This window comes from Spea bombifrons, chromosome 3 (genome assembly GCF_027358695.1).
Source record: "Spea bombifrons isolate aSpeBom1 chromosome 3, aSpeBom1.2.pri, whole genome shotgun sequence".
In the NCBI taxonomy this organism is placed as follows: domain Eukaryota; kingdom Metazoa; phylum Chordata; class Amphibia; order Anura; family Pelobatidae; genus Spea; species Spea bombifrons.
Window position 1 is genome coordinate 72,695,702 of NC_071089.1, and position 144,179 is coordinate 72,839,880.

Genomic DNA, 144,179 nt, shown 5'->3' on the forward strand with positions numbered 1-144,179 from the left:
AACTATATGAGATTTGTATTTGCTTAATCATTTGACACATTTGTCACACTTGTCTAGTATCAGTTCCCCACTGTGCAAATGAGAACACAATTTCCTTCCAGCACCTCTGCTTATTTTTCCAGTATTTCTCCAGCAAACGAAGGAAGTGGATGTTAAGTTTCTGGGTCGGTGGAAAGTTTAAAAAAAAAAAAGAAAAGAAAGAAAAACCTCAGAGAAATAGGCTGCGAAAATCATTGCATCTCCAAACAATTTACTTTTATTAGTTCTACAAATGTTCAAAGCCCCTGCCAAATAAACCTGCAAGGCGCAGCATTTGCGTGGAATAAGCAGACAGTTACTTAATGGAAAACCTGGGAGATGTTTAACCCACTATAAGAAACCTCATACAATCCTATATATAAGTGTGTGTGTGTGTGTGTACGTGTGTGTGTGTATGTATGTGTGTGTGTGTGTGTGTGTGTCTGTGTATGTGTGTGCAGTTTGAAACATTTTTTTCTCTCCCATTGTTCATCCAGCTTGAGAAATCCCTTTGTAAAGCAGCCAGGGAAACCTAAGAGAACTTCCAGTTTCCTTCCAAGTGTGGCTGCTCTTTTTTGGATCTGAGTAGACACAGAGGACCCCCTGGCATTAGTACTTGAGCAGTGATCATGGAGAAGGAATTTTGAAAAGTATGTGGAACTTTCCAAAAAAGTAAGAGTCCCCCCTTTTTTTCCAGCCCTCCCTCCTTCTACACCACCTCCATCCAAACCCCCCCCCCCCCATACAGAAGCATTGCCTCTATCACTCAGTGGCAACAGTCCACCTTCCTCAGCTATTTCGTAAGAGTTTACGAGATTTGGGAACAGCCCTCTCTTAAGGAGCAGATTGGGGAGAGGAGCTTTTCACTCCAAGGAAGACAGTCCATAAGCAAGGAGCATCTCTGGTAGCCACCAGGAGGAGACCCTGCGCATCTCATCCCACTGCTGGACCGCGAGGAGGTACCAGGAGCAGGTCTCTGCTCCAAGAGGGGCAATTATGCGCTATTGGTCATTTAGCTTAGAAAGGGAACACCATTGTGGTTTATTTCGTTTAGCTAAAGGTTGTGCAGGACATCACCCATCCTGAAACCTATAATTATCAGCTATATCGCAAGAGTCCTATACAACTTGTGATTCTTTGGGGAGTTCATAGCAAAAGACCAAAGCTTTAATAATTTGAATTTCTTATACCTTATTGTTTTTTTTAGCTAAATTGATATTGGTTATAAAACGATCACTGAGCTATATGTTGTTTTATGCAGTTCTCTTTTATCTTGGTCAGTGAAAAAAAGAGTTTAGACACATTATAGGTAATTATATTAGAAGAAATGAAATGCCCAACTACTGGTAAGCAACCTTAGATATGCTGGAGCAGGCTGACTGCCACTCCCATTAGCTGCAGCTAGCTGAGATAGATTGAATATGATGGGAGTTGTAGTTCACAACAGCTGGGAGTTATAGACTTCATTAACTGGTGTATCAGGAACTATTGTTTTGGGCTAGTTGGTTACTTCAGGGTTAAAATACCAAGGTTTTACTGTTTCTTTTTGCAAGGAAGTGTTCTGTTTTATGTGTCCTATGCTTGATAAAAGTTGAATATAAACTTCACCAGCTTCTCTATCAAAGTTATATAGTGGTGTTATCCTGATGAATGGGATCTGTGTTAAAGGAAAGTCTAAATTTTCGGTGCCATGTATTCTTAACTGATTCTGAAAAGATATTATTGGGAGCTGGAATGTATTTTTTCTAGATGAGGAGAGAGAGTCCAGGTGAGGAGGAGACTGTAGAAAAGAATAGATGCAGGCACAGGGAGATCAGGGAGAATGTGGAATGTAAAATCTTAACTCCAGCAGAGACATTAGAAATGTGAATTCTAATTATTGAATGTATTGTTTTAATAACAACTAATAGCTTAAGGCTGTGTGTGAAATAGAGAAATAAAAAAGAATTCCCACATAGAGAATATATATATATATATATATATATATATATATATATATATATATATATATATATATATATATTGATTAGATCGATATATAGAGTGTGATAATTAATTCAGTTATGGACAGCAGATTTTTCACTTACTCTGCTAGAGCAGATTAAGCCGAGTGCTGCAATTTAGGCCCCCCTGGCAACAAAGGTGTTAAAAACAGAAATCATATGGAAGATGACTTTGGAAAATTCAAATGATTTATTATAGGATCAGCAAACGTCGGTCTGTAATAAAGAGCTGACCGTCTGGAATTCTTTGTGTATGCAATCATACTTACACTCCAGCCAGGAGTGCTGCTCTGAAACACATTACCCTACACCTTATTGGAAATTATCATTCTAATCAGCTTTGTACCATATGGCCTATGTCTATTTGATTATTACATTTTTTTTAAGTTTTGTTTTTGATATTTTTAGATACTATTTTTTTATATATTAAATTATGATTACAGTAAAAATCATAGTTATCGTTTTAATACTAATGCATATTCACTGTTTAGTTCTGTGTACAAGCATATTAAGCATTTTCAATTTTCTTACACTATACAATATTATTGTGTTTATTCTTAAAAAAGTGTTTGGGTTGATCAGCATAAATATATATATATTTGGACCAGACTTCTTAAAATACTGTCGTTTCCATAAAAAAGAGTGTTAAAATGAAGTAGGAAACTAAAGCAAAAGTTTTTGGCAGAAGGCAAACCCATCATGGGAATCTGTTTTATTTCAGACACAGTCATCTGTTTCCTGACCCATAGGTGTCGCTGCGAATCAGAAATAATGAAAAAAAAACAAAACTTTTGTTATATGATACCTGTTATAGATAATTTTCAAAGTTTAGAAAAGAATGTTAAGCAGTAACATGTAAAATAGAAGAATATGCATATATCATCAAGGCCAGATCTAATGAAATACTAATGGGGTCTACTTAACAAAGGTAGAGTTTACAGAACAGTTTGCAGGAGAGTTACTGTTTTAACTCTTTCACCTCACTATTTGTTATAAAGGGCCAAACAGTGGCAAATTACTGCAGTAAGAAGGGATGGGTTGGCCCTGCATCATGTATGATGTAATGAGTGAGGAGATTGAACATATATCCATGCTTTAACTATACATTATTCAGGGCCTGCCAATTTCCTCTTGTAGCAGAAACTCATTGGGGACTATACCCACAGCAGATGGAATGTAACATTTTCTGAATGTAAATCCTCCAAAGTTACTGTGACTAATTTGCATCGCCGAGTTTGTTACACTCTGGATTCTCTTGCTGTTGTGATTGTTTTTTTTTTGTGTGGAGTCAAACAAGACTTGTATTGAGACCACGTAGCTAACTAAAGGGGTAAATGCTGTGAAATGTGTCTGTGCGCTCCCTGCCCATCTGGTTTATTAGGATGGAACATGTCATACTTGTCACTTTTTATGTCTGCTGGTGTTTTTATTGGCTGTCTGGAATGTGCTGTTGAGCATGGGGAGAAAAAGGTTAATTGCAATGGAAACACATGATTAAGAGACATCTGTGTAATGGTTTTTATGGGTTTACCATGTGGCTTTAACCCTTTGCGCTCCAGACACACTGACAGGAAATGTGCTGCCATCTTCTCTAGTGTTAAGTGATAGCACATTAGATCTGGATTAAACTGAAGTAGCGCAGGATGTGTGTGAACCAGATCCCATTTGCTAATGGGCACACTGGGCTCTAGGCTGTTCTGTTCTTTTAATGCGTTTTGCACTCTTTACCTAGCATACCCTTATTGTGTCTGGTTGAATGATTACAAAAGGAAATCTACACTGTGACCCTTAATCCCACAAATTCTACATTTGTATTTCTGCTAAAACTACATCTGTGGCAGTAATCAGAGGAGGGGGGTTATAATCCACAGATGACTCCCTTGAGAGCATTACATCATGGCTGTACTTTCCTTAGGGTCCAAAGGGTTCCTTAATCCTGTTGGTGGTAGAAAAGCTAATGATTCATGTTTCCGACCATATCAGAATTACAGTAGTTTATAGCAAGGGAGACTTTATATTGGCAGCCCTGCAGCTGTAGTCTATGCAATGGCTGTATCCAGAAGAAGCTACTTTTTAGCCACACCTAGACTTTACTGAGGTATCCGGGATCTATGGATGAATGCTAAAACAGTCATATGCTGGCTGAGACTAATGGGAGCTGTGGCACAAGAACAGCTGTATTAGGCATAATGCTACTGGACACACTAATGTGGGCTAAGATTTATTGTCTTTGCTTTATCCTATTAATTAGTGGTTTTCACACTAAAAGAGTGAAACTGTGATTAGTTGTCAATGGTTACAATTTATCAGGCGTAGACATTACTAAATTACTGCCACTTTTAATTAACTGTATTTTACTTAAATTAAACTTTTATTCAAATTTGGATTTTTCGTTGACTGCCCAAATTTGGAAGTTTTCTTTTTTTTTAACAATTTATTCAAAAACACTGGTTAGAGTTTCAGTTACCGAATACAATACTCACTATTCATAACTTTGATTACTGATCCTGGCGATACCATTCCCAGGCGTATGAATAACCGATTCCATAACATGTCCAACTTCCCAATATGTGATTTATCACGTCAAAAATAGCTGGCCAACTATATGTCTATATATAATTTGTTTAAAAGGGTGGCATCTCTCATTGACAAGACAATTGGTAAAACCATAAAACATGCCTAGGCAATTCGTTAAGTCTTTATTGAAAATACAAAGGTTCTATTGTATTTTTTTTTTTGCATATGTTATATGTAAACCCAGTGTCCTTGATTCTCCTTTATTACTGGAATATATTTCCAAAGAACTTGTGGTATTCCATTTTTTTGGTTATTAAGCTGTCTCCACCACTGAGGAGTGAGCTCAGCTTCCATCCAGCTACTGATCATCTGCACATAATTAAGTCAGACATCTAGGTTGGAATTGTGTATCGGACACGTTACCACAAGCATTGGCTCTCTGGAGCTTTGTGGTAGTCTGCTTTGAATCCAGGGCTAGCACTTTCCGAGATCACTAGACTCTAACATTAAAATACTGCAGTAATGTTTCATTCTCTCCCTTAAATATCATTCCTTTTTTTTTTCCGGTTTCAGATCCATTCATGTTGTAGCGACCTGATAACGCAGAAAAATGAAAATACGGCTTTGCTCAGCAGTGACAGCACTCTGTGCTGTCCTGCTGCTATCTTCTATAGAGGCTGAAGGTAACACAATTTTTCTTAATATTTAATGTACACAATGACTGGTCCTATAGAATGGTGAAGACCTTTCTCCATCCTCTATTTTCCACTTATTTCCTCCTCTTTTGTTTGTCTCTTCTTTTGTCCACTCATGTCTTGTGTATGTGTATAACCTTTTTTTTCTCCCAGAATGCAACGCAAGTGCCTTTTCTCTGTGGAGAATCTTTCACAGAGAGATACACTTGGCAAGGGTTCACACTTCAAGAAGTAATGCTGAGGATAAAAAGGACTTGTGTAAGCTTGAACATAATATAAAGATTTTTTTCTTAAGAACAGGAGCCCTCTAGCACTGCCACTCCTCCTACTTGGCATCCAAGCAGTGTGAACGCTAAAACATTTTAATAAAGGATTTTATAAAGTATGCGTACATGTCGTTCTTGTTTTTTTATGATTGCAGTTGCAAAATATAACTTTTGTGATCCTTTTTGTTATGTTATTTGGGATGTTATTGTCACGTGATGCTATTACTTTAAGTATAATGCACATTCTTCAATGTTTTCTTACCATTATGTGGTTCTTTGCAGGACACAACATATTTTATGCCTACGTTAGAAACAAATATTATGTGAAAATGTAGAAAACAAGTTTTTTTTTACATTTTTGCACAGATTTAATATTCTATCCATAGACCGTAACAGTTCATTAAACTCCCCATTGTGCAAGATGAGTACAGTATTACAGTATTACTATTAACCTCCAATGGTTAGGGTGAGCTAGCTGGTTGGAGCATTGCTTAACGTGGATTTACTTGGAAGAAAAAAAAAATAAAAAATAAACATTATATTTAATACAGGATAATGGCCTGTGTAGTTTTTGTGATTTTTAATGATTCAGCATAAAAAAGACTTTTCCTATTAGATTTCCGCTTAGTAGTTTCTTGAGTTGTAGGTATTTTTTTTTATATAATGCAAACCTCCTCTTCTACACTAGTTCTAATACATTCCCAATTCATCAGAGTCTATATATTGATCAACTAATAAACCTTTAGAGAGCAGGGTCCTCTTTACCTAATATATCAGTTTGTCTTGGTCTGTCAATTCTAGTTTTGTCATACCCCCTTGAATATATGCATTGTATAATGTGTTCCATACATTGTTGGCGCTAAAGAGATAAAAGTCATAGGTATAGTGGTAGATATTATGGCAAGGAAGCAGGTAAATAAATAACCTTTTAAAAGCTGTTTCCAAAAATGTGCAATTTAAAGTTGTAGTTCAGACCTGAATAGTTTAATACTACAGAAGGCTTCCTTTGAGGCGCTGCTAGATAACAAGACTGTCTTTGTTTAAAAGTCATTATTAATCTTTTCTATTAGACCAGAGAGTGCTGAAAATATTTGTTTCTACATACCGTGTACAGTATAAGATTAAATTACACTAATTTAACGCATAAATATTATATCATAATATATATAGTACTAGGTGTGTGCTATTATTGGTTATTCTACTCTATTCTAGTTCACTGATTAACCATCCAATTATGGAGGTTGTAAGACATAGTGAAATAAATCTTTCAGAGTTGATTGACAAACATGGTAATGGTGCTAATGTTCCTGTTTTTTGTTTTTTTTGATTCATCAATATGTATTAGTGATAATTTTCCTTCAACAGTTCTTGGATCTGTTATGAACACACATTGTTTCTGCTTTTAATCTCCAAAACATTTTGAGTGCCATAGAGGAATAAAGAACACATTTTATTTCCCAATACCTTGGCTCTCAAAACATTAAAGGTTACCATGATAAAAGAAATCATAAAAAAAAAAAAAGTTTATTATGTGATGATGCTCAAGCCTGCAAGCTGTTCTGTATTCCCGACCATGTCTATACGATTTAACGAAGTGGTATTTTCCGAAATGCTTATACGTAACTGGAATTCCAAAGGAAATGTTGTTCCACAACATCCATATGTTCTTGAACAGGTTTTCAGATTTTTGAGATGCTAAAGATTTTTCCCCACAGTCATCTTTTTCTTGGAATCCGGTCTTTTGGAGTTAACCATTTGGCTGCTACTGTTCTCCAGCAGTTAAAGCCTAAGCCTTCTACAGCAACAGGTCAAATTACTGTACAGGTTGGTGCCCCCTCTTTACCATGTACTGATCCATTTTTTGAAGCATGCTCAGGTCATTTGTGTCTGCCTTTGCATTAAATTTGTCCTGAGCCATTGCTACCGAAATAGTATTTTATAATGATATTCCTTAAAGAAACTCATATTGCTTTACCTAGGGTGACCAAATTGCTCCTTTGCAAGCAAGTCACGTAAAACATAACAGGGCATCAATGATTCACTACGGAAAGGAGAAATCGGGTCACCCTACAGCCATAAATGTAGATACCCAATTATATTTATGCATGCATTTTAGATGACGTGTCTCTAAAGCCTTTGTTCTAACATCTTGCAACTATACAAAAGAATTACAGTTTCAGCTAAGCATGCAATTCATTTTAAAATCTCAGTGCATATGTATGGAAAATTAAAAATGTTAATAACTACTTAGACCTGCTACTTAAAAATAAAAATTAAAAAAAAGTATAGACTGAAGATAGTCCAGAATATTTTTAATATGAGGCACTTAAAGGAGGAGGATCCCTACGATAGAACTGATGCTTAAAAACAAACGCATAGGAAAAAGTTATTTTATAGATCATATTTTTCCTAGTACTACTATCATTCACTTTAACAACATAACTAATTCACTTCAATACTTGACATAATTACATGATAATAACAGGTTAACTACATCAAAAGTTCTTCTATAACATATAATTTCCCCATGCATTAAAAACTATCTATGTTTGAGATTAAGTAGTTTTTTGTCTTTGTGGAGATGCTTTATAAAAGTCCCTGAAAAACTCAACCTCAGTCGCAGGCAATGTCCATGTCACCCGTAAAATATGTGAAGTAATGGAAAAAAAAAAAAAAAAAAACAGGACTAAAAACCAGTAAAATCAAACAGATGTCAGGAAGTTTAAACGTATAATTTAGTGCAGAAAGAAAATAAAAGCACAAAAGAACACATGTGTAATAGAAACAGAGAAAGAGGGACGTATAAAAATAAGTGGTAGGGTATAAAGATTTTATCAAATACGTATGCACTGAAAAGATCAAAAGTGCATGACAAAAAAACCTTTATATATAGAAATATGATGTAAACGTGATTAATATCAGTGCATGAACAAAGATTTTGCTTTCAATTTATATACTGCTCTGTTCTGTGTTTCCTAAAACGTACGGTGCCCAAAGTCTACTTGATTTCATAAGATTAAAGCAGCCATTTCAGATGATTTGCAGTCCTTAGTCGTTAGAATTGTATATAATAAGTACGTATGGCTCAAAGTGCACCTAATCTATATGGACGTGCGCTTCCATCCTCATGGATACATCAATGAGTAGTTGCCATTTGTTGCATCTATCCTATATTATAACTAATATAAAGCATGTTATATTTAGGAATGGGTTGGGATAAACTAGTCACAGGGACATAATCCAATAATAACCCTATTGATTCTTGACTTTGCCCCATCCAGAAAGATAACAATGACGCTAACCGTATTCACCTATGTGAGTTGAGGTTTACATCATCCTCATTGTAAATTAGTAAAATAAATATACATTATGACTTTGATGATGTATGCATTGACAACAAAAATACAGAATAAACTAAGATTTTACACTCAATGATCGGATATAGCCCAGTGTAGCACAATGTAAGTAAGTCAACCCTCTCCATGACACTTCTACATTTAAATAGTTTTTCTAGTCCTCATTCCTAGTTTATAGGTGACTTATTAAAAGTTTCTGTGACTCACAACTACTACTATGCACTGATGATTATCTTGATTTTCTAGAGTTGTAAAGAGTGAATATCATTATAAAATAAGGCACAAAAAGTCTGTGTGTAATGCACTTTGTACATGGAGGCTTTTGTACATTTTGGAGAGCTCAAACAAATGGAAATTTCATGTATTTTTGCATGATGTCATGAAATCAACTACATGCAAATCCCTTTTTTTTTTACTATTCAATCATTCGTGTCATTGGCTCTTCTGATTTTTTTCCCTGTATGCAGTTCAGTGTGGGTTCAGAGGCCCTCTCCACCCTTTACTCACAGTTTCCTAAATAAATGTGCATCGATATGCTCTGGTTTTGTGTCTCCATCATTAACCAGTGTTTTTGTGACTATCCATACTGGCATTTTGGCACCAAAATGCTGTTTTGAGTATGGAGCTCTTGCATACTTGTTGCAAACTTAGTACTCATTCTTTCGCACAAACCTATTGTACAACCAGATCTACCAAAAGGATGTGTCTATAGGTTAAATAACACCAAAATCCCCATTCAGCTCACGTTATAATTGCACATATAGTCATTCTTGTTTCTTTTGTAGTATCTAGAATTATTCGGAAAATGAAGAATCATTTGATAATTACCTAAATGTAATTACTAAAATACATTGTTATAAATTTGGTCATACGTGAGCTTAAATTCTAATGTTGGAGCAGTCTTTATAATGGAAATAATATATTGAATATTTTAGCCTTTAATGAATGGGATGTATTTATTTACTATGCTTATCAAGATTACAGGTCTTCAAAAGTGCCATAGTACTGACATGGATAAGATAAATGGCACTGTTATCCAAAAGTATTATGGCAAATAGGCCACTCGAGGCTTCTTGCTCTATTATAGAGTCATCCAAACAAGGAACTGGCATGATCTGCACTCAGCATGTACGGAATATCCATTAATTGTCGTATCAAATAATTTCACATCTTGTAACTCTGTGATTTTACCTGTTCTTCAATGTGTTTCTAATGTGCTTGATTGTGCTAGTCATTCTTGGATGATACTCAAGATGTATGTGTTTGTTTCTGTACTGTTGCATTGTAATTTGTATTATGTGTTTTTGTTATTGTTAATACTTGTCAGCTTCACTTGAACGATTTCCAACAATACTTTGCCATGATGTTGGAAATGTATGCAAAGCGGTGCTTTGCAAGCTGTGCTTTATGTGATTGCATATACTCTGCTGGCTTTCTGATTTTGGATGATCCCTTCTAATTTATATAGCCGATGTCATGGCACCCAATGAAGTACGTTTGACATAGCATGCCGTAATGTGTTGGCTAGCACATTGCTTGGCATATATGGGTGCCATAACATTTGCTATATGCATATATATATATATATATATATATATATCTTATACTAATATGTATTTTCTATGTGTTCTTGCAGTTGGTCCTCCTACAGAATTAAACTTTGAAATAGTAAATGAGAACACTGTTCGAATGTCATGGCAAAGGCCAGCTGAAAGAATAAGTGGTTACAGGATAACATTGGTCCCTACAGTTGGTAAGTTATATATTTTAACTCTGTTGCTGTGCATTGACACTTTAGTATTTAACTTCAAATGTAATACTGTATATAAATGTGATTTTTTTTTGTAATTTCATCATAATTTCAATGGCTAGTGATGCCTCTTCTTCTGGGTTTATGTATATTATTGGAGATATTATGAGATCCAGATTGCCTTTATTATGAAGAATCATGTTGGTTTTATTAAGAAATGTATCATTATTTCTAAGACTATAACCAAGCAGAATCCAATGTATACTGCATGTATTGGAGTAAAATGATTTTATTTACTGAAAAGCATGGAAAAAACCCAATTTTTTTGACTATTTTGAATAATCAGAAACTAAAGTTGCATTAAATATAACTTGCAAAGCTTTTCTGTTGTATAGTTGTCTGATATCAGCTTTTGTATATTGTTTTCCAGATGGACCAGCAAAAGAACTGGATCTGCCAGCCTCGACAACCCAGACTATACTGACCGAGCTCATACCAGATGTAGAATATGTTGTAACTATAGTGTCTTACGATGAATCAGAGGAAAGTTTACCTGTGTTTGGACAACTTACAAGTAAGTATTCAATAGATTTCAATTATATACATGAAAAAATTGTGAGGTAGAGCAGTGGAAGCCAATATTTGTCCAACCAAATATTCCCATTTCCTAACCAAATACCAAGAAAACGAATTAAGTTCCCCTCTTTTAATTGTTTCCAATGAAACACCATTTACATTTGCAATTGAAAGTAATGATTGTTTGATAAAGCTCACACAAATTCAATGGTTTAGATTGGGAGCAATGTCTTCTTCTGGGAATATATTAAGTTTATGATCAGAGTAAATCGCTTGTATATTGGCATGTATAGAATAGTTCCTCATCATGATATTTTTCTTTTCAGTTCAAACAGGAGGTCGTGTGACAATTGATGAACAGAAACCTGTAGTTACCGACCAACCACGTATGTGCTGTATACATATTACTTTATATAACATGATATAACCTTATCTATCCCGACATTTATTAATAGGGTGTCTCCCACTCCCGCTGTATAAATAAATGGGGCTTTTACCAAGGTCTTAATTGAAGAAGGGGGATATGTCCAATGAAAATGTTACTGTTATTTGAATGATTAGTTACAATTATGTTTAATATGAAGCCACAGTATGTACTTCACAGGAGTAGCTTCCCAGACAAAAGGGGAAACCAATGCTAATAAGCTTTAGCCGTCATTTACTCACATTATATAAATTAGGTGCATTAACTACTTGTGCTCTGCTCATGATATAAATATAAATATACACATACAGTGTATATACAGCATATGTTTGTGTGTGTAGACCCACCAATTAAAGCGCACAGTGGTGTAGCAATATATGTCACAAGGTTTGTTGTAGCAAGGCCACAATATTAAAGTGGTCAAAGAATCCACGCCTCTGATGCCAAAGAACCTCACTTTGTAATCCCTCTTTGACCTGTTAGCAGTGTCAGAGGATGTGGTGGTTCCCCAAATAGCAGGACAGTTATGGAATGAATATAAATATTTATATCAACTTGTTTATACCTAAATTATTTTGTATGTATCACTTATGAATATTTGACTTTATTTTTAAGGATGTTCCATTAGCGCCACTGCAGATGTGGTATTTCTTGTGGATGGCTCATGGAGTGTGGGGAGAAGCAACTTCAAATATATTTTGGACTTCATAACTTCCTTAGTGTCTGCGTTTGACTTAGGAGAAGATAAGACTAGAGTTGGGATTGTGCAATACAGCTCTGACACCCGGACAGAATTTAACCTAAACAGATACTTTAAGAAAGATGACTTGTTATCAGCAATAAGAAGAATTCCATACAAGGGAGGAAATACAATGACGGGTAGGTATATAGATATTTATATATTTATATATTATTTATTTATAAATTAATAATATATAATATAAATAAGTTATAAATTATTAGTATATGTGTGTTATATGGTATTTTTGGAAGCTGAAATGTGTGTTTACAAGATTTAAAATTAACAAGCATAACAAATGAAAATATATGACGTCTCATGTTAACCATCCTATCAAATGAAATTACAGGTGAGGCCATTGATTATCTGATTAAGAATTCATTTGTCGAATCTGCTGGCTCAAGGAAAGGATTTCCAAAAATTGCAATAATTATTACGGACGGAAAATCACAAGATGAAGTAGAAATCCCTGCAAGGGAACTCCGTGATTTAGGAGTTGAAGTTTTCACGCTGGGTAAGTCACAATAAATCTTTTCAACTGGCTCTACATATTCTTGTAAATTGCAGTGTATTTCTAAATATATATTTAATGTGTACCATTCCCTTTCTTCCTTTAGGTATAAAGGCTGCAGATGCCAAAGAACTTAAACAAATGGCCTCTCTGCCTTCTCTGAAACATGTTTACAGCGTTGCTAACTTTGATGCTATTTCGGGCATTCAGAATGAAATAATTAATCAGGTTTGCTCAGGGGTGGATGAGCAATTAAGTGAGCTTGTCAGCGGAGAAGAAGGTGAGCTATTGTTGTAAATCTAAATTTTCAGTGTGGGTATTTATCATAGATGAGAACTCTCCAGGTTTGACCTGGAGTCTCCGGGTGAAGAGCTGTGAAGAGCAGTGTTTGGCTATCCCCATTTCACATATATAATTCCCAGAACTAGAGACTAGAATCTTAATAAATGAAGAGGAATGAAAACATAACTAGCCATTACTAGCATAAGATTGTAGAGTGTGGATATCAAAAGTGGAATGTTCATTGCGGTAGCCATGAGATCACCCAAAACCTTCCTTATTAAGCCCCGGTTGTTTCATGTAAATATTTTCAAATTTGTTTTTAGCTGTTGAAGCTCCTTCGGGTTTGGCTGTCACAGAGATTTCTTCCAAATCCATGAAGATCACCTGGAGACCTTCTCTGAGCCAAATCACAGGCTACAGGATCCAGCTCATTCCAATGATAGCGGGAAGTAAACAGCATGTTCTAAATCTTGGCCCACAAACTACAAGCATCAATGTGAAAGAGCTATCCCCAGATACAGAGTACCAAATTAATGTATTTGCAATGAAAGGGCTCACAGCAAGTGATCCAATCACAACACTGGAAAAAACCCAGGCCGTCAAAATACGAGTTGGTGAGTTATTGACTCTGTTATGTTTACCTTCCTGCTATAAACAGTTTTAGAAAATATAAAACTCATCAGGTTTAAATGTCTCACAGCACCAAATTTAGCCCTGGTGCTGTTTACATCGTGAGTACATGATTTGCATCTGTTTACCGAGTACTGTTTACATCTTTTTTTGCTTATTTTCAGAATGCTCTGGAGGTGTGGATATAAAAGCTGATGTTATCCTTCTTGTTGACGGTTCTTACAGTATTGGCATTGCCAACTTTGCTAAAGTAAGGGCCTTTTTGGAAGTCTTGGTAAAAAGCTTTGACATCTCACCCAACAAAGTCCAAATCAGTCTTGTTCAGTACAGCAGAGATCCATTTACAGAATTTACCCTCAATAGATATGACAAGATCGAGGACATTCTACATGCAGTGAATACTTTCCCATATAGGGGCGGCTCAACCAACACAGGAAAAGCAATGACCTATGTCAGAGAAAAAGTATTAGTTGAAAGCAAAGGGGCAAGACCAAATGTGCCAAGAGTCATGATACTGATTACTGATGGAAAGTCTTCAGATGCCTTCAAAGATCCAGCCATGAAGCTGCGGAATTTAGATGTTGAGATTTTTGCTGTTGGTGTAAAGGATGCTGTAAGGACTGAATTAGAAATAATCGCTTCCCCGCCTGCTGATACCCATGTGTACACAGTAGAAGATTTTGATGCCTTTCAGAGGATCTCTTTTGAGCTGACACAATCTATCTGCCTGCGAATTGAACAGGAGCTTCAAACAATAAAACAGAAGTGTAAGTATAATACCATAGTGACAGAAATAAAATTCTAGGTCTGAGGGGCTCTGGACATCAGAGATGACTTGGCCTCAAGCATTCTTTTATTTCTGGGGTAGAGGGTGGTGTTTGACTCTTCCTGAGCTCTGCCAACTCTTTCCCAATTTGAAGTCTTTCCCCACCTCTCCATTTTGGCATTCCCGAGTCCCACCTCCCACCAAGAGAAGAAGGAGAGCTCTGGGTGATGAGACCTGGGGAAATTATTTTCATGATGTCAGAAATTATAGCAATCAAAAAGCTTAAGTGTCTGGCAATCGTTTGATTATGTTTTTAAGCAACAGGTTTTTTTTTAATGGTTTTCAGCAATGGCCATAAAATGAGCATAGTAGAATTGCAGAAGAATTAATAATTTAAAAAGAATAATTCTTTAAATAATTTTAAAGAATTAATAATTTAAATAAATAAGTAAACAAAACCTTCCTTGTGCCAAGGAGTTAGACATGAAAAAGTAGTTAAAATGCAGTTGACAAAACATCCTAAATTTCCATACATTATAAAGAAACTATAGAATAGTATCGCAAGTTGAGATAGTGATATTCACCTATCACATATGATGAGAATGTAGGCACTTTAGATATGCATGCTGGTGGGTCTGACTATTCTACGACAACATTGTGATAAACCAAAACACACAAAAGCCTTTGATAAAAAAGGCCATCGCATTCCCAGTGGTTTTGCTTACATAAACTTTTAGGAACTTTAGAAATCTGAGATGGTTGACTTTATCGGTTGAAGAAACAAAGCCAACAATCTGGTGTTGTGACCTCAGCGTTAAGAGATTTGTTTATTTACAAAGCTTGGTATATTTCCAAAATTCCAAAAACAAATTAGTTACTAGCTACCACTTAAGAGCCACTGTTAAATAAATGCATATGTTTTCTCAATCTCAATCCCACCTACCTGAACCTCAAATGACTAAATGGCCAATTCTAATTCTAATGAACCATTACTGTTCAGTGTAAGAAATAACATTCAGGGTGACAGTATTCTTCATTCTGAAAAAAATATCCCTTTGGTAGTAAAAAGTACCACTGCTGGTTCTGAGCGCCTGCTTGTTGAACTATAAGGTACGCACACATTTCTCATACAATCACTTTTAGACAGGCGGCTCCTAACCAGTAGAGGTGAATTATATTTATATTATACAATGCGAGTGAATGAATTAATAGCCAAACAAGTAATGGATCTCTAGTTAATCTCTCTTTATCGTTGCATTGTGCTTGCAGCATTGGCATCTGCTCAGAATTTGACGTTCTCTCAGGTGACATCTAGCAGCTTCAGAGTTAACTGGTCCCCAGCAGCCGATGATGTCCTGTCTTACCTGGTTAAGTATAAGGTTGCTGTCGGTGGAGAAGAATTCATTGTTTCTGTACCAGCACCGACTACCACTGCGGTTCTCTCAAACTTACTTCCAGAAACAACCTATGCTGTTAGCGTCTTGGCTGAATATGTGGAAGGGGAAAGTGCTCCATTGGATGGAGAAGAGACAACTTTAGAAGGTAATTATTTGGTATTCATGAATTATACTAGAAAATATATTTTTTGATATGAGCATACTGTATTGAACAAACTGATTCTAACTAAAGGTGTAGTTTTAGTACTAGTTGAAGCTGCTCCGCTTTCTCTCCCATTTTTCATACCATGTTTTTCTGTTGTCCAGCACTAATGTTATCCACATGTCTATCCTCCATTCCCCCTCCTGCTGTGTTCTTTTATTTGGAGATTCATTTCCTAAAGAGTGCTTTTGCAGAATGAATTGAAGTAGAGGGGCAGTTCCAACTCACTGCCTTCACTGTGTATTATGAAGGGCCAATCACGGGATGAGCTTGCAAAAAGGGCTAAGTTGGCTCTGCCTAGGTCTCATTTATTTAAAACATGCACTATGCAGGGCCATTTATGCTATTCTTGCAGAAAAATGTTACAGAGGTTGGCCATTTATGACATCAGAGAGATGAAACTCCCATAATAAAATACTACAAACTTGTTCGTCTTTATATCCCCCCGAAAATATGTTAGATATTGCTTGACAATTAATGGCCAACATGCAAATACTGTAAGTTCTGTAAAGTATCAATTTTTTATTTAAGCATTTTTCTACTGATTGCATATGAACCCTTTTCTCAACAAACAAATGTTCATAATAGTTTGGGTTAATAAATTGCATTTTATTTTTATTGAGTGTATGTATTGAATACAACTGGAACCCAGTCTTAGCCTGGGTCGTTAGCCACCTCTTGGTTAATCGGGCATCCTGGGGAACCCTATTAATTTAAAAAAATTATATATATATATATATATATATATATATATCTATATCTATATCCATGCATGGTTTGTTGCCATAAAGTAGAGAAGTCAAGCAATGATTAGCAGTGATGTTTAAGATGTCTTCAGTCAGAGAGTAAATCAAAAAAACAACCTTGTGCACTCCACGAGCTGATCGGGACCATAACATCATGCTTAACTAGTCAACAGAGATTTAATGTTAATCCTTAATTTATGTCTATTTTAGAAACTGAAATATCTGAAACATGTTATAATGGCAAGTAGAAAGATAATGATATATGGGTAAATGTTTCATAAGCTGTTTTTATACATATACGACATGAGTCAGACATTAAGCATGTTGTATTGAACACTGGCTGGAAGCTATCCGGCTTTGGGTTTATCAAATAGTCTATCAGTAAACGAATGCAAATTGGCAGAGTTCCAACATGTTCAGAGTCAGGTTGTTATCTGCCTAACAAAGTGAGAAAACTACATCACTACTAACCTTAAATGGCATATAATATCATGGAAATAACAAAGACAAAGACTTGAGGTTTTAGGTGGGATATCTACTGAAACTTAAATGCATATGCGGGGTCCCTTTTTTATGGCGTCCCTCTTGTAAAATATGTTACAAAAGGAAAAATAACTTTTATTAATAGACTCCCTATAAATATTAACCCCTTAATGACAAAGCCCGTACATGTACGGGCTCAAAATGCATTGTTTTCAATGGGTTTTGGGACCGCCCGTTGTCCTTAAGGGGTTAAAAAAACAAGCAAATGTATTCACAGCAGCGCACATACCCCACATAAATTGGTAGCTGTTCATCAACCATATAAGAGCAAGCTCCTGTCTAAAATAAGATGGGAATGACACTCGTGCTGGATGAATCACCGTTAAATTAGCTGAATTCCTACTTGAATCATTTTGTTTTTCAATGTTTTTTTTAGAGAGCCTATTAATAAAAGTTAGGTCTTAACCTTGTATTTTGGGGTTTGTTAAATCCTCCTTTCCCATCTAGGCAAGGACCCTGGCAATTATTTGTCCCCTTTACAAATGCATAAGGGGAATTGTAAAGAATCAGCTGAATACATCTACTTGCACATATTATACTTATTTCCAGTCCTGCTATGGCCGTACATTTATTAAACCTTCTACAGTTTTTTTTTCCCTTCTTTCTCCCCTCTTTAGGTCTTCTTAGGTTCTTCGGTAGACAGTACCCAAACTCTCTCATATGCTTGTCCTCTCATTTTTTATCCATGAAATCACATACATTGTTAATAATAAAAAATACAGGTTTTATGTCACAAATATAACATCTGCACAAAAGCAAGCTTTCATATTTGAATGATATAATATAAATATATGAATTCAAGAACAGAATTTACATGAATTTACGCCCTTTTTTTGAACAGTGAAAGGTGCACCGCGGAACATGAGAGTCAGCGATGAAACCACTGACAGCTTTAAAGTTGGTTGGACTCCAGCTCCAGGAAATGTTCTTAGATACAGGATTGCCTACCGTCCAGTGGCCGGGGGTGAAAGAAAAGAAGTGACGGTCCCAGGCAATGAAAAGTTTACTACTTTGCAAAATCTCTTTCCTGACACAAAATACCAAGTTTCTGTGATCCCTGAATATCACTCGGGTCCTGGGAAAGCTCTAATAGGAAATGGGGCAACAGAAGAAGGTAAGAAATGTCCCAATCAGGTGGTTTAAAACCTGCCATAAACTGTGGTTCCTCTAAAACAAGTTGCACATTATTTTACAACACATTTCGTGTTGGACATTTGGCACCAAATGCTTTTTTGTGTTGTCATAGTTAGGAAAATCACTGCGCATGTCTCCACTATATCATGTGGGTTTATAGCAGTCACCATGGCATCATAAAGATCACTGTCAAAATCACACCGGCTCCTTTTGGACACTACCACAGGATTACACCAGTCTTGGCGTGTATAACAGCAGTGTCTATGACCTTTGCTTTGTGTCTTTCTATATAGTATAGTAATTTTAAAACACTGTTGTGGAAAGATCATTTATAGTACTGTCAAATCTCCAAGTAATTCTTTAAGTAAATGGTGTCTCATTCTTAATGTTTGGTAGTAACAAATCAAAAACCTCTTAAAAGGTTTGGTATTGTTTTATGTGAATATACTTTCAGGAGAAATAATAACATGACAGAAATCTTAAGGTGTATTTTCTTAACATGCTTGAGAGCTCATTGAATGTTTTATATAAGTGGAATAGCACTCTTGAAAACCAAATGACTCACTCACCATCCTAACCATTTTAACATTTTCTACGTATTCTACTTATTCTTTTAAAACAACTTTTAACACACCTTAATCTATCTTGGATTAGTTTAGCTCTGTTTGACTTTACACCTTGTATTGTAATGCCAGTCTAAGTATCCACTAGTGTGTATCTGTAAATATTCCTTTGAATGTATTAATAGTTTTGATATTGAATAGTTAAAAAATGAGGTCCTTTTAGATGATTGATGAGGAGGGAAATCATGATTTAGTGCCTGCTCCTAAAATGCACCTGATTTGGCTCATTGACCAACAGGAATTGCATGTTGTAGAATATAGAGTTCTACCCTGGAGTCCCCTTGCATGCCCCCTCCCCCTGGTTGAAAATCTTTGTCCATTCACTGCACTTCTATAACTATCTGCTGTCAAGTTACCATAAAACACCCCTACCATTTCAACCTCAACACAAGGGTTGTGCAATGCACGTAAAGTGGTCATATTACCATAATAACCAATTAAATGTTCCTACTGATTAGACAGCCTCGATGGTTCCTTTGGTGATAAGAGAGAGTTGAACTTTGCATGAGAATTAGTTTTTATGCACACCCCACAATTACTGAAATGAAAAACTCAGTAAAGTTATCTTGAGTGCTTATCCTGTGTTTTTTTCCTTACTTCTCACAGTTTTAGGAGAGCCAAAAAATCTGCAAGTATCTGATCCTACAACATCCAGTTTTAAAGTATCATGGAGTGCAGCACCAGGGAAAGTATTGCAGTATCTTGTGACATATATGCCCTCTGAAGGTGGCGAACCTAAAGAAGTTACACTCCAGGGAGATGTCACAAGTACGGTGTTACAGGAACTAGATGCTGGTACAATCTACTCACTATCTGTAAATGCATTGTATGCATCGGGAGCTGGATCAGCCCTACCAGGAGAAGGAGAAACTCTTGATGGTAAGCTACATTCTCTTTTTTTATGAGAAAAAACAACTCAGTTGACCTTCATAACACGGGCGTAACAATCATAGTCAAAGTGGTTGCAACGGCGACTGGGCCCGCAACTCTGGAGGCCTGCACCACCTGTTTTGTGTAGTGACAAGCTTTTTGGGGACAAAGATGGTACAGACAAGCTGTTTGGGGGCACTGGCAAGCTGTTTGGTGGCAAAGCTGGCACATACAACCTGTCTGGGGGCACTACCAAACTGTTTAGGGATAAAAATGGCACATACAAGCTGTTTAGGGTACTGAGACGCTGCTTGGGTGTAAAGATGGCCCAAACAAGCGATTTCGGGGGCAAAAATTACACAGAAAAGATGTCTGGGGCACTGAGAAGCTGCTTAGGTGTAAAGATGGCCCAAACAAGCTGTTTTGGTGGCACAAATGGCACATACCACCTGTTTGGGGGCATTGACACGCTATTTAGAAACAAAAAAGGGGCATTTGAAAGATGAAAGAATTAACCTCTCTGATAATCCATTTACAGTATAAGCACATTAAGCAACTGCTTAGGGCAAACATGGTCTATGGGACACCATACACCTAAAGAGAAGACACATCCCTCATAAAATTGTATCTCCATAATATTTTTATTAAAAATTATTGTTTTGCTTGTAAATATTACCATGTATTAACATGGGCCAAGTTGGTACTTCTAGCTGCCAATACTCTCCAGAGCATCCCTAAACCCTAGTCCTCATTATTCATCTGGAGGAAAATTCAAGGTATCTTTCCGTACAATTCAGTGTATTCAGACCTTGGTGAAACTTGAGTCTATCCTTTAGGGGCTTAAACCAACCTCTGACATCACAGTTTTTTCGCAGCTGTGTATTAGCAGTCAACTAGTCTATTTGTCAAGTGGTTACATACCCTAGTTCCCACTTTAATTGATTGGTTGTGAAGGTTGAGCTTTTTTGTTTTATATTTTAAGTGATATCTTTAGCAGAAAGTATTTGCCTATTTTAGCAAATTAATTCTATGTAGGTGGAAAGATTTTTTTATATTTTTGAATCACAATTTAATAGTGTGGATTGGCAGCTTTGTGCTATTCAGTTGATGGGTAGTGTACAATTATCTTTTGATTGCGAGCCAGTTAATGAGATCTGCAGTTAGATCTACAGTTCCCAATTGTGTCCAGTTGTTTGATGGTTCTACATTTTACTATGGAAATTATGCCAAAACCACATGTCATAGCCCTCGTCGAGAAATGTAATGGAAAATACAGATAGATTAAGAACTGGAAATGCAATAAGGAGCGGCTGATGTTGAGTGCTACTGGTTTTGTGATCTGAGATCCCAAGGGTGAGGAGGTGGTAAGAAGGAACTTGGCAGAAGTTCCTTTTTATTGCCTTCAGGCACATATTTGAAAAGCAAACACAGACGGTATTTCAAGTTGTTAATATATTAAGGCAGCCTTGGTTTTTGTTTGCTGGGATGAAATGAGAGGTGAAGTACTTTCTCTTTTTCCATTGCTGGAAGCAAAACTGAGAATGGCCCAGCCTATCGTGCTTAAAAATGTGCCATTGGATTACAACACAGACATAATTACTTGAATCCCATAGTTTTAGCCGAGGGCTAAGGACTTGCTTTGGCTATGGAGCAATTGCAATAAAAACATTTCTCCTTGTACCCAGATGAACTTTTTTTGTGCTATACATAAAAAGAAAAACTTAAAAGAAAGGATCCGATTTATGTTTACTTGTTGAGATGGTTAAATAAAATCCACCGGTCTGATTTACTTGAAAGTAAAGTTTATGTTACATGGTTCTGGTTAAGGATTTTCATGGTAATGAAACATGTATGTAATTTAGTAGGCTCAATGAAAGGAAATGATTCAGAGTTCTGCTAAGTGGACAAAGTGCAGCCGTCGCTGTGGATGAATGAATAAAGTGCACGTAATGTATTACATAGTATGTGTTGACAGAAAGCAAAAAAATATCGTGATCAAGGCTGCAATCCAGATAGGTGCCTTGGGCTATTTAAAATCAAGGAGCATCTGGTGAATGTATATATACAGTATATTCATATGTTCTGTCCAGATTCTTCTTAGTTTTCATATTTGAATTGAATAGACTCCTGCACTAAAACCTGACCGTACCTAATGATTTCGGCTTCTTAACCCTATGGTAAAAAAGTTGGGTTTAGAGAGATGCCAAGGACACTGTATTAGGAATGTATTACATATTCTCTCACAATGCACATAAGTGCACATAATGCTTGTGGCTTGTGGTCTACAAACAACTGCCTTGCTCTCCAAAGCGTGAACAGTTGAAGTTGGATCCAGATTCACTAGACTTTATGTTTGAGGCAGACACTGTAATGATCTCATTGTGGCTCATGTGTTGCACATGCCCGAATAAACCAGGAAAGTTAAGCAGGATACTCGTTTCTTGATTATTTCCATGAAAGCTATTATATAATGAGTCTGTTCAGAGAATCTATAAAGAGCACTGTTCACTAGATTTCGCTTTCAAGGCTATCCTCATATCCTGGAGAGTGATCTACAAAGATGCCTGCTGAATCATTGTGCCATTTCCTCAACTTTTACACTCACAAACCCAACAGAATGCGTAATGGTTATCATGACAATCAGCAAGGAATCCAAGAGGGGACAAGAGGAAATGTAGTTATTTTAATAGGAGAACAAAGATTTAATTGTAAATAATTAATGTTCTTTGACATATAGCTGGGACATACAGTAAATAATGTATGCAGAACTAACACTCTGATCTAAAGCATATGCTGTGAGCATGTATACTTCTATAATGCCAACTGTAGCCCACCGCTGAATGACTGCTCTTTGCCATATTCCCTATGCATTCATCTCAAAAACTCAGATGCCTCATTCCCCATGATCTAAAACTAAAGGGCACCATATCAAAGTAGCACTAAATATACTGTGCATAGTTTTCTTTCTTTATTTCTATATTTTAATGCAGTTTCAACGCAGGGTTAGTGCTCATCAATTACAGTAACTCTATTTCTGGAATAACACATTTATATAAGTATTTCAGTTAATTGAATGTTTAGCTGCTCTTCTAAAAAAAGTTAAGCACTCCTTCTCAACTTAAAAGCACTATTTTGTGTCTTTAGTCGTTCTTATGTAAATGCACTAATACTCTAGCATTTTTTATTAAGAGACTAGTTCTTTAAATGCTTATTTTAATGTCCATAGTCTGAGCCTAGTGTCAAGAAATATGGTCAAAATCACGAATGCATTTGGTCCATAGTAATGTTTAATAATGTTTCTGCTGGAACGCAAAATAATAAAATAAAAAAGAAACACTCACTAAAGTTGTTCCTCAATAATTCTATTTATACAAAAGACCAATGCAAACTTTTATTTAAGAAAAGTCATTGCAATAGGCCAATTTGTGACATTTTTGCACAGGTTTATGTTTAAGGGAATTATTTTTGAAAAAAGTTGTTGATATGTTTGGACCCATCTCTTTTTGCTGATTCGGTGGATGGCGCTTTAGTAGAAGTCACAATAATAAGCAGTGGTTTATTAGACTATGCAGCCTTCTCTGTGTAGTTATGGTATTCATTTGCAGGGGCGTAACTAGAAACCTCAGGGCCCTGGTGCGAGAATCTGTTAAGGCGAGAATCTGCTGAGCGCCGGCATATGACGTCATATGCCGGCGCTCAACGTGAAGCGCCGGCACCCGAGACAAACGCCTCACGCTCCCAACACTGCACTCTGGGCAGCGCTGAGGCAGGCAGGCGGCGGCGGCAGCAGCAGCGGCGGGGAGCAGAGGAGTCCTGGATTTCTGTCAGTCAGGGGGGCCCAAGAGTTGCCGAGCGGTCGTTTTCAGCAACCGCTTGGCACCCCTTGGGCCCCCTTGACTGGCAGAACTCCAGGGCCTGGTCGCAGTTGCGACCCCTGCGACCCCGGTAGTTCCGCCATTGTTCATTTGCTTTAATGTTCATATCTGTTGTTTTGGGTAACATGCCGTGCAACATTTGAAGATTAATTATTATGTGAAAGAATTTTTGTCATTTTGTTATGAGTTTAAAATCAAAGACACATTTTACTGTTCCAGCACCTACAGAGAATACATTAAATCAATGTCACTGGTGGGAATATTATAATTTGCTTCTCTACCATAATATTCATGAACATGAGAATTGTCAAATTTGGTGTCTTGGAGATATATCAGATGTTGCAGTTCTATGATAATTAGACTTTTTTGCTTATTACAACAGCAATACAGTGCAGTATTTAGTCCTAGAGTACTCAAAAACACCAATGTTTACTTTATTTGTCTCTCAAGAAGATTATGGAGAAATATTCTGAGTTATATATAGAATATTATATTATATTTATAGAATGAGGTATGCCTCTTCCTTCTCCATTAAGGTCTAAGCCTGATATCTCAAGGCAGACAAGACAGTTGACAAGTTGGTTCAGTAGAAGTCCAAATGGCAGCTGAGTTAAATGGAAACATAACGACCCAGCTCTCATGCATCACATACTATAATCTGACCAGCTGCTCAAATAATCATTAACATTTGAGTTTCGGAAAGTTTATGTACCTTTAAAGTACCCCTCTGCAGGAGGAACAGTCTGTCTATGGGACCCAGGTTTGGCGCTACAATGTAAAAATATTAAACAGATTAAACAGCTGCTTAGGGCCCCCATTGAACTAAGGGTCCTCCTCAACGGATTGGGAGGGTTGATGCATACTAACAAACTGTGATTATGCACCTTCATTATATATAAATATCCATTTTAATGGATGCCCCCCCAAATATTTTTACTTTGAGTCACCCCTGTTGTAACTCAAAATAAGAATAGAATGTAACATAATAAAATCATATATACATATTTGGCAATAAAATATATAGCACACTAAATAAAGTACACTAGAATATTTCTTTAAACACACCAAAGTTTTTTCTTCAAATAAGTACTCGAGAATGGATATAGACCTACTGAAATTGTATTTGGTTTAATTATTGTTGTTAGTCACAGACAGGAAGTAGTCTAGTTTTTAAACTATATTTATTTTTTTCTGTTGCTTTGGAAACGCCATAACATTTTTAGAAGTCATTTTCCTCCCACGGACAGCATTACGTCGAAAGGGCATTTCTTCACAATGAAGTTTCTGGTATCCCACAGGAAATCTACTTGGTTTATTATGCATCTTATTTTTTGGAAAGAGATAACAACAAGGGGCTTCTTTATGCATGCTCAATGTTTTATGCCGAGTCATTAATTTCCTAAACTCTGCAGTCAGCATTTGTGTCCTTGACATTTTAAGGAATCGCAACTGTTAACACAAAATAGATTTTTTAGTTTTTGCAATTTATATATATATATATATATATATCAGTACATTTTCTTGTTTAAGCTTTCTAATTCACCATTATCAATAAAAGTCTTATTTCCTACTATTTCTTGCAAAAGTTAACCAAGAAATGAAGGTTTTTATAAAAACCTCATCATAAAACTGATGAGTTATCCAGATGTTTCTAGAGAATTATCACATGTACCCCACTGGTAAGGCCAACTCTAAGGAAATTGGTTCTGTCATGCAAGGGGAAAATGAAATTGTTTTTCCATATGGCAGACTAGGGGGAAGGGGTATGAGAAGCAGATGCGGGGCCTTTTGGCACTGTCTGTCACTACCCATCCCCTACCCGCTTATTACCAAGCTTGGGCATGTTGCAGTCTTTCACTGACAATGTTGCTCATGTCCCAGCTATTTCTTGCCATTCTTCTGCCAAAAGTGGCTTTTTAAACTTTGGATGAGACCAAAGACTTTTGTACTGAACTGCTCCTGTAATAAAGAAAGCTCCGGTTGACATTTGTTGGCTGTTTCTCCGAAAGGACCCAGCCTGTCTTATTCATGGATATATTACTATGTTATACGCAAACTAAAACTGACTTTTTATCTACCAGGCATAAAAAAAAGCATCCATTCTCCAGACTGATCAGTTTCTGTGTTCTGTGGTCATCATCTGTTCCACTATTTATTTTATTTTCACATCTTCTAAATTTGTATTTATCAACACAGTTGCAATTATGAATTATGAAAGTTACTTTATGTGCAACTACTTTACCTCCTGCATAATATAGGATTAATGCTAAGGAACCACAACACACCAGTATGTGTACTGGTGATTATTTTTTAGAGAATTATATCACATAAGGTGGGGTATGATGTTCTCAGACTATTTTAGGCCAATGCAAAATCCCTGTGGTTCACATCTGGCCCATGTGCCTCCAGGTGGACAGCCATGTTTTCAGCTTATAACAAATATATTTAGAGTGGCGTTAAAGAGTTGGTTAAGCACAGTAAATCTACATCTTAACCGTCAATAAATTATTGTTAAACATTTTGTCAGGTTTATGATCTGTTACAATGTTGGAAGTAAAAAAAAAGTACAGCATCTGGAGTATTTACTGGTAAAATAATCCAGTGTAAAGAAAGGACACATACTACATTTGACTGAAAAAAGACAATGGCTCCATTAAGTTTTTTTGGTCGGGGTACGCAACATGCATTTTCAATTATGCTGACTCATAGAATGCAGAACACACTAAATACTAACTCTTTGTGGTCCACACACTTGTGAACAATCATTGAGAACATAGATCAAAAGCAAGTTTCATTGATTGCTTGACTTGTCCTAACCAAAATCAGTAATGTAACATTAGGATAAACCTTACAATGCACGCAAAATTGATTTTGAGCATGCTGAATAAGTGAATATCTTCTAGGGTAGTGTCCATCGAGAGAACCACGTATATTATGTTACAGTAATGAATCATTGCCGAGTGAAAACCTTTATTTTCAATATAGGCTCCATGGGGCATCCTGGATGTTTTCAATCTCCCTCTCCTTCACTGAATAATAAATCCATAGCATTTGGTTATTTTAAAGAGTCAGTGTTCCTAGATTTCTTACTTTATACTATGCTAGTATACAATAAAAATCATTCACTAACCTTCACATATTACATGATTAAACCAATGTTCTAAAGTAATTAAAACCTCGCTCTGTGTAGTAAATAGTCCTTGAAGAATAAGAATTGTCATTGCTGTGGAAAACATTTCTCAACTTATGTTAGCATAGTGTATATCTCATACTTATTTTTAGTACCCTGGAGTGATTTGAAACTGTTTGAGCAGCTAGAAGTGTGTGCGAAAGAATTAAGCTTTAGTTTTTAAGTCATCATTTCTGTGTCCTATGTGCCAGTACATTTACATAATCGTGTAATCCAGTGTACAATATGATGTTTCAAAGAAAAAGAATTTGTGTTTTAACACTTTCTAGTGCCTTCAATAAATTATACAGATTTACTTTATTGTTAGCTTGTTTTGGAAACTCAACAAAGAGAGGAGGTGGACTTTACTGGACTTGTACTGAAATCTCGGAAATCATGTCAAGTAGTTGTCATACAAATGTATAAACAATGCTCAGCTAACACTTTTTTTTTTTTAAATCAAAGAAACACACACTTATGACATCAACAATGCTTATTTCCCAGATGTTAACAATTTACTTGCCTCTTTTTTAACATGGGAGCAATAAAAAATCCCTATTGTCCCTCCCTATTTTTCTTCTCCAAGCTCTTAAAATCTCAGTGTTAAAAAGTGAACCTGAAAATGATATCAGTATATTATTGAATCTAAACATCACAAGACTTAAATCCTCCATGAAATAGGTTAACATAAAAATGTTTATTTTGTAACAAATTTCTGTTTCTAGTAGAAACATAACAATTGCCAGGGTTTATAAGGAAAAAAGAAGCCCTGGTTCACTCTCTGACCACCTCACAGTTAGTTCATTTGACCAATCTAGGAGACATTGGGTCCATTCCATGTGCTACATTTTCTCTGTTGCCCTGTGAAGTTTAAAGTGTTGACACCCATGCGAGCGACTCGCACAGTTGAGGAACTGATATATTTGTTCATACTCCAAGGCCAAATTCATTTTCACGGGCAACCGAGTCTGCCAGTCAAAGGCTGCAAGTAGCGCTAAATGCTTAGAGCACAGTAATAACTTTGTAGCAACCACATTGTTATTTCTTGAAATATTTTCTTGCAACTGGAAAGTAAAATACTTTGTCAGCATCTCTGGCGTATTTAGTTTCCAGTCAAGCGTCTCCATTAAGAAGTTGTGGTTTTGTGTGTTCAAATGACTAAAAGTTGGAATAACTTGGTCTAAAGCATTTATTGCATTTTCCATTCCCTTTTTCTCCTTCACGGTATAGTTCAGTATGTCTATGTTCATGTAAAAACATCATATATTATATATATTATTATATACAATTCAATAGTTTTTGAAAGACAAAAGCACATTCATAGGCGTACAGAGGACCATTATCCGCAACCATGACTTGTTTGTTCCAATGGCACATTGTATTAGCTAATCCATGTTTAAGTTTAAAAGACTAATTCATCGTTAGAAAACCCTTTTGCAATTATGTTACACAGCTAGAAATGTCCTTGTTTCCCATGAAAACATCCAAGTGACCCCAAACTTTTGAACGGCAGTGTATATATGTATATACATACACATATTATATATATATATATATATATATGATGGTCTGCAAACATCTGCAATTGACCTTTTATCTAACATTGAGTAAGAGTTTTGCTCTAGTGTAATATATGCATGTTTGAATATTTGTGATTTTTTTGATCATATATGCTTGCGCTAAATGTGTGTTTATACATGAATCTCTTTTAATATAGAACGTGGCTCCCCACGTGACTTGATAACCAAGGACATAACGGATACCTCTATCGGAGCATCCTGGACAGCCGCACCTGGAATGGTCCGTGGTTATAGAATTACGTGGAAGTCACTATTTGATGATGAAACCGGAGAAAAGCGGGTTCCTGCTTATGTGACTGACACTATTCTAGAACCCTTAAAACCTGAAACAAAGTACAAGATTTCAGTAATTGCTGACTACAAGAGTGGGGAAGGAGATCCTCTTGAAGGAGAAGCCACCACCGAAGGTAGAAAAAATATGCAGCCGTATAAAATATGTTCCTATTCCTTAAACTTAAATTAGACTAAAAGTTTATATTGAGATGGATACATTTCATAATGTTACATTATGCTATGGCTATATAACTGCATGGCAGAATTATATTGTGAGCTATACGTTGACAGTGGGTGTAAATTAGAGGATCACCCTCATAACAGCAAGAATCTAATGTTTAGACGTTCCTCTTCTCACCATTGGCTCATAGAATGCATACATTTAATGTTTTGAGCACCAGTCTTCCTACTGTATCCAGGAAGCTCAGCTGAACAGTGATGCCACTAAAAATATAATAAATATGACCCAGCAGACAAAATATAACAAAAACAAGATACAAAAACAGTAAAACATAGCACAAAATCAAACATTATTGTTTCTGACTTAATTAGGCTACATTGGCTACTAACTTTCATTTTGTCTAAAACACAGAGGAAAACACGAAAAATAAGGTAACGAGATCGCAAGAGATACAAAATTGAAGTTTCATAGAATAATATATTAATCGTTTAACGTGTTTTTGGTGCTTAATCATTTTGCCAAAACCCCCCCACAAATGTTCAAGAAGAAAAAGTGTATTCAGTCAATCCCAAAATGAGTACAGGACAGCAATCATCAGTGAGACCTACTGCAATATGAAGAGGTCCATCATGATTTCAACCTAGTGGTAGAGTCAGTGCAGCTGTTATGGTTAGATTGTCTTAATCTTTACTGCATGGGTAAGAATAATAATGCTACACACGTCTCTTGACAGAATTCTAAATAACAAGAATTTCAGGAAATTCTCAAAGACACATCTGTTGGGAAATGTCCCAAGCATTTTTCCCGAAACATGTGCGAAACATGTGGATAGGATCTTGAAAGTCCTACGTTCTATATGTATTTCTCATTTCAGTGGTTTACTGTCATTCCAGTATTGTTTAGAAAATTCATCAAATGTATTATTGCAAGCAATGCTAGGCCAATTATAAGTCAAAAGAGAGGGCCCTTTAGATACAAAATAAATAAGAAAAAATATGCAATTTGTGGAAATTCATTAGCACCAGATGTGTACTAGCCTTACCTCCATAAGTAACCTCATATGTTGGTGAACTGGATTGGTTTGATTCAGGTTAGAGGCTTTTCGTTCGCCTTAAATTTTTTAAATGTATTATTTCTTCTTTAATTCGCTTTTGTAAATGCAATTAAAATATATGTCTAAGTTCCATACTTGCTGATGATTAACTCTAGGTAGAAGGTTTATCATGATTGATTTGACGTAACCTTTTTAATATAATCAAGCTCTGTAATGCATAGATTTATTATTTAGCTACAAAGTATTTTGTTTTTATGGCCATCAGTATCACCCGAAGCCAAGATACTGAAAGTCGTCGATGAAACAGAAAACACGATGAAGGTCACTTGGCAACCAGCTCCAGGCAATGTGGCCAATTATCGTGTTATTTACCGTCCAAGGGCTGGAGGAAGACAGTTGGTTGCTAAAATTCCACCCTCAATCACCTCGACAGTGTTAAAAAGGTTGCAGCCCAAAACCACTTATGATATTACTGTTGTCCCAGTGTATAAGACTGGAGAAGGAAAACCAAGGAAAGGACAAGGAACAACAGGTATGAATAACAACTGGAAAAACAGTTTTTGAAAACAACAGAGAGACCCCCATTTACATGTTCCTCCATGCAACACAAAAGACAAGTGTGTCTGTAGCTACCCTTCTGGATCAGTGATATTTGATTTTGTGTGATTAACACACCAATGCCTCAAGCTTGGTAGAACTCGATGAGTATCCTTCACATTGCCTGGAGATATGTATGAGATTTCAGCATTGGCGCTCTGCATAAAAAAACTTTTCCCAAGTGCACTTGAAAGAAAGCGAACTTTAACATAGCTGACATTATACAATCACCATTGCATCTAGCATAACACAAGGTGTGCCCATTAAAAATAGTGGGTTACAAGATAAAGTCTTTCTTTGAAGAAATGTAGTGTTGATCTGTACTCTCACCTTATATGTTAAATGTATGGGATGGTTAGTTGAGAAACAGCATTATGATGGGAATTATGTGTTGGGAAAACAGGTGAAATAATGAAATAATATAAACAGATCAGGTGCTACGGTTCATCTGTACTGAAGCAGAACTAATTGAGAAGTGGTGGCCATAATTGTGGTTCTCAAAGGAACACGTCATCCCATATAGTAGTAGTGTCATCATTAAATAAAGATATGTAAATGTATGCCTATTACAGATAGGCACGTATCTGTAATGCAAAAAGGTTTTATTAGGCTGCTTTTTAAGTTTTTTAATACTTTGTTTTTGTTTGTTTATTTAGCTTCTCCATTTAAGCCACCAAGAAATCTGAAAACATCTGATCCCACCAGGTCCACTTTCCGAGTCACTTGGGAACCAGCCCCCGGGGAAGTAAAAGGATATAAAATTTTATTTCATCCTTTCGGAGATGATAGACAGCTTGGAGAAATAATGGTTGGACCATACGATAACACCGTTGTGTTAGAAGAACTCAGGTAATGATGTATCTTTGTTTTCTTCAGATATGGAAGCTCCTACAACAAGGACCTTAACGTTTAAAGGCAGTACAGATGCATACTGTATAAAGATGTTGTAGCTTTCAAGCCTAAGGTTGCAGAAATCAATCACACAAAAATATCAAGATAATGCCAGCGGGCACAGCCATTTTGGATTTTATTAAACCTGCACAATAGGTGTTTAATAGTAGCGCTGCTTATAAAGGATAATTTATATTCTATATATACTTTAGATATTCAAGGTAAAAGATGTGTTTTTGGTACATATTGTATATATATATATATATATATATATATATATATATATATATATATATAAACTACCAAATGTGAATGAAGCTAAAATGACTAATAGAATCAATTCACTTATTCCAAATATTACTTGTTATGCAGGGCTCAGACATCGTATAAAGTCAATGTTTTTGGAGTTTTTGATGATGGAGAGAGTGTACCACTGGTTGGCCAAGAAACAACAACATTGTCTGATGCTCCAGATGTGCCTGTGTATTCTTCAGGTAACATACAATATGATATATTGAGATATCAGGGAGGAACAAATTGCTCCAATGTGAGAGCTTATTTCTTGTCTAAGAAGTGCTGAATTGTTTCTTGCTCAGGATCATATATCTACTTTGGATATTGAGGACTCTCTTATGCCGGACCGCTTGTTGTTCTATAAATCCATTGCCCTTTCTTTAGAAACCTATTTTCTATTGTTGCCCGTAAATCGTATGCTTTCTGTCCCCAACTTAAACCATTCAAACCATATAACTAATGGTTTTGAGCTTTGTCTGGAAGTGTCTGGAATAGTGTGCCGTTTTCTTATTGCAATTACTGTCATTGTCTGCCTTAATGTGGTGGCAAACCATTTTATGACTTCATAATCTCAAGTTAAAAACGTAACTTTAGTTTATGTAAATTTTGTTAATGATTTAATTAAACATATCAGTAATAATATTTGACCTATTTTAATTGTCCGTGTATGTAGTGCTCAATATCTATAGCTTGGAGGAAAGTAGAGAAAGAGAAGATGTGATGGAAACATTTAGATGTATCTATCTATATATTATGTTATTGTAGGTTTCCTAATGTTAATGCTCATTGAAGTCTGGGTTTTTTAAGGGATGACGCTATAATACTCTTATTCTATAGATCAGATGTGATTTTAGTTCCCCATCTGTTTTTAACTTGCATTCTCCACTTCCTCTAAAAAGCAGGATCCTTGCAGTAATAAAAGCAAGACTGCTGGCAAGTTGAAGAGCTAACCATTTAAACATCTCTCTAATAATGTTTGTGTTCCAGCTTGGTTATCCTTTCAATGGGGGGGAAAAAAGACTTTTTAAACGGATGCAAACAATTACCTTGTATAATGGTTGTGGCTAAAATGGTTCAGGGGCTTTTGTTTACCAGCACTTTCAAATCTGACAGTTTTCTGAGCCCAAGGTGAAAATACATTCAAAGAGTGGGGATTTTAAAGGCAAATGCTGCTTAAAAGGAACAGTCAAATATAAACAACAGGTGTGTCTGGGATGCAAGTATAGTTAGTGGTTTAGTTTTATAAATGCTTTGTTTTCTTTTGTTGTTTTCAGATATCCTTAATTTTTTTTAATGCGCTTTGAAAATCATACAATCTCTGATGGCTTAGCGGTTGTGGGGCAGAACATGTGTCATCCTAGGGCTAAAAAAATGGCAGCTTTGTTAGTCTACAGTTCTCCGCATTCTTTGACGCTCGTGTTTAGGGAAGATCCTCATTGATGGCAAATAGAGTTTTGTTCTCTTGACCTTTTTTAATAATATACCACTCTTACCTGTATATCAAATTAACATATCGTTCACACACTCTGTTGCTCAATACCAAGCTTTGAGACGTTTTATTAGTATTACTTTAGTTTCTCTGGCACTGTCTCACGCTCCTTTGTTCACAGTTGCCTTAAGCAGTCATTTTTTTGAACATATGGAGTTTACAACCTGTCCATGCAGATCTGTAAGGAATTAGAAACACAATTTGTGAACTTGTGATGGGCCAAATACATGATGGGAGTATTGCAAGCCATGCTGCCAACCAGAAGACTGTGCTCACAGAGAAAGACATATTATAGAGTAAGATACTATGCCATTATAAAATTTAAAGTCTAGTTGAAGAATCCTGCTATCTGTGGTTTTTAGGGTGTTTTTTCATTGTTACAGATGATTCCTCGTAATACTAGTTAACTTATACATTTTGAGTATGATAGACGCTAAGTAGCTTATCTACCATTGGGGTCCTAGACCCGACCTATGGCAGCGCCCCTAGTCCCCTCCACCTCTGTGGTTGGCATCTCTGGTACCATAAAAGGCACATTTAGCAAACAGAGGTTATATGCTCTACAGCATTCATAGCATACAGTAAATTGAGGAGATCTCCCTTGTAACTGGCCCATTGTGTGGGGAGACCCTGGAGGGCTCGAGTGCCTGAGAAAGTGGTCTGCCCCTCCCTCTGGTTTTGTACTGCCGCCCCTTCCCCATGAGTAATGTCCACTTCCTCTCTGATCATCCTAAGAAGGGAAAAAAGGAATGTATGTGACTTTTTAGAGCCAGTTTTATAGACTATGTACATGTATCGTGTTAAATGATCTGTCTGGTCATATACCTCCATGGCTTTACTGTGATCAAGATTTTCCAGGCTTAAGCGTTTCTGCTATCACATGACATGACATTGTCTTCTCATTCTGTACCCAAATACCGTCCAGTATGCCAAATGACCATAACAGTTTAGTGTATATATTATGTTTAGGTATATCCAAGCTATGTGCTTGGTTGCTGCTACATGAATTTTAGTCTAAAAACATTTTTTTCTATAGATCATTTTTAACAAAGAGGATATAGTATGTAACCAGTTTCTGGCTCCTTATACATCAAAAGTTCCAAAGAAGTATTGCTGTTTGGAGCACAATGGGGGATTTACAAAGCTTTGATGTTAAGCTTCACAGAACAACTTGGGGACATATCTCTTTCAAGTGAACAGAATGTATCACTGGTTTAAGCTGCGAAACCTGACAAAATTCCCAATTGTTCTTCTAAACACTGTGCTACTTCTTCGCATTTGTCTTTGAAATTCCAACACTGACTTACTATAAATAATATAAAATATGTTTGACTTTGAAAACTGACATTACTCCATGTGTGTTTAATTGTTCAACAAATGTAACATATTTGTGTTCTGTTGATAAAGTTTAGGTCTTTGTTTTCACACAGAAGACAACTTGCTTTTAATGTACAAAGAATCTATTTACAATACCGACAGTGCTGGATCAATGTTAAGAAGCAGTCTTGACGCATTCTCGGAAATTCAATACTCGGGATGGAAGAGCGGATTTATTTTTAATTTACAGAATATGTGTTGTTTTATAGAATTATTTTGATCTGGATTTGTTATATATATTGCTGTTTGATGTCTCAGTGTGCCTCTAATTGTGAATCTTTTATATGTGTTCTATCTACATGTGTTTTCTTTACCTCCTGCGTTTGGAACGTGTACATACCTTTATCTGTTCTTTCTTCTTTCACCAACAAATAACTAAATGCTACCATCAACAACCAGTGAATATCGTCTTATAGCTTTCAAAGAACTTGTGATATTTAATAATGTTATCTGAAATATGACATTTTTAATGATAAAAATAATTTTTTATTTTATTTCTAGTGGAATATTTCACTGAAGCAATAGGGGACTGGTTTCACGTATACATTGGTATTAATTGTTATAGTGTCTGTTAACATTTGATAGCTGCAGGAGAAGAGGACCTATATAAAAACAACGGTTGTATTCCTTGTTGTATTTAATATGGTTTTGTATGATTAATGTGGCAGGCCTGGAGTGCAAAACTAGAGCTGCTGCAGACATAGTCCTGCTGGTTGATGGTTCTTGGAGTATCGGGCGGCCAAATTTCAGAACCGTCAGGAACTTCATTTCACGGCTTGTTGAAGTCTTTGACATTGCCCCGGACAGAGTACAAATTGGTGAGTGTATTTTAACCCAAAAAATCAAAAGAACTTCGCGCACAAAGCAGTTTAGAAAACAAAGCACAAAAAAACCCATTTGTTTTAGACACCATGCACCCACATTTAGAGATTGAGATATTTGTACTCATTGATGAAAGTGTTTCTGACACCATGTAAATAATGTTCCCCGGTTGGTTAATGTGGTTAAACTACTGAAGAGCAGAACCAGCCATTCCAAGTAACACATTCCATTATCCATGTATGAAAGTTCCAAACTTGTACAAACGTGTGTTTTCATGCCTACGCTAGACAGTTATTTTTAATATAAAAAATATTTATAAAACGGGAAAGATTGGAGAAGGTAAATATATTTGCCAACAAAACTACTAATAGTCACAGACAGTTCAAATATTATTACTTTATCATGTACCGGTAACTTTTTTTTTGATAAAAAGAATCATTGATGATCAAGACATTTTAAATGTGAAAATGTTTTTTGATGGATTTCATTTCTTTGTCCATTGACTTTGGCTAAAGTTATTTCCCACACATTTTTATTTGTTTAATGTAGCGGGTACCTGACTTGCCAACACTTTCTTTCCCCCTATGATTTAAAGCCAGAACTAAATGTTTTCAAAACTCATGCCGAGTTCTATATATGTTTCCATTTTAGCTCTTGCCCAGTACAGTGGAGACCCCAGAACTGAATGGCAGCTTAATGCACACAGCACAAAGAAGTCTTTGATGGATGCTGTTGCGAATCTTCCTTACAAAGGGGGCAACACCCTTACAGGTAAATAACACCTTAAATTGGTGTTATTGGTAGTTTTAAACAGGTTATGTATTGAACTGATATGTTTTAACTGCTGTGCGGTTTTTCACGTGTTGGTCCACATGTTTCACCAGGCTTGGCTTTGAACTTTATCCTACAAAATAACTTCAAGGCAGAAGCTGGCATGAGAGCTAAGTCACGTAAAATTGGTGTGCTCATCACTGATGGAAAGTCCCAGGATGATATTGTAGCACCATCAAAACGAGTGAGGGACCAAGGAATTGAACTATATGCTGTTGGTAAGTGTGGATGGATAACTCTATAGACATATATGATTGAATAGCAGCAGAGCCGGCCTTAAGTGCTCTGGCGCCCTGTGCGGACTACTCCTCTGGCGCCCCCATCCCCCCCAAAAAAGAAAGGAAAAAATCTACCCCCCTGCCCCTTGTCACTGCCCCTGCCCCTTGTCACTGCCCCCCTGCCCCTTGTCACTGGCCCCCCTGCCCCTTCTCACTATCTACCCCCTCTCCCTATTCTTACTTACCTTGTTGCCGGAGTCCTGCGGTGGGAGCGGGAGGCGTCCGTCAGTTGAGCACCAGAATAATTCCGGCGCTCAGCAGGGGGGCGCCGAGCAGATGCTGAAAACTTCACGAGCGACTGCTCGGCGCCCCTGCCCGGGATTAAAATTAAAACACCGTGTTTTTTTTGTTTTAACTTTATTTAACATCCTCCGTGTTAAATAAAGTTAAAAAAACTTTATTTAACACGGAGGATGTTAAATAAAGTTAAAAAACAAACAAACAAAAAACCCCCAGATGTTTTAATTTAACTCCTGGGCAGGCGCCCCTGTTGCCATGGCGCCCTGTGGGGCTGCACAGGTCGCACACCCCTAAGGCCGGCCCTGAGTAGCAACAACAGTTGGTTATGTTAATTGACAAGGCACTACATAGAATGTTTGTGATTGGCTATTATTGGATTAAAGCTTATAAAAGTTTTGTGTAAAAGTTAATTTAGAAATCATTTTTACCATATTATTGACTGGGGTTTATATTTTAGGACAATATAGAAATATTTTGATCCGCTTCTCCTGTGCCTCTTTATCCATCACTGTGTATTTTGTATTTTAAAACTAGTTTCTGAGTAGGCAGCCGATATAACAGAAGCGTAATTACAACAAAGACAATACTGTAATGTAGCAAACAAAGTCTTTTTTTTTTAAATGTTCAAAGTTGTGTTGCTGGCAAAGCACATGTGTGACAGGAACATAGTTTTAATTCAAAATATTTGAAATGGCCAAGTTTCTTCCAAGCTGTAATTATTTGCAGTGATTCTGGCTGAATTTCTGAAATATAGCAGAAGGTTGCCAGACTTCTGCCCGACAGAGGATGATAATTCATGCACATCATCTAAAATCAAGGGAATCAACGGATCTTTGCGTTGTTAGTGCGTGGATATATTACCATTTCACATGTGGACATTCGTTCTGAAAGCGAACCCAGTAGGTTGCTCAAGCTAGTTGTAGTGCTACTGCTTTGGATGCCACAATATCATTTTACTGTTACGATTATAGCTGTTTAGCGTCAGGAAAATCCATCCAGGGCTTGGGAATTATGAGCCTTAGTCTTGTGGTCTTTACAAGGGAAAACAATTTGTCCCTGGAAATGTCTGCACGCAACACTGTGAATTCTTAAAGGCAGGACATAGATCTTATACAGATGCTAAATGCTAAAACATACAATCAAAGGTAATAAAATATATAGCCAATGCTTATGTGTTTAACACAACTATATTGAATAAATATAGTTCAGTGCCACTTAAATATTTTAAATAGAAAGTATTTTTTTTACATATTTTTGATTAATGATCAGCTATCACTTAGTCAATGCTGCTTCTCACTTTATTATCAAACTCTATTGTCTGATTCTTGTGTTAAGCTTTGTGTTGCGTATTGTAATATTGCAGTTTTTAGACCCCTGTTGGTACGTCATTGTTTAATTGGCTGTTGATGCGTAACTACACAATCCAAATTATTTTTGATTCTCATATCTTATAGGTATCAAAAATGCTGATGAGAATGAATTGAAGGAAATCGCTACCGATCCTGATGACATTTATGTGTACAATGTCGCCGACTTCTCCTACCTTACTCAAATTGTTGTTAACCTCACAACAAATTTGTGTAATAGTGTGAAAGGCCCAGGTAAATCATGATTTTTTTTCTTTTGTAGTAATTGCTGAAAATTGAAAACCATATTGGTTTGAGATTGAGAATGTGATGTATTCACATCCAAACTGAATGATTTTGTCTTGTTGCGAGGTGTTATTGTTCCCCTTTGTCACATTTATACTTATATTGCAGGAGCTACACATTTAAATTCTCTTTGTAAATTTGAACAGGAGATGTGGATCCACCATCCGACCTAGTGACATCAGAACCTACACCTCGGACATTCCGAGTTTCATGGGTTCCTCCTACCCACAGCGTGGACAGATTCAGAGTGGAATATTATCCAGTGTCTGGGGGCAGGCCCCAGGAGGTGAGCTTCTTTAAATGGATATCTGTAAGATATCAGCACTAAAAAAGGGGCAAAATTATATTATAAGTATATTTTTATACTTTTTTACCAGATAAAAGAATGTCCAATGCTTAAGACTTTTTTTTAGAGTTGATTGCAAGATCTTTATTTAGATATGAATTACTATAAAGTAATAGGTTTTTTCTTTATGCATCTACAAAAAGTCTTAGTCTTATCTTGGGATACATTTTGCACACAACTCCAAGGTCCATCTTGTAACCCATGCCTGGTTGAGGAACTTGGATTAAAGCCAAGCAAAACAGCTACCGAATTATCAAAAGAAGTATTTGAGCTCATTGATTAAGGAAGATGATAATAAAGTTTGAAGTCTGGCCATGACCTTCCCAAAGTAGCTCCTGTATTCCAGACACGTTTTCCCTTGGGGAGTATTACCCAACTTAAATCTGATTTAAATGCATAACATGCCGTTCTAACAATTAAGTCAAGCTTTACAATGACATATTCTAGACATAACAAAATGTCATCTGGGAACACGCATTGGGAAAAATCCTGAAATACTATACTAATCTAAAGGCAAATTTACAAAATCTGTTTTGATTAATATCCACAACCTTTCTCTAACTCCATCACACAAAAACAAGCTAACAAGGACTATAGGATGAAGCTTATGTGTTTTATAAAATTGTGCAGGTTGGCTGTTGAGAATTTCTCAGTTACATCACTAGAAATTGATTAATAGCCAAAACCTTTTTTTCTTCGTTGGAACTATAATGAAAAATTGCCACAAACAACACTATGTTAAGCTTTACCATATCCTCTAAAATTCCATTGAAATTTCTAAGGAGGCCCTCAAATTTTTTATTTTTATTTACTTATTCACAGGTTATTGTCAGTCGATCTGAGAGGACAACTGTATTGAAAGATCTTAAACCAGAAACGGAATACTTTGTCAATGTATACTCTGTGGTTGAGGGGGAAAGCAGTGAGCCTCTTGCAGGCAGAGAAACCACCTGTAAGTTTCTCCTTTTTTCACTTATCATAAGACGTGGGAGTATTGGTTGTATGACATTATAATGTACTATAAAGATCAGACTCGCCTTTTATACAAGGGTTACCGTATGCCAATAAAACACCACGCTGCAGAAACATGCCATATGTGCACATAAAAATTCCTTTTCTCTCTCCCCATACATATTATCAGGCACATACAGGTACTGTGTAAGTTGTACGCAAAATTTGCTTTTCATTATTTTTCAAATGAGCAGGAGTGACCTATGTTTTAGAGAGATTAATGGCAATATGAGCGGCCTGGATAACAAAAGTACTTAAAAAACCCTTACTGCTGTCGCTCTGTTAATGTAAAAGACTGGGGCCAACTACCTACCTACTCTAAACTGTATGTCCTTCTCCCTATGGGAGCTGTGAAGGGGAAAAACTCTAAAGGGAGTTGTGGATAGCTGTTAGCCAAAGATGGGAAGGAAAATGTAGCAGAATTTGTGGGAATTATGTGGAACAAGTAGGGTTTAGCAGTACTTGGGACTACCCCAAATGTCTAGCCTATGAATACTATGTAGACTCTAGAAAGTCATCTTGGAACTTAAACCAATTAATCATCAAACCACCTAGTGACTAACCATAATAAATTAAACAAAACTATGGAAAATAACTAACATTTTTTTTTCACATCAACAGTACCCATTCCTTCTGTTAGATCTCTTAACACTTACAATGTTGAAACCACAACAATGAGAGTGAGATGGGAAGGTGTCACTGGAGCCACTGGTTATTTATTACTCTATGATCCTGTTAACGCCTCTGTACCTGCAACCGAACAAGAGGTGAGGAATGCTGTTTTATCAGCCAGCTGCCATAAAACTGCTAGGAGTGCTAGTATGATGGTTAAGACAGATGTTTCTCTAACACCAGAGGAACTTGAGCACACGCTTCATTAGAACTCGCTTTGGCTTAGTTTTATGTGCTGTTATTAGTCCATTACAAAATGTGATTGTGACAAAAAAAGATATTTTGACTAAAGACATTCTATCTTTTGATTTATAAAAATTTTGCCTTAACACAGATGCGGGTTGGACCATCAGTGACTGATGTGCGTTTGGAAGATTTAGTCCCCAATACTGAATACACATTGACAGTCTACGCTCTCTTCGATGAGTTGACCAGTGACCCCCTGACCACTCAGGATGTCACCTGTAAGAGTTTATAAAATCTATTTAGCATTTCTACAGAACATCTATAGTTCATGATTCTTCTTTCAGATACTGTCATCAGATCACAAGTTTTTTATTATTGCAACAGAACACATCAGATCTAATATTTTATGTCTTGGTCCTTATTTATAGTTTCTACTGCAACTGAAATTCAGTGGTGTTGAGGAAACATGTACAATAAAAATATACCATACTTTAGAAATCACTAGCCGGAGTGTGATATTCTGGGCCACAAGGTTATTAGCCTCAAAATATATTATTTTGTTTCTTGAGGTATTTATATAGGACTGACATTAGGTCATTTGGAACTATGCAGATGTGGGTGCCTTTGTTTTGGTGGACTTCCTATGACTGCTGACTATGAGCCTCTAATCTATAGGCTCAATGGCGGGGAAAGGGAGCATCTGGGTTAGGTTAGATGTGCTAGGCTGCTTGGTGTCATTTGGACTGTAGGTGTCCTTGCATTTAAATCATTATTTTTTTATTTTCCCAGTGCCCATTCAAGGAGTGGGACGCATAAGGCTCAGAGACATTACCCACAGCTCAATGAATGTTCTTTGGGATGCTGCTCCAGGGAATGTGAGAAAATATATTGTGAGATATAAAACTGCAGAAGAGGAAGAATTTAAAGAGGTAAGAAACAATGGTGTGATTTAATGGCATATAGATCGATTAAAGATCGTTACTGGCATTGTGACTTGTAGATTGCTCAGATTAGCTAAAGATCCTTTCACATTTTAGGTGGAAGTGGATGGGTCAAGAACTAGCACGCCCCTCACTGATCTGTTCTCTCAAACTGAATATGATATCAGCTTGATTGCAGTGTATGACGAGGGCGAATCTCCTCCACGAGTGACACAAGGAACCACAGGTACTTCTAAAGCTATGTTTGTGCATGATGTTTGAGTGCACAACTACCATTCTTGCTACCAAAGTATTGTTATAAACCAAGCAGGGATGTATCCATGTTATGGACACCGTAGCCTGTTAAACCACTAGGCAAGATCGGAGAAAAAGGAGCATCTTACCAGCCCTTATACTCCACGCAGTATTTCACATACAACCATTGGTAGGCGTAGGAATTATTTATTTATTATACGTCCATCATGTTCTGCAGCTATATTAACGTTTAACTCTTCCTTACACTTTTGATGTTTCCATTTCCCTTTCATTGTGTTGGATTGAGCATTATTTTATTGTGATTTCAAGCTGCATCTGGTGTTTTTTTTATTAGCAATTCCATATCGTCTTTTTTATTTTTCACGCATTGACAGCACCAGTACCAGCTCCAATTAATCTCCGGTTCTCTGAAGTAACAACTGATAGTTTCCGTGGCACATGGGATCACGGAGCCCCTGATGTAGCATTGTATAGAATAAAATGGGCACCAATGTCTAACCCAGAAAAAAAGACAGAGGTAAGTATCAAAGCATATGAAGAAATGGAGTGGTGTGCTGTTTAAGAATCATCATTGTTATATAAATATAACTTTTTTTGCAGACTATTGTTGATGGTGATAAGAACACGATGATCTTTGAGGAACTGGAGCCAGACACACCATATGAAGTTTCAATTACCGCCATTTATCCTGATGAATCTGAAAGTGAAGACTTAATTGGCATTGAGAGCACACGTAAATATTATTTATAATCAAAATATTTTGGTAACGCAATTTATATTATTTATAATATTTATATATTAATTTTAATTTTTTTTTTATTTCCTTAGTGCCAGAAGTGCGTCTTACAACCCCAAGTAAGAATGTATTTATTACACTTTACAGTACATAATTAATTTGACCAGTTGTGATGCTATGTCTTTGAAATACAGTATTTTGTTCTGGATTATTTAAAACTAAAATATCTGTGTGTGATTTTGTTAAAGCTCCACGAAATGGGCCTCGTAATCTGCAAGTCTACAATGCAACTTCCAACAGTTTAACCGTGAGATGGGATCCCGCCAGTGGGAGGGTTCAACGATACAGAATCTTCTATCAGCCTCTAGTTGGTGATGGTGTTGAACAAACCGTAAGTTATCCGTAGATTACTGTCTGTGTATTGCTCTATTACTGTGAATGACCAAAGTATGGAATGGAGGAACAGTTCTGGACAGTCTATAATGCAGGATCCATGAATACAAAAATAAAGGCCCTATTGCAACACATATGTAGTAGGTTTTGCATTAAATTCTCCCATTTCCATGGACTAAAATTTTAGTCTGGGGCAGCTTTGGATCTTCAGCCTGCCTTGCATGATTCTGCCTCTCACAATTCCTATTGAGTGTTTTCTTTCCACAGTTATGTTTTAATGCATGTTCCTATACATAAACATTATAGTACACGCTTCATTTTAATTCCATGATATAAGCACAACAGTTTTGAGCTAAGATACTGTAAAGAAGACATAATGTGTTTTTTGATCTTGTACCGCCATTCTCCTTGGCAAATCCTTAGTAATCTAAATAGCAGTCTCTTGTAATCATGATGCTGACACATTTGTTAATTTTATTTGAGTGTGATAATAAAAACCAAATGAGTCCATTAATTCCCTCCTTGTCTCATGGAAAACAATTGTTCCTGAGTGACATAAAGGAAATCACAACTTTCTGTTTAACAAACATGTTTAAATTCCAGCACCATGAAAAGGCCCAATACATTCCAGCTTATTTGATTTTCCGTTGAAGCCTTCTTTTATCATCTGAACGTACAAATGCTTATTTCAAAGCACTCGCAGCTGTTTCTATAAAAACGCATCTGCTGAAAGTATGAGGAGAAAAACATAGTTATTTTTAAAATAAATCAAAGACATTATACAAAAAAAAATCTTCTGGACTCAGCAGGAAATGCTGGCTTTCCCTCCATATTAGCTGATTTGTTTGTGCAATAGATAGAAATAGTTGTACACATAGTTATCAGACTACTGAGAGTAAAATGTTATAACAGGCATGTTTGGTTATTTGGGACAGTTGAAGGAAAATCTCCATTACAAAATATGCAAATTGTAGGAGCAGCATCATGAAGATACATTAGAAAGATGACACAAGTTAGAGACCCCACCACATCCGTGCTTTGAAAGCCATGCCGTCAAATCTGGAACTGATCTTCTGAGCTATTGAAAGTGGTGGTTTTCTTGTGCATCCAATTTAGTTTTTAGGTATCCAAATTCGCCAATCTGATTTGAATATTAGTATGAAGTTGAGTATAGTTGCTTAAGATGTGTAAGCGATGGGCTTTCTCCTTGTTGTTTTTTTTTTTTTTCGCCCTGCGTTGTGAGTATTTCATAGCACAAAATCTGTTTAAGAATATTCCTATAATCATTACGTTTGTATAGATTGCATATCATTGTACAGGAAGTATACCTATAGAAATGCAGCTGATTGGAGATGCTTCTTAGAATTGTAAGCTTTGGAAACGCTTCTCAGAATTGTAAGCTCATGCAAGAAAATGTTTAATTGATGGAAAATTCCTTGATTGTGACGATGTCAGTAAAAAGGCATAGCGTTGCTGCTGACAGATTTTCACGCAAACAATGGGACCTCACAGGTAGAGGCTGAAACCCACGTCGCTGTTCGAGTTGCTATGTGCACCCTCTGCATTTAATATTTTACTGGACCTCTAGTTGCTAATGCTGCGGTCAGAGTGGACTGGAATGGATCCAGAGATCTGTAACTCAGTTCTGTGGAAATAATAAAGGTCACTAGTAATGCATTAGTCAGCTTAGATTTCTGAGGCTACTTCAGTTCTTGGATAAATATCAAGTTTAGTGTTTTGATTTTGGGTGTTTCATCCCCATGTGTATGCTTATAATATATACTGTAGATCAGTAGTGGGCAATATCTGTCATCATGAATTACAGCTGCTCCACAATGTTGACAATCCAAAACGAATAATATGTTCATTAATACATGTGTTTAAAGGAACAGTATCATGAAACAAATGCCTTTAGCTTTAATTTGTACGGCAATCTTTACATAAATAAAATGGCCAATATCATAAAAATCAGATTTTGTAACATTAAACTATTATTCCTTCTGCAATACAATGCTATTGGCCATATTGCCTAAGTGCAGCTGAAATAGCTCACTTTTGTCAGTGTCTATTAAAGCTTAAAATCCTTGGACGGTTCAAACAACAAAGGGGTACTAGGAAGGAAAGATGTTACTCTAGCAAACCATCATATGGTATTACATAGAACCCATGTACCCAGTTGAGAGACTATGAATGCATTACACTGACTGCAGAGATCTATAAAACTAAAGAGCATTTTTCTAGCATTGGTACAGATTTGCAAAAATCAGCCCAAAATCACTTCTTGTTGAAGGGGTTTAGCAGAGTTTACAGTTACAAATAAAGGTTAACTGTTTCAGTTATAGTGATTGACTTACTATAGTCTATCAAAGTGAATCACAACCAAATTATGTTTGACTTCGGTCATAAACAACCATTTATCTTAAATGTGATCCGCCAAACATGAAAGAAAAACTAATACCTTGCACGAGATAAATATGCATTGAAGGCATGTGAGCCATGGCGTTCACCCAATCCTTTTACTTTGGGTAGTGTACAGCCTAGTGGCATTCAACCACCTACACATGGCTTATGAGTAGTGAAAGGAGCTATAAACCTTGGAATGCAGATCTTATAAAAGCAGAACTCTACTCTTGACAGCCCAGAGCACTTTCTAACATGTTCTCCATAAACCTAATATGACATCAGAGATACTGAACAACCTAGAAGGTGTCAACATAAACCTTTTATAGAGGGTTAGCCTGAAGGTAGATCTGGAGTCAGCCAGATGTTTTACAAAGCATATTAAACAAGTATTTTAAAAGTACCATTGCAGGATGCTTAATGGAATTTATAAAAGCATTTAGAACCACTCAGGTTTTTATTAATTATTACAACGGTACCTATAAAGTAGATTTATAAAAGTTAAATACAGGCTTATTAATGCATGTCCTGTTAACATTTTTTATTCATGTTAGGAAAAGAACATGCATACAGTGCAACATTTATAAAGTGTTACCTTGAATTGTGGCGCATGAGTTATTTGTGACACATGAGTAGGAGTCAAGGAATCTGAATCAATTTGGAATGTAGAGATATTAAACCTTATATAGTTTACTGCCCTTGGCAACAATTGGAACAATTACTTTAATTATGTTCGTTAGAATCCATGATAAAACAATGTTTTCTGTTTGAAACTTTTCTTTTGTGTCAGTGTAATAAAAAGAATGTAAGTAACAGGATTGTTTAGGTATTTTAAATACCCTGGACCTTGGCTTGAGTACACAGGTACTGCCTAGCATTATCTCTGGTAGACCTCTATAGGCTACTGTCTTGCACAAATCGATCTATACATTGTTATTGATATCATCAATTGTCTTATCATGTGTCCAAAACCAAAATCTAATAGTGCCTCAAACAAAGGCATTACAGAAGGCCTATTTCAACCCATGTAGTGCTGACCCTTATATTAGCAATGACACAAGGATGCATGATATTTCCAACATAAAAGGTTTTCTATTATGTACTATGCAATCGCATTGTTCTTGAAGTTGTTTCTGTGACATAAATGAATGCATAGGCAGTACTTTTACACATGCAATATTATATTCTTTGAGTGTAACAAGAATGAGTTGAATGGCTGGCATTAGAATCTAAATCATTTAATATCCTTAGGCAACAGTTGGAGGAAGGCAGAACAGCGTTGTTCTTCAACGGTTACAGCCAGACACTCCATACTCCATCACGGTGGCATCTCAGTATGCGGAAGGTGAAGGGGGGAGAATTTCCGGTAGAGGAAAGACAAGTAAGCTCCATTATCAAATCGTTTCAGTACATGTTTAATGGCTTACAATGTGCTTTCTCGGATGCCCATTGGTATTTAATTTTCAAGCAGTTTAGCATTATCTATCTGTCAATTAATCTATCTATCTATCATCTATCTATCAATATATCTACATTTAGTGCCACTTTGAAGACAGGTTGTAACTTTAGTTCCTTCTACTTAAAATTAGAATCGATGGAATGCAGTGAATCTTCCATTCTATAATTAATTGGCCAGGTCATTGAGACAAATTGTTGCTCAAGTGTAGAAGTTGGTCTTTTCACCATAACAACCAATGTCCAATAAACAGGGACATTCCATTGGTTACTATGATAAGAAGCACACTTTTTAAACTCTAATTTAATTGTAAAATGCAATAGAATTAAGCAACTGTATTGTCCATTTTAAATAAAATAAATCAAATCCTAAATTATACAGGCATGCAGTTTTTAGTTAATTTTATACATTCCTGAATTTCAGAGCCTCTTAATACTGTAAAGAACCTTCGGGTATATGAGCCGACAACTAGCACCCTGAACGTTCGCTGGGAAGCAGCAGAAGGAAACGTTAGACAATATAAAATTTACTATGCACCAACTGCTGGAGGGCCTGAGGAAATGGTAAGTACATAAGCGTCTAATAACTATTACTAGGCCGTGTTCACTAAAGAGTTTAGTTGCAGGGGGCTTCCCAAAAAATTAAGAACATTTCCGAGGTCAGCAAAAATGATGATGCAAATATGTCATGAGTAGCCTTTTCTTACCCAAAGGTCAATGAAGTATAGTAATTATTAGATATATATACCGGTAATTGGTTAATGATATATTATTGTTACCTTTTATAATATGGGGTGCATCAATGAATCAAATCTGGAACGTAGAGTAGAGGTTGGGTGATGCCATAAACATTCCATATAAATTTATTTCACTTAATAGGCCCTTTTTCACCCCACTAACAATCCTTTTGAAACAGGTCATCAAATATGTGTTTTACAGTGTTACTGTTCCTTGGTGTTGTTAGCATTTGTATATAAGTATTGATTACGTGCCTAATTTTTAAACAGACAACCGTTCCTGGAAATACGATCTATTCGGTCCTCCGAGGCCTCCAGCCTGATACACCCTACACAGTGACAGTTGTTCCTGTTTATTCTGATGGGGATGGCGGTCGCATGTCTGATACAGGCAAAACATGTATGTTACACTGTTTACTTAATATCATTGTTTAGAAGGATGTTTTATGTAAAGAATTGGGTTTATTTCAAGAGCCATTTGGCTAAATTACCAAGATAATGATGTCATTTTCCTTTTCTTTATTTTAGTGGAAAGGGGAACAGCTAGAAACTTGGAAGTATACAACCCCTCACCAAATACTCTCAATGTTCGCTGGGATCCAGCTCCTGGCCCTGTCCAGCAATACAAAGTTAATTATGCCCCACTCCTTGGGACACAAGTAACAGAATCTGTGAGTAATAATCACTATTATTATAATTGGTATACCCCTTGTATGCCTATTATTAATCATAGGCATTTGATTTTATTATCAATTAAATTACAAACATGTGCAATACTCAAAGCTATGAAAAAATAGAAGATAATGCAAATGAGGGACCCTATGCAACAGGGGTAAGGATAGGAATACAAAAGTGATTACCTTATTTGCATGCATCTTCCTAGAATTCATAGAATTTATTGGAAAGCACTTTGATAAATTTAAAGCAGGATTGTTTTCAGACTTGCCCATATTGGCATACGCATATCTTACTTTGATTATTGATATTTTGGAACAGTTGTGTCAGGTAAAAAAAAAATGTTATCCCTAATTCAACAGAACATAACAATTTCATATGAAATAAAAAAAATCTAAACTTGTTCAATGATTCAGAACTCTTTATTCTTCCAGCATACAAAGCGTAGGTCTAATTACCCCGTCTCTGGAAAAACATGCTCTGTTCTGATTTTATCAGTGTTATAAAACAAGCCAGGACAGTTTTTGGCATGAAATGATCTACAAATGAGGGCACAGTGATCAGTCATTTGACACTTGCATTTTCTTTTTACTGCATACTTATGTCATTAATTTTCCATTATATCTACTATTAATTTACTTCCAGGTTATGGTACCAGCCAACACTTACAATGTTTTACTGGAACGCCTAATTCCTGAGACTACATACGCAGTAGATGTGGTGGCTGTTTATGCTGATGGAGAAGGGAGTCCAAACAACGGTCAAGGGACAACCTGTAAGAACAATATGAGCAGTGGATAACTCTAGCCATTTCCTCGGTAGAGATGTAAAATATCTTAGATTTACAGTACTACACAGGTAGTAAAACTATAAACAAAGAAAAGTTTCACCATTCGGTCCATAGGAACCTTTTTAGATTATAAAATAGTGGTCTGGCCCAATTGTTTGGAGGAGCTAGCACATTTCCATTCTTCTATGGAATAATGGATCTAAAGCTGAAAGTAGGTGTGTGTGTTCCAGTAGAGATTCTACTATTTTTGTCTATTACTTTACAAATCCAGAAGCAACTAGGCCTCTTTCCAAATTCTTGTGGTATCCCTCCTTCCACATTTTGTTCATACTGTGGTAGGTTATTTCATAATAATCTGCTATTATATCCTAGCTGGCGGCTTCCTAACCAAAGACTCTTGTACAGTAACCAGACACCAAAAGTGTGGTTGGAAACTTCTGAGAGCTCATATGTTTATAATAAATATTGTGACATAACTGTATAAGAAATAGTATTTTACTTATCCAAATTATTATTTTTTTGTCTTACCCAGTACCTAGAAGTGGCCCAAAAAACATTAGAGTTTTTGGAGAGACTACTAACAGCCTTTCTGTAAACTGGGATCATGCTGATGGACCAGTTCAGCAGTACCGAATCATCTATTCTCCAACCGTCGGTGATCCAATTGATGAATTTGTAAGTTTATCGTAAGGGTATAAAGACCCCATTTGGTTTCTTGAACTTTTATTAGTATGTGTCTATATAGAATTAATTTGATTAAAAAAAAATCTTGAGGTACATGACAGCGCCAGATAAATATTGTTCATAACACTAGTATGGACTTGGTATTATCTACCAATGTTAAATGGCACGACATATTATCATAACTGTGATTACCAAACTGTGGCCCAATGGTCCCTGGGAGTGTTTGGTTCATGGATAGGTGGCCTCGGAATAATTTTATATGTGCCTGTGTCAACGCATTACCTTTTGAGGTTCCTGTTATTATTGGAAATTGTTGTCTGGACCTCTGTTTCATGGCATTGGACTGCTTTTGAACATTATTACCAATATAGAGTAGTCCAAATCTCCATATACAACTCCCACAACTCTCACAATTCTCAGTTCAAGTATGTCAAAGCTGGAAAACTTGATAATAATGATTTAATAATACATTCTATATTTATTAAGCCAGATAACATGAGCAGTGAGCCTTGGCACACCATTCCTTTCCATATGTTGCTGTTTGGTGTAAAATCTGTTTTCTATTGTGCTAAAAGTTGTTTGTCCATTTCATGAATAGATTTTGCAATATGCGCTGCTCTGAGGCCGCTGAACTTAAAATGTTTTTCTCAGAAACAAAACCCCAATATTCATGCATCCAACATATTTCTAATATTGTTAGTCGTTGACGAATTGTTCTACATGACTATCTATATAATGGTTGTGTTATTTCGCCATACTAATTTAGCAAAAGTAATCTTCCTGCTACATTCTCACAAAAAGCGTAAAGAATTGAAAGAAAGAAAAAATGAAAGAAAGCAAATGTTTTTGTTTTTTTTAGACAATTGTTCCTGGCAGGAGAAATAATGTGGTGTTGCAGCCGCTTTTGTCAGATACTCCTTATAAAATCACTGTGGTGGCTGTATATGCTGATGGGGATGGTGGACAGTTGACTGGAAATGGAAGAACAGGTAAACGTTCTGCAATGTAATATCCCATTTTATATAGCAAAGCATGCTGAATGTATTACGCAAAGAAAGCTTTCATCTCACCGCCACAATATTAAACATTCTATTACATAGGTGATTCTATTAAATAAATAAAAAATCTTCAGTGTACTGTACAAATTTCTATCCTCACTTTTTAATAATTTACAACGATCACTGGAGAGCTCTATATTGGCCCTGCACATATTTACACAATATGCCTTCTAAGGGGATAACATTTTTTCTAGCGTATATAGATGCAACCTTAAGATCTTCCCATCCCATTATGAATTTTATAGCCCTCCTTTGTACTTTTTTTTTTTTTCCTGATGCACTTAAGTACCAGTGCCCAGAATCGTACCGCATATTCAGGGTGGAGGCAAGATGACATCCTCCTCCCATGAATCAATATCCCGTTATTATTTTTCCCATAATGCATAACGTCACATTTGTCTGCATTGAACTCCATTTGCCACTTGCCTGTCCGGTCACCCACTCAGCCTCATGAAGAGAACGTTAGACTGTCCTCCTGAAGAGAACGTTAGACTGTATTACCCTACCTAATTTTGTGTATATTGTTTGTGTTTCATTTAGTCGGGCTGCTTGCTCCTCGGAATCTCCAAGTATCTGATGAATGGTATACCCGATTCAGGGTATCTTGGGACAGAGTTTCATCTCCTGTTCTGGGGTACAAGCTCGTTTATCAGCCTCGCAGTAAGTATTTAATATAATAAAAATGACATATGTCAGTGCTGGTGTCCCTTACCTGTAAACTGCAACATGCACAATGCTGTAGACCGTTCCTATTAAACAGTGCAAGCTTTTAGTATTATGACAGGTGGATCAGTTAGTGTCTATCTGATATGTTTACCTGTCCCAATGAATTTGATACATCACATCACATACAAGTGAATGAAAAGATTCATTATATGACACATGTCATGTTTACATTTTGCCTTTTTTGTGATTAAAGATGCTGACGAATCTTTGGAAGTGTTTGTTGGGGATGTGAATTCTTACACTCTACAAAACCTGTCTCCTGGGACCACGTATGATGTGATGGTTTACGCTCAGTACGACACAGGATTAAGTGGGCCTCTTTCAGGAGATGGAACGACAAGTAAGTTTGTCAAATTATTGTGATAGAAACAAAATATATGCAATGCCAATGTTTTTACTATGGATGTAGTAAAATATAGAGCGTTCTAAAAAGACGTTTCTCTTGCAATAATAATATCATCATCATCATCAGTGGCAAGTAATTTTATGTTGATTCATTTGTCTGAGATTCCACTGCAGTGTATTTTTCCTACAGCATTTACTCTACATATATGTTACATAGTATGTAATGCAGATGGTTTGATGTTAGTATGTCAAAGTTACTGGATAACTGATAATACCAAAACACTTATTCTAATTCTAAATTGGATCTTATTTACTTTTGCAGTGTACTTAAATGTAACAGACTTGACGAGCTATAAAGTTGAATGGGACTCATTCTGTATCAGATGGACTCCTCACCGATCAGCAACGTCCTACAGGATAAAACTGAATCCAGCGGATGGTGTGTATTGATATTGACCTTCAACCCCCCCCCCCAAAAAAAAACTGTTTTGGATAATGTGTCTAGCCTACTTATTTTATTTTTGTACATATATAGCATATGTGATTGCAATTTGTAATATCTATAATATACTGCCTTCTGTTCTCACTTTTACTGGTCATCACTGGATCAACAGCAGTCCTTGTCATGCTTATTTATTATTCTACCTCTTGATGTAATAATCTTATTTTCTTGAATAGGATCTCGAGGTCAAGAAATTACAGTCACAGGATCAGAATCATCACATTGCTTTAATGGACTGTCCCCTGACACTGAATATACAGCAACAGTTTATGTACAGACACCTAGTCTAGAGGGCCAAGGAGTTACAACAAAAGAGCGTACATGTAAGTCAACTATAGAACTTGAATGCTTAACCCAAGATGTACACATAGTAAAATATGTTTTATCATGTATCATTAATATTTGAAGATTCTCGAGTACCCCATGAAAACCACAAAAAGTAAAAGTATATGATAAAGTTGATGTAGTTAATCTTCAGTTATGGTGAAGCAATATAAAAAATATGCATGTAAGAATGTTGATGCTCAACTGCTCAGGAAAAATTGGACAATATCTTAAGAAAATATTTTGTATTTTATCCACTTTAGTGGTAAAACCAACAGAATCACCGACGGAACCCCCTGCACCTCCTCCACCTCCTACCGTACCTCCTGCACGTGAAGGTAGGTTAAGGAAACGTGATTTTAGCATATTCATAATGTTTACATATTTAACATTTCCATACATGTTTGGTGCAGAGGCTTGGCATTTTGTTGGACCAATGTTTGTTTGCCCATTAGCCCATATTTCTCATGTTTTTGTTTTCTAGTATGCAAAGGAGCCAAGGCAGACATAGTGTTCCTCATTGACAGCTCCTGGAGTATCGGTGATGATAACTTCAATAAAGTCCGTCAGTTTATTTTTAATACCATTGGGGCTTTTGATGTGATTAATCCTGCTGGAATCCAGGTAAGAATTTCTATGAAATGTCCAGTAATTCTTTATATCTGCTTCTACCACATCATGTTCAGGATACCTCTAAGTTACCCTATTCTACATTACTCATGAGATACAATCAAGGCAATGCTGATGCGTACATAGCTGTATCGGTGGGGACAGAGTATGGGTTGAGAGTGGAAATGTATTAAGAACGTGTGTTATGTGAATTGTTTCAGGTTTCCTTTGTGCAGTTCAGTGATGAGGCTCAAACGGAATTCAAACTGAATACTTATGGCGACAAATCACAAGCACTTGGAGCACTTTCAAACGTCCGATACAAAGGAGGAAACACAAAAACCGGTAAAATCTAATAGTGGAAAATATATACAGTATATGCATTACAATTACAATGTCAGAAGCAGCAATAATTCAATGTAGTATGCAGAACAAAGAAATCTTCATGTTCTGTAAAGGGAAGACTAGTAAAACTACAGTTTATTGTACAGTTTGATTTCCAAATCCATGTCCAACATCTCTCAAACAATCGTGAAGTTCTTTTGGCTTGTAAAACACTGCTGACTCCTTTGAAATGTAGACGTGTTGGTATAGCAGGAAAGGAGTGATGACTCATGTTAGACTTATACAGTTTGAAGCTATGTTGATAATAGGCAGTAAGTTCTATATGGACAGAGATATGTGATTGAATTAGATATTTTTTTTAGAAAAGCATTCATATTTTATAGATGTAAGAAAAAAACAATGCTGTTTGTAGAAATTTGTATATATTTTTGTTATGTCATATATATATATAGAATATGGTTAAAAGTGGAAGAATGCCAATTAAATGTTGGCTATTAATATGAAGAGAGGGCTGGTTAGTCTGCAAGTTAAACTGCTGTAAATAAAAAAGAACAGAGCATTGAGAAAAGTCTAGTTAGGACATTGACTATAGAAAGGAGGATATGCATAGATCGTTTAACTTTGCCATCCTGTTTCCTCCTAGAGACCTGTTTAGACATCTGTTGGGTCTTTACAGGGGAAATTCAACATTTTTAAACCCAAAATTCCATAATTTTAAATCTGTGAGATGATTTTGAAGTGCATATGATTAGCCCCCCCCCATCCATTTCATGAGATCCATATGGTGGTCAGCCACATCAAAATAAAATGATGAAGTAATGCAGTAACGCTTATTAAGGTGCCCTCGAAGATCATATCTGGCCTGTACAAAAACATGAAACTCCCTCTTCTACAGGAAAAGCTCTCAAGTTTGTCCGCGATAAAGTTCTGACCGTAGAAAACGGAATGAGAAGATCCGTTCCCAAAGTGTTAGTAGTTGTGACAGATGGAAGATCTCAGGATGACGTGACAAAGTCTGCCATGGATATACAACATTCTGGTGAGAGTATATTAATCAATCACTCTTAGATGTCATCAAGGGAACACAAAAGACCATTGCAGATATACACTTACTAATTAAACACTGTTTACATGTACACCTACTAATCAAGTGAAAAGGTAAAAGTCTGCTGTTTTCCTGTATATCTTATGTCTTGCCAGCTGACACATCACCTCTACTACTATTCTTCCTGCTTATTTCCAAATCCCCTATTATTCCATCCACATTCTCAGCTTGGAATCACACACAAGTTCTGAATATGTATACAATACTAACGATGTTTGTAATATCCTTTACAGGTTTTAGTGTATTTGTGATTGGTGTGGCCGATGTGGATTACCACGAGCTGAGGAAAATCGGCAGTAAGCCCAGTGAGCGTCATGTTTTCATCGTTGATGACTTTGATGCTTTTGAGAAGATTGAGGATAATCTAATTACATTTGTATGTGAGACAGCAACATCAAGTAAGTAACAACACAACAGTACCTTTTTATGACAATTCCTTTAGCAACAATTAATATTTTTGAATGGTTATAATCACTGCTGATTTTCTAGATAGAAAATGTTAAGTTCTGCATTCATAATGTTCTTCAGCTACAAACCTCTCCATAAAAGCAACTGGATCATCAGCTTGGTGTGAACTTGCTCTTTTTAAAAATCAACCCTGACTATAATGCACTTGAATGACCATTTTTAAATCTTTGCTAAATATTAAATATTTTTACGATTATTTGAAGACAATTGAACCAATGAACCGATCAAAACAATGCTTGAATGACAACATAACCTACTAATATATTCAAACTTTTACACCTGTACCCTTCTACCCAATTGAAAATTCTACCCTAATAATAATGATAAATAATAAATAAATAATATAATCATTTTGCAATTCACAACCAGCATTTCAATGAAGCCATTAAATAGGTAGGATGACGCAACAGACTTCAGAAAAAATGCATTTGGTCAATAGTTCATCTGCATGTGAATAAGGTCTTTCTGACCTTTTTTTTGTGCCAAATCAGTGGGATTCCAGGAATATGTGGACACATTTATACGTAACATTTCTCCAGGAAATTCCAAGAATTTTAAATGTGCCAAGAAAAAAAAAACTAAACAAAAAAACACTCTTATCACACTGCATTCCAACTTCAAATCAGAGTTATAAACATGAGATTAATATGATCGCTTCAGTTCTCTGTAATCTCAGCTTCTTTTTAGTTGTGACTGGACTGAACATTTGAACATTTATCAAGCAGGTTGCAAACAGTCCTAATTATAGTTTTCATTATGGCTAACTAAAAAGACTTTTCCCTTTGGGTTGTATACCCAACTGTATGCCCAGCCTGGATTACTCAAAGCCCATCAATCAGTTTCAGATATAACCTTTAGATTCTCCATTTCTGGTAATAGTTATGTATTGGAGTCATTGTTTGGGTCATTCTAGGTGCATTGGCCTTTATCATTTATATTGGAGTTGCAATTTGTTTAGAGTTTGTTAATGACAGAACATGGCATTAGAGTAACATGCATAACTCCAGCAGTTATCATGTTCTTCAAATACTTGTCGTAATCATTTTCCGGGGTACCGATGATGACTTTTTTACATTGTGTCTGCTTGTCTTCCAGCCTGCCCACTTATCTATCTGGAAGGATACACATCACCGGGTGAGCCTTGGTTTCTCTTTCTTGATACTACTGGCAAAATAACACAATTCTATTATTCCTCATATACTCACTAAAGGCATATATTCATGAAGGTTTATAGGTGGTACTTGTTGCATGGATTATTGTCTGCCCTAAATCTTAGCTCTATGAATAGTTATTCACTTGGACTAAATCTAACTAAGATTTATGTAGCGCCATCCAATTCTGCAATGTTAAACAGGACATAACAAGAAATGCATCACATAAACTTTTTCACAAAGGGGGGCCCTGCTTAAACGTGTTTATAATCTAGAATACATCAATATTCATGTTTTGTTATGTTTCTAACAGTTCTTATTGGTGATTCGTTATAGGCTTTAGGATGTTGGAAGCATATAATCTTACAGAGAAGTCATTTGCCTCCGTCCAAGGCGTTTCCATGCAGCCTGGTTCTTTCAACAGCTTCCCTGCGTACAATCTGCACAAAGATGCGTTCCTTTCTATACCTACCTCGTAAGTTCTGAATGAAACTGATAAACATTCTAGTAACTCATTTATGATGTTGTGAACCTCATGCCTATATTTTACCTTACAGAGAACTTCATCCTGAAGGATTACCCCACTCCTACACGATCATTTTGTTATTCCGGGTACTGCCAGAAACCCCCAGTGAACCTTTTTCAATATGGCAGATTACCGACAAAGGTTACAAGCCCCAAGTTGGAGTAACCCTTGATGGTAAGTCTTAATTCAACATCAACAAAACCTAATAAATGCAATTATAATTATAACTTTTGTACTATTTTACGAGCTAGCCGAGACAGAAAGAAACGACTATTTTGATGTAATGTTTTATTTAACCCCTTAAGGACAATGGGCAGTCCCTAAACTCACTGAAAACAATGCATTTTGAGCCCGTACATGTACGGGCTTTGTCATTAAGGGGTTAATTCTCATTTTAATAAATATGCTATGGATTGGTTATTGGATGGCATTACATGGACAGAGCTGTTTAATGTATGAATGGTATAGTTTTTGGACTGCACTGGGTGGCAATTGCATAAAATTGGTTCTTACGTGGCAAAAGGGAAGGGAGGACAGTATTTTACTTGCTTTATGACCATATACAAACACCAAGTATATTGTGAGCATATATCCAAGCATAGAATGACTCGCCTGGGAAGGAGATTCCACTATATTCTCTTTGACAAACACCACTGCATGGATTTCCATCACTCGCAATAATCCCTCAACAGACTTTGCCTTGTTTATTAGCACCTCCTCGCATTTCATCCTGGTTCTTAAAGACAGCAGGGTCTTTAGAATAGAGAATGGTGAAAATAATCAAATATGGCTCTTAAAATGTCTGTAAGCCCAATGTACATAACACTACCATACATTGAAATACATTAAGAACAAAATACATTTAGCCTTCATGGGTTTACATTGTGACCAGGGCATAGAGATGGTCATTCGGTAGTGTAGTCCTGTTTAGGTACATTTTCCTTTCTGCAGATGTACATTTCCATGGCTGCTTGCTTTGTGGCTGTACATAAGCGTTTTTCCAGACCTGCTTCCATCTGTCTTTTTAGTGATTTCTGTTTAACTGCATTTCCCTTTAATGTTTTTCTTTTTTCTTTCTCTTTCCTGTGAGTAATTTTATTTTCCTGTCTGTATATGGCTTAGATTTAACTGTCTCCCTGTGTGCTATTTGTATGGTTTTCTATTTCTGTTCTGTCTGTGTATGTCTTTCCTGTGACTTCTGTATAACTATTTCAACAGGCCAGTTTGTCTATCTGTAGTGTGTTTTACATTTTTTTCTGTATGTACCTGTTTTTGTTTTTTTGCCATGGCATCTATGTTAAGTCTTTACTTTTCTATCCATTGATGGAAGTATGACTTTGCATTTGTTTATTATCCATTATATAGACTTATGATATATGGACACATTTATAAAGCTATGTGGCTTGGGTTCGCTTCCTATTTCATATAACGTTCCGAAAAACCAGTTGTAGGAATCTGCCAAGTTGCACAATAACATTCAGCAAGTTAACCATTGGTTGACATCTCACATGATGCAGATCCGGCCCATGTAAAGTGCTGCCCCCTGTAGTTTGTGGGATGTATAAACTCACGTAAGGGAATCATTTACTCGTGTACTGTAGATCAAAGAGCTCTTGAATTCACAGTGACACTAAAAATAACCATTCACAAAGAGATCTGTAGTTTCTTTTTTTATTATTCTTCTTTCCTCGGTTTTTATAACCTTTTTTTTTCCGTTGGAAACCCCGTTTTCATAATGCAGAAATCTAGGCACTCAGACAGCTTGCGTGATCTTAGATTACAGTGTGTGAAATGATGTCATGCCTTCCTGTTCTCATTTTATACTGTACTGGTGTTTATATCTGGGATTGTAAAACTACCCCTGGTTGTAGAGCCAGCTCTATCCCAGTCCAGCGTGACTCCATGTTCTAAAAACTCAATTTGAGATTGTTTGGCTAGTGTTAAATTCACTGTGAAAGTTCAATTACATAATGCTTTCACTGTAGAGTAGGATGTGTGAAAGACTCATGCGGTTTACAAGATCACTTTAAAAAGGGGGGGTCACTCCAGATTCTGACATAGAAAGCATCATATGCGTTATGTCATATATCCTATGTCATATTATATGCAGAGTATCAGGTTATATAACAAGTCAATACTGAATAGCACATAGGATAGCACTACATAGTTTGAACTTCATGATTGCTATTATGTTGGGTTTGCTCTGAAAAGTAGGTAGGCTTTAAAATCTTAAAAAACATAATGTTTAGGCCTCGGTACTTTAAGATGTGATGTTCATGAACATGATATGCAAACACCACACATATTGTTTTGAATTTGCCCCCCTTTTCTAAAAGTTTTGCCTCCTAATCGTCTAATCATCTACCCGTTTCCAGGTTCCAGGAAAACACTGTCATTCTTCAATAAGGGAGTTAATGGAGAAACCCAGACAGTAACCTTTGATGGTGAGGACATCAAAAAACTCTTTTATGGCAGCTTCCACAAGGTAATTCATCCTAATTAAATAATTTCTGTAAATACGTACATAATTATTTCCTTTCTTGTGGTTAACCAATTCCCTTTCTTAGGTTTTAGAGGCAGCGTGGGGTATATATACATATTTATCAAATGATTGATATACAGACCGTTGAGTAAAACCAAACCCCTCAACTTCCATTTGCAAAAGCTAAAGCACAAATATTTAAGGGTTCTGTATTGTAATATATTATGTCTGTAGCCCTTATTTCACTGATTTCAATTATGATTAAACCTGCTACCCTTCCATAAAAAGCTATATCATACATTTTCTTGACATGAATGACTCCTGTTTAAGTCATTGAGTCATGAAGTCAGAAGAAGTGTGAATTTAGAAGTGCAGATTATGTTTCATCAACCACCGCCTTGACTTTTCACCGAATTTTAATCATTTAGTTTTGTTGTGGCTGTCTGTCAACCCTATTAATGGTTTGCTAAAAAACATCATGACATAACCAGCTGCAAATTTAAGCTACTTAATTGAATAAACTTTGTTGGAACTTATTTATCATAGATTTTTCTGAGTTGTATTGGAATCAGAAGAACTCTGTTTATTTTGTGCTAACTTCCAGTGAGTCAACATATCTGCATTATGGTGCATGGGGGGGGGGCTATGTTTCAGGACAGTAGAAGGACTCTTTATGTTACTCTGGATACAGTTCTGTCAATAATCATTACATATTTAGTTGTTTTCTAAATTTTGTACTTTTTAGAGACAGTCAATAGAGGATTTGTGAAATTTACCAGTAAACTAAAGAACATCTGCACTTTGCTTTAGCCAGTGGTGGTCTCGGTTTTCTATCTGGACTGTTGACATTTGGCTGCAGAATACAGACAGTTCTTAAGCCTATTTGGCATTTGACTGTTTTCAGGGAATTTGTTGATTTACAGCAGTAGAATCTCCATGCTGTGAAGCAAGTGTCATGTATTGTAAATGTAGATCACTCATTAATGCTCATCATTAATTAAAGTAGGTTGAAAAAAGTCCCTTTAGTTAAAAATTTCCCATATCTGTTGATCCAAAAGAGGGCAAAAAAAACTATTTCAATAGTCTCCCAGTTGCTGTTGCATGTAGTAAAATACACATACACATTACTTAAATACCTTTTGACTGTCCTCCGCATGAATAGATATTAATATTCCAACATAAGTATGACGATAGAACATATTATTGGCCAGTGCTACAGCTGGCCGTAAACCGAATATAACATATTAGCTTTCCCTCACCTGCTACACTGTTTAAAATACATTATATTGTATAAGGCTATTACATATTTACATATACATTTTTCTTGTAAAAATGATAACGCATTGACATCTAATTTAATTGTCGTTTGAATATAAGGGACGTAAGACCATTTTGATATAATGCAAGCTGTAAACAATAGAATTTTTCAGGAGGGTAGTGACTAGAGAGAAAAGAAAAAAAACAAAAGGAGCCACATCCAGCCCTCGGGCTAGTTGGAGGACACAGATATAGCTACAGTTTCTGTTTCGTCAAAGGAACTGGCTAGAACAATTTGATACTTGTATTTCATGTTTTTGCACAGTGTGATCAAATAAAATGTAATGACTGAGGTTTTTATATGAAGTGTTTGTCCTATGTAAGACATATAACATGGCAAGAACAACATGTAATCTGATGAATGTATAATGAAGTGTTTTTTCGGCGACCCGCCAGCATAAAATGTACATACCGTGTGTGTTAGGAACTCTAGGAATGATATGGCATGCCTTTCATCTGAACAGTAAATCTTGTCTAAGACATAAAGATATCATGGAAACATGAAAGTATAATTAGTGAATCAAATAGCTAGGCCTACTTTAAACGCACTTCAATACATAGCAGGGCACGCTGTGAGTTTTGCCCAAAACAACCGTTCTTTTGTCTGACTGATAGCGGTGCTATGGATAGCGGAAAGTTCAATTGCTGTGTACCTCTATAGTGGTGTGTGACGTGTAGACAGAATTTAAAAAGTACAAAAGTTTTTTTTTTTTTCTTTAACTATTTGATCATTATCAATTTTTTTACTATTTGATCATCAGTCTCTTTATGTGCAGCATAAACGTTTTAGGGGAATTATCTATAATTGTAGTAATTATGCCATAAAACAGCATTTTTCGGTTAAAAACAAAAACCGAATCTGAAGCAACTTTTACTAAATTGCTTGATACCGATGCTGGATGTAGAAATGTCCAGGCTTTAATGCTAAGGTCCAAAGAAAATTCTGCCTGTGTGGCTACATACAGCTGCTGCCCTTCAATAAGGTGACAACAACATCCCCCGTTTTCGATGAAAGAAATGTTGCAAATAAGAAAAAAAAGATTTGTTTCATTGTTCTAATGTGGTGCTGCGATAATCAACAGTAAGCGATACAGGTTTAAATGAGTAATAGTCGTTTTTTTCTCTACATAAGTTTTAGCTATCGGGGCAGTGTGTCCAGACAAGCTTCTGTTTGAGCTCCCTTTGCTTTGTTCTACGTCTCCCAGAAATAATTTTGTAGATTGTTCATTTTGACATCCTGATATTCTGCATACCCCACTGTTTGTTTTCATGTCAATGTGTTTGTCTTCCAAAAAATGTAATGAGTGCAAACTTGGCCAAAGACAGAAAATGTGGCTTAGGTCATTGGATTTCATAGCTTCCTTTTCTGTAGTTGTGGAGCCGAGGATGACACTCACCGCTTCAAAGTCCTTTGCTCTGTAATTAAGAATTAAATATAACTTTTTTTTTTTTAAGTTAGCTTTATTGTTATAAATTGATGTTATAGCTCTCACTTAGATTCCCACTCAACCTATAGTTTCTTTCCATTTCAATAAGTGGTCAAGAATGCCTTTAAACATATTCCTGATAAATACAGGAGGGAGAAAATAATAACGATAATTTGTGTGCATTAAATGGGTTTACTTACAATGAGTTGTACATTTTTTAAAACATTTCATTCTATCAGAGTAACAATGTATTATAACAGGTCATTCCTTGCACATTTTTCCTTCCCTTACTAATTCAACTTGATGTGCATGGCCAATTACACTAAAATTATGCACGAGTTACCCTTATGTACAAAATACATTGTTGAGTGTTTCATTTCACCTAAATAACAACTCAGCTCTTAGGGAATACACCCCATAGACAATAGCAAAGCAAAATAAGTAACTGCTGGAACTTGATCCAGGCTCTGTTGAGATTGTTAACCAAGCACTCAACACTTGAGCTAATATACTGCTTCTAGCTTGTGTCTGGCAGGTTGTTTACAGAATGAGGTTTTCACATTAAGTCAGTCTGCATTATGATTCCTAATTAGGCAGCGTGATTCCTGTTGAGTGATCACTGCTAGATCATTATTTATGAAGTCAATTTAGCTCCTTGTTCTGCTTACCATAAAGACTTTATGGCACCTTCTCCATCAACTTGCCTCAGTTATTGTGTACCGCGTTGCTAAGATAGGTTTATGTCACAGATTCACCAGAAATGTCAAGAAATTTCAACAGTGTTCGGTTATATCCAATTTCCAGAAAAACACAAAGGACACCAATAGAACGTCTTTGCCATTTAGAAAAGTGCTAATTTTTCACATAGTCGTTCCGTTTCCTTTAGGGACAAACTGGAAATAGCTATGGTTGGGGGACATCATTGTCTGTCTACAGTTATTGCTAATTAATATTCCATCGAGGATTCTGTCACTTTAAGTCGAATTAGATTGTTCTGGCCCGAAAGTGCAGATCCACAAATATATCTTTCCTATACTGATAATTATTTCCGTAAACATGGTGGAAAACTCGAAAATGCTACGAATCTTAAATTATTAGTGCAAGAATGAAAATCTGCTAAATAAACAGCGGTCGGTCTTTTGGAGGACATATTTGTGGTTTGGTGTGCATACAACCATATGGGTTTCCAGACAGCAATAAGAGACTTAATGTGAGTTTATGGAAATAAATGTAGAGAAGGGAAAGTGCTTGGGTTTTCCATTTCCCATTTTTTTGTTCCAAGGAGTAGAATATATTAAGGAATTCTCTTTAAAGTCTGCAATGTAGAAGAACACAGTATGGGCGAATGCATGTGTATATATATATATATATATATATATATATATATATATATATATACATCCTGCAGTTCTTTTATTTATAAAACCACTTGAACTCCAAAACAATGCATTTCTCTTAACTGTCTGCCAAGTATTTTGGAATTTGATGCTGAGTTTGTGGTTCTGCCAGTAAAAAATGTTATTAGAGACTTTATATTTAATAATCTGAATTTTCCTCTGTAATGCTATAAAGGAAAAACAAAGACAATCTAGTATGTGCAACTGGCAAAGGTGTTGTGCATTAAAGTATCAGTGGTGTCCTGTTAGACCAGTAAATCATTTCCATTAATATTTTGGTTAATTTTTCATTTAGTTTGGTGAGCTAATTTTCACCAAAAATGTGAATTATTAATTATTTGATTTAGAATGATGAGAGATTTTAGATTGTCGCAGCCAACAAGTATGGGAAGTATGAAGGTTCGATTTGCCATTGTGATAATGCTGTTGCGTGATGTAAATCGAAAAAAGGGTTGCAGAATAAGTTGAAATAGTGCCTGTTCAAAGTTAAAATGCTGTCTTATGGTTTCTATAACAGATTTAGACTGGAATACTTTATAAAAAATAGTCTGAGCATTTTGAAGAATGTGTCATAATTGTTTCCCTATTGACTCTTACTTGACATGGTAATTAGCAATTTCTCTTTTTTTCATTTCAATTTCATTTCTTTGTACAAAAATCATAGAATAGAACAAGTGCAGATATTTAGTCATGGACCCCTTTGAATGATTGAGAGAGATACATTCTAATTTACTTATTGATTAAAGGAATATTTTTCATTGGATGACACAGAAATGGACTTAATGAGATTGTTTATGTAGCAGCAAGATAGGGATAAATTGTAACTTTTAAAGGCAGAAAAGACTGGGTCATAGAACTTCCATTATGTGTAATATTGGAATGTCAAGGAGGACAAAGTCTTGCATGTTTGTGGTTTGGGGTTGGAAGTTAATCCCAGGATTGTTCAGTATGCTGGAAATAACAGCTAATGTTTAACAGCCATTAAGAAAAGGTCACTCACTTGGCAAACAATTTATGATAATTAGATTTTAATACATGTGTTGTTCGTTATATGGTTAAATATCTTTTGCTTTGTTGGCTTACTTTTATCAGATTGGGACGGTGGTTTTACGGTACAATGTTGTGTCTACTGTTGGTAGCTAAAATAAATGTATTTTGGGTAAATTGCATCTAGACATTTGTGCTGAAACAATAAAATGAACATTGTACATTTGTTTAAAATTTTCAGGTAAAGATTGTGGTATCGCCAAAATACGTTCGCATTTATGTTGACTGCAGTGAAGTTGCGGAAAAGGAAATTAAAGAAGCTGGCAACATTACAACAGACGGATATGAAGTGCTTGGAAAATTGGTGAAGGGTGACAAGAAGTCAGCACCAGTAAGCTATAGTTTATTCCTTAAAGTTAACTTTATTATTATTATTATTATTATATAGAGCCATCATATTTTGCAGCACTGTACAATGGGTTAAAAAGTTTATTTTATATTTAGACACTTGCTCATTAATCTTTTTTCTCAACCATCATGTGATACAGTATTTTGACATGTTAAACTCAAAACAGAAAATGTTGTATGGTAAAAGGAAATCTAACACTAATAGGACATGTACTGAATTAAGCTAAATTGCAGATTTGAAACATTATTAAAAGAAACAAAATAAGAATGACACAAAGTAATAATCAATAGATATATGAAAAACCCTTCAGATATAGTTATACTTGGGATATGCAAAGAGCTGTACTGATAGACAATATAGTTTTAAAAATGATAGAGAACAAATGACTATAATTTCAACAACCAGGTTTGGATTTCTGTGACACTAACAATGTGAATGCCAATAAATATACCATAAATTAGCCTGGTAGTGTTTAAGCTTCCCTTATTTGTGTGGCTCTTTGTTTGGCATTCTCATGTGCCATATAAACTCTAACAAGATGTATTGGTTAAACAATGGAGAACCCAGCCAAACAAGTAGGACTTTAATGACTTTACCAGCTGACATCATAGTCTGTAATTGCATACAGATGTCCATTTGTCTTCTGTTTAGATGTGGATACTAGGAACATATCTCGAAATGTCTGATTATGAAATACACAAATGATTTGACAAATAAACATTACTCTGTTCTACCCCTTCCCTTCAGTTTTTGCTCCAGATGTTTGACATAGTGTGCACCGTCACGTGGACTAGTCGCGACCGATGCTGTGATATCCCTTCAATGGTAAGTCCTAAATAAACATTAGGGGCTAAAGCTGTCAATATTTTTTTTCACAATTGAAGTAACAAATGACAAATATATATAAAATGAGACTATATATATATATATATATATATAGTTCAATATATACACTATGGAACCATGTGTGTGTGATGAACAACATACACACATATTGAATGACGCAATTGGGAGAAAGATGCAATAGAAGAAATATTCAAGCTTTACAGTGAAAGTTTTACAGTGAAAACATTTAATAAACATGCATTCAAACTATAGGTGCATTAGCTACCTTTTGCATAAAATCCCCCCTTGCTGTCAGGAATTATAAAAATTAAAAGGGAACTATACCCAGAACCCCACAGCTAATTAGATGTCATATGTATCCCATTTTATGGCTTTGATTGAATAAAGATACCCCTGTAAGGGTAGAAGATGGAGGGGAGGGCAGTTATAGTCTGTTTAAGGCATTTGGGGACAGCATTTCCCAATTGGGTAAGACAGTAGTTAGTATTTAGGGATCTGTAAACCCTGTTTAAAGTAAAGATGAAAAGGGTGTATTATGAAATGGTTCCCTCAGCATGAATTCTCATAAGCAGATCGATTTAATCATAAGAACATTGTTCTGTGATGTTTCCATTTGTTAGCATCCATTAACAAATGCAGTGAAGTATGTCAAAGAGCTCTTAATGGCACTTAAGGTATAAATCCAGCGGTGCAGAAGGAAGATCTTGTATTGGTTTAAGAAACACAGAGACATAGAGTTTTGTTTGCCATTGACTTAGGTATAATTAGTCGTCTTCTAGCATTGCGTAAAGTCCCTGATAATTTATTGCAATATTTCGCAAGAGTACTGTGTTACTTGACAAACCTAAGCCTAATAGTGGGCTGCCAAACCGTCAAGAAGACCTTCTGCTAAAGATATCAGGGCTGCGTTTTTATAATAAATCACTTGCAAATATTTACTGTTTTGGTATGGTCTTTATGATTGCACAAGTAAGTCTTTACTGCAGGAGATATAAACTAGTAGCTTGAATGTCATTAATTTAAAAACCTTACACAGACACAAAAGCTTTTCAGATATCAAATGACTTTCGAAAGCTGCTAAGATATACAAAGGAAAGCTACAATCGCAAATCCACTCTTGGCCGCATTGAAATACTGGAAAAGTTATACTCTCCCTGCTCTCCCTGCTTCAAACCATATGTGGCATCTCAGGCGTATTGTGCTAATCTAACATAAGGTCAAACAAAAACAATGGTTTATCCTGTGTCAGCAGAGGTAATGCCCAGTGCTGCATACATAACAGACGCCAATAATGAATGACGTCGTTGATACTCTCACATATTCTCTGCCTTAGGTCTTTGTTTAAAAAAAAAAGTGGAAAAAGGGTAGTTATTGTGACAAACCCCCGATTCTGTAAGAATGTGGTTTTGAGGTCACTGCCTATGTCGCCCATATTCACCTGACACTCAATCTTTTTTGTTCTCAAAAAAATAATATGTATTAATATATGTACTAATATTTTAGTCTAGTCTACAACATGGATCTACATATGTGTCATACTCATTACATCATCCTCTCCTCCTTCTTCCAGTTTTGCGACTCACAGATTTCATAGTTCATTAAGTCTGGGGTGTACAATAACTGTCTGGAAATTCAGCCAAGTTTAGATTTAAATATTTAGTTCCAGTTTTGCTATATAAATGGAGATTGGGTTCCAAGTGCCATAATAGTGTATACTTAAATTATACATAAAGAAAGTTTATGACGCTAAAATGAAATATTTTCTGCTAAATAGTAAAAGCATACCCAACACACTCAAGTATATTATGAAGGAGTGAACAGCTTAACCATTCAGAATGTTTTCTTTCTAGAGGGATGAAGCCAAATGCCCAGCCTTACCACATGCTTGTACATGTGCCCAAGACAGCGTGGGAGCCCCGGGACCACCAGGCCCATCTGTAAGCCTGCTTGTTGTCTTATGCATTTGGGTCAATAACTTAAATATGGGATGTTTTAGTGAAAAGAACATGGATGACGTATTTTGTTGCTGAATATTAGTTTCATAAAATTGCAGAAGAAGTTTGCTTTTCACTAGTTAGAACTAATTGCACATGAGTAGGGAAGAACTTGTTGAACTGACACTTGAATACAATTACATTATGCTTTCCTGATAGTTATCTTTTCATATCAATATCATACTGTATAATGGCTTCAACTTACAGTGCATTTTAATAAAATGTTAGCTTTTTAGAGCTGTGCCTTAAACTAAAGCGACATTTTTTTAATATAAATAGAAATGGAATTTTGGAACATGATGGTACATTTCTATCCGTCTTCTCAATTTCTGTTTTAGTAATAATTCCAAAAATCATCAGAAATAAAAAAAAAATGAAAAATGTGACTCTCTGTAGGAAAATAGAATTAATCCAAAATTCTATGCTGACCAAGCAAGACTGGCAGCGGTAATAAAACATGAATGTGCTCATCTAAGGTATTTCAGATGGCTTAATGCCAAATATCTTCTTTTTAAAGTGAAATGAAAATCTAATTGTCAAATCCTAGAGCTAAGGAGGGTTGATTAGGAGTTAATGATTCTTATAAGATGGTACCATAAATATGCCGCATTTATTTCTCCTGTGTTCTAGGGTATTCCTGGAGGCAAAGGACCCAGAGGCGATAGAGGTGTGGATGGGCCAGTTGTAAGTATCTGTCACTACAATTAATTATTCCAGTAACTCTTCTATAATTTTTCTCCTTTAACCAGGGTATAATATTTTCAAAATAGATTGATATTGTAGTTTGAAATCCTTTATTTGGGGATTTGGTGCAGTTAAAGCAGAAAAATGACATTCTGTAACTTACTACATTAGAGTAGGTAATTCACATCCCCTGGCATACAATGTATTAAGATATATATTAGCAATAGCTGCTTGGACCGTTTCATAAATATTAACTTCTAAGTGACGTCATTAAATTTATCCCCTTTTTTTCTCAGGCATTGAGATTTCAAGATATGTTTCTGCACTGATGCAGGAAATTGACTATTAATACGAAAGCTGAACATTTACTTATGCTAGTGTACAATTTAGTTAACATTACAAGAAACATAATGAGACATTGAACAACATGTACTAGAATTACAACATACACAAGTTTGTGGGACTTTGTATTTTTTGTATTCCTTTGTTACTAGTTGTCAAATTGAGAGACATCTAACTGTATCCTCTTTATCATGCAACTTCTTCTACTGAATAGTTCAATTTCAAATGTCCTACAAAATCACACAATTTTGTTCCAAAATTTAACATGGAACAAAAAGGGCAGCTGGGCCCAGGCTTACCTTATGGGTAATGGCAGCAGCCCCTTGGACCTCCTCAACAGCCTGCATAGTCTGGAGGTCAAACTTTGTGCAACCACTGCCACAGACCTCTCTGCTAAAATTAACCCTTGTGGCCTGCAAACCCCCTGCTGGTGCAGAGTGTTGGGAAATGATGTCATACCCAGCACCGGCAAGTAGACCACAAAAGACACAGGGCTAGTTGAGAGGTCTGTGCTGACGTTCCTCTCACTTAGGTACAATTAAGCTGAGTGACTGGCCCATGGGAGAAAGCTTACCCCTTGCCCCGTTATGTATAAAGACAGCCTTGGTGAGCTATGACAGACAAACCATGCAGGAGTCAAACTAGTAAATAAATAATTTTGTATGGATATTGGGCACCTGTTTTATCCACAGCTCTTCCTGAATATATAAGAGCCATGAACCAATTACATGTTATTGATGCATATCACTCACGGATTAAACCCTAAATGTTTTTTTTTATGTTTGTGTTTAAAGGGACCACAAGGTCCACGAGGTGATCAGGGTCCACCTGGTCCACAGGGGCCACCAGGACCTCAAGGGCTAAATGGACTCTCTATTCCTGGAGAACCTGTAAGTTCTATATTCCAATTTTTCTGGTAAAAGTCAAACAGGCACACCTCATCACACACCCAAAGGGGTTAAGTAGGCTAGTTTGAGTGAGACTATGTGTTAGTACTTTTCTATGTACCATAAAATCATCTAGGGTATTTGTGTGAGGATAAGTTTGTCACCCTGGGTAGACTGATGTGAGACAAAACTATTAATATCAATAGGCGATGGATTAATAATCCTACAAACAGGGTTACCTGTAATATTTGTACCTAGGAATTAAAGTGGTAGAAGGAACATTACACATGAATTTAGACAATTTTACAAAACCAGTTTAAAAGGCACAAACTATATTTGCTTTCTATTGTAATTATCAGATGTTTAAACCCTGTAGAAGTTTTTAATTATTTTCGAATACATTTTCATCTCTGATTTTAGGGGCGCCAAGGAATGAAAGGTGATCCTGGTGACCCAGGATTACCAGGAAGAATGGTATGATTTTACTTTCTTCATTTTCTTTTTTAACTCCAATTTTTAAAGTAAATGGAACTGTGTTTCTCCTCTGTGTTACATTATCAATAATGGAAATTACGACACTGGCCAAAGCTGTATTTTTAATCCTCTTTACTTTTACTCCTGTTTCAGGGTTCTCCTGGAGTTACAGGACCACCTGGTCCTACAGGCCCACCAGGACAAAGGGTACGTTTATTGAATGCATTTACCTTTTTTACCAATTCATATATTTTAAAATGTATCTTTTTTACCATTGAAGTTATTTAAATGTGCCATAGACTACTCATCTCAAAATATGGGATCCATATGCTATGTTTTTGAGGAGCTTCTCATTTGTTTTCATGAATAGTCCTAGGACAGACTTTAGATCATATGCTCCATACAATAACACAGAACCTAAAGGTTCTTTTCTTATTGCAGATACAATTATATGGTAAAGCACTGGAAAAAGAATTCAATCTAAAGTCTAGATGTAGAGGGCTAGGCTCTGCTGATGAAGAGAAAATGTCAAAACAGTACTTAATTGTTTTTCATGATATATCAGAAACTTATTATTCTGATACCTATGAAAATGAAGTAGCCACAATGAGGTTTGAAACCATCCAATACATTTTCCTCCAAAACATCATTATAAGCTATCATTGAAGAACTAGACAACATAACTGAACAAAGTATATATATTACATCAAATAGATAATTTGTGATTGAGAATGCCATTTACTATAAATCTGTACATCATAAACACAACGTAATGCCTTGCAGCATAAATCCTTATACGTTAAAGAAAAGTGCCGCAGACTGTGTCATGGCTCGAGCCGGAAAACTTCCTCATCAGCCAAACTGACTTTCCTGTAATCCTTCTTTATAATAAATAATCTCAGTTGAAACTTTCCAGTCCTTTTCTCCATGGACAGATTCTTTTGTTTCCATTACAATTGTTTAGTTAATCCTGAAAATACAGTATCAAATAAATTATAGAATCTCTAAAGATAACAAAGCTGAAAATCTAGATTTTTTGACTTGTGAGCTTGTTGCATCAACGAAGTTCAAGGGACAAAAAAAGGAGGCAACCTTGCCAAGCAACACCAGAACTGTTTAGTTAGACTGATATATTTAACACACTTCTCTCATTTGGTTCTGTTTTCAAAGACTTCAGAGGATTAACCTTTTAAGTGGAGAGTTGAATGCTAATGACAGGGAGTGGAAACAAAAAAAAATCATATTCTTATAAGATATTATGCCACAGCTTGATACTGTAATGGTAGATTACATCTGAAAAGTGGTTCTGGTTGAAAGTTTCATATGTGGCTCTATTACTGCTGACGGGACATTTAATTTGTAGGTGAAGAATGGTTAAGAGTGTGGCAGCTCCAGTTTAGTGTTGATAAATGTAAAAAAATGCACTTGGTATTTAAAACAGCATGGTAGAAAATAGCTGGCACCGTTCTGTCAGTGACAACAGAAGAGAGGGCCCTAGGAGAAATTAATTCAGAGGAATGTTATCTGCCATCAAATTCTATGTTTCTATAAACATTTACAAACTTTGCAGCACATTTTTCTTATACAGCTTTGTCTAGTATTTGTGGAATTATGATGATTCAACGGTTATTACCATGTAGCCAAATCTAACTCTAACAGCATTTATTGTAGTTATTGTTATTATTTATACACGTGTTTATTTGAACGTCTCTATCTTCAATAGCTGTGTAATGAGTTCATTATTCTAACCAAGAGGTCTTGATCAACTCAACCATAACCAAGTTTCTTTATGAAGGATAATACTTTAAATAGAAATGTCATTAGATATGAGAATTGCGTTCTAAGATGTCTACCTAATACACATTCTTTCTCCACAAGAGTGATAGACAGTTTATTGTTTTATTTTGGGAGGGAATTGAGGTGATTATGCAAGTCAAGTTTTATTTGGCATAACACCAAAGGAACAAGTTGGAAGCAGATATAAAGCAGAGCAGAGATAAACAGATGATTTTGTTTTGATAGACACATCATACTGAAGTCCTCCTTGACCCCATATAGTGAGGATGATATTCGTCTTGTCACATGGAATACTCATTTAAAAAATTCAGACTTCAGACTCTGACATACTATAAAAAGACATGTACATAAATACATCATGCATATGTACCCTTAGTCGTACAGCATACTGTTTTGTTTGCACTAGGTCATTTATATAAGAATAGGGTGAAAAATATTTGTAAAGATTTAAATGCAAAGTTATTTTTTTTAGTATTGTTGGCCCTTATAAAAAGCACTATTATTATCTGTTATTGTTTTATATAGTGCCACCATATTCCGCAGCACTGTAGTGTAAAATTTTAATATATTTCTAGAGCATGCATTGCCCATAGGCATCCTTTCTTGAGGAGGACACTTTGGGGTCCATTCGCTAAAAAGGAGAGTTGCCAAGGGAGTTCACCTGTTATTATTAAGGGCAAATAATAAAGTTTAGACAGCAAAAGGCTGAGAATCTCTCCAGCAAAATTCCCTGACAGCCCAATCTTTAATGAATAGACCCCAATGTTACCTCAGAAAGAACAAAAAACATAGGTTTATAAAAATGTTATGGTAATGTAATGTAAATGGTGGACTGTTTCACTGTTTCATTCACATGTATTGGTGTGTTTTCAAACCAGTTACCAAAAATACTATATTCAAGCACAGATCTCAACCCCAGAAAAAAATCAGCTTTGAGACATTAACCACCAACTATTTGAAAGATCTTATTCTCTTTTTTCTACTTTTAAGAAGTGCCATAACTGCACATTTGACTCTTTATATTTCTCTGTATGTGCAGGGTTTTACAGGAAAAGATGGTGCCGTAGGACCTAGAGGACCATCAGGGCCAATGGTATGTTACATTATTTCCTATCTGTTCACAAACATGTTATTACACACGGTAAAGGGGCAGTTAAATTACATTGTGCAGGATATGAGCTTGCGAGTGCATGAAACATGATCACGTTGAACCATTTTTTCCATTGGTTATTCATGTGGAAATAGCCTGATAAATCCATGCACAAATGCCCGATAACATTTCCAGAGATAAAATTCATCCAACGCCTTCTTATATTTTGCAGGGCCCCCCAGGAGCGCAAGGAATGCCAGGCCCCAGTGGTATACCAGGGAAGCAAGGAGATAATGGATTACCGGTAAGACAACACCAGTATTATTCCCGGCTCTTAGCATTGGGCTAAACAAATGTCCTCGTAGCGGTGAACACATTCATGTTTACTAATTTGTTGGTCATAAAAACAACTAGACTTCTGGATGTAATAATTTGCAATCCATCTTTTTTAACAGTTGCGCTGGTTGGTCTTTTTGGAAATTGTGGTAATCATTTTCCATTTGGACAGGGACCAAGTTTATCTGCCAAGACATATATTTCTACACTGTGTAAACAAAAAGAACTAAATCAGCACATTTGCAGGAAATGTTGCTCTGTGTTTCAAGACGACATGCTACTCCTGGTCTTTAAATCATACACACATTAGCACACATTGATACTCGATCATGCAGACCACAAACCTCTGTCGGAGCCTCCAATTTGGCTAAATGCATATTGATAGTTCCTTTAAATACAGGCAATCCTAAAATCAACATCCATTGAAGAATATTGAAGAAAAAAGTTTGTTGCTTAGGTTACAAGTTTTAACATATTGAATCAGCGAATGAGCAATCGTCTGTGTTTGGGCCATTGCATAAAATCCATATTTTTTTACACCGTTTCCTTTAAGAAGCTTAATATGTCCATTTCCCTGCTAAATCCCTTGTGTAGAAATATCATGGTATATAGTATTTTTTTTGATAGAATAAAACTTTGTTCAAAGACTTTGATGTGAGCCACTGGTTTTAATTATTTGATTGTATCAAAGGACTCATTAATACTGGCATGCCATGAGGAAAGGACAGAGGAAAAAACGTAAGGGTGGCAGATGTTTTTGTGTTATGGTTTATATGGGTTGGCTATCCAACTTAAGAAATCAATGCAACGTTAGTTTAGTGAAGAAATTTTAATTGATTTGAAAAGCTTTTTTACAGCAGATGTAAACATTGGGAAACAAACCATTATAACACTAGTGCCGGTTTGAGAACTTTGTTGAGTTCAATGCCAGAGTTTATAGTATATAGTATAGTGTTTTATGTCCATAGCCAAGCCCAAATTATATGGTTTTTAAGGGACATATCTGTAGTACTTTACTGGTTCAACAGATCTATGGCGTTATACTATTGTATGTGTATAATATTATATATTGATTTCAAACATGCTGAGTGGCTGGAAGCCATATACATTGTTTATGTAAGGTTCCGGCATACAATGGGATTTGTTCTATGACCATCTTATCCTAAAAGTTAAATGGCACGCAATTTAAAAAGTACAAAGTGTGTACAACAGTGCTCACTGGCCACATTCAGCTGATATGTTGCCAATTAAACATTTGTGTCCTGTGCAGGGCTGGGAGAAATCAAAAAAATGTGCATTTTGCATGATCTACTGTGAAAAACAGTTTCCGCTACCTGGCATTACAACACATGTGACATTTCCTGGTGATACTGGTGTGCACGTGATATTTGTATAACAATCCTTAACATAACCACATTTACTGGGCATAAAGTAACGATAAGAGAAGTCAGCATTAAAGGGAGTCTTTCTGAATTCTCCTTTGGAGGTAAATGCTAGAATACTAGCAGAAACAATATTATGGGGGATACCTTCATATTGCTACATGCCATAGAGATTTATATGTTAATATTTATAAAGAAATTATATATAAGTAGGATGCCAAAAGATTCTTATAAACACAAGATAAGAAATTATTATAAACAACTGTACTAACTATGGGCTCTGGGTTGAATCATTGTGCAGCAAAGTGTTTGCTGGTATGCTAAACCCTGCTGTTCCATTTACTCTGCTGAATTTAACGCTTCTAGAACTGAATACACAATCAAAAGAATTATTCCTAGTACGGCTGAATGACCCAACCCTTACCAGGAATTATTCTGTAATCATGTAAAATGTTGCCTAATTAATTTTTTTTTGTTGTTGTAAGAAATGCTTAATTGTCTTTTTTTAAAAAAAAAAAAAAAAAAAAAAGCTAAATGAGAAAGAAATGTTTAATGTTGATTAAACTTTCAGAGGGAATAATAAAAAAAAAAGTAAAAAAAAACATAGATGTGCTAAAGTTCATTTGCTCAACTTGCATAAATATCCTATATTAGGCTGAATTGTATGTCCATATAATAAGCGCTGGAGTTAAGCACGGGCCATTACTTAATAGCTTGCTTTAACAGATATTAAAGCTGTCTGATCTGATTTATCCTCTTAATAAAACTTTTTCCAAATGTCTATAAATGGAAAGTGATTCCGTGACCCAGTGTGACTTTCTACATATTTGATAGTAATTTTCATGCTTTTATGTTATGTACAATGGTGAGTGGCGCTTTATGGTCTCCTGCTTGGAGGGTTGGATCTTTAAGTGTGTGTGACACCAATACAATGTAAGGGTCACAGTTTGAAGTGACAGGGTCGCTTTAACTTATTGGCTATGATAAAGTATATCTATATAACTCGAGGGAGCTGGCTTGGAATGCAGATTTATAGACTTCTGATATAAGCTGTGGACAGGAACTATACAGAAGGTGTCAGTCACTTTTATTACCTGCTTTATTACGGGGATCATATAAATAATGTACATTTATTTCTTTATAGGGTCCTGCAGGGCAGAAAGGAGAAAAGGGTGAAAGGGTGAGTGTCACTAAAACTTAACCTTTTCAGTGATTGAAATTCCAGTGTTGCCGTTTGCAATCAATATTTTTTTAATTACGTGTTTTATGCTATATGTTAACATTATTGGACTAATCTAGATGTATTTTTTATCTTTAAGGGAGATATTGCGTCTCAGAATATGATGAGAGCAGTGGCAAGACAAGTATGTGAACAGATGATCAACAGTAAGTAAATGCTTCTTTTCTATATATTTATTTGTTACGTTTGTATGATGGCTTGTTTTTGAGGATATTGCATGGTGTGATCTACAATTATTTAGCAATGTACACAACATACAGAAGCAGTATAAAAATCAAATGTCAATAGATAGATAGAAAGAATTACAAACACATATGAGTTTTGCATAAAAGTGACATTTGAAACATAGTCTTATCACCATAGTAACCCTTAACATTTTGCATCATAACCACTTTTTATACATAACGCCATAGGCACATAGAAAGATAAATACATAGCCAGAAATCGAGACAGACATGCACATTGATTTTGCAGAATTCTTTTGTCTCCAACTGAATCCTGTTTCAAAATATACAACATATGTTTCAAATAAGACACACAAACCCACAAGTGACTAGGTTGACACCTTCAGTGTCACTGCTTGACCCTGCTGCTGTTGTATCTTATTACACTACTTTAATGCACAAAGTGGAGTACATGCTATAGAGCTTACTCTACACGGTGCTGCAAGTAAAATCTCAAGATGCAGTTCATCCGGTGGGATTCTGTGCAATCAGGCTCACAATAGGCTCACTGAGCTTTATTTCGCATTAGAGTTGGGTTTAACTCAAACATGTCATGTGATAATACAACTAATATATGTGCAGCCCAGGACATAGGTCTATAGGTCTATGACAGCAGCAGCACCTCTGCCATCAAACCGATCAGACGATCAGGTTCTCCAGTATGCTGCTCTTCAATGGGCTTGTTACAAGGGAGATCTCTGGTCTTCCCAACTTGCCTATTTTCCTGTGGAGGATTGTGCTGAGCTAGCACAACCATTATAGCATGTTGTTCCCAGTAAAGCACAGGAATATGAAATCATATACGTGTAAATAGAATATAAAAATAAAATATTTTTTGTGAGCCCTCTGCTGTTATCAGTGACAAAAACAGAATAGAAGGAATACAATTTACTGCTTAGTCCCCGTCATAGTTAAACAAATTAAGAGATATTCATCCAAATTGACAAATGCCAGACTATGCTTTACTGATCTTATATGTTTAACTTTTACCAGTTTCACAGGAGACATTTCCATTCCTACCACTTTTTTTAGCTACTATAATTGAGCTAATAAGAATAAGACATCTGCCTACATTTGATATCCAGTGTGTAAAACTCAAACTATCCCTGAGGCATGAACCTGTAGCTTATTTATAAGAAAAACATAGCTTCTACTTCTAATGTTACTCTGTCTTTTTGCTTCAAGGTCAAATGAGCCGATTTAATCAGATGCTGAACCAGATTCCGAACGATTATTATTCAAATCGTAACCAGCCAGGACCTCCCGGACCTCCTGGCCCACAAGGCAGCCCTGGAATCAGAGGCGAGCCAGGAGGCGCAGGAAGACCTGGATTCCCAGGCACACCTGGTCTTCAAGGACCACCTGGAGAAAGAGGTTTGTGACCAGAAAGAGAATATGTGAGATCAAGAAAAAGTGTTAACTGTGAACAGAAATCTGTAGGGATATATTTTGATACGAATGTGGCAATATTGGCATGACAGATAAGCATTATGGATTTATATTTTCTAGGTGTACCAGGAGAAAAGGGAGAAAGAGGCAACCCAGGAATCGGATCTCAAGGACCCAGAGGATTGCCTGGAACTCCAGGTCAGAACCATACTTTTGTTATCTGAAAAAGCTTGTTCACATTTCTGAGATTTAACAAATGAGAATTGCATGAGCCAGAGCATTTCATCTGCATACAAATGTTTCAGTCTTGTAACTGCACTGATGAGATCTGTCATGCACTGGTGAGATTTAACAAGATGGAAACTGCACAGAGGTGGAACTTTCTGGTTCATGCAATTCCAATCCTCTGAAACTTAAGTATAAAGTAGCAGGTCTATTCAAATGAAGGAACCCTTCTAACAGCGGGCAAGGAATTGACAAATAACATACTTTCAGAGCAGAATAGTTTTTAGACATGGCCATACATATGTAATAAATATTTATGGCAAAATAAAAACTCTAATTATGTGCACACCATGGGAGAAGATGGCTTAACTTCCTTTTGTTGAGAGCTGCATGATTAGTCCTCTTATTATGCTATCTCTGTTGATTGGTTCAGGCAGCCTTTGTAAGGACAGGGAAGGAAAATTGAGTTCATTTCATTGCAGGAAATTGATTCAATAGTGCTTGGCTGAGCCGCTTCGAGACATAGATCTTTCATGAGGTTAATGTTTAGTAAACTAAATATTTCCAAAACAATGACTCTGGTTGCCAAGCAAAATACCAAGCCATAGGTAATTTTAATGAATGAATTTAGTTTTACTAAAAGCATCTTATCGCAGGGAAAAAACGTCTGGCTGTTTTTTAATTCACCTTTGAAAATGTGATTTTTTTTCGTTACAAGATCCCCAAGAAGCTTGCAACAGTTTTATCTTCACTTGCTTCAAACTTTACATTTAACTGTAATAGAAAGTGCTCCAAAAATAACATTACTTCACTGTACCCCTGCGCTGCAGGGCAGCAGAGTTGATGTTCTTTTAGGTTTTAATTGAAACTTGGTGTTCTTTTTTCTATTGCAGTTCTATCCCCAGAGGTCTTTGTATCTTTAAGGTGGAGGCAATCCAAATAATTCCTTAAAGTCTGTAACGGAGAGTAATCTCCATAAAAGTAGCACAGAATAAAAAAACAATATGTAGAATGCCGTGAAACAATGCTCAATCTGTGTTTGAGGTTAAATGATTTTTTGGTTAATTTTGGTGTCCTCATTTACAACATATGTACAGGCTCTTTTTTTTTTGTCCTCAAAGCACACTAGAATGTGTCTAGACAGTTTGTGAGCCAGATGCATTGTTAGCTTTGGTTTAAAACAATAGAAAAGAAACCTCACAGTATTTTGCTGTTTTTCTTCTCCATGTTCAGGACCTCCGGGTGATTCCAGAACAGGACCACCAGGTTCTCCAGGCTCTCAAGGGCCTCCTGGTCCTCCTGGTCGCCCGGGTAATCAAGGTATTAGAGGCCCCACGGGTCCAGCTGGATATTGTGATGCTTCATTGTGTGCAAGTATCCCTTACAATGGACAAGGATACCCAGGTATGTGATCAACTGCAGCAACCACACAACCTGCATTTGTTTACTAGTTAGGTTACTTGAACAGTCAGGACAACATGTCCCATTCTAACTGTACAGAATTGGTACAAACATTTAGAATTAGAATAGCATTAACCGAAGCTTCTACATTCTTAACTCAATGTATAACGTCATCCAATATCTGTATGTATTAAGACTTCCTACCATTTAAAACGTGTGCACATGTAAGAAGAGATAATTTTATGATTACTTTTAAGAACAATATAATTTTTTTTAATTGGCTATAAGGGTTTCAGATGTGAAAAGGGGTTTGGCAACTGCTGCATAGCATTCATCCATCTACTTACATTTAGGCAACTCTTTTTTAGCCAAAAGCTCACCCCACATCTATAAATCTAAATTCTATTATACCATTATCTTAATTATTCTTTTTTTTTTTGTGTATTTATCTTAATTCACTGTTTACATTTCAGTTTTATAGAGTGTACAACGTTTACTTATGCCCAGGTGAAAATTTTATTTTCCACCACTTACTTACTAACACCTTCTTTGTTCTTAGGTTCCGGCTAACACATTTTCTAAGTCTCCAGTGCTGCTTACAGTTTGAATTCATGAAAATCCTGTTTCTGAGATGCACGTGCTTACTCTGAAATGATTCTTTTGGGAAATATCACCATGGATATAGTTTTGACCTTTGTTGGCATCATAAAAAAGGGGGAAACTCTTACTCTTCATACTAACAACTCTCAAGTGGGAACAAGAACAAGCGGTGTCAACTTACACAGCCTGTTGCATTTCTGTAATTAGAAAGTCATGTCAAATACAAAAAAACCAAACCTAGAAGGCCTCAGTTATACATGGGGTCAATATAACTACTAACTACTGTATCTGAGGTCACCCTTTTTTAAAGAGATATAGATTTAACCTAAATAAAAAAATAGAAGTGATTTATGTAAATAATTAACTAATTGTGGCTTGTAAATGGTTTGTATGAGATCATAGCATATCCACTAAAATCTGTTAACATTATTTTACCATACGCTAATACATTAAAGCCTGCTGCTTGCTGTCTGCTAGAATAACCGTCATTTACAACCTATTACATCAAGGGTGCTAGTGCTTGTTTAAAACATATATCTGAATTCATGTATTAATAATGTATTAGCATTTTATCATATTTCTCAATATCTGACTTATTCACTTTAAAATATACGATATACCAAAGCACACCAAATGCTTTGCTAACTTTTCAAAACAATCTATATTTTTCTTTGTCTGCTTTCCCCATCTGTAGCTTGCTTATTTGTAGCAGCTCATATTGGTTAAAACCGTGTGCACAGGATTTTATTGTGGTTTCCAGAGAGTCAGGTTGCAGAAATAATTCAAACACATTCTATTTTTAAAACAAAAATCGTTTAATATATACATGGATTCACATCTTGACATAACACATCTTGTTCAATCGGGCAACTATTTTCAACCAGAACCTTATCAACCTGAAAGTGGACCACAGGAACCTGAAGCTCGACCCTACGTAATACCAATGCAGCTAGAAAGGACTGATGATGAATTTGATGAATATGGACATGAAATGGCAGGATATGCCGAACATATGCGGTGGAGGAGATCCTTGGGAAAGAAAATTGTGAAATCGTAATGTTTGCTGTTTTTTAGTATGTTTGCCATTTACATGATTAGGTCTGTATAAGTAGAAACATGCAGTAGGGAAATAGCATACTTTCCCAATTCCAGGATACAACAGTAATCAAATGCACTTACCCCTCTCCCCATTAAATCACTTTCTAGAACCCATACAATGTTTTTTGAGTTCAAAACGAAAATATTCTGGTCTAAAGGAATCTATAATTCCTTAAAACCCCAAGCTAATTTTATTTTTATTATGGGACTTAGAACCCCATCTTTATTTTCTAAGGTTCTCTCATTACCCAGGCACTGCTTCTGCCATAATGCTTTTTTTACTTGCTTGTAAAATATTTTGTGTTTGCTGTGCCAAATAATAATTTTGAACGTGTGAATAAAGACAACGGTTTGTAGCAATGTTACACAGTACAACACAATAGAACTACAAAGTCACCAGTCTAGATTACCTAAGCAGCGATTTTAATGGTCCTGCTTAGCTAGAACTGAGTAGCATCTATACATTGCAAGAACTCATGTAATAACTAGGAAAACAATCAAACTTTCTGTTTCATAACTTATCCTACTCCAAGCCTCGGTTATACATTATAGGAGATATACTGCTTTTATACTATGCTTCTCTTTTTTAAAAAAATCCAGAAACATAGCTGAACATGCTGCATCATTTTGATGCCGGTTTATATTGTAGACACGTTAACAGTGACATGTATGCCATGTTGCAGTCAGTCCTGCAGAAAAAGAATTGCATGTTTGTGCTGTATATTTAGTATGGACATTTTTCAGAATATAGAGTTTCTTAGTTCTCAAAGCAGTTTGAAATTGTATGCAAGACTATGAAAATAGATTTGCTGTTTAACTGCAAATTGTGAATTTCACTGCCTTATATTTTTTATTTATTTCTGAAACCAAAGAGGCGTTTTTCAATAAAACTACTGAAAATGTATCCATTTGTTTTGTGTATCTGTTAAATAGTTTTATGTGTTTTGCTACCTATTGTTAACAGATTGGGACACAAGGGGCTAGGTTCAAATGATCTTTAGTGTCTGAATATCAATACCTCTACAGATTGCAATGACACAATGTAAGAGCCATTTCATTTCAGGTAACTGAATCTAGCTAATTGTGTGTTTAAAAATAATCTTAATTACACAAACATTTCAGCACACATTCACACAAAATAATGTCAGGTCAGTTGTATTAATAAAGGACCTTAACAGATGTTTTATTGTATCCTCCAAAGGTTTTTTTCAGTTTATATGGCAACAATTGCTTGCTTTTGTGCCACAAGTTAAAGATTTAAAGGTTTCAAATAATACATTTAGCTATGTGTTAAATTCATCATCAGCAACACCTTAAAAGTTGGTTTCCCATTGAGGAAGATCCCACTACTCATATGGCCCTGTACCCCTAAAAGAATGGAGACCACCTTGTTAATTGATTAGTAATGCAAAGCACATCCTAGAAACAGCTGGTTTTGTTTAGAACCAGCACACTTTCACTCTAAATTAGTTCTTCAAGCATTTTATTGAATAGAGAGTTTACCAAACCCACAGCCTGCGTATATACTTAGGGGGTCAAATAAGGTTACCATGCAGTGCTAACGATATGCTACATACACTAGCTCCCAAGAGACCTGAAGTGGTTTATATTTATACTGTCAATGGAGCATATATAAGAGACTGAGAGTTTTGGAAAATGCTAAAATGCATTACATAGGAGTTGAAACTTGGCAGATAACAAACATTTGTCCATATTATAACAAAGGCTTGTATATTTTTTTGCTTTGTGCCTTAAGCTTCGGTTTAATAATATTTGAAGGCTAAGGCTCATGAAAAAGCACATTTTATATATATTGAGAATATTCAGTATAAATAAAACAAACACTATGTGTGTACAGAAAAAAACATAAGGACACCTCCAGTAGGAGTATTACAAAAGTCATGCCTATAAAAATTAATAAGGGAAAAATCATCATAAACTTCTAGATCACAGGATTATTATTATTATTACTTACTGTTTTAAATAGTGCTATCATATTCTGTCATGCTGCATAATGGGTAAACAGGACATAACAAGTAGTAAATAACATAACAATTTGACAGAAAAACAGATGAGGAGGGCCCTGCTCAAACGAGTTTACAATCTAAAAGGAGTTCGGGGGTATTACAGAATAGGTAAAAGTGCCAGTGTTAGGGATGGACCAGCCACACTAGGATAAGTATTGTAGGAGAGGGACTAGGAAAGGTGAGCTGAAGGAATATGGGAGGAAGTTAACGTGTAAATCTGTAGATGTCCTTAAATTACTGGATCTTGGACTTTTGAAAGACCAAAGGCAGGGGGAAAGACAGGTGGGAGAAGGGCATTCCAAAGGATAGGGGCAGCCCTTGATGAATCTTGTAAGAGTGCATGAGAGTTAGAAATCAGTGAAGAGGACAGAGATCATTGGATGAGCGGAGAGACCGGTTAGGAGTGTTTTTAGAGATGAGTGAGGGTATGTAAGTAGGGGAACCACTATGAAGAGCTTTAAGAGTCAGGATTTTGAAATGAATCTTGAAGAGCACAGGCATCCAGTGACGAAGTAGAGGAATGTTATTCAAGTGATGAGTAAGGAAGATAAGTCTGGCAGCCAGGGCCGGCCCAAGACATAATGCCGCCTGGGGCGAAGTTTGAAATGCCCTCCCGCTCATTATCTACCCTTCCTCTCCCTACCTTCTCATTATCTACCCCCTCCCTCCCTATTATCTACCCTATCCCCCCCTTTGTACTTCACTTACCTTTCAGCAGTCCTGCGGCGAGTCTCCCTGCTCTGCCACAGTGCGCGCTGCTTTACTGCTGAGCGCTGGAAATTACGTCATATTCCGGCGCTCGGCATTACAAGCCGGCACCGAGACCGAGCTAGAGGGCTCGCAGAAGACAGAGAGGGGTGCCGACAACTTGAAAACCACTCAGCGCCCCTCTCCTCCGCTTAAAAAAATAAGCGGCAAAGGTTTGAAATTTGCCTCTTTTTAATTCTTTTAAATGTTATATTGATATAAAAAAAAGTTTGCTAGACAACTGACCCTTAAAAAGTATTCCTGGATAATAGTACATATAAGACTGCAACTAAATCTAGTTTTATGCATACCGACTTACATAAGACATCCAATATTAAACTCTCGTTATTATAGATTTTTTGCAATCTTTGTAATTAAAGATTTAAATTCAAATCAAAGAATAAATATCAGTGAAAACCAGTGAATAAAGGGTGAGGCCAGGATGTCACTGAATATATTGAAGCATTAAAGGCATACATAATCAGGCTCCTAGGTTGCTGCTAGAATAATAATGACCAATAAGTACACAAAACAAAGCAAGTTCAGCGCATACCAGGCAAATACCATTCAAAAAACATCTATCTAAGGCATAACTAATGGCCATATATTGTTTAGCCCTCCACTACGTCAAAGTACCCTCATTTGTTGAGTCCTATCTATCTTACATGGCTATATTGCTTCCAAGGAGCTAAATCAGTGGGACTGCACTGCTTTTTAACCCCAAAAGACTTTCATGCAATTTAAAGCCTTCTATGGACACCATTAATGAGACAACTGTGTGGCAGGTGGAGCTGCTCAACTCTAAGGTTTGGTCAGAACCTGCAAATATGGAAAGAACAAAAATATACAAAATAGGGGTGTGCATGACCTAAAAAAGCATAAAAAGCTTATACATTTAGATTTCCAGCTGCTAGAATAATAATGACCAATAAGTACTCAAAACAAAGTAAGAATGTGTATACTTTTTATGCTTTTTAGTTTGTGCAATCCCCTATTTTGTTGATTTTTTGTGCTGCTCATATTTGCAGGTATAACCGTATATGAGGCCATTATGAACATGGCTTAAGAATATACCTAAAAGAGGCATTACAAAATACATCACACACACATGATTTATTTAAATATAAAATCAAGGGAGAAATAAAAGTAAAATTGGTCATTACATATTTTAATATACATAACAAATAAAAAAATAATTAGTAGACATTGGCCATTGTGACGTTTAAAGGGTCAAGAAATATAAAATCTAAATTGACTAGCAGCCGTGTGAAAGAGGTTAAACAACCATACTTTTTGTTGATCTTACAGTTTTTTTTTTTTAGACAGAATGTGTGTCAAGCCTGGAAAACTGCACAGAATAATAATGATAAAAAGGTCTTATGTTTTAAATCTAGTGTAAGAAATAATGAATATAAAATATAAAGATTTTAGAACATGTAACACAAAATATGTCATATATTTACTGACCTGTCCTTGTGGCAAGCAGTACATCAGATGCAGTATTAGGAAATTAAGACCACATTAGGAATATGCTAGTTTTACTGGCATCATAGTAGTGAAACATGATTGGAGAGGTGGAAAAAAATAAATTAGAAATGAACTAGCTATTTGAATTAAGAACTCTACACCCTGATTTTCTTAATAAAGATATTGACCATTTTAATATCTGCCTTCATTCTTCCTAGCATACGTTCTACAAGGTGCTGGAAACATTCCTCAGAGATTTTGGTCTATATAGACCATGATGCAAATCTCCACCACATCCTAAAGGTGCTCTATTGGATTGAGATCTGGTGACTGTGGAGGCCATTGGAGTACAGTGAACTCATTGCCATGCTCAAGAAACCAGTTTGAGATGATGTGAGCTTTGTGCATTATCCTTCTGGAAGTACTCATCAGAAGATGGGTACACTACGGTCATAAAGGGATGGACATGGTCAGCAACAATACTAAGGTAGGTTGTTGTTTTTAAACGATGCTCAATGGTACTAAGGGGCCCAAAGTTTGCCAAGAAAATGTCCCCACACCAATACACCACCACCACAAGCCTAAACCATTGATACAAGGCAGGATGGATCCATGCTACCATGTTGTTTATGCCAAAGTCTGACCTTGCCATCTGAATGTCACAGCTGGAATCGAGACTCATCAGGCCAGGCAACGTTATTCCAGTCTTCCATTGTCCAATTTTGATGTGCCTGTGCGAATTGTAGCCTCAGTTTCCTGTTCTTAGCTGACAGGAGTGGCACCTGGTGTGGTGTTCTGTTGCTGTAGCCCATCTGCTTCAAGGTTCGTCGTGTTGTGCGTTCAGAGATGGTATTCTGCATACCTTGGTTGTAAAGAGTGATTATTTGAGTTACTGTTGCCTTTCTGTCATCTCAAACCAGTCTGCCAATTCTCCTCTGACCTGTGACATCAACAAGGCATTTTAATCCATACAAATGCCGCTCACTGGATATTTTCAGACCATTCTCTGTAAACTCTAGAGATGGTTGTGCGTCAAAATCCCAGTAGATCAGCAATTTATGAAATACTCAGACCAGCCCATCTGACACCAACAACCATGCCACATTCAAAGTTGCTTAAATCCCCTTTCTTCCCCTTTCTGATGCTCGGTTTGTACTTCAGCAGGTTGTCTTGACCGCATCCATATGCCTAAAAACACTTTTTCTGACACCCCTTCTAAACACACTATACATGTTCTTTTTCTAACTGTACTGTCACAAACTTTGACATTGAACATGCTAACTGTGGCCTGTAGAAGATGTAAAAATGTTCCAAACCAGCAACTTGCTAAAGCTTTGGCTTCTATAGAGGTGGTCACACTTGCTGATGATTAATTAATAAAGGACATTTGATTAACAGCACCTGTCTGCTACTTGGTATCTTAATTCCTATGGACGCAGTAAGAGTGTACATAGTTTTTCACACATGGCTTCTCAATTTTGGCTTTATTTTTGTTGAATAAATCATGACACGGTGTAATATGTCATGTGTTTTATAATGTTTACATGTTTATATGGTAGGCTTTGCCTTTTTAGAGTTTTTATAGAAAGTATTTCCTTGCTGTGTTGCAATTAAAAATATGCATACTTTTATACGATGAGATGTTTTCTTTTCTGTTTTACTATATATATATATATATATATATATATATATATATATATATATATATATATATATATATACATATATATATATATATATATCTATGAGCCCAATGAGATCAAGGGAAATCCAGATATATTGCTTATTACATTTATTTGAATGTGCTGAAGACCCCTAGACCCCTGAAGACTCATTCCAATCTTTGGCCACATTTATATTATTTTTTTATTTTTAATAATTTTAGAATATATTTTATTTTTTAGCACTGTAGTGTTATATAGACACAAAATATTTTGCGCTCTTTTTGTGGAGAAAATGAAAGCAGGCCTTAATGTTATCATTTACAATGGCAGTAAATCTCTTTGTGCCTTATTGGGGAGGTATTCACCAGCATGACTCCATTTCATTACCACTTCCAGCAGCGTAGCCAATATTAGTAGTTTATTGAGTAAAACGTAAGTGATGACAACAGTCTCTTGTGTAAAGTGTTTTTTTCACACTTTCATTTATATACTCCATAGAATAACACCGAGGATAGTTAGGTTTCTCTCACCATCGCTCATATACCCCCAGAGAGTTATGAAACATCAGTCAGACCTTCCATTGTTTATTTTAATGTGCTACCACTGTCTGGGCTGCAGTTTGGAATGCGAAACCCAAGTATTTGCTTTGAAGATCTAAAATGTATTACCTGACTGCTTATTTAACTGGTATGTCAAATGTCAGTAACTGATTATTCTGATTAAAATGAGTGCGTGTTTTAAAGAAGAGTTGCCTCCTCCTTAAGTATTGTCAAAGGCCGAAAAATCTATTTAAGCATGTAATACTTTTTTGGGCAAAGAGTATGTAAGTATGAAAGAATATACAGTACAGTCATACTGTTTCTAGCTATAGAGACGCAAACAAAAATGTAAGAACTTAAAGATAAATTACAATTATTATGTTTTTCAGGGCTAACCCTTGTTTGTAACTTTTTCTTTTTTTTTCGTATTCCGCGAATATTCGCCTGTTCCTGTCTTCTCTTCGGGCGAATATTCGTGCACATTCTTCGTGTTCGGTTTTTCTTCGTTTTTTTCGGTTAAGGGGTTAATACGGGGTAAACACGTACCGAAGCAGCTCTGGCGCCAGGAGTTTAAATGTCCGTATGAGCAACTCTATTGGTTGTCAGCAGGGGGCTCGTCTGCCAATGGTTGATGGCAAACGAGCCCCCTGCTGGCGACCAATAGGGTCGCTCGTACAGACTGTTAAACTCCTGGTGCCGTAACTTGTCCAGCAGATGCCATTGGTCTCCCTGTTCTATCAGTTAAATGTCCAATTGGTTGATGCCAGAGGAGGTCCCTGTAGGCGACCAATAGGCTCATTCGCACTGCCCTGTAACCCGTGACGGCGAACCTGCAGATTTCCACTTCCGTGAACTGCCGCGATGCCGCGGTAAATTAAAAGGGGGGAGACTGGTAGACGAAGACGATCACGAAGATCTTCGTGGTGTGTGTCTTCGTCTTCGCCTACGTTTTACCGCCGCTGTCTTCTCTTCGGCGTGTCTTCGGAACGAACACGAAAACGCACTCTTCGTGTTCGTTTTCATGCTCGCCCGAAGACGAATGCACAAGTCTAGTACATACTAGCATTTTTGTGCGCAGAGAGATGAAGCTCCAGTTTTGACTGTGAAATGTTACGGAAGGAGGGGACCTATTATGGACAGGCTTTACATTAGTTACATGTGTATACTACACATGTAGTGAATTCAGGTTCATCTCAGGTTATGGATTTTGGTGAATTCCCTGTTTTTTGAGCACCAAAGGTGTTTGGGATATAATGAATACAGTCATTAATGACATCTGCTGGGAATTAAATAACCCTAAACTCGTGGTTGGTGTTAGGTTTCCCTCAAGATGAGCAGCTCAAGTATCAGTCAATAATTAGAAGCTTCTGGGTTGGCCTGGCCAAGGGTTTTCATTTAAGGCTTTCCAAATGAGTTTGATTAAAAACATTGTAAGCTTGCGAGCAGGGCACTCTCCACCTAATGTATCGTTTTGTTTTAGTCTGTCAATTCTAGTCTTAGCACTATATAAATTAAAGATAATAATAATAATAATAATTATAAAAATAATAATAATAATAAAAATAGCATGATCATAAAATGATACTGATATAGTATTAGCTATCACAGAAAGCGTGGAAAAAAGAGAAAAAATCTGTATAAATGTAGACACAAGAGCTATTCACTAAATGCTGAATAATCAAAGAGATGGTACTGCTCCTTCCCACTGTTCTATAATTAAAATCTAACGCAAAACAAAACACCCACAAAACTTGGAAATATATATTTTTAGCTGGAATATAAAAAATAACGTTTAACTTTATAAATGTATTTATGAAATTATTAAAGCTACCATACAATATTTCAAGCAATCCTGACTATTTTAATCAACTATAGCTGTGCTCGGGGGCCATTTTAAAAGTCGTTAACTGTGCCTATGGCCTAGAAAAAATCTATGAACATGCCAAGAACCTATACTATTCAATTTTTTTGTTCCAGCCTGCCGTCCGATAGTGATGTAACAATTCTGTTGGAATGAAGCATATACATATAGAGCCCTATTTATAATTAGAAACATCTGTTATTCCCAAACACGTTAGTAACATGCGTTAACTTTTATGTCATCCAATTATTTGCAAACCATTGTACCTAACACACCCTTTAGAATTCATTCTAAACCAACCTTTAAAGTCTTTTTAAAGTCTTGAATAAAATAATACTACTGACAACCATCAGTATGCAACAAAATTTCATGTTATTAACATAAATTATTATATAAAATTATATATTATATTATAATTATATAAATTATATATTAACATATATCAAGAAAGTGAGTTTGATTAAAAAAAAAATATTCAGTCATTATCAGCCTTTAGTACACATTTGCATTCTTAAATTATGAAATAAAAAAGCTGCAGGGTAATGGAAAATTAATTATATGGATTTTGTTTCCAAAATATTTCCTTTTGAATGCTTATCTAACATCTATATCCCTTGCCATGTTTTATTTAAGCGTCATGTAATGGAACTAAATTATGTCTTTATCAATTTCATCCCGGCCAAGAATTAAAAAGAACATATCATTTTTTAAAAGAGTAACTTACAAAGCAAATAGAAGGTTTTAATGTGTTAGAGCGGTGTTGTCCAACTCTTTTAATTGGAGGCCCAATAAAATAAAATAAAGTGGGGGAACATAGGTTTTAATTTAATTATGTCACACAAAGAATTCCACAAATGTTTCAACATAGCTCATAGTTCGAAGATAACATATTTGCATATACAGACCCTGAACCATGCTTTATAATTTTTTCTTTGATATGCCCTTTTTTTGTAGATCAAGCAATATGATAGATATAAAATTAGGAGTTATGTCAAGCTTTTGGAATCCACTACCTCTGTTATCTAGAGCAGGGATACTAATAAAGTATCTGTTAGTCAATTTGTTATGTTACATACTACTTGTTATGTCCTGTCTACCCGTTGTACAGCGCTACGGAATTTGATGGCGCTATGTAAAACAATAAATAATAATAACAATATATATAAATATATACTATATGGACAAAGGTATTAGGATATTATTTATTTAATTCAGGTGTTTCAATCAGACCCATTGCCACAGGTGTATAAAATTAGGTTCCTAGTAGACTTGTGCATTCGTCTTCGGGCGAACATGAAAACGAGCACGAAGAGGCCGTTTTTTTGTTCGTTCCGAAGGAACGTAGAACAGAATACAGTGCCGGCAAACCGTAGGCGAAGACGAAGACTCACAATCACGAAGAATCGAAGATTCTTCGTGATCGTCTTCGTTTTTGCCGCGCAACCGCCAAAATTTCAAACAGGAGTGAGCTGATCCTCGTCTGTCCAATCAGCTCACTCTTGTGACGTAACGCTAAGGGTCTCGTCCAATGCCTGTGCTGCTGTTTTTTGAATTCTGAAGGCGCCTTTATAAGACCAGAGCTTGCCTGAGAGATCCATTCATTTTTCGCTGTGACTGCTTTGGCAACACTGCTGTGCTGCATCCGAGCGTTACAGAGAGAGATTGTTCTGTTCTGTGTGAGACTGGTAAGCCTTTCTCACAGTGTACTTCATCCTCACTTCAGTGCTACTTAATATAATTAATTTAATAATAATAATTTGATTAATTTAATTTTTTTAAAATTAATTTGTCATCAACTTTAGTGTAAGTGCTGTTGAGTTGACAGTGCACCCAGTGCCTCAGTGGCACTGGGGTGCCCTTGCCCTGGGCTGGCACTAGTGCCTATTGCCTGTCCTGCTTAAATAAATTAAATAGAATTTATAAATTACAATTTAATAGAATCTATAATTTAATAGTTCATTATAATATTATATATATATATATATTTGTCAGTCATATATATATATATACTATAGTATACTAGTGTAGAGTGTACTGTAGACATTCATCTACTAGTGTCTAATTTAAAATCAGTAATATTAATTAATATAATTAATAATTGAATTCATTATAAAATATATATATTTGTCAGTTATAGTTAGTAATAGTATACTAGTGTAGAGTGTACTGTAGACATTCAGAACATCTACTAGTGTCTAATCTAAAATCAGTAATATCAATAATTCTCTAATTCTTTCTTATCTTAATAGTTAATTAAATTAGCTATAAATAAAAGTAATAATATTAATTAATTACTACTAGCGTATAGTTCAGCTAATCTTATTAGTACTGGTGCTGCAGCTCTATAGTTTGTGCTTTGTTTTAGCAACAGTAAGAGACCAAGTCAATTTTTCTTAATTAATCTTTCATTTTATTTCATTTGTTTTGCTCACCTCAGTCCATCAGTGAAGTGAACTTGTTGGGCTAGTGAGTGCAGCCGCATAAGTGCTGTGTTTTTTTTTGATCAGCAAGCAGTGACGTTAACTGTTTTGCAAAGATTTTCTCATTTATTTTACATTTTATTTCAATTTTATTAAAAGTACCCTTAGTGTTTTGCTCACCTCAGTCCATCAGTGAAGTGAACTTGTTGGGCTAGTGAGTGCAGCAAGCAGTGAAGATAACTGTTTTGCTGTGACATTTTATTTTATTTCTAATTCTTTTCAAGAAAAATTGACTGTGACGAGCTGTACTAAGCAAAGCTTCAAGCTACTAGCTGTAGTACTAAAATAATTCTAATCTTCTTTAATCTTAATCTATAATATATTATAAATAATAATATTCTAATTCATAATCTATAATATAAGTAATTCTAAATTCTAATTCATAATCTATATTCTTCTATCTATAATACATAATATATAAGTAAATTAGTTCTAATCTATTAATATTATATAACTTAATATTAATTAATAAATCATATACTGAATCTGATTTAACCTCACTTTAGCTTAGTGGGTTTGAGAGCGTCTGCCTAGAGGTAGACTTATAGTAAGGAAATATAGCTTTAGGCTAGCATAGTAGTAGGCTAAGCTCTTAGGCCCGTGTAAATTCAAATTAAAAATAAAATACTGCTAGTTATTAAATAGTTAATCTTGAGTTAATAATTTAAATAACTTTAGGATTTTGGCAGATTGCACACAGCACAGTGCAGTAGTGCATAGTTTTACTTTTTAAGCAGTAGCACTGAAGAGAACTTCCTCTAATTTTTTTGTCTTTAATTCGTTTTTCCTTTTTTTTATTTTTATTTTTTTATTTTTTTTTTATAGTTTTTTAAACACTACACTACACTACACTACACTACACTACACTACACACACAACACAAAATTTGAAATGGATCCTCCTTTTGGGACTAAGGAGGGACAAGCTCCATCTACCACCACCACCACCACCACCACCAGCACCACCACCAGCACCACCACCAGTTCTAAGATGCAGCCTTTGCGTCAGTCTAGTCGGCCAAGTAGGCCAAGCTCTCGCTTATCATTTGGGGAAGCATTGCTTGAAGGATCATCAAGTAAAGGAAAGGCACCAAAAGCAGGCAGTAGTAGTGCGGCTAGGCCCACAAGCTCTATGGTTTTTTACGGAAAGCCTAAAGCACCAGAAGCACGTTCAAAGTTAAAGGGTAGCACAAGTAGTACCAGCCCAGTGACTAAAAAGAAGTGCCTTTTGCCCCAAGCAGCATCTTCCCCATCCACCAGCAGCATGCAAGGTACCAAGCAGAGCCAAATTAGCAGCAAGACTCAGAGGGGTCCCAAACCAAAGCGATCTCATTCCTTTGTAGGGAAAACCACCACCACCACCCCCACCTCTACCGCCTCTACCACCACTAGTGCTGCGCCTACTGTTCCCACTGGTACCGCCACGCCATGTCCTCCTAGTACCTCTAGCAAGCCACCAAGTCCTTACAAAATTTTTGTAAAGACAGTTAGAGAGAGGGCTACACATAGTGGAACTCCACCTAGCGAGGTAGCAGAGGAGCCTGAGACTGAGAGGCCAAGTGCAGAGTCTATTCTTCCTGCTCGCACTACTACTAGTCACGAGTCTCACGACGATATCAGTCTTAGCTCCAGCCTAGCAGGAATTCCATTCGATCTGGCTAATGAAGAGCTAGACTATGAGCCAGAGGAAGTAGAGGAGATGAGTGGTCAGGAATCAGATTCCTCAGGGAGCAGTGTCCAAATGACTAGTGCACAATTTTCCCCTGAGCCTCCACCTTCTCCGCTACGATCATCACCATCACCACCACCAGCAGCAGCAGCAAAACCTAGCAAATCTAAAGCAATTAGCAGTCCCACTATGGCCAGTACTGTTACCACCAGTCCCACCACCACTAGTTCTGCCTCTGTTGATCCACCCCGAGCAGTAAGAGCAGCACCCAAGGCACACTCCAAGGCTATGCGCGCCCCAATTTGGGAGCACTTTGAAAATGTTGAAGAAGGGCGCTATGGAAAGTGCAAACATTGTGGGAAGCTAATAAGCAGAGGGAAAGTGTCTGGCCATTTTACCAGTGCTAGCATGAAGCATCACCTCAGCACTCAACACAACGCTGTGCTATTGGGGAAAGATGCAGAGGTAAAACTTAGTGCAGGCAGCATAGCTGGTGGCCGTGGAAAAACCCCAACAGCTTCTTCTTCTGAGCCAATAGCAGCAGCAGCAGCAGCAGCAACTAGTGCTGGCAGCCAGAGACCAAGGCAGGTTGGAGCACTGCATGTCCAGCCCACCCTGGAACAATTTGTGGCATTCCAATCCAAAAGGTCAATGCCCAAACAGCAGGCCAATAAAGTAACGCGACTGATTGGTCAGTTCATTGCTGTTGGAGGGGCATCCTTCTCTATGATCGAAGGGGAGCCTTTCAAACAATTGATGGCGGCTGTGGCTCCACAATATACAGTTCCGTCACGTTCCACTTTCAGCAGGAACATTGTCCCCTCATTGTATCGGTCCTGTGTTGCAGCAGTGAAAGAGGAGCTTTCCAAGGCTGCTGGTCAGTCTGTTCATTTCACTACAGATTTGTGGAGTGCACCTAGCGGCCAGCATGCCTTTCTTTCTTTGACAGCACACTGGTGGCAGCCCGGTGTGTCTAAGGAAGCTGCTGCAGCAGGCTACCGATCTTTCCTTCTCCATGCAGAAGTGATGGATGAAAAGCACACTTCCCAAAACATTCTGCATGCGATGAGGAAAATGTTTAGCCTTTGGGTGGGAGCAGAGGCGGGCACCAATGTTGAAGTTGGTTTTGTGGTAACTGACGGAGGTGCCAATATGGTGAAAGCGCTGCGAGATGGTCATATTGTTGGTGTGCGCTGTGCAGCCCACATCATCCATCTTGTAGTGAAGGCAGCAATGTCAGAAGGAACTAATGTGGCAGCAGTAGTTCTGTCCCGCTGCAGAAAGATCGCTGGGCACTTTCACCATAGTGTTAAGGCTAGCCAACTTTTGAGGGAAGAGCAAGAGAGGTCAGGTCTTCCCGTACACTGCCTACGTCAGGATGTCAGTACACGGTGGAACTCCACGTTAGACATGCTAGAGAGGATTTTGGAGCAGCAGAGGGCAATCCATAATCTTGCCTCAGAGCACAATATTGGGATTACCTCTCCATTGAATAGGGAGGATTGGACAGTGATCGCCCAGCTAGTGGCAGTCCTTAAACCATTCAGGGATGCCACAGAAAATTTAAGCTCAAACACTGCCAGTCTGGCCCAGGTAATCCCAGTGTTCTCCCATCTAGGCAGCAAGATGGATGTGTTCCTTGGAAACCGTGAGGCTGTTCAAGGTGGCACTCTACATCCTGACGTAGCAGCCATAGTCAGGAAGCTGAAGGATCTGCTAAAAGTACACCTTCGCAAGCGAATGGAAGAGAGTCCCGAAATGATGCTAGCGTGCCTTTGTGATCCAAGAATTAAGGGAAAGCTAGCTTTGAAATTCAATGTTCTCAGTAGCTACCGGGAGCAATTGGTCAACAAGGTGCGTGACTGGCAGCGTAAAATGGGAATGCTGTCCGAGGAGGGTGAGGTGCAGGAGGAGGAAGAGATGATGTGGTCTGCTACCCCTAGCAGCAGCATCAGCAGCAGTGCCACAAGCAGCACAACACAGCTGAGTGGAGCAGCTGCGTTTTGGGAAGAGGCACTTGGCAGTATAGTTGGACCATCTGACAGAGCTAGCAGCAGAAAGGAGAGTAGTGCTGCTGAAATGGTCAAACTTTACCTCTGTGAAGTTCCTTCTGCTCCTAATGTTGATCCTCTTAGCTACTGGGATGAAAAGAAGAGTGTGTGGCCTGCACTCTCATGGGTTGCGCAGCAGCTTCTATCATGTCCGCCAACCACTGTTCAAAGTGAGCGCGTGTTTTCTATGACTGGAAACATACTGAGTCCACAGCGCTCACGCATGGCACCTCATCTGATGGAGCAGATTGCCTTTCTTAAATTCAATCTGCCCAAATTGGGTTACCCAGCTCTTAGCTTGGAAAGTTAAATTTTTTCTCTCTAATGTTTAAGGTAGTTTCTCCCCCTGGTTGCACTTGCTGCGGTGTGGCAATGCCTGCTACCTCCGCTGGTGTAGCCAATTTACGCTAGGGCCTAGTGTCTGAGCTCTGTAAGTCCGCTCCCAAACGCCTAGGACTGACAGTCTTTGGATGCTTTGCCCTGGGGTGAAACAGGTGAGTGGGTCGTCAATTGCCCACTCATTCACCTTTTTCCGTTTCCAACGCTGCTGCTGGTGGTGGTGCCAGTATCTTTTGCCAGTTCGCTTCCTGGCTGAAATCATGCCTCAGATGTCCCTAATGGAAAGGGTAGTTTCTCCCCCCTGGTTGCACTTGCTGCGGTGTGGCAACGCCTGCTACCTCCGCCGGTGTAGCTAGCTTATGCTAGGGCCTTGTGTCTGAGTTCTGTAGGTCTGCTCCCAAACGCCAAGGACTGACAGTGCTTGGATGCTTTGCCCTGGGGTGAAACAGGTGAGCGGGTCGTCAATTGCCCACTCATTCGCCTTTCCCAATTCTGCTGCTGCTGGTGGTGGTGCCAGTGTCTCTCTTCAATGCCAGTTCGCTTCCTGGCTAGTGTCATGCCTCGAATGTCCCTGATGGTAAGGGTAGTTTCTCCCCCCTGGTTGCACTTGCTGCGGTGTGGCAACGCCTGCTACCTCCGCCGGTGTAGCCAGCTTACGCTAGGGCCTTGTGTCTGAGTTCTGTAGGTCTGCTCCCAAACGCCAAGGACTGACAGTGCTTGGATGCTTTGCCCTGGGGTGAAACAGGTGAGCGGGTCGTCAATTGCCCACTCATTTGCCTTTCCCAATTCTGCTGCTGCTGGTGGTGGTGCCAGTGTCTCTCTTCAATGCCAGTTCGCTTCCTGGCTAGTGTCATGCCTCGAATGTCCCTGATGGTGAGGGTAGTTTCTCCCCCCTGGTTGCACTTGCTGCGGTGTGGCAACGCCTGCTACCTCCGCCGGTGTAGCCAGCTTACGCTAGGGCCTTGTGTCTGAGTTCTGTAGGTCTGCTCCCAAACGCCAAGGACTGACAGTGCTTGGATGCTTTGCCCTGGGGTGAAACAGGTGAGCGGGTCGTCAATTGCCCACTCATTTGCCTTTCCCAATTCTGCTGCTGCTGGTGGTGGTGCCAGTGTCTCTCTTCAATGCCAGTTCGCTTCCTGGCTAGTGTCATGCCTCGAATGTCCCTGATGGTGAGGGTAGTTTCTCCCCCCTGGTTGCACTTGCTGCGGTGTGGCAACGCCTGCTACCTCCGCCGGTGTAGCCAGCTTACGCTAGGGCCTTGTGTCTGAGTTCTGGAAGTCCGCTCCCAAACGCCAAGGACTGACAGTTTTTGGATGCTTTGCCCTGGGGTGAAACAGGTGAGCGGGTCGTCAATTGCCCACTCATTCGCCTTTCCCAATTCTGCTGCTGCTGGTGGTGGTGCCAGTGTCTCTCTTCAATGCCAGTTCGCTTCCTGGCTAGTGTCATGCCTCGAATGTCCCTGATGGTGAGGGTAGTTTCTCCCCCCTGGTTGCACTTGCTGCGGTGTGGCAACGCCTGCTACCTCCGCCGGTGTAGCCAGCTTACGCTAGGGCCTTGTGTCTGAGTTCTGGAAGTCCGCTCCCAAACGCCAAGGACTGACAGTTTTTGGATGCTTTGCCCTGGGGTGAAACAGGTGAGCGGGTCGTCAATTGCCCACTCATTCGCCTTTCCCAATTCTGCTGCTGCTGGTGGTGGTGCCAGTGTCTCTCTTCAATGCCAGTTCGCTTCCTGGCTAGTGTCATGCCTCGAATGTCCCTGATGGTGAGGGTAGTTTCTCCCCCCTGGTTGCACTTGCTGCGGTGTGGCAACGCCTGCTACCTCCGCCGGTGTAGCCAGCTTACGCTAGGGCCTTGTGTCTGAGTTCTGGAAGTCCGCTCCCAAACGCCAAGGACTGACAGTTTTTGGATGCTTTGCCCTGGGGTGAAACAGGTGAGCGGGTCGTCAATTGCCCACTCATTCGCCTTTCCCAATTCTGCTGCTGCTGGTGGTGGTGCCAGTGTCTCTCTTCAATGCCAGTTCGCTTCCTGGCTAGTGTCATGCCTCGAATGTCCCTGATGGTGAGGGTAGTTTCTCCCCCCTGGTTGCACTTGCTGCGGTGTGGCAACGCCTGCTACCTCCGCCAATGTAGCCAGCTTACGCTAGGGCCTTGTGTCTGAGCTCTGGAAGTCCGCTCCCAAACGCCAAGGACTGACAGTGTTTGGATGCTTTGCCCTGGGGTGAAACAGGTGAGCGGGTCGTCAATTGCCCACTCATTCGCCTTTCCCAATTCTGCTGCTGCTGGTGGTGGTGCCAGTGTCTCTCTTCAATGCCAGTTCGCTTCCTGGCTAGTGTCATGCCTCGAATGTCCCTGATGGTGAGGGTAGTTTCTCCCCCCTGGTTGCACTTGCTGCGGTGTGGCAACGCCTGCTACCTCCGCCAATGTAGCCAGCTTACGCTAGGGCCTTGTGTCTGAGCTCTGGAAGTCCGCTCCCAAACGCCAAGGACTGACAGTGTTTGGATGCTTTGCCCTGGGGTGAAACAGGTGAGTGGGTCGCCAATTGCCCACTCATTTGCCTTTTCCAATGCTGCTGCTGCTGCTGCTGCTGCTGGTGGTGCCAGCATCTCTTCTCTGCCAGTTCGCTTCCTGGCTAGTGTCATGCCTTAATTGTCCCTTATGGTAAGGGCAGTTTCTCCCCCCTGGTTGCACTTGCTGCGGTGTGGCAACGCCTGCTACCTCCGCCAATGTAGCCAGCTTACGCTAGGGCCTTGTGTCTGAGCTCTGGAAGTCCGCTCCCAAACGCCAAGGACTGACAGTGTTTGGATGCTTTGCCCTGGGGTGAAACAGGTGAGTGGGTCGCCAATTGCCCACTCATTTGCCTTTTCCAATGCTGCTGCTGCTGCTGCTGCTGCTGGTGGTGCCAGCATCTCTTCTCTGCCAGTTCGCTTCCTGGCTAGTGTCATGCCTTAATTGTCCCTTATGGTAAGGGCAGTTTCTCCCCCCTGGTTGCACTTGCTGCGGTGTGGCAACGCCTGCTACCTCCGCCAATGTAGCCAGCTTACGCTAGGGCCTTGTGTCTGAGCTCTGGAAGTCCGCTCCCAAACGCCAAGGACTGACAGTGTTTGGATGCTTTGCCCTGGGGTGAAACAGGTGAGTGGGTCGCCAATTGCCCACTCATTTGCCTTTTCCAATGCTGCTGCTGCTGCTGCTGCTGCTGGTGGTGCCAGCATCTCTTCTCTGCCAGTTCGCTTCCTGGCTAGTGTCATGCCTTAATTGTCCCTTATGGTAAGGGCAGTTTCTCCCCCCTGGTTGCACTTGCTGCGGTGTGGCAACGCCTGCTACCTCCGCCGGAGTGGCCAGCTTACGCTAGGGCCTTGTGTCTGAGCTCTGGAAGTCTGCTGCCAAACGTCTAAGACTGACAGTGTTTGGGTGCTTTGCCCTGGGGTGAAACAGGTGAGTGGGTCGCCAATTGCCCACTCATTCGCCTTTTCAATGCTGCTGCTGGTGGTGGTGCCAGCATCTCTTCTCTGCCAGTTCGCTTCCTGGCTAGAGTCATGCCCAAAATGTCCCTAATGGTAAGGGCAGTTTCTCCCCCCTGGCTGCCTCTGTTTGCGGTGTGGCAACGCCTGCTACCTCCGCCGGAGTGGCCAGCTTACGCTAGGGCCTTGTGTCTGAGCTCTGGAAGTCTGCTGCCAAACGTCTAAGACTGACAGTGTTTGGGTGCTTTGCCCTGGGGTGAAACAGGTGAGCGGGTCGCCAATTGCCCACTCATTTGCCTTTCCCATTTCCTTTTCCATTTCATTATTTTCCTTCTGATACACAACCAACCAAACATAACACACACAATAACACATATAACACATATAACACACAGTGACATCACACATAACACACATACACACACACTTACAATGCACAAAACACAAGGACCTTTTCCTTGTTATTTGCCCTGGCCTTCACTCACTAATAGCATTACATTAACACTATAACTCACACTTCACCCTATAACATTTTTCCATCCACATACCTGCCAACAGACCCAACTTTTTCAGGGACAGTCCTGCTTTTTTCCAGTCCTGTCCCATCTAATTTAGCTAAACTAGGTATGCAAAATGCAAATACACATAGGTAGGTATAGCTCGGTAGGTAACGCTACTATAAACATTTAATAAATATAATCAAGTACTAAATAATAAATCTAACTTTAAAATACATTTAAATAAACCCCTATTTTTTTTTAAAAAAAAACATTAAAATTAAATTATTATTATTTAGACATAATCCATCTTTAACCAAACCAGTGCACTGCTACTAATCTTAAACATAACCGTACATTAACCCTAAGCTATTTTTTAGTTCTTGTCCAACATTTTTCCATCAGCATACCTGCCAACACACCCAAGATTTTGGTGGACAGTCCTGCTATTTTCCAGTCCTGTCCAATAAGTAAGTTGGGTTGTTGCAAAGTATGCCATTGTAAATAGGTAGCAAATGTTAGGCATGTAAAGTGGTCCAAAATCAATTTAAAAATGTAAAATATTCCCTATTCTTTTATTAAACATCTATGGACAGTACACCTCGGTATGTGTGTGCAACTCTATTGGTCGTTTCGGCAGGGGGCTCGCCTGCCATCAACGAATGAAGTGCATTCTGCAGTTCTGCAATTCACTCGTTGATGCCAGACCAGCCCCCTGCCGAAACGACCAATAGAGCTGCACACACGTACCTTCACGGCAGCTGCTGCTGCTGTGATGTGTTATTAACCCCGTATTAACCCCTGCTAGGCAACCAGGAGGAAAACGAAGATTAAACGAGCACGAAGAATGTCCGCGAATATTCGCCCGAAGAGAAGACAGGAACGGGCGAATATTCGCGGAATACGAAGATTTTTTTTCCCCCGAAGACGAGCACGAAGACGAACACGAAGAGCCCCCTGGTGCCCAAGTCTAGTTCCTAGCCATGCAGTGAATTCACTGCATGGCTAGGAATTCAACCATACTGTGATAGGATGCCACCTTTGCAATAAGCCCATTTGGGAAATTTCATCCCTGCTAGATATTCCACAGTCAACTGCAAGTGGTATTATTGGAAAGTGGAAGCATTTAGGAAGAGCCACAAAGTGGAAGACCACAGAGGTCACAGAGCGAGTGTGGAGTAATGAGGCGTATGGTGTGTAAAAGTCACCAACGCTCTGCTGATTCCATAGCTGAAGAGTTCCAAAATTCCATCTAATATTAGCAAAAAAACTTTGCAGTGGGAACTTCATGGAATGGGTTTTCATGGCCGAGCAGCTGCATGCAAACCTCACATCACCAAGTGCGATGGCAATTAAGCGTTGGATCGAGTGGTGTAAACACAACGCCACTGGCCAATCCCTGACTTTGTGCAAATGTACCTAGAAGAACTGATGCTGTATTGAAGGCAAAGGGTGGTCACATATTGATTTGATTTTGATTTTTCTTCTGTTAACTCATTTGACATTTTGTTATATGATAAAAAAACAAACCATTAAGATGTCTATTTTTGAAAGCATTCTTACTTTACAGCATTTTTTCACACCTGCCTAAACGCTTACCATATTTAAGGGATACAGATCTGCTAAACCCCTTTAGACTTTTGCAATTGCACTAACTTCTGTATTTGTTATCAGCATTGTGTTTCTGTCAATGTCAAATTTGCAGGTAATGAACATACCAGAGAACGTTCACTGTATGCTGTCCTGGATGTCTCACCCTCCAACCTCTCTCTCTGCATGGCTAACTAATGCCAGACAGTTATATGGAATTTGGTGGGGGAGGCCCTTTAAGCATTTCAAAATTTTGAAATAAGTACAAGAATAACTCAGCCAAGAACTCATATGCTTTTTAGAAGACTCTTGCAGCTCTATAGAGTCAAATTGTGGGCCAGACATGGACCTACATGCTCGCTCTGCATAAGAAGGATGCCAACTGCATCTTCCTTTGGAATTGATTGGTTCCCCCGTGCAGAAGAAAGTTACCAGACATTTTGGTTCTAGGCTGTGCTACTAGGAATAGTTAATATTACAATTTTCTCATCTGTTAGTGGCACAATCAAGCAAATAATTGTGATGCTCCCAAGCGGGGCTTCGTCTTAGGACAAGGAATGAGGTGTTGCCCGTTCTTGGATGAGCCAGATTGATAAACCCAATAATTATGAATATATAACCTATAACTAGGCAGTAGGAAATCAAATAATATTTTAATACAAGTGTAATAGGAGGCTTTAAAAAAAACCCAAAAAAAAAAAACATGCAGAATGCCTAAATCTGTTGTGTGTTAGTGCTTGCTTATTTTGGCTACAGAATTAAATGTGGCTTTCTGAAAAAAATAAATCTTATTTCTGACTGCAGGTAACTATATTATTGCCAAACTTTAATAAAAAATAAAAACAGACTTGTTGTCATGCTTTTTGTATATTTTTCTTAATAAGAATATTCTTAATACAATCAAAATGAAAATTTGACCAGAAATGTATAAAACAACCATAAAAAAATGTAAAAACGTAGACTGTCTGGTGACATATAAAAACTATTTGGCCCATCTAGTCATCCCATTTTTTTCCTTCACTACCAGAAAACCTATTTAGTGCTGGGTCTTGTGTTACATTCTTGAAAGCCTTTTGTCCACATCATGCACGTTTACATTTCCTCACTGAATTAACCTTTACCATTTCAGCTAGAAAGCCGATCTACTTATCTACCACCTACTGAAGCAAAATAAAAACTAATGAAGCCCACGGGGGCCAGAATGGACTAGAGTGGGCCCTGACAGAGTGCTGAGCAGGGCTAGGCTAAGGCAGGAATTGTGGAATTTAGGTAGGAGGATATTTAAGGTTGGTGGTCACAGGGGTAAGGAGCCATTTTGTTTAACCTCAACTGGTGTTGTTTCTTTCCTTCCCTTATGTGGTTAAGTTTTGGGGGTGATGTTGCTGCATTAGTCTAAGTCGTGGGCAGTAGCGTGCCAGGTATCCAAGGGGTTAATGGGGTTGTACGATCATTGGTGGTCATAACTGGTGGGAGGTTCCATGCAGGGAGTGGTGCTTGGAACCTCAGGTCTGGGTTGGGGCATCGAGGTATGTCCCCTCCCAAAATTAGTGTGTGTGGTATGATACCTGGATAACTTGGCAAGCTAGGTTGGTCTTGGTGAAGTCAATGTCTCTGTTAACGCATGTATGTTTAATATTCTTAGCAGGACAGTGACTGTTCAATAAAAAGGCTGTGGCCTTTTCAAACCCATATTTTGTGTTGGTGTTTTATTTAATTGGGTAACTGAGGTGAGCCTGGCCCCTGGGTTGAAGCTACATCTGTCATGAAGGTGACATTTGTACTGCAAGAATGTAGGCACTATACACGTATGGTAGCCTAATATCTAAAACCAAAACTCATCTTGCAAATGAGTGTTAACTAGCCACTTCCGAGTTAAACAAGGTGAAAATAACCAGGAAAAAATACAGCTAAAGTGAGAGTAACCACATTTTCATAGACTCCTTTTACCTGCAGTTCCTATTATCATGTATAAGCGTGAAAATAAACGTGTTCTCCCCATAGGGAAGTATATACATTTACACATAGGCATTCTATTGCATTTTTCATGCATATGGCCTGCAAAAGGTCTTCAATTAAATGTATTTTGCTCATCTTACAAAAACCTCTAAATACATAGTTGGGCAAGATTTTCCACGTGAATTATTAGACTTTGGAATTTACTTGTATTTATGGTAATGTTTTAGTATTTCCCAAAATACATGGCTAACCTTAACAGATGTGGTATTTCCATAAAATCATTCATTTTCAGAATAGATTTTCCTGCCCTAAGATACATGAAGTGCAAGCAATTTGAAAAGTATAGCATTTGTGGACAAAAAAAATTGAAAAAAAACCCCCCACCATTATGGCTGGGATAAATTGGTGGAAATCGTGGAATGTTCCTTATGAGATATCCGGTTGTTTATATTTTTTCTAAATAAGCCCTTGAGGGTTATATTATGCTTCTGAATAGATAAGTGGCAATAGATAATCTACTAGAATCATCTGTAAAGATAACTCAGTTATTACTAACACTACTACCATCATTTCCAACATTTGAAAAAATCTATGGCCAATTTGCAGCACAGCTATCTATTTACCACACCCACTGCCCCAAAGCTCCACCCACTCTACCCAACCCACACAATTGACATAATTTAGCTCCGCCTGTTTATTATGGTGCAGATTATATCACAAACATACCCAGATGCCCAAACTAACACATCCAGACACGCACACTAACATACCGAGACAAAGACACGTTTATACACAACATACCCAGACACACACATACTAACATACTCAAGGACATATGTTCACACACTAAAATACTCCCACACACTCACAAATATACCCAGAGACACACATTTTCACTAACATACCTAGACACACACGATAACATATCCAAAGACACATATTCATACACTAACTTACCCACACACACAATAATATACCCAGACATAATCTTATCCCCGCACACACACACACCCACACACACTAATGTACTCGTGTTTATACACTAAGATCTACACACACACACACACACACACTTTTACTTACATAACCACACACACATGGCAACATACCTAGACCCACACACTAACATACCGACACACACAACCATACCCAGAGAAAGATTACCCACACACACACAATAATATACCCAGACATAATCTTATCCTCGCACACACACACACACACACTAATGTACTCGTGTTTATACACTAAGATATACACACACACACACACACTTTTACTTACATAACCACACACACATGGTAACATACCTAGACCCACACACTAACATACACACACAAACATACCCAGAGAAAGATTTCTCAGGATATGTCTGGGGACACGGAAGCTCTCAAAACCCGGTACAAAGAAAACAGTTGGGAACTCTGCAACTACTAAAATACTGGATACTTTAGATGGCTATATGGACAATTATCATATATTGTTTGTGTAAACTGTTAACTTTGCTTCATGAAAATTGGTATTGCACATCTTTCAGAAAAAGGTGGAGCCAGGTATTAACTACTGAGAATTTGGGGATTTGCACATTGGATATTTTAGTTCAGAAGGGTTAAATAAATATTTTACACCTGTTTACCCATTCTACAGTACAAAAGAATATGGTGATGCTAAATAAATCCATAAATAATTATGATACTGCACACAACTACATACAAATGCATGCTTGCATACACTTATGTGCAAAAACTCATGTCAGTCCACTTGGTTTCACATGTTAAGCCTGGATACATTTAAGACAGACAGAACACGAGAGGATTCCTAAAAATAAATCTTATTAAATGCGTATTTTATTGGGAATTATGTTCACAGAATGTGTGGCTTTTAACCTTCCAGCGTTCGTTTTAATACAGCATTATGTATGACTCACTGCTTTATTTCACTTTAATTTAATAGAGGTTGTAATTTCCAACTCCATAATTGACATATGTTGAGCATCATTAGCCCACCCAACAATTGGAATGCAAAGGGTAAAACTGCACCCACTGTAGAATCTTCTTTTTTATACTATAAACTGTAATTGTTTCAATGAATGATTAAAAAATGCTGTGATCTTTGTTAAAGGGGCAGGTTTACGGTAATGTAAACCAATGTCTTCTTACAGTTCTCATTGAAACATTTTCAACGGCCACATCATGACATCAGGCAGGGCCAACGGCTACCTGATGCTAGTGCTTCTTCCTTTGTGGCTATGTACAGAATTAAAACTCATGTGAGGCATTCTGTTAAATTGAAACTGTCAATCAGAAACAGAGGAAAAACAGAAGGAAGTAGTATTATGTTTGAAAACATAAAAGAGTCTATGTAAGACAAAAGAACTATTAAGGCTGTTAAAATATAAATTTATAGGGATTATATATAAAAAAGTAAAACTTCAGAGCAGTTTTTGCATTTTGAAAATGTGCTTTTAATGTGTGTCATTTAAATAGACGTAGTAATAGTCTTCATAGACAAATTACTGTCTTAGACGTAGAGCACCATATTGGTAAATGAACTCTTCACAGACGTTTAAACATTTAAACACTTATCCAATTGCACAGATTGTGTTTCATTTTGTAGTTATACACATGGCTGGAAACTTTTCTCAGTGGGCTAACCAGAGCTTCATGGAGGAACGGCTTTAGCTTTAAGTTGAGGTGGGGCTAGACATGCATGATGCGGCACTGAGTGGACCGAGAGTGGGAAGGAAAAGTGTACAGGGTGTGGGTATATCCAAATGCTGCTTACCTGCTTGAAGAAAAATGTAAGTGACCCAGAGACCTGAGACAGCAGAGCTTCACTCGTAGACTCTGGGTCTAACTCAGAGAGTTCTCAGACATGGTTACATTGTTCTGAAAGATGTCAGTTTTGTTTTAAGCCATTGACATGATAAAGAACATTTTGTGCACGGAGAGTAGTTAAGAAATACAACATTTGTTAACAGAAGATATTTTTAGTAGACTTGTGCATTCAGATTCATAGAATTTGCCAATTTCGTCAATTTGTATGAATCTCCGTAAATGAGGAGGGATCACAAACAAAACAAACAAAAATGAAGCAAAGAATTCAAAATTTTTGTTTGAATTTTGTTGGCTCTTTTACTCTCAATCATGCTCTATCTCTCACACTCTCATTCACATTCTCTCACACTCTCATTCACTCTCCCTCACGCTGTCTCTGAATGTCTCTCTAACTTCTCCATTGACTGCATCTGTGTCCCTGTCTGCTTGCCACGCAGCTCTGCTTCTTTTCTTGCACCTTCTTGTTCTTATTTCTTTGTTCCCTGCAACTTGTGTCTTCTTTCTTCGTCTGCTTCTCCATGGACATGGCCAAAGGGTGGAGCCTCCAGGCACACCATCTCCCCCGAGAGACACTGTCCCCCTAGGCCTGCCCTTTTGTGAAAGTGCACAGAGGCTAGAATAACACAGATAGACTTTAGGAGAAAGAGAGTTGCAGAAACGCTTCTCTTTCTCAGCTAATTCGTTTTCATTATTCTAGTCTCCTGGTAAACTTGGCAGAGTTCTGGGCACACCCACTTCCCTTTAGTGGAATGGTGGAGTAAAATGTGAGAATTATACTCATGAGATGCATGGACCCTATGCAGTTAAAATTTCATAAAAAAGCCTTGAGGGGAATTAAACCTATGTCCCACCTTGTGGAAGGGTACGGAGCTCATCAATACCTCTCTATCTCCCTCCATGACGTGTGCATTAAGTGCTGTAAAAAATGAAATTAAGTAAAAGATGCGTTACCCACCATCTCTACCTTAAAATCGAGTTATATGGCAATCGAGTTATATGGCAGTGGATTCTAAAATACTCACCTACCCAGCAGCCCCAAGTGGTTGGAGGATACATTGCATCCTTCTTTAACTTAAATGGAAGCCCATGTTATATTGAAACCTATATGAAAGGGAAAAACACATCTGCAAAAAACTGCAATTTGGGCTAACCTAATATTTGATAGCAGCTGTTATGTGTTTTTTTTTATATAATCTATGTACTTCCTATATCCCCTAATTGTACCTATTCCTCCAAATGGTTTTGGAGCACATGAATAATTGGAAGACTGTTTTTTTTTATCAGCACAATCTGTGGTAGTTGCTCTTTGTTCTGTAAACACATTAAGGAACTTAAAAATATGTATTCCAGTAGCCAGTTTTCCCAGACCACATTAACATATTCATGCGTCATAATCGAATCACCTCATAGGTACATTTGATTAATACCAATGTTTATAAAGGCTGGGATCCGACAGTTTGCAATCAAAGAAAGTATGCATTATATTTTCTGAAGCCAGTTCTTTCCATAGTCATTTTTCAGAAGACCTAAGGTAGTTAAAGTTTGCATTTTTCAAGCTATTCCGTCATTTTAGAAGAAACATTCTGTGAGAAGAAAGAATGATACGTTTTCCATATTTAATCCAGACTGATGATATATTACTCTAGACAAAATACATTTTGGTTATCTGACATTTATTTAGACTTCAGCTTTCCGGTTGTACAAAATTCACACCAACCACAAAACCTATAACAGCTCTTGTTACATTACCCACAATGACATTTTGTTCTAATTTGCGAAATGCCAATCTGTTATCAATTACGGCAGCTCTTGTGTTCTTTTGGGAATATCATCTGTACAATGAAATCTCCAAACGGCATATCTTTAAAGCAGCTTGAAGCAATTCGCTGCTGACCTGGGAAATGAATTCATTTTGCTCAGCATATGTCTTTTTTTTCTTTCTCTTTCCATTTCCATATTTTTTTCCTTTACTTCATTTTTCAAGATCTTGTACTTTTTAGAGGACATTATATGCACTGAAGATGAAGTGATGTCATAAGTAGGTAAACACAGTACTACAGGTATGCCATGACATCAAAAGCCTCCTGAGGAATAATTTTAAAAATATATTATAATCCACTCCTGCGTTTTTGTTTAACGTTGTTATATTATTTTAAGTTGGGCTGAGTTTCTCTTTTTTTATGTTATTATAACCAGTATTGTTATTGTTTATTGTTCTGTATCTTTTTTAGCAGCAAATAACCGGGAGCGGAGTAAGAGGTGGTTCTGCAATAATGGGGACCTAGGCACTTCTCTGTCATACTCTGGGAGTCAAGTGGTTATAATCCCCAGTGATCTCTGGTCATGGTATTAGTAAGATTACTGGTCATCACACAGTGTCTTTGGTGTTAATTCTATTATTTGTTTTATAACAATTAACCTGAACTGCAGATTTCCCGCGCACTCCCACAAGGCTGCCTTCGCGTTGCTCCCTCACAGCGTCTCTTCTCTTGTTCCCCCCAGGAACGGAGCAGAGTCATGTGACATGACGTAAACTCCGCTGGGTTCCTGGGCGGAACAAGAGAGCAACGTGATGTCAGCCTTGCGGGAGTGCGCGGGATTACCGGGACCCGCAGGTACATTGTCTGACCGCCTGCTCCCGCTGAAGTTTTTTGTTGCATCCCAATGCAGTCCTCCACTACAGAGCATATAAATCTCTAAGATAATTTACAGTTACGTATTACACCACCTTGTGTGTAATTTGCTGCTGGGCATTATTCTTGACACGTGTAGTGTAAGACATATTTTTCTGAGAACTTAATTTAAGCAAACCTTAAATTTTTTTTATTGTTAGTTAGAAGGGTATTAAGATGGATGGGAAAATAAAGGATGAGTATACGACGATGTTAGGGAGCATGAAGATGGAGGGCGATAATTGTGGTGCAATATAGGGTGATAATGGTAGGGGATAGAAATAATAGTGGTAAGGAATATGATGATGATGATGGGATATGAATATGGTGGTTGGGGATAATGATTGTGGTTGGGTATTGGAATACATTAAAATGTTGGGGGTATGATGATGGTCAGGAGCAGCTCTACACTAACACATACAGCCACTCTAACACTTTAAACAAACATACGTATACACACACCCACTAACACTTTGCACATACATGCAAACACACACCTACTATTACACACTAACAACACTTAAATATACACACACACACCACTCCAACATCACACAAGCATACATACACACACTGCCGTTCTTACACCATACACTTGTACATACATACACATAGCCACTCTAACACCATGTCATTATACATATAAGCATACACGCACGCACACTCTAACACCATACACTTAAACATACATGCACACACAGTCACTCTAACAATATATACCTACAGATTTACTCTCTCTGATAATCCATGCAGCTCACACACGTCCCCCCCCCCTCTGCCCTCCTCTTACATTTTTAGCTAAACGCTTCTTTTAGGAGAGCTAAGAGTTTATTTACACTGTTTCTTACCTACTGTAAAAGAAATTTCTCAGTTTTAAATAACTTTGTTTTCAGTAATTTATTTAAATACATTTGAAAACGGTTAATTTCATACTTACAGTAATATGTTTTTTCATATTAAATGAACTATACCAGTGCTCTTTAGTTGGCCCCAGCCCATTACATGATATCATTTGCAATGGTGATATTAAGAACTATGTGTTTTCGTATATTGTATATCTTAATAAGAGTAATGTGTTATTTTAATATATGTTAAAATGCAGCATTTGTCCCTATTCTTAACAAAAACATGTGCAGTGTGCCCAAAAACAGTACCATGAAATCTAGTATTAATTTATTTCCAGAGCTGGTTTTAATTCCCAATACCGCCCTAATGGAGGTAAATTAGACTTAGTGGGTCTCTGTGGTGGCACCTTTTTTAGAATATAACAACTAAAGGTAATGAGAGTTTCTTATAGTAGAAGAAATAAACAGGGCCGGTGCTAGCTATAGTCAAGGTGGGAAAGGCCTAGGGCACAGATCTACGCGGGGGCGCCCCCTCTGCCGTGGTCTGGACGGGGATTCCATTCCACTGCATTGGAGGTGCCCCCATGCAGATCCACTGGAGGAGCAGGGCCAGTTGGGGAGATTGTGTATCTTCGTGTTTGTCTTCGTTTACTAATCTCCCTGGTGCCTTTCCCATCTAGCCTACCTTATCTACACAGCATCGCAGAGGTTAACGGAAGCGGAAATTTGTAGGTTCACCGTCAGGAGTTAAAGGGCCGTGCAAACGACTCTATTGGTCGCCTGCAAGGGCCTCCTCTGGCATCAACCAATTGATTGATGCCAGAGGAGGCCCCTTCAGGCGACCAATAGACTCACTTGCACGACCCTTTAACTCCTGACAGCGCAACTTGACCTGGGGAGACCATGTTCTCCCCGTTCCAAGAGTTAAAGGTTGATACGAACCACCGATAGAGTCTCTCCCGGCCAAGTTGTGGCACCGGGATTTTAAAAGTACACTTGTACTTCATTGGTTGATGGCAGAGGTGGCCCCTGCAGGCGGCCAATAGAGTTGCTCGTACGGACATTTAAAATCCTGGCGCCAAAGCTGTTGCGTAGAGCGTACCGCGTTAACTCCGTATTAACCCCTTCTAAAAGAAAACAAGAAAGAAAACGAACACGAAGAATGTACACGAATATTCGTGGAATACGAAGATCCCCCCCACGAAGACGAACACGAAGAGTTGGCTGGCGCCCAAGTGTAGTATCTGGGTATGTTTGTGTGGATGTCTGGTTGTGTATGTTAGCATGTGTGCAAGTGTGTTAGGGTCGAGTGTCTGTGGAAAATATATATATATATTTATTAATATATGAGTTGTGTGAAAGTTAAAATGAGTGTCTGAGGTCATTTGAGAAGTCACATGCCTTTGCAACTGGCAGAATCTTGCGCAGACATAACAAATATGAAAATAAAAAGACTGAAATAACAGTACTTTAACATGTACTCACTTAGTGCACAAAAAGCCTGTCTTACTCAATAAACAATGAGGCAAACATGTGCAGATCCATCTATTTACTGTGATAACTTTCCAGAGGTGAATATCACTAACTTATAACCTGACAAATGCTGGCTGAAAACAAACACATCAGATATTATGTCATATATTCATGCAGCTGTATATGCAAATCCAGTTTTACTACCAGATGGAAAGAAGCAACAATAAAAAAAATGCTTAGGAATGGTCTGTGGGGTTTAGGGTAGAATCATACATTTTCCACAGTTGTGAAGCATTTGTATCTAAGGACATTATGTCCCAATAAGGATTAATTTTAGAAATTCTTAAGTGGCCACTCTGGTTGTTTTCAGTTAAAATCTCATAGTGGCATTTCAAAATCTGCCCGAGAATGAACCGCACAGCTGCTTTTGCTTTTATAGAATCCATCTTTTAGAGAGGAAGCGCTCTGCTGGATGTTTTTTAAGTCTATTTAGCTGGCCTTGGGCAGGAGATTCATTCATCCTAGATTTACATAGAACGCCAGAAATACAAGTTTAATCAGTGCTCCAAGATTGTGGTTTGCAATATTTTGTTTGGTCCGATGAAAGGAATCTTATCTTGAAGCACATTAAAGGCTGAAAATAACCCTAATCTCTATTCACAATGTTCTATTCACATCCCCAGTATGTATTTAGTTTAGAAAATGCATTGGACAGGGTTTACCTTGAAATTGACTTATTAAGTCGAAGTTATTTTAGATCATTCCCCAGTTTTGATAAAGTGCTTTATATTCATTTGGAAATTATAAACTTGGTTTTCCCTGGATGACTGATATTGCCTGCCTGTAACTTGGTTGCTGACACTTTTAGTAAATGGCCAAGTCTACGTGAAAATGAAAGAAATTCCCTTTATGCGCTGATTGGCTGAGACCAGGCCTGAACCGGCCAACAGCATCACTTACTCATTGGGTCTGCTGCTCCTTTACAGCGGGTAGCCAGCCACTGGATATGCACATATCCAGCCACCAACCACACCTATGTCATCACAAGGCCACTGTCCAAGTGCCAAGGCTGCCCCATCATTGCCAGTCTGGCACTGGTTGAGATGACGTTTGCAGGATGAGTGTGCCTATGGGTGACCACCTGCAATTCTGTGTATCTCATTTTTTATTCTACAAAAATGTCACCAATAAATGAAAAAATAGCTTCCTCTTCATTCAGACAAAGCCAAGCCACCCTAAAGCTTTAGTGGCTCTTTATTCCTTTTAGTGCCAACCACATATATGTTTGTTCACTGGGTTACACTGCTTTCTACATCCACTGTTCACGCATAGTGACCATACTAAAAAGCTTTTACATGTGCAAGAATGATTGAAGCAGTTTCCTGGTGATACCCTTAAATGGAAATGGATAACAATGTGCCAAAGAAAAAATATAAGGACACTATATTAATCAATAAGTAATAATGTGCTATTTACTGTAAGTGCTCTCTCTGAGTAAATTAGAGGAATATGTTCCAGTATTTTATTATTAGACAATCTGCATTATTATGATACAGTTTTCACAACCATCTGGTGTTTAACTAGCTTTCTTGGTAAATATGCATACGTGATTACTTTCCCAAACACGAAAAAAAAAAACCATAAGTGACATCACTGAATTCCTTGATGGAGTTTATGTTTGTGGTTCATTTCTCATTCCTTAAAAACAAATTGAAAACATGCATTACCCGGGTTAACATATCAGGCTGTAGTCATGTGCAATCCCAACTAGATGTTTGGGATTATAGTTCTGCTGTTGTCAAAACAAGATCCAATGCGTTTTTCAATTGGAAATCATTGTGTAAACTATAAAGTAGTATGGCCTTATAGCCATGCTATTATTTGTATAAATCACAAGAATAATAATATTTTGCTTTTAACTCAGACACTTTATCCTAACAGTATCACGTATTATAGTCATCACTTCATAAACATTTATGCAGCCACATCGTTATTGAAAAATTTGGCATACAGATTATTACATTTTTTTTAGATTTGCGTACACATCTATTATTAATGTATTACTCATTTGTGTAAACTGATAGACAGATCCCATATCAATTTATTGTTTTCAGGAAATACGTTCTTATAACTAACCGGGGAAATGAACCAGTAGTTCCTGTTTGGAGCATTGTTGTGGATTGTGGCTATACTGAATGAACACAGATTACGACAAGCGAAAGAACTTAGAAGGAATGAACACAAAAAAAGTTGCGTGGGCGTGACTCATTTTGTGATCTTTCAGAAGACCATTAAATAAAAAATATCTGTATCCACTACAATAACATGCTTACTATAGTTTACTGACACTGTAATGAAATCACACTCCCATCCATTACTTGTCTAATGTCAGCACAGATGAGGACACATGATGAGGAAAGCATGATATAGATGGGCATACATTTACTAAGCTCTGTATTTAGAAAAGTAGAATTTTGCCCAAAAATTTAAGTCAGTAAACAAAGGTTGGTAAAGAGCAAGGAATAAGGATGCAATAGGAGGAGATGGTGAATAATATATAAATATATATATATATATATATATATATATATATATATATATATATATACAGTATCAGTAAATGGTAATAACCCTTTATCCTTCAATAAAAGCCTAATGTGGTCTACAAATTGTGCACTTATAACTAATATTATTAATAACATACACTACAATACTGCATTATAAAACCTCTATAAAACATCCCAAACTGTGCCTTCTGTTACTTTTGATCTAGTGTTCATATGGGTCACAGATGCCCATTGTCTGCTTAGATCCTTACACTATGTGCAGTTTCATTGAAAAAGATCCAATAAGTTATATTTGAAAATCTGGTATATAGTCAGTGACTGCACAGCACAGATATTGTAGAATAGTGCAACTAAGATACAATCAGGGGAATAAGTAGTTGATATATCATCTTGGAGACTGGGATTCAAGTGTCTTCCAGGGTTATTTAACTCATTTATTTAACTTAACTTTGCCAGGTGTTACATTTCCTTTGTGTGCTTTAGTGGAGCACTCATTTTAAAAAAATTAACTGTTTTGGTTTATGGGGACATCACTTAGTTATAACATCCATTGACTAGATGAGCCGAATGGTTGTTATCTGCCATCACTTTCTATGTTTCTATGAATGAATGAATTGCACTCCCATTTTAATCCTCCATTTGCCAATCAATTAAAACCGAACAAATACATCTTACAAAATTAAATAAGCAAATAAATGAATAAGATTAAACGGCATTTCTAGCAATATCGTGATTTTGCCCCTTGTCCTGATTCTTTGTTGTTTCCAGAACATCTTTTAATAATTGTTTCTCAGGAATGCAACTGCAATGGCATTTTAAAAATATTCTTTGCAACGTGTTTTTTGGAATACAAAGTTCAAGAAAGGGACGCTTTCCGGCAGGCAAGTATTGAAAGACAATTTAAATGATCCAAAAATGGACTAAAAATAATAATTTCTACTACTGCCGCTTTAAATGTGTTGGGCTTATTTACGCAACACTCGAAGAGCATCCTTTGTAAATTTTAAATGGCATGTTTTTACATTTGTTCCAATCTTAAGCAGAACGCTTCAAAAGCCAACTGTTTCCCTGAACTGCTAGACAACATGGAAACATGGGAGATTTACTGACAGGGTGTTTGTAGGTTCAGAGGTCATATAACCTTTTAATATCTGCTGTGACCTGGAAATGGCACAAGTTGAAGTTGGAATTCCAGAATGCGGGGATTTTTGTATCTAAATTCCTTAGCAATGGGATTGAATGACCCAGTTTAATTGTGCTCTTTAGATGTTCTCCTAAGCTTTATTACTCATTTACCAATATTATTTTCAACTAAATCTCTTACATCCTAATGTTTCAGCCACAGGTAAAAAATTAGGCATACATATATTTCTAGGGAGCTTTGCATGTATTAGTAGGACGTAGAAAAAATAAAGCCACCCTTGACTTTTTGAGATATCATTGGACTGATTATCTATTTATAGTATGATCTAGGAATATCATAAACATTCTGCCAGATATAATGTATTGTCACCTAATGCATAGGTGCCAGATATCATGTATTGTCACCTAATGCATATGATATCTTGTTTTGTACTATCATATGGTGATACGCTAAAGAAACTATATTCTTGTGCCTAGAAGAGCTATGAATAGTTATTTATGAAGAATAATGTGGTGATTTACTCATTTAGATTAATTGTGTTATTGTTTTATTAGTCATGAAAAGAACACATTCTGAGCTCCTAAAAGAGAGAAGCAATGTAATTGTTCCATGTGTTCCAAATCTACAAATTATGCATTCTTTATCTTAATCATGCTTGCAGTTGCAATGACATCATTATGTATGAAGTGAAAGATTTACAAGCCTTTGTTTCTTTTTTGTATAGTTGCTATCGGTTTTCCTTAAGTAGATAATAATAGGCACTGAGGGACAAACCCTGAGGTCCTATGACAAATGCTACATTTTCCATTTTATTTTACTATTAATAACAAACATATAAAATGGTGTTTTTATACCAGTGACTGTAATTTCCTCTTGTAAGACATCGCATTACGTGATTATTCCTCCCCATTAAATTATACCCTCTACTTTGTTACATAATTCATAGGAATGTCAAATGTCTGACAAATACATTTGTATAGTTTATAATCTGTTATTCTTTGGGTTAATTTGGTTTTATATTTGCCTGCATAGCCAGTGATATATTAAAAATTATATATATTTCACTTTAATTTGCTCTGTAATGCTCCTCTGCTCTATTCACCAATAACTATTTCAGATCCTAATTCCCTGTACTTATGCTTCCTTAATGACCTAACATCGTAATATTTTTTTTCTCTTCATCAGAACATTTGTGATTAATTATGCACCGGATAAGGTGGTAACAAGAACGAAGGATTAAATTGCACTAATTCATTCCGTAGGTTTAAAATTGTTTTGCAAAAAAAAAAAAATTACATCATACTGAATATAAATGTTAAAGTCCAGGGGGTTATTAGATGTTTCCTAAATAACCACTGCAGTTAAAACATAAAATACTATTAATATATGAAATGCATTCTTCCCAAACACCCTTGTGCTGAGTCCTTACAATAATAGCAAATTTTGGGGTTTAATATATTCTTTTCCAAATGTGTCAATCAATACTTAAGTATGACTCACCACAGACCTTTTTTAGATGTTAATGCCACATGCTTTGCCTAATACTCTGGCTATAACTGAGTCACGATCAGTTAAAGCAAGTAAATAATTTTCTGTATTTAAATAAATCTTGAAATGTAAACATATTTATAAAGAAGTATACTTATTTGGAGATATTGGTCTCTAAGTTGTGCCATCAGTGTAATCATAAGAGAAAAGAAAGAAAACTCTCAGGATGTAACATATGGTTAAAGATTCCTGCATCCCATATGCTGATTCAAGCTTCAAGAGAAAATTATATTCAGCTGTACCCATTCAATGGCAATCCCATCATCATGGAGTGTCTCTGTGGTACTCAAGTGTGTGTTTGATGTTTCTCTATCTGGTAATTTAGAATTCAAGATCATGAGCCTATACCATATAAAAAAGTAATAATTGTAATCTTCATGTATTAACATAAACACACACACACATATAGAACCCATGGGACTCAGCTACCTAGTTAGAGAGAGACATCTGTTAGCACCTCCAAACAATAATACACACAATATACAAGCATTTTATTTTAAGGTTTTGGGTAATTTTTGTGTTAGGCAAACGGGGTCTACTTTTGGAGTCAAGGGTATAGCATCAAAAAGATAATCAGCATTGGTTTTATAATGCCTTCCAAAGTAATTGTTTATAATTCTCACACTGCCGACACAGCATGGCTTAATTACTGATATTGTCATTTAGTAAAATCCCCATGAACTCTATTAGCAGAATATTTACAATTATATTATATACATTTAACATTTATGGAAGTGAGCCCCGAATGCTCCGAAATAAACAAAGGAGTGGCATGATCTGGCCTTGATTATGTTAGAGGCAAGCTCTGGCATATTGGGAGTTAATAGGTTAAGCTAGGGTTAAAAGGTGGGGATGACAGAACGTTTGCATAGACTGTACTGTATAAGGAATGGATTTTAGCAAGGGCTTCCTTTTTGGTTTTGGACAATTAAGTAGAGGACTTTTCCCCTTTCAGGTTGCAAGCATTGGGGCCTTGCAGGTGGCGGGTAACTGAGGATCCAGTGGTGATTACTGAGGGTGTTTTTTCCTTCTGTTAAAGTTATGTGTCTAAATGATATTGGAACCAATAGTTATTGTGAAGTTCTTGGGCAGGGGTCTCATGGAAAAGCTGGGCCGCTGTACCTATACCACTTACTGGTGCAGTTATGGCTCATGGGGCAGTTAAGTGGCAAGGGGTGTTAAAAGGTTTGCCCAACTGAATGGGAGTTGTTGTAAAATTGGGTTGAGTAGCAAGGATGATTATTGGTGTTTAAGTGCTTAGTAGAGGGTCCTAGACTTTAGGGAGGTTACCTAATCCTTATCAATATGACCATACCTGGAAACTTCTTCACTCCATCTGCCTGAAGCTTTCCCTCATGGGTCTCAATGACGTCGGTGGGCGGTCCTGCTGACATCACAGGAAATACCATTTAAAGGAGATATGGGAGGGGAGCAGGGCGTGTCAAGATTTGTGTGTTGAGGAGGATTCGGGTGATGACCCAGAGAAACGAAGAAGCGGTGCTTCACCCGGAGAGTTCCCAGGTAATAATATTACTGTTAAATTTAAATATAGATATGTGTCAGTGCTTTTGTTTCAATAAAGTTGTGGCCTTTTCAAACTGCAGCAGAGGGAGATGGAGTATAGGTGGGGGAAAGGGGCTGACAACCTATATTCAGTGTTGGTATCATGTGTCTGACAGCAGTTGACGGGCAGTTAGACCGTTTAGTCCGCCCCGTTGTCTTTACTAGACTTGTGCATTCGTATTCGGGCGAACATGAAAATGAACACGAAGGGTACATTTTTGTTGTTCAGCCCGAATACCGAACAAAGGAACGTGTCGGCGGCAAAACGTATACGAAGACGAAGACACACAACACAAAGAATCTTCGCGTTCATCTTTGTTTTCGTTTACTAATCTCCCTGGTCCCTTCCCCATTTAGCCTTCCTTATTTACGTAGCATCACAGGGGTTAACGGGACCAGAAATCTGAAGGTTCACCGACAGGAGTTAAAGGGCCGTGCAAGCGACTCTATTGGTCACCTGCAGGGGCCTCCTCTGGCATCAACCAATTGGTGCCCCAAGTCTAGTTTTTACTTTGTACCTACTTTTAGACACTAAACCTTACCCGGTCATTGACCTTGTCCAAAACCGGACCATTTTGGTGTCTGCATTGGTGGCAACCAAAATAAGGTAGTGGCTGCATTAGAATCCATAGGAAAATTTTGGTGGACCACTATCATAGAGTTACATTAGTCTATGTTGGTGACCAAGTAGATCCAATAGTATTTTTTGTTTTCTTGTTTTCTTTCCATATATGTACCTAGATTGCCTTATATTTATGACAGAACTGAAAGATGGACAATTGTTTAACTTGTAATAGTGGGCTAAGCAATATAAAATAGCTACAATTTGAGGATTTAGTATTTTACACTTTATCTTCTTTCGTCTTAGTCCAAGACAATGAATAAGCATTAATTGCTTTTGGGCTCTTCATAATGAATTATGAAAGTGATATGTCCCATGATAAAAGTAATTATTTATAAGAAGTCTCATTTAAATTAGATCTGGTATTGCATGGTGGTTTTAAGTCATTTGTTTATGTTCTTGTGTCGAGTTGGCTTACAGTGTAATCCAATACACAATGATGTCAACAAAATCAGCACTAAATAAACAAAATGGTTGGCCAAATAAATTTTTCAGGAGTATCATTATTGTGATTTCTTTTCCTCCATTGCAGCATCAATTCTTTTTCCTTTCCTCCATCTCAATCCGCTTTAACCCCCTCTGTCTTAGACACAAAGGCCAATTGCCATAGACAGCTGCCACTGTTTATCTTGCCTTAAAGCTAGCTTCAATAAATAATGCAAATACATTAATATTTAACCATTACAAATCATAATGTCATATCATATAAATTAATTCATATGTAAAGTTTTATAATATACGTAATTAAAAGTGACTGTTCTGGGTTCCCATTTATCTCTGGGCCGTTAATAAGGAGCATAGTCTAACACGTATTTAAACGTGTGCTGTTAATGTGATCTGATTTATAGACCATTTGGGTTTCTTTCTTGACCAGGGTACTGTACCCAATGCTTCATTCTGTTTCTAAGATGTATGGAATGGTTTGAGAATACAGGATTAGTGATACCAGTAATAAAGATATAATTCAAATGTTATTTAAATTCAATGTATCCCCTATCAAACGTAATGCATGTTATACTGAGTTTGCATGGAAATAAATCTCTCTATTGTATTATAGAACTGCACTTACAATGGTTGTCACTTAAGACTTATAGGCATAACTGCCTCCAGTGCACATGGGTTAAATGTATTTTACCCATTTCAGGCTTTACTGAATGTGCAGGAAAGTGGTTTCGTCTAGACCTCCATCCTCTGGTGGGAACCGACTGTTTTCTATGTATACAGGATGTCAGTGACACGACATCCAGTGCTCCAGCAGTCTGAGTGCGAGGGGGCGGAGCTTTCACCCCTCACGCTGCTCCCATCACTATGCGGCCATCAGATTGCTGGAAAACTGATCTAAACGGCCGCTGGGTGCTGATGCCACCGGCCGGAGCTACTTTAATACTCTTTTTAAAAAAAATGTAATATGGCAAGCCGGATCGGCTATTAAATGAAATAAAAAAGTATTAAAGTAGCTCCGGCCGGTGGCATCAGCACGCATCGGCCGTTTAGATTAGATTTCCAGCAATCTGATGGACGCATACTGATGGGAGCAGCGTGAGGGGTGAAAGCTCCGCCCCCTCGCACTCACCTTTCACCCCTCACGCTGCTCCCATCACTTGGTGCTGATGCCGTCGGCCGGCGCTACTTTAATACTTTTTTTCATTTAATAGCCGATCCGGCTTGCCATATTAAATTTTAAAAAAGTATTAAAGTAGCGCCAGCCAGCGGCATCAGCACTTAGCGGCCATTTAGATTAGATTTCAGATGGCCTGGGGGGCAATTGCCCCCCTGCCCCCCGGCCCAGCCCGCCCTGTCTGACAGTGCCTGCCCATCTTTGCTCTGGGGAGTGCTGACAGCACTTGCGGTAGTGGTAGCACCAATGGTGGTTGTGGTGGTTTTATTCTGTGCTTTACCATAGAATGCTCATAAGCTATCTTTGCCCCAGATCCCATCAAGTTGCCAGCACATTACCCCTCAGTGAGTCCTTTGCTGTAATTAAAACCACGTCTTTGATAGATGGAGTGAATAAGATTTTAACAACATTTTTGGTGTTGACCAGGTTTGACTGGTAGCATAAATGTGCAACTTTATCAACTCTACTCAGGAACAGATTTTTCATTGTAAACACCTAAAACATGGTGACACTATGCACAAACACAGTAAACTTCCTGATTTTGTCAACAATATTTATTGATGAATATGATAAGACATAAAGACAATAAACATTTCTTTGTGGTGTCCACAAGTTAGAGGTTTTACTGCATAAGTGGGTATCTAACTCTTAATCAACTAAACTTAACTCATAAACAGTATATTTCATAAACAACTAACACACATGGTGTGCAAGCAAAGTCAAATTCCTAATTTTGTCACAAATATTTGTGTCTTGTGTTGACCAAATACTAGAGTTTTTGTTTCAGTTAATTTTCAAAGTGAAAAAAAACACTAAAATAAATGGGTGAAATGTCTGTTGCAGTACCTGCAAAACTACAGTTTCTCCAATCAACGCCACTCCAATACATTTTCTGCATTAAACTATTTAACTTGCAGTATGTAGATGAACAATGATTGAGCATCAATTTCAGCCTCTGTCAAGCTAACTGTTACTGACTGCCACACACTCCAACTCTTATCAGTCTGTAACTGCTACTGACAAGTTAAAATGCCATCAGCACACTTATATATCTACTGCTTATCCATGTAAATGCTGTAAATGCTGAGAGTGAAAAAAGTAAGCAACAAACTCATAAATCACAGGATTAACCATCAATGAGACCATCCTTCATTTTGGCTACTTCTACATATCATTCATTGATATATATAATCCTACACACCGTCCCTCACCACTTTACCTCCTCAAAGAGCGCCAAAACAACGGCTAAACGTGGCAAAATGGATGAATCTTAATGAAAATGTGGTACCATGCCATTATTTTTTATTGTTTCGGTACCAGAGATTTGCATGAAACATGCAATTTTTATTAAAAATAAAGTTTGTATAAGTCTGAATGCACAAGTCTATTTAGGACTAGGAGTGCAAACTCAATTGTGACCATTTTTTCATTTAGTTTTTGGCAGCATTTTATTTTCTGTATTTTCAGTTAAAAAAAAGTTATTTCAAAACAAATACCGCAATATTTTCAAAGTGGGTCATCTCTGCCACCTTGAACAAAATTTACTTCAAGCAGCAACTTTTTTTAAGATGATCTGAGGCAGCTGTGTTTTTCCCTCTGTTCGGTAGAGTGAAGACATCGGGCAGTAGAAAGTATGACTTGTATCAGTACATACAATAAATATTGTGCATTTTTTGTCCTTCTCTCTTTCTCTATCTCTTTTTCTCTCTTTTCCTCTCTTTTCCTCTCTTCATCCCTTCCCTCCTCAACTCATCTTTAATCTCCCTACTTACACTTTCTTACAAACTCAAGGAAATAATGGATAGCATGTTACTTTTAATAGATCATCCAACTAAAAATAGGAGAATGATGGCTGTGATTGCTTACTACCTTGTATTAAATAAAGCAGTATCTGAATGGTGTCATAAGTAAATCTCTAATTGAAAAAACTGTTTCCTATGTACTCGTGAATCAAAACTTCTTCAGACAGCTTGTCAGTGCCCCCAAACAGCTTGTCTGTGGCTTATTTGCCACCAAACAACTAGTCGGTGTTCCCAAATAGTCAGCTTTTGCCATCTTTGCCCCAAGGAGTGTTGTTTCATGTGTTCAAATTTAATGTAATTTGCAGATTTCGGCAATTCGTATGACTCTCCGAAAACAAGGCCAGGCCCCCCACGAAACAGACGAAAACAAAATAAAGAGTTCCGACTCTTTCACTCTCTTACACTCCTATCCACATTCTCTAACACTCTTAGCCACATACTCTCTCACGCTCTCTGATAACTTTTCTCGGGAATCAAGGTCGCATAAAAGGATGCAGAAATTGTTGTCCTGGTCTCTCAGGAGGAAAGATTTGGCAAGACCTCTGACACTCAAAGGATTAAGGGGCCCTCTTGTCTTTCATGTGCAATAAAGTAATTTTAAAGCACTAGTAAAGAAATCAAATAGCAAAACTAAAAAGAGAAAAGTAAATAATGAAGACATAGCACTTCTTGCAAAGAAGAAGAATCAATGCCAAATCTGGATAATATGAAGAACTCAAGTAAATTGCAATAATAATAACAATCTGATGCCAACACTATAATTTTTCAATAAACCAAAGCCTTGAGGAAATGATAAATTTAGTCTACTTTTTTTAAAAATAAAATATTAGTACTAGTTCAATTATTGAATTATTATTATGACATCATCTTGTTTCAAATACAGCTGGTATTTAATATTATTAAACATACCTTGTAAAGCTACAAATGCCAGGAACTTCCATATTAAATATAACTGTAATGCCTGGAGCTTCCATATTAGCGTATCTTTTACTATTACTCTGTGGTTTCAGTTTTAGTCTTGCAGCCTGTAAAAATGCAGGCCTGCTTGTTGAAATAAATATTGATGATTCGTTGTCTTAGGTAGACTATTCTATTCTAGAAATCCCAGAATCCTTAACAAACCAAAATGGCCCAGACAAGCACTCGAATTCTAGCCGTATTACATGTAACGTGTGTGAATACCTTAGAACCAATACAGATCAAAATGTAAAATGGCAACGATAGTTATTCAGTAATTCAGTAAATCTCCCAAGCTCTCCACTAATGGCTTGGAAGGCCTTTGAGTTCAAAATGTGATTTTTTAACTCTTCGTTGTGATGACCAAAGAGATTGCAAGATAAAACCATGCTTTACAAACACTAGCTTTGTCACAATGATTGTGAAGCAGATTGGGAGACAAAAATGTGATCCAATGTGTCCAAATTCTCCCAATACATATTTAACTCTTTGATCACATTTTTGCAGTTCATTTTTTAAATGAATTGAAGAACAGTTGTTTCAGAATATTTTAGGAAGGTTTAGTGTAAATTTAGTGGAAGAATAGCAGGTAATTTAATGTACACGAATATTCGCCCGAACCGAACACAGGAATGGGTGAATATTCGTGGAATACGAAGATTTTTCCCCCAACAAAGACGTACATGAAGAGTTGGCCGGGCGTCCAAGTCTATTTATAAGCCCTTCACTTATGACAAGGCGCACACTGATAATTAAAGACAAAAACAGAACAGGCATTGCATCATGAACCTGAGCTACTTGACATATTAGATAAAGCCAATTGTACACTCGGAGTATAATAATGAAAACTCATGTCAAACTTGATTTCAGAAGATGGAAAACACAACTGCATTTTCAGCTGCTGTACAGAAAAGTTAGGGAATATTCCAAAACTATGGAATGCAAAAAAGTTAATGCTCAATTTATTGTGTTTGCGTACATTAACTAATGTTTTTAAAAATGAAAATTAAAAAGATTCTCAATATCTATATTTTTCTTTCAGGGCAGTGCATGCTGTCTTCTAAAGTTTATCAATACAATTCAGTTAATTCCAATGTTAAAATAACCTAGTATTGTTTTATAATAATTACGCAGATTAAAGTGCAAGCTTTCCAAGGTAAAACAACACAAATTAGCCTTTCATCCATTACTGTCTCAAGGTAAAACAATCCTATGTTGACTCCAAAGGTAATACAATTTCCCCAGGATCAACATAACCTATACTAAAGTTGAAGGGTTAGAGTCAACCTTATTTTGTTGTTGAAAGAATAAACTCAATCTACCTCACTTGGAAGTGTGTACACAACTGTCTTTGTTATAGAGGAAACCCCAAGATGTAGGTAAAGTTCTGTAATTGAAAAGGCCCCCAGAACTTTCCCTTTTCCCTGAACATTCCCTTAAATATATTTGTATATGGTCATTGAGATTAGCTATACAGGGCTACACGTGGCAGATCAAAGTAATAAGTTAGAGTTATGCCCAGACCTGGGAACTTGCCAGATTTCACTTCTGGGGGATGGCTTCACATGGGAGAGGGCAGCTGCATGTGGAGGTAGGGCTACCTGTACTAGAGGTAGTGGTAGCCACACATGGAGGTGGGGCTAGCCTCAAATTAGGGGTGACAGGAGGGGAGACTGAAAGAGAAGGCTGGTGGGGTATGGTCTGCTCTCTTGTCTGGAGAAAGGGGAAAGTGAACTGGAGAGTCTGGGAAGCAATGCTTTACCTGGTGACTCTCAGCCAAACCTGGAGAATTCTCAGGTATGGTTACATCATGTTACCCTAAAAATGAAGGATTTAAGAAAGGAAATTATGTTGTGTGTTTATTTTTATGTCATACCTATGAAACATCTGCTGTGTTTATTGATACAATTCTGAAATACATTTTTACATGATAATTTTAAAGGCTTATAGGCATTTTATGGTTGTACGTATTTGAATAGTCAAAATAGAGTACTATGTGGTCTGCAAATGTTCAGTTCAAGAAACTTAATGGAAAAAAACATTTCTGGGAAATATAGGTTAGTTTAACTTTGATGTCCCATAACATCATCAATTACATTACAAATTACCTCATCAGTCACCAGTAAGATCCCAATTGACCCTGCTGACCCTGCACATCATCAGAGAACATCTCAATTATACTGCTTTCCAGCACTGCAGCTAAGCATTTACCCGAATATGCAAGGTCCAACAGCAACACTACACTAAAACTTGACAGAGTGTCAAAACATACACATTAACTTGTATTTCCCAGTTTACGAATACAAACTTACATTTACAGAAATGTTGGGCCATTGAATTGTCACCGTTTTGTTCTAAATACTTAATAATGCAATAAACCCTACAATAATAAAAAAAAAACAGCCAATATCCAATATTTAAAATGTGATATTATATTTAAAATAAAACATGCACCTTTATCATTCACCATCAGCACAACATATCATGTGTTCCCCTCAATCACAAAAAAGTAGTCATAAACTGTGTTTTAGTGATATCTCTGATATAAACAATTATATTTATCCTGGCTAATTTGATTCTTTGTTGAAGGGTGTCCAATTTGTATTGCAACCTCTCCGTGCTGTGGTTTCACCCTTCAAGGCCTGGTAGAAGCAATTCCAGAATTAGTAATAAATCACATAAAGTGTTCTGTTTCAACTCTTTTTTATGTGTTTTTTGTTGATTATAAGTTGGGAAACAAAATTCAAGGGCAACAAACTAGCGACATAACTAATAAAGGAAAGAGTGTATATAGATCAAACCGCCAAGGGCCTACTCGTCAGTACAGTGGAATAGAGTACAAGTATGTCTTGCCCTTGATGAAAACAGCATTTTACCAGTAACTAAGGGTTATTTATGATAGGGATAAGATAATTGAGGGGAAACTTGGCATTTTGGGGGAAAAAAGCCTTTTACTATTTTGAAGCTAAATTTTAACGATTAAAAAAAGATTTTAAGTTTAGTACCCATATGTCTTCAGGAGCAAAAGGAGAATTTGTGTATTTCTGTACTTAGTGCAGTACTTCTAAATTAAATGTGGACGTGGTTTCATAGAAACACCAAAGGACATACCAATTATGCCCCTGAAATGATAAACTCGCAAAGTAATATCTGTATGCAGTGATAAAAGTCTGCTTGCAGGCACGGGAATAATCATTTATTCTTTGTTAACAATGGATCAAAAACCATCACTGACATTTCATATTTCCCAATAACCTAAACCTGCATCTAATAAATATGATAAAAAAGATACACTCCAGTAGATCTTCTGTCAACTGCTTTATTCATCACATGAAACATCACATAACCTAACACACAGGCAGTGTCTGTCATGGCTGCTGTCTGTTACTCTGTCTCTGGAGTCAGTTACCAATGTGACTCCTCCCACTCATTGTAACTTTATTAGCAGGCCTGCTCCCTTGACATATACTAACCAGGAATTCACTGCGCAGTTCTGGGCAATTGCCAGAATGATTACAATGTTATATGTTTCTGGCATATAGTTTGATCTGTGTGACTTTGAAGCCTCAACTGCAAGTCACTGAATATTCTGTATTTAAACAATTAAAGCATACTGCGAAAAGCTAAATTCAGTATATGATTGTTTTCTAAGAATCATTTGAAACGATGTATATATTATAATTCATATACATGAGCTGATAAAATTATTAAGAAGTAACTATATATATATATATATATATATATATAATTCATAAATTATATGAATTATATTTTCCCCAGTTTACTAATTCTATTGATTGACATTAACAGGACATGGATAAATGGTTGATCATAAACATTTTTAGTAATCATTTAGCAAAGCTACTTAAATGTAAAACAGGGGTTGTCTCATTGAGATTAATTGAATCCAGCACTAAACAATTCAGCAGTTGTTTTATTGTCTTTATTTAATGTCCCATATTTAGTTTATTCGGATGTATATATTGCCAATTCTGGATTTAATGCAGATTTGTTGAAATTTCTCATGAGGACCTTGTTAAAGTTGCATTCAAATCTTTTTGAAAGACCATGGATAAACTCATTCCTCCCTAACAGGCAATGTTACCTGTTTTTTTTTTTTTTGTGACTTCCACATACAGAGGAGCAAAATTTTTTGAATTTACTGAATAGATTGTGTTCTTTTATTTGATCCTGCTGGTTTACCGTGTAAATCCGGATAAGAGACCTACTGTGATTTGAAGCGCCTTGATCACTCCTCAACTGCAATACTTAAGTAGGGGAATGGGTATTGCCCTATATAAATGGTATTACATTCTTTATGTTTTAATATTTATTTTAAATTATGGAAGATCACTACACATCAAAAAATTATCCCGGTTGTAAAGTACCTTTTGCATCAGATATAGCACTAAGCGCACTTCATCACAACAATATTTTACAATATGGGAACTCATACAGACACAAAAAAGTACACAAAAATAGAGCCAGAGTCTAAGATAGGTAAACAGTTAGCCAATCACTGGTACCAAAGGACAGAACATGAAGTCAAGAAAGGCAACTATGGACTGACGGTCTGAAGGTCTTCCAGGAATGAGTCTACACAGGCAGGTACATAGCCCGACAGCCACAAGGTTTTAAAGACAATTCCTGGCAGATTGGATATAAATAAGCATGTAAAGTCTCACAAATGCAACTCCTATGTATGTATTTGTATGTATATGCTTGTAGTTCCATTTATTTTGCTGTTCCTTTTCCATTGGTGTTCTGCTGAAGGGTCCCTAAAAGTGTCTATATTTCTAAAGTAACATACATTTTAAATGCATTTGAAAATATGCCTTATATGACTTACTATAATACTATGCAAATATCCTCAGTTTTTGCTTAAAATCAGCTCATTCTATACCTGGAGTGAGCCTAGGGTTAGCAGGACCTGCAATATATCTTCTGTACGCTCCCAACTAAAACACAGGTGCATTCAAACATGTAAACTTGCTCAAATGCCCACCCTCTCCATACCCTTACACACATATTCACTAACACTATTCATAGAATTTTTTTGTTTAGTTTTTGGTCTAAACCTTGTTTCCAGCCTTTTTGGTTTTGACAAGATTTTGAAGGGTTTTTTTCATTTGACATAAGTCTGTTGTCACCCAGTTTGTATGAATCCAAATGCACAAGTCTAATATACACACTATATCCCACCTCATTTTTGCACTTTTATCCCTAGACTCAATCCTAGCACTCTAACAACATGATCTGACACATATATGCTAACACCGTACATTAACGCCCACACACACAATGTAACATCATATGCTCTAATATACACAAACACTCTAACAACATATGCTGATACACATAACAGTAATCATAGCTGGATGGTGCAAATCCATTAAATCGAGCAGTAAGTAAACCAAAAATGGAAACTCACAGTCCTGCTGGTTATGGGATTGATCCAAAGTCTCGATTCGTGTAGCAATAAGATAAACGATGGCTAAAATGTTGGCAAAATGAACTATATATTTCCTTTAAAAAAGAGTGCACACTGTGGTTTTCTTCATGTTATTAACACCATTCAGTAACACGTGCTAATACCATATGCTCACACACACATGCTAACACCATACACACACTACTGCTATAAAGTTACAAAGACTACTGCTATAAAGTAACACACACTTACTCCAACACTATACACAGTAACATCATATGCTAACACACATTCTACTGCCATAAACTAACAATTATCTAACGCTTCTTATTAATGAGCTTGAAGCTTAATATGTTTTACATTTGTCTTAAATGTATGTGAAATTTCCAATCCTCTGCAATGCATTTTTGCTACTAAATGACATTTCTGGTAAGATTTCTTATGCACTTGATTCAGTCTGCCAACCCTTCCAAATTGCATCCATTGTAACCAATATTTCTTTAAAAAACCGTGAAACTATGATACAGAAAGATTGGAATTGGCAATCATGAACTGTGGCGACCTACACACAAAGTTACACATTTTACTTCGAAATTAAGGGATATTGTATGACAACTGAATCATTATATTCATCTGATGTGCTTATTTATGTTTTTTTGCCATATATTCGCCACATTCCATTCATGGTCACATTTTTTCTGTGTTCTGTAAGTATGGTTTAAACATATAGCAGATTCCACGACATCCATTAACATTGTATCACTATGGACTTTACATATTTGTCTACAGAAATAACTTCCCAAATGCGCACAAGCAACAGTTTATAATTCATTGAACAGATACTTAACTGAAAGAAAGAACTGGTATATTCAGTTCCAGTACAAGTTTTTTATGCCTATAGTTGGAGACAAAGGTTTGAAACTTTCATGATGATCAGCTCGAAGCTATAAGAGAAAGAAACGCTTATGCTTGGATTTTTAAGATTTAATCCAATTGATTTTAGATTATAACTGTGGCCAAACATATATATTTGTTCCATTTATATTTTGCAACCTTGCACTCGTGTCTCAAGGCTTTGCATGTTTCCACCCACACTGTTTTTGTGGATAAACCCCTGGTATGTTTCCACTGGATGCCAAAGGATGGACTGTTCTTTCTGTGCTCTGTACCTTGCACTTTTTTAAACATATGGCAAGATAATTAGCATCAATGGTAAAAAAAAAATGTACTTTATAACAAAAGTTTCCAGCAGAGCTAGGTACAAAAATTCCAATTTAAACATACATTAGAGTCTGTGAGCTGATACTGGAAAGTGTAAAGTACATATTAGGCATTTGGATTCATGCAAATGTAAAAGTTAACAAAATTTGCCAATTTGCATGAATCGCCGAAAACAAGAAGGGACATTTAACGAAACAAACAAAAACAAAGCAAGGAGCTCAAAATTTCAAATATTGGACTCAAGTCTTCTTTCTTCTTCTCTTAGCTGAGAAAGATAAGTGTTTCTGCGAACATTTCTGTATTATTCTGTTGACAAAATGCGCACGTTTTCTATCATCAACTTGCATTAGCTGCTGTACAATCAAATTAATGCGCGTCGAAAATAAATAGAATAGGTATTCCTTAACTCCCAAGTTGCTGGTAAGTTGGAGTAAAGTTGGAACAATACAAGCATCAACTCAAACATTAATGACGATTTGACTTGTTGTTGGAGTTGTAGCATGCAAGTGCTTCCACCTTGATGTCAGTTGAAGTAACACTTTAACTGGAATAATGATTTAATTTAAGGAGAGTCCCACCTAACCCAAGGAGTAGTATAGAACCATATGTAAATTAACAGTAATGAATTGTATGTAAAGATTACTTAAGTGGTTGCCAGAAAAAAAGGAACTAAGGAAAACTCATACAAAGCATTTTCTGTAATATTTTGTGCCATTCTGCTTCAAGTAGTAAAACAAAACCAAAAATACAATTAGCACATAGTGCTAGGTAACCTACTGACAATACAAATGTGACTCCTACAGGAAAAAGTGGGAGTTCCGCTAAACATATTTTGCTTACATATGAGATTAATGATTTTTTAATTCCCAAGTTCATTGAGTATGTGGTGCTTTTCACCATTCTTCTCTATCACGATATATTTTGTATCACCCTTGTGGGCTGCCATTCACAGCTCATTACAGAGCGGTCAGACATGATTTAACTAGAAACACATAATAAACATATTACATGTCCCATCGCAGGCCTCAAACATGGAGGTGGAAATCATAAACGTATACAGTTGTACTGTATAACTAACTGAAGTATAAAGTATAAAGAAGGCTAACTGAAGTATAAAGCTTTTGAAACTATCTAGGTTTTTTCTTCTGGCAGATTATACATTTGAAGCAGAAATTGCTCATACGTTTGTAACAGTCACAGCAATATACAAAGATTGTGAATTGAGGTTACGTTTGTTTCGTGATGTTAAAAGGAAACGCAAATGTATGTTAGTAATTGCGAAGTGTAGCATTTGGCGCAGGTGGGCTTATACACATAAATACATAGCTTAAAAAATACCTAATTGGCACACAGGCCATGTTACAATATTTGCAAATTCATTCTTAACTGTTCCTTGGAATGATTTTAGTATTTTGCAAGTCTGGCATGATATCTATTATATCTAAGTCACACATAGATAAACAGGTGGATTTTAAGCCATATTTCCAAATTCGTGTTATTCACATCCCCATATTAGATGGTTAGTATTAGACTTGTGCATTGCGGTTCACAAGTACATATTAAAGTACAAATTGCAAATTTAAGGAAATGAAGCAAAAAGCTCTTTCATTTCCACTCTCACACTCTCCGAATGTCACCGTAGTCGTGCTATCTCCACACACAAGCATTAGTAAAATGGGTTGTACTGAAGAGCTCAGTGACTTAAAACATTGCACTTTCATAGGATGTCTTTGCCACAAGCCATTTTGTAATATTTCTTGCCTACTAGATCTACCCCAGTCCACTGTAAGTGCTATTATTGTAAAGTGGAACTACACACACTCACACACAATGGGGCCACCAAGTGCTGAAGCATAAAAATCACCTGTCCTGTAACATCACACATTATAGAGTTCCAAGCTGCAACTTCAGCTTCATGAAATGGGTTTCCGTGGATGAGCTGCCGCACACAAGCAATACCAACCACTGGCTGGAGTGGTGCAAAGCACACTGTGACTGGATTCTGGAGCGGTGGAAATATTTTGACTGGAATGATGAATCAAGCTTCACTATCTGGAAGTCTGATGAATGAATCTGGGTTTGGTGGATGCCAAGAGAACGCTACCTCCCAGAATGCATAGTGCGAGTAATAATACTGTGGGACTGCTAGGTCCCTTAGATCCCAGTGAAGGGTAATGTTAATGTTATACCTTTTCATGCATGACTTTGCTCCTGAGCACAAAGCAATGTCCATAAAGACATGGTTTGACAAATTTGGTGTGGAGAAACTCAAGTGACCTGCTCCGAACCCTGATCTTAACCAACCCCATTGAACACCTTTGGGGTATACTGAGAGTTTAAAAGTGAATTTAATTAACTGGAATAGATCCATCTATAGTAACATATATATATATATATATATATATATATATATACAATAAACAATAATAATATTGGTTTGCAGCAGGCCTGGACTGGGAAAGCTTCACACACTCATTTAGTCTGATACTCCAGCTTCAAATTGGATAGTGCAGTGTGCCACCCATGGCTTTATCTGCCTGGCCACACGCTATGTGAGCATAAAAATTTAGTACACGGCTACACATAAACTGTCGTCAGCCACTCTTACATCATCAATCGCCCGCTGGCTTTGCAGACAATACTTTAATATTTCAATACTTGAAAGTAGGATTGAGATGCTGTGGGATGACCTAAAAAAGGCAGTTCATGCTTGAAAACCCTCCAATGTAGCTGAATTAAAACAATTCTGCCAAGAAGAGTCATCAAAAATTCATCCACAGTGATTTAAAAGACTCATTGCCAGTTATCACAAATGTTTGATTGCAGATGTTAGGTTTAGGGCGGCAATTACTTTTTCACATCGTTGATATAGTTTTTGAGTATGCCTGTAACTTCAACAAATGACATGTTAATTTAAAAGCTGCAGTCTGTGTTTACGTTGTTTTTGAGAAGGGGCAAATACTTTTTTTTCTAGCACTATATATATAAACATTACAAAAAAAGAAGCTTCAAAACATGAAGTAATTTATCAAGGTAAAATAAAACAATACCCAGTAAATATATTTCACATAAAGCATAGACAGTAATGGGAGCCAACAATTAATTTATACAACATGGGTTTGTGACAAGGATGACATTGTCAGAACCCTGATGGAATAGCCATACCAGCCACACTGCAGTGAAACAGTGTCTGATATGGCCTGTACCAGTCAGTCAAAGATTAGCCAGAGGCTAAAAACTTTGGTAGTGTTGGTGAGAATATTCAGAGAAATCCAGAAAGGATATGATTCACCTAAACTGAACCGCAGACTCCTCTGATGAAGTGACATCACCACAAAGCGTGTTAAAACAGTAATATTGGATACATGTTGAGCCAATTGCAAGTTAAAATTGTCACATTTTATTATAGCTAGAATTGAGTTGCAGTGTATGGATTTGTATGGATTACATAAGTACAGTTTAGTAGGTTTTACTGACAGTGCCTATCTTATTAGCTTTCGTTCTATTAGTCTAGTAAATTATTGGTTAATCAGAACTAAAAATACTTTACCTATGCTTACTCCGTTTATTTCCTTGTTTTTCATACAGATGTGCAGTGGATACAAAACTATAGCCGCTAATCGCTCCACAATTTGATGCTACTTTTAGCCACTTTTAATATACTACTGGTGGGTTGGTCTTTACAAATGCAGAAATAAGCCAAGTTTTGCTCTCATGTGCTGTTTCTTTAAAATTTACAGTTACGTGTTTGTATTTTAATTTATTACATGTGGCTTTTGATCCATGACATTTTAAAGCAGCTATAAACATTAAAGGCTTCAGATCTCTGCTTCAGAAATGCCTGTATTCTATAGACCCCCAAAACAAGGTATCACATTTATGGTGGCTATAGCCGAAGCTTATTTCTTTCATGCAGATTTTTTTCTTAATACCATTTTTGGCTTCACTGGTGAAGATGATTATTGCTGGCCTGCACATGTCAGTATAATTAAAAGAAATTAAGCAGATTAAAGGAACTATTCGTGGTTAATCGTTGATCAGACCTGGAGGATTGTCTCCTCACAGAATGCCAAGTATTTTTTATTTTGGGTCAGATCCAAGAAGTTATATGCCTGTTTCTTATTTAACAGTCTACGAATAGTTTTGACTGAGGAATATGCTTACCACCATCCGTCTCCATAATAAAAATGTTATCAATGCTTTTTTATTTAGAAGCATCTGTTACATATTAGTTATGGGAGATAAAAATAACCCTAATGCATGGTAATACAAAAATATGTTTTCTCCTGGATTTTATATAACTAATGTCTTAAGTATATGAAATATGTTTTTACACTGTGCATATTTTGCTCTGTATTTGGTTGGATTGGATTGGATTAGAAGGTGTACATAACAACGGTTTCAGAATCATAACCTTGTAACCTCTAAACTATTGCACTGTAGCAATCAATGACTACAATACAATACAAATAAAGAGACATAAACCATGCTTAGAATGCTACCTTTGTTGGAGTTCTTTTGGTACCTTACTGCTTTTATTCCTTTATTCACAGGATAACCCTGAAAGAAGAGAAGGGACAATTCTACTATGATATACTAATAATAATGTCCGTTTCATAAATCCATTATACTCATTTGCTGAGCCCAGTTAGGGTGGTAGTTATCATATGACTGCTTCATTGTTCAATATGGACCCCTTTACAGAGACCTAGGCCAACTGATAGAGCACAGGTCAATGTTTCTTCATGGCTGATGTTGTAAAAGAGAGTATGATAGAACAACTGCTACGAAATGCATATATAATCATGCTAACCAGAGTTTACTTAATTGACAGAATCTTAAACCATGTCTGACACTGTGCAGCCCCAGGGAGATGTCCTGTGTGCCCATTTTACACAGATTTTGTAGGGGTCCCTGTGGTGGAGCCTTTGGAGAGGAGGGTGAATGCTCCAATACTGTAGCAGACTGGTTGCCCAAGCTGGGTTTGCAGGATCCAGTCCATGGCTTTGATGACGACATCAGGCACAGGTGCTGGGCAATAAAATCCTTGGAGCCTGACAAGCAAGGAGACTATGGAAGGGAAGGTTGAGAGGTTCCCCTGTGCTCCCAGGGCAAGGAGAGGACCCTTCAGCCAAGTATGACATTACTTGTGTACTGTCTTTGGGAGGTTTCCAGAGCCTGGCTTAGATGGGTCTTGCAGGGAGATATAGTTAGTGGGTGTTTAGGCTGGTCAGTCTGGAACTGCACAATATAACCAGAGAATTATCCAATGGGAGCTATGCTTTATTTTTATGATTTTGCTGCAAAATGGCTGTTCCTGAGCCTTATTGTACTTGCTTAAGATCATGAGCATGCTGGACCATGCTTAAGATCCCTAATAGTGACATTAATGGCCCTCATGTTACAGGGTTTGTCACATATGTCTAACTCGAACAGCAGTTCGTTAGAAAGTCAGATTGTGGATTCTAGTGCTGTTGAGTTAGTCATTGCAAGTCTTCTATCATGTTCTATCTAAATGAATCCATAGCTGTCAAGTTATTGCCATAATAACCATGACACATTTTGAGTTGGTCTTTGAGTCTTTCAGTCTAATTGTTCATGTGAGTCAGTTGTTGAGTCTGTTAGTCAACTGGATAGGAACCCATTTTCAAACATGTCATAATAAATGCTTTTCGGATGAACTCTCTATGAGTCTTCAGTTAAGTTCATTGTGGTCTTGTTGGTTGTGTTGGTGGTTGATTTGACTTTAGTGCAATGATCAGGTGCTACTTTTCGGTGAACTAATTCAAATTGGTTAACTTGCCGCTTAGTGTCAAGTCGAGTGAAGGCTTTTCAGGGTTTTGGAAAGTATCCTCAACTATTTAACCTTCAGATCTAGGGATGGTTATTTCTCTGTTACAAAATAAAATATCTTAATAAACTGACTTTACATTTTTTGGTGGTTGTGTTTTATATAACTGTTGCAAGGTAGATCAGCTTACAGGCCATTTGATCCATTCAAAAAACTGCTTAGTTACAAATACACAGTGAACCATAAACACAAGCAAATAAAAGTAAAGTTAAAAGGTTTACAATCCCTTTGTATGTTGTTTAACCAAACACACATAAAAAATCCAAATAATTTATAACCTGTGTAATTCTGGGGATAATTATTTGGTTCTGTCTTAGGAAAAATTGAACCATTAAGTATAGTGCTTTTGATAAACAAAGTACAGTTTGTGGAGGTGGTGTAACTTCTAGTTGTATGAACCACAAATACTTAATCACGAAGTGGTCAGAAAACAACCTAAATCCACAAATCTGATTAATGTTCACATATTAAATAGCATTTTTACGGGATATTAAATTACATTTTTACTTCAGGATTACAGAAAATGTTTATATACATTAAAATGCACAATAATAAGTACAAATGTGCATGAAAATTGACCTGAGAGATGAAAGGAATTTGAGAACTCCTTTGTTGAACCCTGCTACTCTGGCATACTTGCTAACTGTCCTGATTTTGAGGCACCATTCCGGCTTATGCGTCTCTCGCTTTTCTTCACTGAGCGTGGAGACTCAGTAAAGCTTGTTGGAGCTCCACCACCACATCGATCTCTTCAGTGGCTGTGGCCCTTTTAAAGCTTTACTGAGTATCCGTGGCTCAGTGAATGCGCATACGTGTCTTCTTTCTCTTTACCAGGCCTCCGGGAGTTTCCCCACACCCACACACCCACTTCCGCCATTTTTAGGAAGGGCTCCGTGAGGGTTTGGTCAGTGGAGAGTGTACCAGGGAGAAGAGGGGAGAAGGCAGAAGAAGAAGTGGTAAAAGAAGAAGTGGAGCTGCAGGGAAGGAGATAGGGACATGGAAGTGGTTGGCAAAAAAGGAATGGAGAGGGAGAGTAAGAGAGATAGAGAGAGAGAGTATTAGTGTAAAAGAGCATGAATGAGAGTGTAAGAGAGAATGAAGCAGAGTGTAAGAGAGTGTAAGTGAGGGTGTGAGAGTAAGCATTAGAGATTGAGAGTGTGGAAGAGTGTGAGAAAGGAATGAGAAAGTAAATGAGAGTGGGATAGGGCAGGAATAAGACTGAGCAGGAGTGTGAGACAGTAGGTGAGACAGAGTGAAAGAGAGCATGAGTGAGAGACCATGTCAGAGTGTGAGAAAGTATTAATTAGAGTGAGTGTATGAATGAGAATGTTAGAGAACATGGGAGTGCATTAATAAGAGTAAGAATATGAGTGAGGGTGGGAGAGAGAGTGAGGTGGTGAGATAGTGAGTGAGAGAGCCTCTGAGTGTGAATGAGAGTGTGGGAGAGCATGACAGAGAGAGTGTTAGAGTGAGTGTGAGACAGCATGAGTGACAGTGTATAAACAGTGAGCAATATTGTAAGAGAGCGTGAATAAAAGTGAGTGAGACTATAAAAGAGTGAGAGTGTGAGAGAGTGTGAATATGGTTGAATGAAAGTGTAAGAGTTTGAGTGAAAACAAAAAAGCAACAAAATGCAAACAAAAATGATGATAATAGGACATGGGAGTTATGTTGAACCACCCTCAATGTCTAGCTATATACTGATAGGAGGTAGGCTGCAGGGCCGGCCCAAGGCAAAATGCTGCCTGGGGCGAATTTTAAAATGCCGCCCCCCCCCCTTATCTACCCTTCCTCTCCCTCCGTCCCTGTAAAGTTGTACCGTTGTCAGTGTCTGGCTTGCTATATATTCATGGGTGTTATGCTGTACCACTGTAATTGCCTGGCTCAATATATAATGATAGGAGTTGTGCAGTACAGTCATCAGTATCTGGATCACTATATAATGATAGAAATCAAGCTGTAATATTGTCTGTGTCTGGCTCACTGTACTGAGATGTGGTGTACCACTATTAGCCTCAGTATATATTGATGGGAGTCAGTCAGTCTCTAGCTTCTTATTTAATGATGAGGGTTATGCTGTACCACTGGTAATGCTTGGCTCTATATATATATAATGATGGAAGTTATGCAGCACAACTATCAGTGTCTGGATTCCTATATAATGATGGGAAATGCTGTACCACTTTCAATGTCTGGATCACTGTGTAATGATATGAGACGATGTGTACCACTATCAGGCTTAGTATATATATTGATGGGAGTTATTCTGTACCACTGTCATTGTCTGGCTCTATATATATTGGTGGAGTATGGATCACTATATAGCAAAGGCATTTATGCTGCATGCCATATGTCAGGCTCACTGTGTGCTTATGCTGACTATGAGCTGCACTGTATCATATCTATGTCTATCTGTTTGTGAGGGTTCTACCTGCAGCCACTAGTGGACACCCTTCCCTCTCAGGAGCACCCCTTTCTCATTACTTGGGACAGCTGAGCCACATTACCTGAGTTTAGCCCTGCCTTTTATACCTGCTCTACCCTTCAGTCTGGGCCATTGCATTGTTTGGCTTGGGTTTCTGTTAGTCTTCTTGCAGCTAAAGCTCTGTGTACTTCGTTCTGATCTCCAGTGAATGACCTTGGCTATGTTCACGATCCAGTGTTCCAGACCCTGGCGTGTCCCAGACTTACCTACCTGTCCAGCTGTTTCCAAGCCATGTGCCCTGCCTGAGGGCTTCAAAGCCGTGTGTCTTACCAGTGGGCTTCCAAGCCGTGTGCCCTGCCAGTAGTCTTCCAGCTGTGTACCCTGCCATTCGGAGCTCCCCTGCTACAGTTCCCTTTTCCTTGTTACAGTTCCTCTGTCCTCGTTACAGTTTCCCTGTCCTCACTACAGTCCTGCTTTTCTGTCTGTTGTGTGCCTGTCTGTACCTACATACCAGTCATGATGCATCAAGTTTTACAGACAGAGCCCCTGGTATCCCCTGGAACTGGACTCCTACCCGACCAGCTGGCCTGGGTCATGACACTGTTAGGTAATGAGGGCTGTGCTATCACACATGCGTGTGCATTATGGGCATTATAGTACACAACATCTAGATAACTTAAGGTTGTGTTACTGTCTTATTGTACCTAATATTCAATTAAGCTCAAACAAAGTACTTACTCAGGTCCCGAACAGCACAAAGTGTATCTACATTCCTCAATATTACTTTAAACTGGGATCAGGCCTAGGGTAAATACACCACAAAGTACCATTCTAATGATATATATTAGTCATCATGGCAGGGCCGGCCCAAGGCATAATGCCGCCTGGGGCGAAGTTTAAAGTGCCACCCCCCCATTATCCACCCTTCCTCTGCCGCCCCCCCATTATCTACCCTTCCTCTCCCTCCCTCCCTATTATCTACCCTTTATCTCCCTCCCTATTATCTACCCTATCCCCCACCTTTGTACTTACCTTTCAGCAGTCCTGCGGCGAGTCTCCCTTCTCGGTCTCGGTGCCGGCTTGTAATGATGAGCGCTGGAAATGACGTCATCTTCCGGCGCTCAGCATTGCAAGCCGGCACCGAGACCGAGCTAGAGGGCTCCCAGAGGAGAGAGAGGGGCGCCGAGAGGGTAAGCGAAAACCACTCGGCGCCCCACTCTCTCCTCCGCTTTAAAAAAAAAAAAAGGGCTTCAAAAGTGCCGCCTGGAGCAATTGCCCCACTCTGCTCCATGGTAGGGCCGGCCCTGCATCATGGACACGCAATTCTTGGACCAATATGTGCAGAAGAAAAATTGCTTAATTCACAATAAAGTAACTTTACAAAAGTGTGTTTATATTATGTGTTTATATAATGTGAGCATAATTTAAATGCACATTTCAGAAAATTATATGTTATATTTTTTTAGAACATTATTTAAATAAACCAGGCAGGTGGGCACCTCGGGGGCACCATCACAAGGTTGGGCAGGTTTGGCAGGACCAGAGCAGGATTCTGGGAGGGACAGGTAGGGACCTAGTATACATCAGGACTGGACAAGGCAACACATACCCATGGTGACAAGCGAGTAAAGCAGCGGGTCAGCCATTGACTAGGCAACTAGGCAACTAGCCTCTCCTCCATCTTCATTTGTATTGTGGTAACACCATGATATTTTGTGTGAGGGCCTGGAATGTCTGCAGGAGGATTGTTCAAGGGACACATACTTAATAGCAAATTGTTAGTATGCTAAAAACTTACAAAGTTCCCAATCAAAGCACTGACTAATGTGTCTGTCTATTGAAAATCCCAATGATGCTAGTTCCTTACACATCTGAAGCCTTCCCAGGACAACCTATGGCACAATCTACCCCTTTACATTTGAGCTAAATCAGCCAAACTGATGTATTAAGCCACTGACACTAATAGGTTCTGCCAAATTGTAAGAATATCCAGGCATTGAAAGGGGAGTTCCTCACTCCAGATGTTCTCAGATGGCATGGTGGATCCAGGATAAAGGTCAGTGTAACACCCTCATCCTCTTCCTTGATTGTGGTGTCATGTGTTAAAAGAAAGAAGATATTCAGTTCAACACGACCATGCAACTTCAAATAAAGTATGTAGATGTGCTTACTCTGATGGATAATGATTATGAATTTATGTGGGCAACATGTTAGCTTTTCAGTTTTCTTAATTACATAATTCTAACCTGAAAATGAACCTAAACCATCTCTTCCTCAATGTTTACAGAAACATTCAAATACATCTTACTAAATTACCATCCTAATTATAAGACCAATGATAGGAAACATTCAATATGTTTCAGAGCCAGACAAGGAAGGATGACTAACTCTCCAAAAACCACTCACTCTAACACATGCTTAAGTCTTGTGAAGACACCACCTGCTTTTTGAAGATACTATTTGTATGGGAGAATCTGATAACAACTTTATTGACAACAACTTTAACCTAAGGAAAGTATTTCCTCTTTGTGTGTGCAAACATGTAATGAGATGTGTGGGATAGTTTTGCGGCACTGTCATAATATTATTAGTGGTGGATAGAGGCACCTCTATATGAGTATCAACCACGCAAAGACACACACCATTCACTCTAACAATATACTCACAACTCCCTGTAGCATCATGCACAAACTACCCAGTGTAACACCACTCACTATAGCATCATGCACATATACCACTCATTCTAACACAACACGCCACATACATAACTCACTCTAAAATCTACACACAGATACCATGCACTCTAAGACAACACACCACTTACTCTAACACCATGCACACACTCCACTCACTCTAACACCACACCAACATGTTCTCATATTCTCTTAACATCTGTGGGTAGATCAAAGAAGCTCATTGAGCATGATACCGCAGTATTGTACTGTTATGCAACATCATTCTACTACCCCATTGAGCACCTTGGTTACAGGGTATGCGGGTGTCATTCAACTACATAGGCGCATCCCTGTTGATAACTAATGGATAACAAAATTCTATTCTTCTATTGCTCCGCCCAGGAACACAGCAGAGTCACGTGATGTCTTGCAGGCTGCCGTATTAGTATGCATCCAGTTCCCTGGGACCCACCAAAAAACTTGCGGGCACGGGCAGTCTTGTTGGTGTTGCGGGCGGGAGCGGGCGGCCAGACACTGTACCTGCGGGTCCCGGTATCTTTTCTCTTCAGGGAAGCCTACCACGGAGGTAATCATCAAAACTTCCCTCTCACCCACTTACAACCCTTATCTCGCCCCACATTAACGTAATTCACTACAATGCAGTCCTCACCTCCTGTTTCTTACCCCGTATCCACCTAGATTGTAAGTTCCTCTTGTATCTGTATGTCAATTGTTGTATTGTACCTGTCATTATCTGTAACCTTTTCACCTTGTACAACGCTCTGGAATCTGTCGGCTCTTTAGAAATAAAGATTAATAATAATAATTTGAATGTTGCCTTGTATGTGTGATTTTGTGAGGGTTTTCGAGTTAAGACAAGTTGACCGTTGACTCTACTAATGTCTCACATTCTTCATAATTATACCTGCTTGTATTTGGTGCACACTCAAGGGAGGTATGGATTTATTGCACATATATAAAGTAATTGCAGCTTCATCGTGTGAGTAACAAAGAGTAAAGTCTGTACATGGGTTGAACTATATATAGATCAAAGAAAATAGAAAACAAGGCCACATGTGGACTTAATCTAAATCTGATTCTTAGAGTGAATCAGAAACCATATGCAGGGAAATAGACATTAAGCAATTAGGGTACATTGTCATCTACCTAATGCAATGTTTTTTTAGGTTCATCTGAGTATCACCAAGCACATGTGAAATGTTTACGTGTGTAGCAGCGGAGGTTTTCTGTGCGCATCATGCAGACCTCCACTGGCTGCCAGAGAGGAGGGTCCAGGTCCCCTGCAGTGCTGCGGGGGTCTGGATCAGTCAGACACTTATTTAAGGTCAGATTGCAAGTAGACCTCGAATATAAAACCTTGTCTTATATTCAAGCAAATACAGTATATTTAAAATGATCCCAAAACCAACAAAATTTGAATAGTAAAATACTTATATGATAATGCAAAGTAAAAAATACTCTGCACTTGATTAGCCCGATTAGCTGACGAAACACGTCAGTGATTACAGCAATTACCTTTCTAGGTAGTTGAGAAGTAAGGGAGCAGCTTGGATATTTCCAGCAATGTTTGAGATATCGGACAGGATCATTAGACTACCTTGTTGCAGGCTGTATGTGTGAGTCTCCTGAAGGTGTACTCACCACGTTCTCCATCGCATGAACTCTTAGACATGACATCTCATTCCAGTACTATTCGCATGTATGTGAGTAAAATTATAGACTATAGAGCCCAACCCTGCTAGGTAAGGCCAGGTGAGTTTGTCAAAATAGGTGTAATTGTTGGCACTATATAATATAATAATAATGATAATAATAATAATATATTTTAACATTTTTGGGGAACACAAATAATTTATGTTCACACAGCACAATGTAAACCTGCAAGCAAGATCCTCTGTTCTTGATGTATAATGTATAATAAGTATTTACCTATGTGAGAGTAATTATACTTTTATAAGCACATTGAAAGGGCAGTGCAATAGTTTAGCACCTGTTCTTAGAAAAGGGACATTATGAATACAGTGGCAGGATGCAAGCTTATTGAGGGGAATGGAACACCTTGGTTAGGAAACAATGCTAGAATGGTTTTATTTGTTTAGACACAACAAATGCATCTTAGAGGGGATGTGATAACATTATAGAATGCAGGACAAGTACAAGCCATGACGTGGGCATTAACAGGACTTCACAAAAAACAAGGAATCATAGACTGACATTTGAGGAAACACATTTTCCTTGAAGCAACTTTGGATTAAGAATTCACTACCTATAAAATCTGCTCCATCAAATTTAAATGAAGCAGTTAAAAATTAACTAGATGCGTTTTAGCAAAGCAGAATATACAAAACAGGAACCAAATGTTACATGTTAAATGATACAGATAGGTACATGATTTAGTGTTGCTTGTTAATCCAAGGAGGATTCAGATTGCAATTTTGGAGTTGGGGAAAAATAGCTTCAGTGTGAGTTTTTACTTCAGGATCAATAGCAGAATTGAAAGTGATGAATTTGTATGTTTTCAACCTAAAATAGTATTTACTAAATGAATAAATTACTATTTAAGTTGTATTCTCTCTGTGGTTCCGTGGAGTTTGTAATTCCATCTAATTACTGATCTAACTGTTCTCCATAACTCAGGGCTTTTCCAAGCTTCAGCATCCTTGACAAGTCCATCTCATCACAAAGGAAGGTTCAAGGGCACTGAACAAGTCTGTTCCATCTGACATTACATAAGGGTTATTCTAAGTATACATCATGTAACCTGAGAAGATAGGATTGTGATTCCGATAGCTGTATAGGAATTCTCCAATGGAAGTAATAAAAACATTTGCCATATACACATTCTTTATCATTTTAAATTATTATATAAAAGTAAAGTAACAGATTTTCTGATGGAAAGCAGAGAAGGAACAGAACAATCATCTCTATTCCTTTCAAACTTCCTTAGCCTTTTATTCATAACATAGTGATCTGTTTAAGCTGTGATACCTCATACACAGTTACATTATTAAAGTGACATATTGATATAGACCTGGGTTTTCTCCATGGCAACCCATCTTTATGAGCTTAGGAATTTTCTAATCACCTCAGAATGAAATCTAAGACTCCGGAAAATGAGCAGAACATTGTCTGCAAAAAAAAAAAGTTACGCAAGTCAGCTGTCAAAAAAGTTTCCCAAATGGAAAAAGTGTCCATTTATATTAGAAGTATTTAACAGCCAATATAACATATGAACACATCCTATAATGTCACTGTAAATGTCTGGTATAGAAATTAGTATTATAAATATAATGTCTACAAGTTTAACCTATTTAGTTTTTAATATAAAGTAGGTCATAAACTTGAAGTCTTTGAAGCACAGAAGCCAGTACGGTGTGAAAAAAAAAGAAACTTAATGATTTAACTACTCATGCTTGAAAATATTCTTCAAAGTCTTGATAATACTT

General features: G+C 37.4%; 1 protein-coding gene across 6 annotated transcripts; it reads left to right on the forward strand.

Moving 5' to 3' along the window:
- The first annotated feature begins 802 nt into the window (after nucleotides 1–802).
- COL12A1 (collagen type XII alpha 1 chain) lies at nucleotides 803–82,023 on the forward strand. 6 transcript variants are annotated; one of them, XM_053458621.1, is made up of 67 exons: nucleotides 803–977; nucleotides 5,112–5,221; nucleotides 10,492–10,608; nucleotides 11,036–11,179; nucleotides 11,508–11,567; nucleotides 12,221–12,484; nucleotides 12,694–12,858; nucleotides 12,962–13,135; nucleotides 13,461–13,751; nucleotides 13,932–14,534; nucleotides 15,803–16,075; nucleotides 18,263–18,535; nucleotides 19,785–20,057; nucleotides 28,810–29,079; nucleotides 30,446–30,712; nucleotides 31,434–31,626; nucleotides 32,041–32,162; nucleotides 35,497–35,646; nucleotides 36,302–36,421; nucleotides 36,535–36,699; nucleotides 38,454–38,600; nucleotides 38,798–38,937; nucleotides 39,820–39,949; nucleotides 40,630–40,775; nucleotides 41,015–41,144; nucleotides 41,656–41,795; nucleotides 41,904–42,033; nucleotides 42,437–42,579; nucleotides 42,663–42,795; nucleotides 42,891–42,917; nucleotides 43,047–43,189; nucleotides 46,843–46,972; nucleotides 47,471–47,610; nucleotides 48,054–48,183; nucleotides 48,312–48,454; nucleotides 49,104–49,233; nucleotides 49,781–49,923; nucleotides 50,792–50,921; nucleotides 51,531–51,650; nucleotides 51,910–52,056; nucleotides 52,384–52,500; nucleotides 52,740–52,886; nucleotides 53,151–53,225; nucleotides 53,372–53,511; nucleotides 53,718–53,841; nucleotides 54,737–54,880; nucleotides 55,180–55,344; nucleotides 56,510–56,548; nucleotides 56,902–57,040; nucleotides 57,123–57,265; nucleotides 59,467–59,576; nucleotides 64,943–65,092; nucleotides 65,858–65,935; nucleotides 67,807–67,893; nucleotides 68,581–68,634; nucleotides 69,771–69,866; nucleotides 70,284–70,337; nucleotides 70,491–70,544; nucleotides 73,174–73,227; nucleotides 73,457–73,528; nucleotides 76,087–76,122; nucleotides 76,262–76,328; nucleotides 77,592–77,780; nucleotides 77,916–77,993; nucleotides 79,254–79,424; nucleotides 79,895–79,928; nucleotides 80,906–81,064. In XM_053458621.1, exons 2-66 carry the CDS (start codon nucleotides 5,149–5,151, stop codon nucleotides 79,900–79,902), a joined length of 9,210 nt encoding a protein of 3,069 aa, XP_053314596.1. In that variant the 5' UTR covers nucleotides 803–977; nucleotides 5,112–5,148; the 3' UTR covers nucleotides 79,903–79,928; nucleotides 80,906–81,064. The 6 variants fall into 6 exon arrangements, with proteins under 6 accessions (XP_053314596.1, XP_053314594.1, XP_053314593.1 ...); XM_053458619.1 differs by lacking the exon at nucleotides 79,895–79,928 and having other exon boundaries at nucleotides 803–990; nucleotides 80,906–82,023; XM_053458618.1 differs by lacking the exon at nucleotides 79,895–79,928 and having other exon boundaries at nucleotides 80,906–82,023.
- The last annotated feature ends 62,156 nt before the right edge of the window (nucleotides 82,024–144,179 follow it).

Coding starts and splice junctions, on each gene's coding strand:
- COL12A1 (XM_053458619.1), top strand. CDS start 5,149: ATGAAAATACGGCTTTGCTCAGCAGTGACAGCACTCTGTGCTGTCCTG. Junction 48,184..48,311: donor GTCTGATACAGGCAAAACAT/GTATGTTACACT, acceptor TCTTTATTTTAG/TGGAAAGGGGAACAGCTAGA. Junction 65,936..67,806: donor GCTGTGATATCCCTTCAATG/GTAAGTCCTAAA, acceptor TTTTCTTTCTAG/AGGGATGAAGCCAAATGCCC.